Source organism: Spea bombifrons, chromosome 11 (assembly GCF_027358695.1).
Source record: "Spea bombifrons isolate aSpeBom1 chromosome 11, aSpeBom1.2.pri, whole genome shotgun sequence".
NCBI lineage: Eukaryota > Metazoa > Chordata > Amphibia > Anura > Pelobatidae > Spea > Spea bombifrons.
Window position 1 is genome coordinate 28,001,155 of NC_071097.1, and position 144,179 is coordinate 28,145,333.

General features: G+C 39.1%; 5 protein-coding genes across 6 annotated transcripts in view; 4 read left to right on the plus strand and 1 right to left on the minus strand.

Annotated features, from left to right (window-relative positions):
- Positions 1–1,696: 1,696 nt before the first annotated feature.
- HPS1 (HPS1 biogenesis of lysosomal organelles complex 3 subunit 1) lies at positions 1,697–22,347 on the plus strand. Its single transcript, XM_053450187.1, has 19 exons — positions 1,697–1,766; positions 2,753–2,855; positions 3,847–3,957; positions 4,913–5,047; positions 5,516–5,658; positions 8,047–8,155; positions 8,332–8,492; positions 8,718–8,820; positions 9,345–9,414; positions 9,721–9,782; positions 9,881–10,048; positions 10,558–10,737; positions 11,373–11,440; positions 13,070–13,201; positions 14,574–14,639; positions 15,885–16,029; positions 16,769–16,882; positions 20,879–20,961; positions 21,741–22,347. The coding sequence occupies exons 3-19, from the start codon at positions 3,847–3,849 to the stop codon at positions 21,901–21,903; spliced, it is 2,013 nt and encodes a 670-aa protein (XP_053306162.1). The 5' UTR covers positions 1,697–1,766; positions 2,753–2,855; the 3' UTR covers positions 21,904–22,347.
- A 935-nt stretch (positions 22,348–23,282) lies between these two features.
- Positions 23,283–42,875, plus strand: PYROXD2 (pyridine nucleotide-disulphide oxidoreductase domain 2). The gene is made up of 16 exons (XM_053450188.1): positions 23,283–23,625; positions 25,810–25,829; positions 26,540–26,633; positions 27,693–27,766; positions 28,708–28,860; positions 29,065–29,218; positions 29,632–29,693; positions 29,928–30,025; positions 31,233–31,374; positions 31,947–32,081; positions 32,782–32,854; positions 34,291–34,447; positions 34,755–34,909; positions 36,218–36,324; positions 39,056–39,176; positions 42,725–42,875. Exons 1-16 carry the CDS (start codon positions 23,511–23,513, stop codon positions 42,799–42,801), a joined length of 1,737 nt encoding a protein of 578 aa, XP_053306163.1. The 5' UTR covers positions 23,283–23,510; the 3' UTR covers positions 42,802–42,875.
- A 2,916-nt stretch (positions 42,876–45,791) lies between these two features.
- Positions 45,792–78,318, plus strand: LOC128468574 (tetratricopeptide repeat protein 31-like). Its single transcript, XM_053450326.1, has 15 exons — positions 45,792–45,961; positions 59,919–60,020; positions 60,343–60,429; positions 61,463–61,519; positions 61,727–61,852; positions 62,426–62,471; positions 64,136–64,226; positions 64,982–65,123; positions 69,614–69,718; positions 70,131–70,221; positions 70,320–70,395; positions 72,169–72,246; positions 73,517–73,619; positions 74,300–74,406; positions 77,412–78,318. The coding sequence occupies exons 2-15, from the start codon at positions 59,946–59,948 to the stop codon at positions 77,545–77,547; spliced, it is 1,320 nt and encodes a 439-aa protein (XP_053306301.1). The 5' UTR covers positions 45,792–45,961; positions 59,919–59,945; the 3' UTR covers positions 77,548–78,318.
- An 18,593-nt stretch (positions 78,319–96,911) lies between these two features.
- On the plus strand, positions 96,912–126,457 carry LOXL4 (lysyl oxidase like 4). Its single transcript, XM_053451098.1, has 15 exons — positions 96,912–96,979; positions 98,823–99,152; positions 100,983–101,152; positions 103,530–103,738; positions 113,751–113,789; positions 115,043–115,256; positions 115,881–116,064; positions 116,810–116,964; positions 117,596–117,763; positions 118,276–118,438; positions 118,783–119,026; positions 123,601–123,716; positions 123,813–123,949; positions 125,432–125,543; positions 126,031–126,457. Exons 2-15 carry the CDS (start codon positions 98,873–98,875, stop codon positions 126,099–126,101), a joined length of 2,262 nt encoding a protein of 753 aa, XP_053307073.1. The 5' UTR covers positions 96,912–96,979; positions 98,823–98,872; the 3' UTR covers positions 126,102–126,457.
- Positions 126,458–139,733: 13,276 nt separating this feature from the next.
- Positions 139,734–144,179, minus strand: part of R3HCC1L (R3H domain and coiled-coil containing 1 like) — a 17,508-nt gene continuing 13,062 nt past the window's right edge. Inside the window, exons 7-8 of one of the 2 annotated variants that reach the window (XM_053450656.1) lie at positions 142,994–143,134; positions 139,734–140,555 (exon numbers count right to left, since the gene is read on the minus strand). In XM_053450656.1, coding sequence (XP_053306631.1) covers positions 140,503–140,555; positions 142,994–143,134 — 194 coding nt within the window. In that variant the 3' untranslated portion in view covers positions 139,734–140,502. Of the gene's footprint in view, positions 140,556–142,773; positions 143,135–144,179 lie in introns of those variants that run through there. The other variant, XM_053450655.1, reaches the window with a different exon arrangement.

A 144,179-nucleotide genomic window follows, 5' to 3' on the forward strand; every position in this document is an offset into this window, starting at 1 on the left:
GCATTGTTTTAAGACATAAAAAGCTCTGTCCACCCTAAAGTTAATATGAACTAAGTAGAATGTATGTTAAAGGGGAGAACATTGGACATATACCTTCTTATAGCATTAAATATCGAGTATTAAACCCTTATGTAGTATTAGCACTAGAAAGGTGGCTTTTGCCCATATTCATATCTGTAATTGCATTTACCGCACTAATATTTGGGTGACATTCCCTTCTGAAAAATCTGTGTGATTAAGAAACTTTTTATTGTTTGCCACAAAGTATTATAATGAGTACTCAGTGTGTTTGCTTAGTAAATTAGGTTTGCGTAACAGACCCAAAACACATATATATGTAACAAATAAACAGAAACAAATATATATATATATATGATTGAGCTGTTTTCGTGAAACATTGCTATCTGTAACATAATTGCAAAAAGGCTTTCTAATGATCAACTTGGATTAGCGAACACAATGTGCCGTACTTGGAACACAGGAGTGATGGGAGTGATAAAGGGCCATTGGAACACAGGAGTGATGGGAGTGATAAAGGGCCATTGGAACACAGGTGTGATGGGAGTGATAAAGGGCCATTGGAACACAGGAGTGATGGGAGTGATAAAGGGCCATTGGAACACAGGTGTGATGGGAGTGATAAAGGGCCATTGGAACACAGGAGTGATGGGAGTGATGGGAGTGATAAAGGGCCATTGGAACACAGGAGTGATGGGAGTGATAAAGGGCCATTGGAACACAGGTGTGATGGGAGTGATAAAGGGCCATTGGAACACAGGAGTGATGGGAGTGATAAAGGGCCATTGGAACACAGGTGTGATGGGAGTGATAAAGGGCCATTGGAACACAGCAGTGATGGGAGTGATAAAGGGCCATTGGAACACAGGAGTGATGGGAGTGATAAAGGGCCTCTGTACGCATATGAAAATATTCCATTACAAATTCCAGCTACAATAGTAATTTACAACATTAACAACAAAAAAAGGAAATGTTTAAGTGACCCCAAACTTAAGAACGATAGTGTAAATTAAAACATATACAGTGTGCTCCTGCTGATTGAATCCCCTTTATAAATAACACCCATTATATATTATAAGTGATAACTACAATTGTTTCAAGAAGATAACATCACAATATGGGTTATGTACAAGAAAGTGATACCTGTGTAAAGTGTAAAAAGTTCTCTTATCACTATAGCAACTAAACAAATGTAGGTGCCATCAGTAGGTTTCTGTGGTAACAGCACCATTTGCACTAGTAACACTTTGTAAAAATCTGACTAATGTTTTTGAAAGTGTTTTTTTTCCTAAGTAACACAAATATGGTTCCTTTACAAACAAAGTAACCCTTTCGGCAGCTTTGTCTGGATCATTACATTCAACTTTCTAAGGTTGAACCTCCAGTTAAAAAAATCTAAATGTTATAAATAAATGACAAGAAAGACATATCACAAAAAAGCAAGTCCTGGAAGAAAAATTAAAAAAAACAACAAAACACTTGGCTGATACAATATTACTACTTCCAAAACATTATTAAGAGTAAATGATATACAATTAACACTTTGAGTGTCAGTATGGTGTTATGGTAAAAATGTCATGCATTCAGGGGATTACATTTGTAAGAGATCTGCTGCAGCCCTGATCTTCCTCCTCCTCCTCCTCCTCGCACAGGTCACATGGTTTCACTTCTTGCATCACATGCTTCAATGAGGAAGTGGAGCAAGAAGAAAGTTGGATTCCTGTGTGCCTCTCAGTAATGGGCTCTGGGTGAGTTTAATGTTCTTCTGTCTCCTCTAATTCACCTCTTGGTAAGAGGATACAGCAGCCAGTGTATCACCCATGGACTGATGATCCTCATGCTTTGGTATGTATTATACTAGTCGTACAATGTGTTAAAACAACTCCCTGGGAGTGCGAATGATTGTTATACACATACATGTTTGTTGCTTTACATATTTAGTGTAACAGATGCTGTTGCCCTTTAAATTGCATTTAAATGGCTCAGTAGTATATAATATGCACATCCTTCTGCTACACTGATCGCCCTGCTTTCAAAGGGTTAATGGTTAAAGTTCTGGTGTCATTCTATTCATTCCCTCTGTACTGATTCAGTTAGTTTTTGATCTATTATGTCTTGGAATTCCTGCTTGAACACTGATGACTTTCTTTAAGTTGTGTTTACTTTGGATTCCAATTCAGGACAGCTTTTAAAATGATTTCATTACCATGTTTGGGAAGACAAGACATCATCCTGCTTTACTATCAAACTCGAGACATTAGTTTAAAGAATTGCTGCATAAAGTATTTTTTAGAAGTGTCTCTGGTTAACTGATCCTTCTGGTTATCCTTTGCTATCTCTAACTTTTTATTATATGGGAAGATAAATATCACAAAGCAAATTTAGTGACTGCATTAAGAAGTCATATGATGTGGCCTGGAAATGTTGAGGTGGACGCTGCACGCTCATTACTGTTTGTACACAGAATGTGGAATGTGTGACCTGCCTGTGGGTTAAGCCTGGTCACCAGATGTAAAATCCCCAAATCCCCAGGACCACAGGGTGACCTTCTCACTTCCCAGCCATGTTAATGACAGAAGAAGTCATGCCTTAAATTATTCTTTTATCGATAGATGTTTGGTGGAATAGCTCTGACTGGATACCTTTATATCCACCAAAGCATTTTTTTTTGGTTGCTAACTACATTTCTTCCAATGTCAAATAATAATGCTATTTTTTTATATTTACTTGATAGGTAAAATGAAGAAAATCTGAGCCAGAAATTGCCTCTAAAAATTATAAAAATAATTTATAATTATAAATGATTAACAGACACTGTCACTTAAAGAGCATAAAAGGTGAGTTATGATTTTAGAGAATCTACTAAGATTGATGAAGAAGCAGCTTATACTTCAGAAGTTACAGGCTGCGTTCCCTGAGCGATTGGCACTCATGCCAATGATGATGTCCATGGTGAACTATGACAGCACGTGCTTCCAGCATATTACAATGATGGGGTGCATGCCCAAAGTGAAGCAAACTGTTTGCTTTCTTTTCATGTTTTTTGTTTCTAGTTTCCTTGTTGCTGCTACTTGTGTTGAGTGAGGGAGCTCTTGTGTCCATACAATTGCATTTAGCATGAGAATTCATCCTCTTCCCAATGGATTCTCATCTACCATCTGGGTTGGGGTTTGCACTTACATGGCTTGCTAGCCTGGCAGTCCGATACTCGGCAAGACTAGAGAGTTAATCCTACGACGATGTAAATTGCCCCATGCCAATGTATGAGTTTATCCTAGAAGCAGTAAAAAAGCAGCGAGAACCACTAACGGTCAAGCAATTTTATTTTTTTAGATGTTAATTAATTATTGCAATTATTATAGCATGTTGCCCCTTGGACCTGCTGCCCTAGACCGAGTGCAAAATATGCCCCTGTTCTATAACGCCACTTAAAGGAACATGTCAGATGGCTACTTTTTGAAGCCCCTAAAACCCACCCTGAAGTATTTTATTACTCTTGTATCTTTTTGTAGAGTGCCAGGCTTTGCTGACTTAAAAGAAGAAAACACTTTTCAGCGGGAAAGTCCTTTTGCAAAAGTGATTTTTTTTATTTAAACACTAATTACTGTATATAGTTTCACATTATAAGACATTTTAGTTTAATTTCATTTTGTTCTAATGAGCTGCCTGGAATCTTCCATTATATTGGATACCTTCCCCTGATCAAACACCATGCTGAGATGGTTCTTTATGGCGGTGCTAAATAAGTCTGCTTCTTATCATCAGATAATTATTGGTATAGTTACTGGAGAGTTACATATTGATTTCATATTCTACATTTGTTGACAGATGAAATGCGTACTTATTGCTTCTGAGGGCGCTGAAGTCCTTTTTTGCTGGGCCGATGAGGACTTTGAAAAGAACTTGAAGATTAGATATGGTTTACCGGATGAGTCCCAGGTAATGTACATACAGTATATATGATAAACAATTTCTTATTAAAATATACATTCCCAGAATGCATATAGATTGTTGTATGCCACAAACCCTGACAAAAATTAAATGTCCGCTCTGATTTTGTTTTTATTGAGTGACACAAATAAAGATTTTGCTTCATTTCCATTTTCCGGAGTATCTGAAAGTAATGCTGTACGTACAGCTTAACGCCATTACCCTCCGACATGCATACCCAAGTACACTTCACATGTTTATGTAGGGGGCTTCCTGCATTGTTATTGGGAACCTGACCTGTTTTTGCAGCCCCCATTATTTCTTAAGCCCAGGCCTAGACCTCTCCATACCCAACCGATAGCTCAACCCAGCAGCCGATCATGGGCTCGTGTGTGCGGCCGCTGGATGGATTTGCCAGGCTGAGAGTAAAAACATGCCTTAAAGTGCCATGGCTGCCTTGTCATCTCCAGTCCTGCCCTACTTAAACCTGATGATAAGGGTAAAATGATATAATAAGAGACTAGAAAGGGGATTTAGAGCCGGCCGACAGCAGCAAATGAAGCTGTAACAATTTGCATTTGTTTTTAATATTTGTCCGTCGACTTATGACAAGCATTCAGCAAATGTTAGCATTTGTGTGGCACGGTATTTGGTGCTCGGAAAATATCTCTACCTTGTGTTTGGCCATGCTGGGTCAATATGGTCAAACATTGGAGAGTTCAAATATATTAAACATAACTTCATTAATACACTGCATTTCTGAAATATACCTTTTATTTATCGTATATTAGAATACTGTCCTATACACACCATTACACAGATTTGTGAACACTTGCACATTTTTAAATGTTGCTTGCAAGCCTTTTATTTTTCAGCCCTGCAATTTAGCTTATGTCTAATTTCTGTGAATTCTGTGTTTTATTGTACATTGTAAATCCTAGCAGTATTTGTTCCCTCTTTATAGTTACAATCATTCGGGGATAGCATCAATACACTTTTTGCTCCTTTAATCATCTCCTCTGTGACACTGCTGGAGAAAATCAATGACACATACACTTGTTTCACTGCCGAAAATGGCCATCTCTGCGTTCTCCATATGGTATGTCATTTTCCCATCTTAATTTATGACCTTCTTCTCTTTTTTCTAATCAGTTAGAAAGTTAGGTTGATTGGAAACATTGATCCAAGTTTTTATCTAGTGTACAAATTACCCTGCAATGTCATCCATTTTTGCATTAACCAAGATTTTTTAAATAGATTTTTAACCACATTAGATGCATCTAGAATTAATAGTATAGAAATCTAATAACCATGGTTTTTGTCAAAATACCAGAATTGGTTCTGAATAACAAAGAACCTTTTACATATGTAAAATATTCCAAGAATGAGCAAGCGTGGCTTCCAGTTAGAAGTGGAATTCTTGACATTATTGTGGTTATAATGAAGCACTATTACATTATTTGACATCCTAAAAATGGCAGCCTTGAAGGTGCAGCTGAACCAAGGCAGAGGCGTAACCTGGCACAGTTCAGAGAGCTTGGTGATGCCATTTGCTTTATTCCTGTAGTTTGGAGAATGCCTGTACATAGCAGTAAATGGGGATGGATCAGAAAACGAGGACGACCTACGCAGAAAACTTTACGTCCTGAAGAGGATGAGTGAGGTCCACTTTGGTCTTGTCACCTTCGACAGCCAGCTAATTAAGAAAGAGTAAGTTTGAAAACTCCTTTTTTATTGAATAGTAAGTTTCCTTTTCCCAATGCAAAATTCACCCAGTTTTTTGTAATCTTTTAACTTCTGTTTTTTTAGTATTATACACAGTGTGGTATTTAATGCAAATTAAATTAAACGTTCTTATCCCTTTGTAAATGCATGGAGTGATTCAGCCGAATGGCATACCCTCCAAACGCCTTAGCTTGCAGGAGATCAAGCGTTCATATTCAACACATCTCCTGTTTCCTACTGCGCCTTCACTCCATACTTATTGGCAGTCAGCTCCATGACTCTCCTGCATGGGAATTTCAGGGGGTCTAACCCCCATGCGCATACACAGAAAATGTTCCCATTGATTTTCATGGTATTGCTTCCATGTCACTGATTGGCTGATTCAGGCAATCAAAACTGAACTGGTGGTGGTAAGCTGCAGCTCTGGAGCAGCATCTTCTCCTAAAGGTGATTTTATTTTTGCATACTTTAATATGCATTCTTCATTTATCAGGTTACATAGGGGCTCTGGAGTGTCCCTTTTAAATAAAGTATGGCTTTAATATTACCGTGTTTCCCCGATAGTAAGACACCCCCGATAGTAAGACGTATCGGGGGTTTCAGAGGGGTCGGCTAATATAAGCCGTACCCCGAAAGTAAGACATATGTCTTACTTTCGGGGAAACACGGGGGATTTGCTGGAGCAGCAATAATGTTTTCCGTGGTCCATCAGGACCAGGGCCGGCCTTTGGGGTGTGCGACCTGTGCGACCGCACAGGGCGCCACACTCCAGGGGGCGCCGCCGCGGGGTCCGCCGCAGCGCGGTCCGACGCCACTGCCGTCGCGGGGTCCGCCGCAGCGCGGTCCGACGCCCCTGCCGCCCCTCCAGAGACGGACAGTAATGTCCGCCGCTGGAGGAGCAGGCTCGCAAGGGAGCAGTATCGGAGGTCTTTAACAGACCTCCGATACCGCTCCCTTGTGATCCCCAAGGCAACAGCTGCTGTGCGCCGGGGTTTGCTGCCAGATCCCGGCGCACAGCACTGAAGCCGCGCCCACCGGTCTCCGTGCCCTCTGACCCGGAAGAAGAGAAGACAGAAGAACTAAGAAGAAGAGCGAAGAGGCGGCAAAGAAACTGAAAGAGGAAAGGTAGGAAAGCATAGAGTGACAGTGAGAGTGGATTGGTGTATATGTGTGGATTAGTATATATGTGTGGTTTGGTATATATGTGTGGTTTGGTATATATGTGTGGTTTGGTATATATGTGTGGTTTGGTATATGTGTGGATTAGTATATATGTGTGGATTGGTATATGTGTGTGGTTTGGTGTATATGTGTGGTTTGGTGTATATGTGTGTGGTTTGGTGTATATGTGTGGATTGGTATGCGTGTGGATTGGTATATATGGACAATTTTTTCCCAATATAAGACATACCCCGAAAGTAAGACATAGTGGGGCTTTTAGGGATAAAAAGAAAGTAAGACACTGTCTTACTTTCGGGGAAACACGGTATATATATTTCGTTTTTCTTTCTAGAGTTTGTAAATTTCCAGGCAACTGCAATACTCGACATGTCCACTCGTAAAAACCTTTGTATTCAGACACATTAAAGCACAATAAAAATAAAATGCATGTTTAAATGGTTTTGAGCTATTTATATTTAACTACAATGGCACTTTAATTTGCACATGTGCTTTAGTGTTGGGACTTTTGCTTAGCCATATCTTGTGTTTTGCTGTAGGAGATTTCTCAGTAAGAGCTTAATGTTTTACGGTCCATCAAATGCTACAAATGCTAAGTCATGTCACCTCGAAATGTTAAAGCCTGAGGAAACTAGTTTGAAATGTCTGAAGACAAACAAACCAAAAAAAATCTATATTCATCTTAGATGTCACGTTTAAAGACATTATGTTAATTCCTTATGGAATCTGCATGGGAGTCTCCCTGTCGTCACTATGCATGATAAAGGGTTAACCCCAGTATATTTCTCCTCTGAGAGCTGGCCCTGTAAATGCATAGAGAAATCAATGGCATTTGTTGAACATCTTCTCACCCATTATACTATTTAAGGCCAGTTCAGACTTTCTTGCAGGTAAACTGTGTTAGGATTGTGACTTCATAGCTCACCTGCAAAATCGAGTGAATAAAGCCCCCTGTGTCCTATTTTACCAATTCCTGAGTTTAACTACATGTGAAATCTGAGATTCTGAAGTGGAAAAGGACATCTCGTAGCTGCAATGATGAGTCCTCCAAGTCTGCCCTAATCCAATAGGCGTTCATTACCACTTCTTTTCAAGCGTAATAAGACTTAGTATTCAATGTAACTGTGACTCCCACCAGCATGACCATCAAGCTTTGAAACATTATATATATATATCTGCATTTTCTTGTTGCAGATTGAGACCTTCTGATTCTGACCAACGTAACCTTGTGTGGACAACATTCCAGAACCTGCTCTTGACTTACAACCGCTTGCGACTTGAGGACCAGAGTTTTGCAGTAGAGGTGACCTTGGCTTATTTGCGTAATAATCTGGTTGACGTTCATGCTTATAAATGTTACCAAGTACATATGATGGAAAAATTATAATAATTAGGGACATATGTTTAGCATTGCCAGTAGTAGCATCATCTATACATCTCCTTCCAGTCTAATGTCTGCATTCCTTGGTCTTTCCGTAGGCTGTGGAACGTTTGATTCACCCCAAGCTCTGTGAGCAATGTATTGAGTTTTTGGAGAAGCAGATAGTTCAGTACATCAATACCAGCAGTGAGCGCGGCGGGGAAGAGGTCCTTCATGCCTTTATTTTAGTAGACACAAAACTTCTGGCACTTTTTTCCAGGTAATATATTTTTTTTAAACAAATATAGTAATAATGCGATATAATACTTTAGCAGGGACCAACGTTAGGAAGGAAGGTGTCGCATTGTTTTAAATGGTTCGAAGGGTGTGTGGTCAACTAACTAATTATTTCTTGGAGGATCATCAGAATCGTCTTATTAGAAGATCTCATGGTAAAGAGTAGCTGTAAGCTCCTAATAATCTTATCTTTCTGTTATGTCTTAAGTCGTAATGCCAGTTCACTGAGGCCTGCAGATCTCCTCTCCTTGATTCTAATCGTTCAGGATTTATATCCTGGCTTCAGTACGCTACAGGACCAATGTTTCCAGGTGAGTGCGTTAACTTCGAGCTTGGTGTTAAACATGTAGGGGCATAAGGAATAGTCATTCACGGTTCCATATGCACTTATTCAAGTTATAAACATACAAGCGCATTGAGGTTCCTATACTATGTTTGTCCATAGCTTTATTATATATAAATATAAGTCACAACTTGATCAATGTTTGTAGACCTATACCGTGTTGTACATTGTAGAGCACTGCAGAATGCGATGGTGATTTCTAAACCAACAAATGATAAGAATACATACTGTGATAAAATAAAAAAAACATACATTCTTAACAGTATGACCACATGAGGTCGCTACTTGCATTGATACGAAGCTTGTGGAAAGAAGGCATTATTGCCGGCAGTTATGAGGGTAATGTAAAGTTGTGACATTCGAGCCACGCTTGCTTTCAGCTCCTGTTGTGTTCTGCTGAGTATGATGGGGCTTGAAGTCAACTTTAGCAGAAATGTCTTAGGTCATGGACTATATGTTCAGCTGTTACAATAATTCTGTTTTATGTTCCAGGAAGCAGATGAGAACGCAGCATCAGAACAGTATTATACTCCAGATCCATCCCCTAACAACAGTAGCTTAGGTGAGAATTAAGGAACCGGATCGCTCTACGAAACCAAAATCACTTTGCTCGCTCTTGTTTGTTTAAATAACATACTTTGGCTTTATTCTAAATTAGCTGCCCAAATATCTAGTTCATAAACTTTCACTTCTTGAAGGATTGGAATCCCATTACCTTTCAATTTGAATGCACAAGATCTGCTTAACACGAATTGCACTGTTTTACTAGCACTTGAGCTTCTCTTTCCCTACTTAATTGTATTATGAGACATATTCATATAGTTTTCTGGTGTTACGTATGCGATCCTCTTACATCATATATCTTTAGGTACTGGAAGCTGGATTGAGGATGATTCTCCCACGCTTAGTTTTGCTGATTCTGAAGTTCAGGTAGAACTTTGCCGTAACAAATGCCCCTTGTTCACACCATGTATTCTTTTTTTTTTCCTGTAAGAATTCATCATCTTAGGTGGTTCTTTATTTCTTAGATGGCTGAAGACAGTCTGAAAGCCTTGGCTGGCTCGTTACATGAATCTTTGAACACGAGGAGAGTTTTTTTGGATGCCAACTTGAGAGAGGGTTATTGTCCGATGATGCCCCATTCCATGTACTGCCTACCGCTGTGGCCTGGAATATGCCTGGTTCTCCTTACAAAGGTAAGGGATTCTGTATCAGTATGCACCAAAAGGGGAAAGAAGAAACAAGCAAAGGTCTCTAATAAAATGTAAAAAGAATGGATATACAGCTTGCGGCGTGTGAGAATGTAACTTTTGATCCATGAAAAATATGGCAACCTCTGATCATGACACCGAATTAATTGTGCTGCATCCAAGCATTGTTACAGTATTACTATTCTGCTTTTCTGATTTTGGTACATTTATTATTGAAAAAGGGTTATTTATAGCTCTGCACACAATAGGAGGGTGTTTGATACATTCAACTTATGCCTTTTGTGGTCTTTTTTGGGGTGAATTTGTATTTTTTAAAAAATTGAGGTGTCAATTTCTGTACTCAACAAACTGTAACCGCGTCCAGTCATGACCAGATCATAGTCCATGGTCGCTGAGATCACACGTATACAATACAGCTGTTTGGTACATATTTACTCAGGAGGGTTCTTTAACGTAATACTTCTTCTTTTTTTTTTTTTTTTTTTTTTTTACAGTTCGCCGGCAGTCATATCGCTCTCACTCTCTACCAGCTCTTAGATGGGTTTAGTTTGATCGAGAGGAAACTCTTGGAGGGACAGGACATTCACCAAATTCTGCGATCACATCCCTTTATGTCAGACCTTAAACAAAGGACAGATAGGTTTGTGAAGAGCCTTGGTAGCCGTGAGATACAGGTGGGCTATCGAGCAGCATATTCTGTCTGTATACGTTGTGTTATTCATAGGTGAATTTTGCACCTTCCCAAATTCTACCTTTTATAAGCCAATATACCCAACAGTCCCATATAATGCACCATCATTATTTCTCAATAGTGTTAATGCCCAGCCATGTACACTGAGAGGGGATGTGCCCTCTTATTTCTAGCCTAAAACATTAATATGGCATGGATTCTACTGTTACTTATCTAATAAAAGGACACCCCTTAATTTTGGAAGCTTAATGAGGATGTTGGTGTTTCATTTTCACAAGTAGACTTGAGAGCCACAGGCCGGTCACCCCTATGAAAACACTAAGTATTGATTCTTTATGAGACCTCTAATTTTCTTTTTTTAACACATTACGTGATAAGATGTCTAAAATGTTCCTTATTTAATCTTCTACGCCGCCGTTATTCCTAAATCTAATGTTTTTGTTTCTGTCAGCTTCTCTCTGTTCACATTCCTTTTTTCTGCTTCTACCACATCTTGACTTTTCATTGTCTCGTTTTAAATTCCTGTGGCCGTTTCCATATATTTTGTGATTTCTTTCAAAATGTTCTCGGTAAAACTGTAATTCTGATTCCAATAAGTACATTCTATTTTTTTTTTAGTTACATAACTCCTGGCTTGAGTTCAAAACCAAAGTATTCTCTCGAAATGAGACCGGGACCTCCAAAGAGTAAGTCTGCTCTATTATTCTAAGGAAATGTTACGGTGCAGAACAAACGTCTTAAATTAATATCACATTCAGAAGATGGCTCCGTGTAAAGAAGAATCATTTCACTGTGCTAGACAAATTAGTAGGAAATGTCTAGGTGAGATTATATATTTAGCTGATATTTGTGTCTGATGAGTAGGTTTTGCGTGTTCCCGCTATGCCCTGGTTGTCAATCTGGATTTTATTCCCAATGGTTCGGTTTAGTGGATTACAAACCGGTGGGAGAATGCAAATGTGCGAGCAACTCACCGATTGTCAAAGTTTGCTTTACAAATTCCGTAAAATAAAGTTTGACTATTATTCTGGAGTAGTTCTACATATGGGGCAATCACCATAGCAACCGATGTGTTTCTGATAAAGGCTCTACATTTTTTTCTTGTCTGATTTACCCTTTATAAATGGGATCCATTGTCTATGACAATGCTGCATTGTGGTCTACATATTCTGTCTGCCGCTGAACTATATGCTGTCGTAATTTACGTCTTATAAGAAGACTGTAAAATGACTGCCATAAAATTGTGGTTTTCCTGTCTGTTTGTAACACATGGATTTGAATAAAAGAACTTATTGTTTCTAGATGGCTAGGAGATGTTTCCACTAGACAGCATTTACAGAAATCGTGTTTGTGATACGTTTTTTTTTCTTTTGTTAACGGTTCATGAAATGAAAACTTTATCTGGCGGTATGGCTGCCAGAAGAAACCATATCATGGCGGGATGCTGAAAACATAGTTAGCGAGTGCTTTTACTGCTAAATTAAAGAGAGAGTAGTGGGGTTTATTTTATGTCACACTGTCATTTATGGAGTATGGCAGAAGGCCATTGTTGTACATTTACCGAGTGTCTCTGTTTAGGAATATGTATGCCGAGTATGAGTCTATCACGGCAATGAGAAGCCCTAAAAGTCGCAACGACACACATATCGACATCAGAAAATGTGGTCTCATTTTAAATTGTGTAAATAAAAAGATTGTTCTTCAATAATGCCTTATTCAGTTACATAAATAGCTATTGACGGGTCACATGGAAGCTTTAGTAACACCCGTAACCAAACACCCTCAAACAAAAGCGTCCCTGTTTGGCATTTGGAAATGATGGTATGCATTTACATTACTATGAAAGATCTTATGTATTCCTTTAAGTAAATTAGGGTGTAAAAAAAAAAAAAAAAAGGCAGTCATAATCATATGATTTTGTAGGTTTTCTTATTGGGAGGAATTTTTAGCTTTTTTGACCTTTAATCAAGAAGCTTTAGCTTTGGCAAGAAAATATTTTTTTTTAGATTCATTTCACAATTACCTGGCACTAAACAAATTATGTAGATTTCGTAAACCAACTACTCGCATTGCTGAAGAATGTAGATTGCACTAATTTGCATGTACATGTTTAGGAAAATACATATTTCACCATGGATGATAGAATATAACATTTTCTGTTTATTTTTTTGGCGTAGATTATATCTTTTTATATTCCAGAAAATCCAAGAATTGTCTAGAATTTCTATTAGGGAAAAAAAAGTAGACGGTGTTGCAGAATCCTCGGGGCTGTCCGTTGCGATGAATGTTTAATGGCTTGTGTGTTCTGTCCCCAGGCTCGTTCAGGTTTGTGGAAACGTGAAACGCCAGCTGTGTTCTGTATATCGACAGTTATTTCTGGCCTCTCCAATAAGCGGGACGCATTCCCTGACTCCGAATATGCAGACTCGTGCCAGAAAACGTGTTCAGTGAGTATTTTGCCATTTGCAAGTCCCTACCCCTCTGTGTTATTTGGGTTACAGTACTACTGCCACCTTAACATGTTGTCTCTAGTACACTTTAATTTATTGGTGACATTTTGTTTATTTAGGTGCTGTTCCACTTAGACAAAAGATTAATCCCAGGCAGGGCTGGCCCTACCATGGAGCGTCTTTTATTTTATTTATTTATTTATTTATTTATTTTAAAGCGGGCACCCCCCCCCTCTCTCTCCTCTGCGAGCCCTCTAGTTCAGTCTCGGTGCCGGCTTGTAATGCTGAGCGCCGGAATATAATGTCATTTCCGGCGCTCAGCAGTAAAGCCGTGGCAGAGCAGGGAGACTCGCCGCAGGACTGCTGAAAGGTAAGTGAAGTACAACGGGGGGGGTAAATAATGACCCCCGACGTCGGGGGGGGGGGTCATTTTAAACTTCGCCCCAGGCGACATTATGTCTTGGGCCAGCCCTGATCCCAGGTTTTTATATTCCATAAATAAATCTTAGCAGAGCTACCATTTTATCACTTTCCTTCAAGCACACAAACTTTTAAGAAGTCTTTTTTTAGTTTCACGCTACCAGCGTTTGCCTTTGTGTTGCATGACAATTAGTTATCTTCTCCTTCTTCGTCCTACACTCTGTGCTCCTGACTAACAGTAAGGGTGACTTGGTGGAAGTAGCAATACTCCATGTAACTGGACATACCGTGATAAAACCCGTGATAAATGGAACCTAAAAGTGCAAACAATTACCCCAATTCACTGTAACCGTGATAGTTCTTCCATAAGTCACCTGCCTGAACAGTCATTCTGGATTTTTTGAAAAATTGCAGTCTGGAGACGCTTTGTAGCTAAACGACAAGTAACTAATTACACAAATCATAAAAAATGAGGCACGGGTTTAAAGTTTTAATAAGTAATAATTCATTTCAGGTCCCAAAATGTCCTGTAAATTAATAACACCTTTTCTGCGTCAGGTATCTGTTTAGATGATAAATGTGTCTTACTGAGGTTTGCAATCGGCATGTATAATTATGCTGATAATGGAACAAGAAGCAGCGTATGTTTATCTGGAAGCATAATATGGCAATAAGGCACCATTATAACTATCGCTACATCACTTTGTATCTGCCCTGTTTGTCACTTTAGCAAAGAATTACAAATGACACTAAGAATACACCTGCTAGTTACTGGTTTACTGAACAGGAACGGGCACGGTTTATGGAACTGAATGAGTCTGTGATGCCGAAGATAAAATGTGACATTTCCTCAGCCCCGATAACACTCCGAAATGGATGGTTATGAGTTTTCCAAACCGCACAGGGGGGTTTCTGTAGATAACAGAATTTATTTGTTGTCTTTTTACAGAGAACAGCTGATGGATTGGAAGGAGTTCTTGCTGGTGAAGAGTAAAAGGAATATCACAATGGTCAAATATCCTTTTATTTGTCTGGGGGGGTTGCATTAAATTATGAGGTCTGTTGTTTCATGAGATCAACATTTTGATGGGCAATGCGGTCAAACTCTAACAATAAATAAATGATATTCACCTGACAACGAGCAAGTAACAATACAATTTGTGTTAGTGTTTGGAGGACAACCCAGTCATTGTATGTACTTTAATGCATACGATTCACAACGAAGAAGGAACTGTTAGTGTTTTGCACTAGGCCTTAACTATTTAATGTCTAATTGTATTTATAGCTCACTGAATCATATCTTAATCTTCACTTTTAAAGCCCTCTCCTTCAGTGTGGACATCTTTCAGATTTCTCTCTCTCTCATTGACTTTCACTCATTCTCATTGTCTCTCACTCATTGTCTCTCACTCATTGTCTCTCACTCATTGTCTCTCACTCATTCTCTCTCTCTCATTCTCTCTCTCTCATTCTCTCTCTCTCATTCTCTCTCTCATTCTCATTCTCTCTCTTTCTCTCTCTCTCTCTCTCTCACTCTCTCTCTCTCTCTCTCTCTCTCTCTCTCTCTCTCTCTCTCTCTCTCTCTCACTCTTCTTCCACAAGGTAGGTAATAAAAACAACCCTGAGTAGGAGAATACCAAACATAGATGCTACACCAATTTTATTATTCCTGAACTTTGCATTGGGGCAAAAGGTTATTTAAAAAAAAAAAATACGTTTTTAAGGTTTATTTGTAGTGGGAGGGGCATGAAGCTTTTAATTTTTGTAAAGAAAATATATATTTTAATTTTTTTACTGGCAATTCAGGGATATATCTTGGAACATGAGGATACCCTTTATGATGTCATGGTGACATCACTGGAGCCTGCCCATTATAATTTTATATTTTTCAGTTTCAAGGATATTGGTAACCTTTAACTTTGTTCAAATAGATTTTTCTGAGGCTACGTTAAAACACAGGTTCCTTGGCTATGGGCACGTAAATTAAATGTGAGGGGAGCCAATGATTTTTGTTTAAAGGAGTCAAGTTTTCTTTTAGAAGTCAAAAACATAATCTGGCCCTTAAAAAACAAACAAACGGATGTGCGACGGATAAATTGAGCTCTGTTCTTTCTCGCTGTTCTCTGATTGGCATATAATTTTCTGAAAAAACCCAAAACTCAATTCTCCTATTCTGCGGTGAATTATAAAAGTGTATTAAAAAAATAAGTTGACCTGCAAATATTTTTTTTTTATTAATTTCTTTAACGTAAAGATTTACTTACTTGGAAGACTTTCCAGGCCTGGTGCATTTTATCTACATAGATCGCACCGTGGGGCAAATGGTGGCCCCTTCTATTAGCATTGACGATAAATCTTCTTCTGAGCTGGGAAACAGCGTCCTGGCGAACTTTATAAAAAACAAGGTATTTGCATTGAAGCATTCAGTGTGTCCAAAATGCTTAGTGAGCAACATTAACAGATGAGTCTGCAGTCAAGAAAAGAGTTTAACAAAGAGGAAGAGAATAGCTTGAAGTAGCTCATGATCTTGGAAGCCTGCCTGAAGCATTTGTAATAAACTACGAGGTCTGGGAAGGAAGACAAGTCAAAGACATTTCACATTCAGTCTTTAAAGGATACGTAAAATTCTCCCTCTGTATCTCAAATGTTTGAACCGCTAGTGGGATTTACATTTTATTAAGTATTTTTTAGTAATTATTGACTTAATGCAGTTAACGTCCAAGTATTTACCCATAGTGATTTTTTTTTAACATGTCTTTAAAGCATTTAGCAATAAAGATGGATTAGGAGAACGTTTACTTTTTGGTACTAATAGACCACTACAGTAGTAGATTGTTTGTTTGCTATGATGTATGATGTCATAAAAAAGGGGGGGGGTCAACTCATTTAACGCTATTTTCCTCTATACATTTAAACATTTCATTGCAGTTCTTTTTGCACAACATATAGACTACTTAGTGGTCTACTTGTGTAAACACGCTTGAGGATGTAGTCCCTTTTAACATTCAGATGTGAAACTAGAATTTAAACATTTGGCACAAAAAAAATTGCAGTTCTCACAAATATCCGGCGGGAATGTTTGTTCAAACCCCATTTGCAATAAGTACTTGGGTTATTGGCTATCATTGGTTTCTGTTGTTTAAGGTCTGGTCCCTTATTGGAATGTCCCGCCGTTACCTTCAGAAAGGGTACACCACGCTAACGTTTCGAGACGGAGATTATTATTGCTGTTACTTCCTGTGGTTTGAGAATGAAGCCGTAAGTAGTATAATGTATATAATGTATGTACATTAAATTTCCTCGTGTTTTCTGATGCTGCAATAAACACATGGTAGGTGGAAAGCTGAGAATGCATGGAGTAGTTTTAAGTTTAGTAGACCAACTCGAGAGGGATTTTAGATTATACGCTGCTGCCTTGAGCATTGTTTCAATTCCAGTATGAAATTTCAGCATTTTGTCAAGCAAAACTAGTCGATTCTGCTGTAAAAATCTGTTTCAGTATAAAAAAAAAAAACCTCGTTGTTGCTTGGTCTTTGGACAGGGCCAGTCCAACCACCCCGATTTTGTCTCCTTTATTCGAAGCTGTAGCCGTCTAATACTTTCTGCAAATAAGATTTGTATGAGGACTTGATGAAAGACTTGTGAAGGGCAGGAGAAATATTTACATGCAGGGTTCATGTGGAGACCAGAATTGTACTTTATCTTGAGAAAAATAATAGCGACAATTTTTTATAGAAAAAAATTGTATGTTTCATTACAAGTCATTTTGGAACCCCGGGGGTTGTAAATGCGACACACTTACATAGGGCTGCAACTAACGATTATTTTAATAATCGATTAATCGGCCGATTATTTTTTCGATTAATCGATTAATCGGATAAAAAAAACAATATGCAAATTTTTCGTTTATTTAAAAGAATTTAATGAACTGGATGTTAAAAAACAACTTAAAATTTACATTAACATTCTTATTTTGTTATGATGTAATAAAAAACAATATTTTCAAAGTACAAGAACCCAAACACAATATTTATGAAACAAAATAACCCCAAACATTCTGAAAAGAGGTGGACTATTACTGTTCAAGAAACTTTGCCCCAGCACTTTGCACTTTGCACCCAGCACTTTGCACCCAGCACTTTGCACCCAGCCCTGGCACTTTGCACCCAGCACTTTGCCCCCAGCACTTTGCCCCAGCCCTGGCACTTTGCATCCAGCACTTTGCACCCAGCATTCAGCACTTTGCACCAGCACTTTGCACCCAGCCCTGGCACTTTGCACCCAGCACTTTGTACCCAGCACTCAGCACCCAGCACTTTGCCCCAGCCCTGGCACTTTGCATCCAGCACTTTGCACCCAGCACTTTGCACCAGCACTTTGCACTTTGCACCCAGCACTTTGTACCCAGCACTCAGCACTTTGCGCCCAGCACTTTGCCCCAGCCCTGGCACTTTGCACCCAGCACTTTGCACCCAGCCCTGGCACTTTGCACCCAGCACTGGCACTTTGCACCCAGCACTTTGCACTGTGCCCCTGCACCCAGTCTCCAACTCTGCCCTGCACCCAGCCCTGCCCCCACATTCTGCCCTGCCCCCACACTCACACTCTGCCCTGCACCCACTCTGCCCTGCACCCACACTCACACCCTGCCCTGCATCCCCACCCCCACTCTGCCCTGCACCCAGTCTCCCACTCTGCTCTGCACCCACACTCACACCCTGCATCCCCACCCCCACTCTGCCCTGCACCCAGTCTCCTGCCCTGCACCCCCCACCCCCACTCTGCCCTGCACCCCCACCCCCACTCTGCCCTGCACCCCCACCCCCACTCTGCCCTGCACCCACACTCACACCCTGCCCTGCATCCCCTGAAACCCCACTCCCACCCCGCCGTGGACCCCCACCCCCGCGAATCGCTCTGTGCGAATGGAGCCACTCGCACAGAGCGAACCGCTCTGTGCGAATGGAGCCACTCGCACAGAGCGAACCGCTCTGTGCGAATGGAGCAACTCGCACAGAGCGAACCGCTCTGTGCGAATGGAGCCACTCGCACAGAGCGAACCGCTCTGTGCGAATGGAGCCACTCGCACAGAGCGAACCGCTCTGTGCGAGTGGAGCCACTCGCACAGAGCGAACCGCTCTGTGCGAGTGGAGCCACTCGCACAGAGCGAACCGGAACACGTCACATCCGTCACGTAGCTAGAAGAAGGCGGAGACTGCAGAGCGTGTAGCAGAAGCGGGGAACGCTCGCGGAGGTAAGTAAAAGGAGCCGAGTGCTCCAACAACGAATTGATCACTCGATTAATCGATAACGGAAATCGTTATCGATGATTTCCGTTATCGATTATTATCGATTTTATCGATTCGTTGTTTCAGCTCTACACTTACAGAATGTTGTAACCAGTTGCTTCTCACCAGTTGCTTTGTGGGCTGACAAATGCACACTAGTGAATTCCTACAACACCTTCAATATATTTTTAAAATATTTTATCCTAATTAGGGTTCTAAACCTCCGTACGTTTACACACATGTTAGGTAGCTGCTGTGATTAAAGTGTTGATTGATTGTCCAGTGGGGGTAAAGGAGGTAAAATACCGTATTTGCTCGATTATAAGACGACCCTGATTATAAGACGACCCCCCAAAATCTGAATATTAACTTAGGAAAAAAAGAAAAAGCCTGAATATAAGACGACCCTAAAGGAAAAAAGTTTTACCAATAAATGTTAATTCATGTAAACTATTTTTTTTAATAAAAGCTATGATTGAGAAAAATATATTTTTTTTGTTTTTATTTCTTGTATTTTCCAACCTGTCCCCCAGTTACGCACATCTGCCCCCAGGCTTGCCACACCAATATGGCACTGTGGCCCATGATATGCCTTTTAACCCTCTATATGCCACTGTGCCCCATGGTATGCCTTTTGACCCCCTATGTGCCACTCTGCCTCCAGAAATGCCTTATACCCCTATATCCCATTCTGGCATTTAGGGGGTTAAAATGCATATTATGGGGCAGAGTGGCATATAGGGAGGTATAAGGCATTCCAGGAGGCAGAGTGGCATTAAGGGAGTTAAAAGGCATTATATAGAGCACTCTGCCTCCAGAAATGCCTTATACCCCTATATGCCACTCTGGCATTTAGGGGGTTAAAAGGCATATTATGGGGCAGAGTGGCATATAGGGAGGTATAAGGCATTTCAGGAGGCAGAGTGCTCTATTAAATGCCCCCTTAACGCCACTCTGCCTCCTGAAATGCCTTATACCTCCCTATATGCCACTCTGCCCCATAATATGCCTTTTAACCCCCTAAGTGCCAGAGTGGCATATAGGGGTGTAAGGCATTCCAGAAATGCCCTACACACACACACACACACACACACACACACACACACACACACACACACACACACACACACACACACACACACACACTTACTTACTTACCGGTGCTTCCAATTTCCTGCTGTATTGCCGGGGCAGCGGGTTGACGTCTCATTCCGCGGCAGCAGGAAGGAGGTGGAGTTGGCAGCGGGGGTTTGTATGCGTCCGTCGCAAATACCTTCCCCGGCTGTCAGAGATCAGGAACTCTGGAACTCTGATCTCTGACAGTCGGGGAAGGTATTTGCGACGGACGCATACAAACCCCCGCTGCCAACTTCACCTCCGGAAGCACCGGTAAGTGTGTGTGTGTGGGGGGGGGGCGACGACAGGAGGATCCAGGTCCCCTGCAGCGGTGCGGGGGATCTGGATCTTAGTCTCCTAATCAGACCTCTATTTGAGGTCTGATTAGAAGACGACCCCGATTATAAGACGAGGGGTATTTTTCAGAGCATTTGCTCTGAAAAAAACCTCGTCTTATAATCGAGCAAATACGGTAGTAAGAGAAAAAAGTTAAAAATGTTCAACTTCTCTTTCTAGATTTCTGAATAATGCTGTTTTCTTCTTCCAATGGATTACACAATGATATATTTGATCAGATGGTGTGCGTCTTGTATGGGCTATAGCATATATGAGTTCCCAGCAGTTTGTATAATCTGTAGGGCCAATAACCATTTTGACCATCATGCCCCCCAATATCCATATCTCTCAAAATGCTACCATATGTCAATTAAGACTATAAAATGAAAACTATGATTGTGGTTTCTTGTGACTCATGCATAATCCAGCATAAGTATACCCAATAATGGAAGAGACTGGTATTTGATACGTTACAACCCACCACCACATTATGTTTCATCTGTTTTATTTTCAGGGTGATAAGCTAGAAGTGATTGAGGTTCCTGTGTTAGGAGATGACTCGGCACCCATAGGGATGCTAGCAGGAGAATATTACAGGTGATTGTCTGTGACTGTAATCATTTATTTGTAATTGAAATTTAGTTGTCTTTGTTGCCCTCTAGCTATCTATGTCCCATCGGATAGTTTATATATAAATATTTCTGGATTTTCCTTATGCTCCTGTGTCAAAAGATTTCAGTTTTGGCTCTAGTTTTAAAGTCAGATGCGGAATGAATCAAAACTGTTCACAGCTGGAATTATGGATAAAAAAAAAAAATCTTTTTTGTTCGCTCACGGGCATAATAACTTGACACCTACTTTTGGAGACGAGTAGGAAGGGTGTCATTAATTACATATTAAAGATAAATGCATGTTACATTTAAAGCCCATTAATTTCTCTACTAGCAGTATAAGCGTCCCCACTTCTCTGCCGCATGTTACGCTGAATTCAGTACTTTTTTTTAACTTGGCGAAGCATTTTGTCTTTCTTATTACTTTTGAATGTCTAAACCCTTTCCAAAAACAACTCCTTTTAATCATGTGATGTTTAGTTTGTTTACTCGCATTCAGACTCGCAGGGAATGCTTAATTCGTCGAGAAATGAGATCGCTATTAGACCGGGAAGGTTTGTTTCAACAGCAGCAGAGAAAAGCTTCTTAAAGGCGTTTATGACTTTGTGGAAAGGTTAAAGTGACACATCTTTGCTTAGCATGCTTAAATGCTTGTAATTATTATCTAGGTAGGAAGGTTAGAGGCTCTGTTTTTGCCTTCGATGGTCTTCATGCTTTAACTTCTTTTTTTAAGTTCAGCTGTGTGTTTCTCTCTTTAATTTTTAGGAAACTGCTTCGTTATTACAGCAAAAATCACCACACCGAGCTGGTAAAGTGCTATGAACTCCTCACTGTGCATTTGGGAATCATCCCACCAGAGTATGTGATCCAACAATGTCAGGACCTTGCTCGCAAACTCTGGGAACCGTCCCGCATTCCGCTCCTGTAAAGTGAAAGAAACAGAATCTATCACCGACAGATCCATCTGTGCAAGGAACATCGCACGTTGGGGTCCCCCAGCTACATTATATGTGAAGACCCTCAGGGCTCGAGATGTACAGGCTGGCACAGAGGACATTCATTGCAGGGCCCTGCTGGTTTTGTGTTTCCCAAATGGAATGTACCGGATGTTGTGGCCTTCCAAAGCGCTAGAAGTGTACTTGTTACACAGTCGCGTGCGGTTTACAGGAAGTTAAGTGCCTTTTGTCAAATAAGCATTTTTATCATATATCTATACTTTGTGTCTGAAAGGCTCTACCCAATATGTCATTAATGTGTATGGCTACAATGTAACCAATTGCAGCTTAATAACCAACAACTTTAAACAAAGCAGTCATGCATAGAACCCAGCTCTTTTGGAAAATAAACAATATCTGTGCAAACCTACACATAACATTTTTAAGCTGCTTTCTGTGTATTTTTGCATAAATGGAGCCGCCCACACCAAAATGTTTATATTTTACATTATTTATAGGTGCTAGTTTTAGAAAATATATGGTTTAATGGGAATAAATTGTCTGGCTTCAAAGATGTCCTAAATATGATATGGGGGCATAATGACCAGATATAAAAATTACAAGTTGAAAAACTAAATTGTGCGTGTCCTAAAAGTGGCCTTTTACCCCCCAACAACCCAACAAACCCATGCATGGGTGGTAAACTGGTTCTGAAATAGCAATATACTACTTTTACTTCTTGTTCCATAACTTATACATACAATATAAAAACATTGGTTATTTCTAAACTCAGGACAAATATTAGAATCTTGTTAGTAGCTTTTGTAGACGTGTAAATTATTATTTTTTTAAAGTGAGAAAAAGTGTTGGTTTGCATTTTTTCATCATTTTATTTACAGGAAATTAGATGATATGATCAATATAATGGTATCTGAAAAACACATCTTGACCCGAAGAAACCCCCACAACTTATAACTTGTGTGGATACACTAAATGAGAGAGAAAATAAATAAAGCTAAACACAAGCACCACAGAAATGTTACAACAGCCATTGTCACAAAGGGTATAAAAAAAAGGGGTTTTCAAAAAGCTCAGTCCTTAAGGGGTTAATGTGATGTTGAAATAAAGACAAACTTTCTTCACATTTTGTTTAAGCCCGACGTAATTGCATAATTGTTTTTATGTAAACATTTTTGTGCGTATTTAAAGATATAACGTATAACAGATGTAGATGAATCTTGAGGATCTCTTTTAAACGATCAGGTGACGGTCGTGCACAATGTTTTTTTTGTTTCCTGGCCGTTTCTTCTAATGCCGTGAGTGAATTGAGCTTCCATTCCGACGTTCAGCTGAGTCAGCTGTCTTACTGCACGCCCATTACAGTACAGACACGCAGTACGGTTTCTCAGTCTCTACCCTTCACTGGATTGAGTGTTTTACGCGCCGTGTCTTCGCTGTCCCTCCCCTTACTATTTGTGGCCATAAAAAGGAATGCGGCTCCTTTTTCAAGTTCGTTCTCAGGTTATGCCAAAGTCCACGGTTCAGTCAATTGAACGTCCGCGTTGGCGACTTGTTGCAGCTGATCTGATGACATAGGAAGATGCATGCTGAAGGCTTGCAATGCTTTATGAAAATTGTGCGGAGTGGCAGGAGGGCTTACTCTCAAATCCCTGGACAGCCGAAACTGAAATATGATGCTGTGATTATTGGAGGAGGTAATTCTGTGTTGGGAACTCGACTGTGTTCTAACTCGTGTCTAAGTCTAGTGTTTTGAAATGCAAAGCAGCGTTGGCAGAATTGCCTGTAGAATTCCAGATAAAAATTCACCTAATCAATACATTTAAATGTATAGCCGTCACCTTACATATGCTGTGATAATAAAGAGCGAGAATAGTTTGTCTACATTATTAGAAGTTTAATAATTCATATCCGATCTGTAGGAGTGATTTGAAAACTGGATAACAAGAAAGTGAATTGGTTGCTAGGCACCTCCTGCACCTAATACTCCGGTGGTCCGGCAGGTGGGAACATTAGGATAGAAATCCCCCTTTCTCCCTTGCAGGTTCAAAGTAAGGTTCTGCATACTTCTGGGCTGCTTAGCAGGATAACTGTCAATCTCGCTGAAAGGGGTGGGGTTTACTCTCCCTGTAGAGCACATCATATAGAAACAGCCTATGGGTAAGGTGGAGGCTGTTTTCCACCCCAGGCCTAACTTCAGCCAACGTCATTTTACTGAGCTGCGAGTAAAATGAACATAGCTTCTACTTTAAATAGGGTTTGGTTGACAAAATCAATCAGTGTTACATCCACGGAGGGCACATTTTCCCAATAAACTTCCAGTTTATAACATGAGTTACTACAGCTGATGGATATACGGTAGATTCCTGATAAGGTTCGTTGACATCAACTGGCATTTCAGGAAATATGTCAGATTATTTATTTATGTACACTGAAATTATCTGTCAGAATGAAACTGCAATTCAGTGACCTTTATCTTAGTGTACAGTCCCAGGTCCTCCTTCACTGTCTATTCAGACGTTTTCAGTCACCACCACGCTCAGTGGCCTACTAAAGCCCCTTTTGCCGCCATAATGTCATAGGACTATAGAGTAGAAAACAAAAAATAGTGCAGTATTCGCATTAATAAGCAGCGTGAAATTACCTCTCAATCAATAGCATAACTAAAAAAATGTTTTCCCTTTTTCTGAGAAGTTGTTAGCCCTTTGAAGGTCTCGTTCCACATATTCTCTGACTTTAAAACACTTAGAAATATATGTTGCATTAGAAACCATTCCTAGTACTGCTGAATGTCCAAACCATTCCTGCTAGGAATAACTATTTCATCCAGGGGTGAATCTATGGTTAGTAGTCTTTTATGCCCCCGTAACACATTCACACACATATACACAAACCTGCTCTAACACCCACTTATACACTTAGGGATACATGCACACGCTATCCACCTATGTCTTCTCTCTCTCTCATGCCACTAACCCCTCACAACATGCTGACACACACCCAAGCAAGCACCATAAACTCAGATATTCTAACACCAAGCAGTAACACATCCATGCTAACAGGATACATTCACAGGATGAAACACTATATTCTCACACCCACTAACTACACACTAACACACACACTATTACCATACAGTAAAACTCACTTAGTCTAACACCATACATTTGAACACACACACTCCTACATTATACAGTTACACACAAACATATTTTACAACCCCATACACTAGCACCACACACTCGCTCACTCTAACACCATACATTATTACCTTATACATGCATACTCTCTCTCTTTCCTCGCACTATTTGTGCAGCTGCTGGCCTGCTACCATGGGGTCATTTAACACAGGTCCCAGTGGATGCCTCAGTTACCAGGGTGCTCACCTCCAGCTCCTGTCAATGTGCTTGCATCATGTCAACTTCTGTTACATTCATGATTTTTGCCAGGAACACTTAACTGTCATTTTACATAAAAGTGGGGTTTTTATAGGTTTCTGACACAAAAAAAAATGAAAAAAGGCTTCTTAACAGTGTCTATGTTCTTTTTTTATGTGATTAAAAAGGGAAAAAATAAAATGGCAGATATAAAGTTTATTTGCTTAACATAATCGAGAGATAATCGAGAGTGAAACTAATGTTTTATCTAAGTGGAAAACAGTGGGATGGCTAATTAAGAGATAACCAACACAAACCTTATATATGATTCAGACTTCAGCCTGAAATAATTGCGATCTGTTATGATGAAGGAACATCATTGATTATATTAACAGCACTATATCCATTTCAAACAACAACGCATTTGTATCCCCACTTGAACGTGAGAACATTGTTTCACAAGTTTGTCCTCCAATCATTATTCTGTTTTTCATGCTCTTTTAGGACACAATGGATTGGTGGCGGTAAGTTGTGATTTTAACTACTGTACACGCTGTACATTTTTTCTTGGTACTGGAAATAAAGTTACGGCGTCTATATTATGTGCTGACCACATCCAACCCATCTGTACATCCAACCAATAACGCAGTTTGCCTATGCTATAGAAATTACCGTATTAACTTTGTTTGTCCCCCACATGTACGTTATTCTAGACCATACAGCAGAAAGATGGTTGTCTTAGTAATCTAGGACAACAGAATAATTCTGCCATTAAAGAAAAAAGACAACTTTAAATACTCATGCAGATGGCTACCCTTTAGCTCTACACAGAGTAAGCAGAGATTGTCTTGTTTCATAATACACGTAACATTTCCGCTCACCGACTTCACTTTGTATTACGAAGGAACAACCCCACTAACCCAGTTGGCTCTTGCTGCAAGAAGGGTTGAGCTGGCCCTACATAGTTAATGCGGGGAGATTTCTCCAACATTATCTTCTAGATTTAACTATGACTTAAGTTGGATCAGCTTAGCATGGCCAGTAGGAAAAAGTCAATGGAGTTGGCTTGTTATAATGCATAAAAAATGCAGAAAGCCAAAATGTCCTCTTCTGAAGACATATATGTGGGACTGATCTTTAAAGGAAGAGCAGTTGCAGGAGTACACCCTATGTCCCAAGTGTCTTTAAGATCAAAGTTCTATTTACGTTTGTGTTCTGATGCTTAAACCCCTAGGCAGCTTATCTACAAAGATCTGGGGTGAACACAGTGGTCCTTGAACGGCGGCAAGTGGTCGGTGGAGCTGCAGTTACAGAGGAGATCATCCCAGGTGAACATGTTTAACCTCCGTGTCTTAACGCACGTTTCAAATCTCTTCTCTCCAAAGGAAACCTCTGTAGATGTCTAGAGAACAATATGTTTCTGACAGGCCATTATTAATAAAATAAAGTACGTCAGTTTGTGTTCAAGGAGAAATGTAACATTACCCATCTGTTTCCCTCAATGGAAATATACACATAAGTCTCATAATGGGGTCCTTATCAGCTGTCAAAGGAAACATTTTTCTTTATCCTTAAAATCTCGGTCTCCCTAAACTGTTGTCTTCTCGCATTACCTCGTGCAGATTCATCTTCTTAATTAGAAAGGATAAAGCTATCAAAACCTGTTTTGAATAATGATTGGACACACAAATAAGAAAACGGATGTGTTTTGTAAGAATTGGCTAGGTAATGGTTACATGTGGACAGATTAGAATTGAAATGCCTTGTCAGGATGTCTGGAATTCGAGGTAATGAACTTGGAATGGTTAAGGATCTGAATTTGCATCCACAATAATTAGATTCCAACAATAAGGATATTGTATCATAATAGGTTCTTTGTATAATTAAGTATACGTTTACTGTGTATTCATAAGACTTTCTCACTGGGACATTCTCCTCTTAAAGTGCCAAGAAGATTCTTTTGAAGAAGCCAAAACGAAATGTCCCAAACCTTTATCACTTGCAAGCTGCTTTCTTGGGGCAACCAGCACTGCCTGCTTGTGACTGTAACCCGGTCGCCGACTGTGATCTGGTCGCTTATTATGATCTGGTCTGCTTCTCTAGGTCCCCTCTGCCATTTGGGAGGCGAAGCGATTGATCTTCACTGCAGAAGTCTTTTTGAATTAAGGCTATCAATTATCACGCTTTATATTTGCTGCCAATAATTAATTTGTATGAGGCATTAAACTGTGACATAACATTGGGTTAATTTGTCATAGACGAAGCATATTTTGTCTCATTCATTCTGCTGTACAATATATTATAAATATATGAAAGGATGAATAATAAATAAATAATATAATATATAATAATTTCTAAAATAAAATATACATATTTTTTTTTGGTAGGCTTTAAATTCTCTAGAGCGTCGTACTTGCTCAGTCTCTTGCGGCCCCAGATATACAAGGATCTAGAGCTAAAGGTGTGTTGGATCTTTTTTCTTCTATTTCCTCATATTTAAGTTAGTGTAGAAGATGACAAACCAAACGGTATAATGCATGTTTGCTACCAGTAACTAATTTGTATGAGATGTACAGAATGGTATAGATCAGATAACATTGCATGCATAGAATATCCTCTTAATTGCTACATGCCTGAGCCTGGATTTTAAATATCACATTTTGCTTTTAGTTGCTTGTTCTGAGATAGGAAGACATTAAACATCTGCATGATTGTGCTATTCAAACCAGGTCAGGTGGTTTGGAACAAGATCTGCTCAAACTACTTTGCAATTTAAATCTATTTAATAGGGATTTGATTCCTAGATGCGTTCCACAGATGAAAACCTAAAATTTACATGAATCTGTTTAAAGACGTAAATCCACTGTACGGGGTCAAGATGGGGGCAGCCAAATGGAGCATATTCTGTACTTTATTTATGGTTCAAAATAGTTTTAGGTGAAATTATGTAGTGCTATAACCATTCCTGGGTACTCTCTGTGTTTGGTCTTTAGGGTATTAGAGCGGATTGCTTGGCCTTGACTTGGGTGTTTTGTTGTCTGTGGTTGGGGGGGGTATGGTGTTTGGCTCTACCTGTTTAGTGCATGGTGGGACAAACCTCACCCACATGTAGGGATCAGACCCCCCTATGGGTCGCTGCTCAATTGGGCTTTTACAAGGGACATCTCTCATCTCCCCAACTAGCCCATTATACTATGGAGGCCATGTTGAGTCAGCACAGCCTCCATATGAACACCTATGAACTGAAAACCTCAAAGCTGCTTTTGCCAATACAGTTTGAAACGTACATTTGGACATATTGGGGGACATGCTGAAACTCCTCAGTATAAAAAAGAAGTTGAAAGTATTTCAAAGTATTTGTGTCATTTTCAATATATAATCTCTCAATCATTTTACATCCAGAAACATGGTTTAAAAATATATTTTCGAAACCCTCACTCGTTTACCCCACTACTAGAAGATATTAATGGACAACGGCCGAGGTCTCTTGTTTTGGGCTCAGATATGACAGAAAACCAGAAACAGATTGCACAGTTTTCTGAAAAAGATGCAAAGGTGAGACTTTGTCCTGTAAGTCCTACCCCCAAAAAATTATAATCATCATCCACACATTCAGTGATGAGAATTTGCAATTAATGTGTATTCTCCATTAGTGTTTAATGGTTTGTAATGGGGAGATTTCAATTTAATGAACCGTTAGGGTGTTTTTTTTACATTCAATGTCAATATGTGACTTTAATTTAGTTTCTGTTCTCCAAGGCATACCCAGAATATGAGGATTTTATGAATCGCTTGGTGGCAGCCATTGACCCTCTTCTGGACTCCTCTCCTGTAGACACCGTAGCCATGGTCCAGGGATCAATTCTCCAAAAACTAAAGTCATTTAAAACACTCCGACCGCTACTTAAAGCAGGTGACATGCTTTGTTTAATAAATCTCTAGGGACATTTGACGGAAGATCTGGGAAATGGGTCCATAAAAATAAATCATAGTCTTATAGTTATGCTATCATTTTAAATCGCCATTTATTTTCATTGCCCCTTGTTTTAACAGTGCTATGGAATCCGCTGGCACTAAATAAATAAATGTAACGTGTATCATTGCTATGTAACAAATTGACGTTTAGTACTAAAGGCTACAGGGATGGAAATTATCATATGTAAGAAAAAGATCTCAAAGTATCTGCATTTTTTCAATTTTGTGCATAGTGTTTATTTTTCTACAATGTACATTTTTGAGTTAATATACTGGATTTATTTTTGTACACATTGGAGACATTGCATTTCTTTGAATGTTTCATTCCTCTCATATTCTTTATCTTACTAGGATTAACACTGGGTAGCGATCTTCCTAAATACTACGAAGTCCTCACGGCTCCAATATCAAAGGTAAGTGACTGTTTGCAACTCATTTGGGAGGCATAAAATCAAGGAAATACACACAATGTATTAAATACACAAATTTATACAAAACAAAACAAAATTAGTAAAATTCTGCATATGCAACACTTACATTTCTATACAGGAAATAAAAAAGATGAAACAATGTGTATAATTAACTGATGGTGATTAATTAGAAATGTATGGCATTTTGCTTACTAATGTTTCTGGTTATTTTCTAAGGTTCTGGATCACTGGTTCGAGTCGGAACCCTTAAAGTGCACATTAGCTACAGATGCTGTGATTGGAGCGATGGCAAGCCCGGCAACACCAGGAAGCGGGTGTGTAGAACATGTTTTTGTATATCACATTTTTTACAATGGTCCCACAGATCTCATAGCCCATCTAGTTTGCCAACTTTTCCTGCTATTGAGACTCTATCCTTATTCTCTCCCAGGAATGTCTCAATTTCCTCACTGTAAAATATAAGTATATTATATTAAGAAATATTTCTTTTTCCATGGAGCTTTTATGTCTTCCCGTTATTGATAAATAACATATTTTTAATGGCCAACCTATGAATGTTTTTAAGTGAAGGACTGGACAGGATGAACTGCAACTGCAACTAAATAAATAGAGCTTGCTGAACAAAGGAATTACAAGTAAATGTCATACCAATTTAAAGATCATCACTAGAATGTGATTCTCATGTTACAGGCGAGGGAAATCAACAATGGGGGTTACTTAAGGGTTCACAATTGGCCTTCGTGGTCATTGAGTAATATCAATAATAGTTTAGAAGCATGAAACTTGAATGAATGGAACAATTCCAGGAATAATATTCCCTCTTTGGAATCATGTTCTCATTCATCACCTTGTACCTTGAATGACAGCATTCCGTTTCTATGGAATAATAACTCTAGAGTTATAATTGTGTTGCATTCCGTGGAACATGTGGCTTAAACAAAAAAATCTCAAGAATTCAAAGTGTGCTTGATAATATTATGAACTATGTAAGGAACAGGTTGAGGGAATGGCTGTTTTGGCTGTTTGAGAATATCAGCATATGCATGACTCACTGTGAAGGAATGACCACAATGGTACCTCTGCTTCTTTACATTAGGCAACTGTACATGTGCGTGGAAATGGAACAAAGGGGAGGTGTATGGAAGGGATGGTAACATTCAGCCTGGGGGTGAAGGAGGCATGTCCAGCCGGGTGGCCCAGTAAAACAAAGCAGCCTAAAAGAAAAATCTTCTTAAACCCCTTGTTATGCTTAATCCTGTAGTGGCTATATTTGGGATAGCAAGTAAAACACATGAAAACTTCAAGCAGCAGCCCCAAATTGTACCCTGTCCTATTTGGTGCTGGCTACCTAGTTCACATATTGTGTTTGAATAAATTCCATTAGCCAGATAATCTTTGGGATATATTAGTTTACTGGATTATTTAGCCGGGTTTTGCAGGGCTAATACTGATGGTTAAATCAAACTCAAATCTTTTGAACCTCTTTAGATCTAAGGCTATTCCCTCACTTCTGTCTTCCAGGTATGTCTTGCTGCATCATGTCATGGGGGAGCTGGAGGGGAAGAAAGGATCCTGGGGATATGTAGAAGGAGGAATGGGCATGGTTTCAAATGCCATTGCCAAATCTGCAATGGCATTAGGCGCAGAAATTTACACAGACAAGGTATGTTTATATAGCACCAGCAGATTCCATAGCGCTGTTACAACAGGGGACAGTGAAAATATTTAAAAATGTTTAACAAAGAAAACTGGTAATTGACAGTAACATTAAACACATATTAAGACATATTGGTTCTTGCAAGCTTACAATCTAATGGGTGAATTGAGACAATGCAAGAGAACTGCTTGCATGAGGATGACGTGTTTGTGACCAAGGGATATTTGATGAACTCGGTGGCGTTAAGATCTCACAAGTCAGGATGGCTTCTTTAGGATGCAGTTGAAGTATATTAGGTGGCTAGTTTTTTTTAGTGACTATTTAAAGCTGCAGTGAGCAGGAGGGAGTCTCACAGAACAGGGTAGGGAATTCCAGAGATAAGATGCAGCATGAATGAAAGCCGGGATATGTGAATGGAAAGAACTAATAGCGGTTGAATATAGAGACAAAAGTTGTGGGAAGAATGAAGAGGGCAGTTACAAGGGTGTAATTACTCAAATTTGAAGTATAGTTGCATATTTAGGAATCCTAAATCATCAGAACATGTTTGTTGTTCTAATTAAACTTATTTTTCCCAGACAGTGGAACAGATCCTGGTGGATAGCAATGGAACAGCTTATGGTGTAGTCTTAACAGATGGGACAGAAGTACATAGCAGGATGGTCCTGTCCAATGCCACCCCTCATCACACATATTTAAATCTAACTCCAAAGGTAGGATGCGTTCAGGAAAACCTTCAACAACACAATCAGTCAATATGACCTTAGTTAAACTGGGATACTTATAGAATATTAAATACAAGAAAATGTGTAATTGGAGAGTATATAGTGATAGATAGATAGATAGATGGATAGATAGATAGATAGATAGATAGATAGATAGATAGATAGATAGATAGATAGATAGATAGATAGATAGAGCGATAGAGTGATAGATAGACAGACAGGTTGATACACACCAAGGGCCACCTGTTCTGTATCAGAATTTTGCTACATTTGAACCATAACATTTGAAGCATAATACTTTTGGAAATAGTTGCCTATAGAGCTTAACTCGCAGAATCACAAGTTCTTAAAACGGCAGATAGTTAAATTAATCTTACAACCCAAGGTTATCTTATACTGTCCCACAGGTCAACATTATCTGGCCATTGCCATTTAAATCACATCTAAAGCTCTGTACATACCGTAGGAACATCCCTCTGATTAATTGGCTCAAAGACAAATATTAATGCTGGCAGCACAAGAATTCAATTATTTCCTCATGGAGAATGTAGTTAAACCTGATTCATGTGACTACTGTACCAGTAATGTCTATGAGATTCTGGCTTGTCCAAATCACTTGATGACCATTAAGATGATTAAGTTACTCAATTGGTGCAGATCGTATGCTTTCTTTTAAACTATATTTTAGGAACAATTGCCAGCAGATTTTATCACAATGATTTCACAGTTTGATGCCAAGTCCCCAGTTACCAAAATAAATGGTAGGTACAACAAGACTTAATTACAGTAATCAGTTAATGAAAGCAGATATATGCTCCTTAACTAGCAATGTCATTTAAGCTGTGGGGTGATCAATTCAAGTGAGCTGCAATAAATAGCTCACTTGTCCTAACTGGATACAAATCTGTATGTTATGTTTGGATGTATGCATAATATAATGTACAAGAAGCATTTGTTAATGTTTGTTGTTTTTCCATAGTATACATCGAATTAGAAGGTGTTACACATTTGTAGACCTCAATTTCTTTAACTCAGGGGTCTTCTTTAACAAATTCATACATTTTAGGATTGCCAAGAAAAATGCCACAGTGACACTATTTATAGGATCAAAATGTAATCTATTTGTTGTTTTGGCCATATTACTTTATTACTTTATAACTTTTTGGGGCAATGAATTCTATCCCCTAGCCATTCAGTTCGGCCGACAATTCGGGAATCAAATTTGTTGCTTGGTGCCCACATTCACTCTCACTCTCTTACACTCTCATTCTTGTTCACGCTCTCTAGATGTTTTCCTACCTTATCTGACCCACTTCCACTTCTGCCAACCACTTCTGCCAACCACTTCTGCTTCCCCATGTTCTTCTATCCTCTCCTTTCTATTCTCTCGTCTCTTCTATCTTTAATCTGTTAACTTCTTCATCCTCCATTCATCTCTGTGGACATAACACAGGACGAACTTCCACCTAAATGGCAGCGCTTATGGTGACGTCCTCTGACCGATCCACCAATTGGGGAAGAGGGCTTTACCGAAACAAACAACGGCATTTAGCCCTCAAGTGAACCGAGGGCAAAATGTCAGCCTTGTGGTGACGTCCTCTTTCCTGATTGGAGGATTGGGGAGGACGTCACCACAAGCTCCTCTGTTTTGGTGGAATTTCCCACTGAGTTATGACCATGGAGATGCAGATGAAGAAAGACGATAAAATGGAGAAGAGAAAAGAGAAGAAAAAGAACACACGGAAGTGGTCAGCAAACGCGAAAGTGGCCAGGAGAGAAAGTAGGGAAACCTTTATAGAGTGTGAGAGAGAGAGAGAAGCTTTTTGTTCATTTTATTGCGTTCGTGGGGGGGTCTGGCCTCTTTTCGGGGCTTCATACGAGTCGACAAATCCAAGTTTACAAGTGTATTGTCCTCTAATTGTGTCTTATATGCACACAGCATCCGGATGAAGGCAGAGAGCCTAATTGCATATCATTTCCTAATAGTGTCACAGCCATAGTTTACCTTAAAATATTTAGCACAAATAAAATAGTTTTCTTCCCAGAAGCACACTTCGGATGGACGGCCATTTGTGCTCACGGATTTATTTTTCCCTTTTGACTTATAGACTGAGATTTGCGTTTAGAGATATAAGGATGCATTCTTGTGTTGTATAATGATAATATTCTGTGTACTTATCCTCTGTTTTACATACAGTTGCCGTGGACAAGCTACCAAACTTTTTGTCTTTGCCAAATAAAGCCGATGGCAAACCTTTGCCACATCACCAGTGCTCAATCCACCTAAACAGTGAGAAAATGCAACTCCTTAACGATGCTTATGAAGATGCCTGTAGAGGAGAACCCTCCTCCAGGTAAGGCACAAATTAATTTGGAATTCTTGTTTTTTTACACTTCAGGCAACATGTATAAAAGCTTGTGATCCCCTAGTTTTAGATTAAGCCTATAAATCTGCGGGTTCAAATCACTGTGAAATGTGACGTAAACGTACGGCAGTGGGTTTTTATGGAATTTCTAAATCTACTTGTGCGTAAATAACTTTCAGGGAATATGAAGATTAAAAATAAGCAAAGAAGGAGAAACTTTTAAGTCTAGTGATGCCGAATGTTCACTAAAGTGAGCAACCAAGGATGCTGCATGTACTCCTCTCAATCGTTACAGGCCTATGATTGAAATGTGCATTCCTTCATCACTGGACCCCACGCTCGCTCCTCCCGGGTGCCACGTCATTTCAATATTCTCACAATATACTCCATACAGTCTTAGTGGAGACCGTCAATGGAATGACGAGGAGAGGAATCGTTATGCAGATACAGGTACATGGTAGTAGACATTTGTAAATGTTTCCATTCAGAGAAATTGTGTTAGGGCCACCCAAAGTGGGTGTGGCTATATTTATAACCCCTCCCCTTAACAAATATAACACTTCTAATTGCACCCATTTTCTATGGCAATCACACTACCTCTTTGGGCCTCCCAACATGAAAAACATTGCCAACATGCCAGCTACCTAGTATAAAAACATGCGTCAATAAAAACACATCAATGTCCGTATGGATACAAGCTGGTTAAAAAATGGAATTGGTAATAATTACATTATTTTATTCCTTACATTTTTAAACTATATAAGGGACTAAGTAAAGGTAAACAGGTCCCACTGACGAAACAGGAAATACATAATCTATGCAAGCCTTTTTGAACTGCGTATGTCTTTTGGGATACATAAAAGTCCCAAAATACAAGAAAACTGCTAATGGCCTTAGTGCATTTTTCTATTTCACCAACAACATTCCCTTTGTAATGAGCCAAGAACTGCAGTTGATAGTGAAGTAGCAGAAGGTACAGTAATACGTTCAATTAAAGCAGTATAAGAATAATTTCATCATTCATTTTAATGCATGCAGTTGCGTTTCTGCAATATTTATGCCCGTGGATATAACTACTTTTTCAAATTAGGGCTAATTGTATTTAGAGTGCCAGCTGAGCTGAGTGATATGTTGTGTAAGATAAGCCTTTCATCCGCATCTTAATGATGAGGTCCTGTACATTTATGACATCACACAGCTTAAATATATCTTTTAACCCACGTAATGTTACCATGACAAAGTACACACAGGGTCAGTTATACATCTCACACACCCCTTGGTCGGAAAATGGGTGGAGCATAAAACACGGGTGGGGCTAAGTCAGGCGTGCTCAGAGTTCCCTTAAGCCCCATGCCTTTTGGCCCTAGGGACACATCATTTCCCAGTCATTGGCTTAAGACAAGCTCTTATGTACAAACACGCGGAGTGTTTTCTGCAAGGAATTTGGGGTCAGCTTATTTCCCAACAGGGGTGTAAATAGCTATAGGTTTGTCGCCTCCAAATTCACAACTTTTTATTGTAGTTAAATAGAACTTTACAAACATAATCATTGCTCCTTTGGGTGCATCAAGTCACACAGCGTAGAAAATGTATTTCATTTTTCTAGAATAATATCGCTCATAAGTGACAGTCAATTTTTTTTTATCAGCTCATAATGTCCTAAGAATCCTGGTAATATTCTTACCTTATATGGCTTTTCTTTAACAATTGAAATCTGCCAGGGTATCATTTTGTGCCAATATCATTTTCTTCTTCTAGTGTTTGACTGGATAGAAAAATATGCTCCTGGTTTTAAATCGTCTGTGATAGGCAGAGATATTCTCACACCACCCGATCTGGAAAGAATATTTGGACTCTCTGGAGGCGTAAGTAACTTCTGTTTGTTTTTTAAAGCTGGAATCTAGCTGGCAGCAAAAATATAAAAGCCGAACGCTATGATTCTCCATTAAGTAAACAATACCATTGTCTAAGTAACAGCAGTTAGGAGGGAATTAATAATCATTAGCAAAAACAAAAAAAGCTTGTTAAAGTTAGTAAACTGCAATCATCAGCAAAACTATTTAACGACAATTAAGATAATCATTTTTAATGTTGCAAATAAAAAGCGTGAAGAATGATACCATTAATCCATATTTTCAGCCAGTGAGCCGTCGTATAGCATTTAGATACAATGAAATGTTTATTACATTTTTAATTGTATTTTTTTTTATATATTTATTTTTCAACAAGAGGGCTTTTGATGGAATTACTCGAATTTGCAATTGTGCTCATATTTTTGTGCAAAACAGGATAAAGCGTTTGTAAATACAAAGGGGTGACTGTCCTGTTTCTGTTGGACTATAATTCCCACAATCCTCAGCAAGTATTCTGCTTGCCAAAGAATGGCTGAGAATCATGGATAGATACTAACTATATGGTTATTATGACTGCAGGACAGGAGTACTGATAATGACACTTTTTGGTTCACTCACGCTATCGATACAGTATAAACATTGGATACTTTCTTGTTCCTAAGTGAATAGTTGGGCTGTTTATGGGGAGTTACTTTCTCGGTAGGTTACAGATGAGCAGATAAAAACTCCTCCGTGCTTCTACTTCCTTTGCCATGGACAGCAAGAGTTCTATCTGACCATCCTAGACTGAGCTATCACAAAATAAAAAGCTTGTAGAAACAGTAACTTCCATGGTACAAGACGGGCAGCTGGCCCAGGAACTTGGTGAAGGGGCAAGCTTAAGCAACCTGGAGGTGATGCCCATTCCGCTTCCAAAAGTGGATATGATGCCAGCACCAAGAGCCCCAGTTACAGCTCTACTCGGCTTTAACATATTCAAAAAAAGTTAAATAAATCTTCAAATTATTTAAGAAGAAAATTAACTACATTACTCCCTATTTAAAGTGCACTCATCCACCTGAGAAAGTAGTATTTCTTGATGTGCCAATGCCATCAAAGTCCCTGTTGGTGTAATGGTCAGGTGTCCCAACACTTTTGGCCATATTAGTGTATGTTTAATACAGCATGCCTTTTAATAGAAAAGCATCTTTACTTTTCACTATTTACCTTGCGTTGTATTACTTGGCAACATTAGTTTTTTTAATGTACACCTACCTGAGACCTGGCGTGAATAGGGCCCTAGAGGATGCAAGAAGAGTATAACGTTCTTCTACGGATTTCGAGAAATGAAAGTATTTGACTTTATTCTGCTAGGATATTTGGGCTTGCTTCATTAGTTCCGTGTCATGCTTGTGGATACAGAGGCTGTCTGGAATGTTAGACTACAAAGAACACAGACAGGAACAAAAGTTCATTATAGCATTTGGAGAAGAAAGTGATGACTTGCCCATCTTCAGTACGTGCATCCGCGGAATTCTGCGTGGCACGGCAAACGTTGCAGATGAACAAACCAGTTTTACATTTTTATAATTCTTTTCCATTACGAGCAGCTGAGAGAGAGAGGCAGCTCTCGGAAATCTGAGTTCTCGTTTTACTTACACCTACACACAGATGTTTGTGAAATATATACAGATGAAAATTACTTTTGCAGGATAATAATAGCTTATTTAAGAGAATTAACACCTAAATGTGCTGTTCCAGTAAGAGAAGTAGTTATCTGAACTGATTAGTTTATTTAGCGCCAGCAGATTCTATGCCACCATCTCAATAGAGGGACAGTTATAATTAACAATAACATTAACAATGACCACATACAATTAGATGAATAAGTCATACTGGTACCCTGCTCTTAAAAGTTCCCAATCTCTTAAGACGTTGAGGGGAAAAGAGACAGAAAAAGGAGGACTACTTGGGCGGGGATGGTTTGGTGCGGCAAGGGGCTTATAGAAAAGTGGTGTGGAGATCTCCGTGGTGGGACGGGTGGATGGTTTCTTCAGGCTTCTGCAGGTTGAACGTATTAGGGGGGTTGTATGCTTTTTTGAATCGGTAGGTTTTTAATTACCATTTTAAGTTATGGGAGTATGGGAAGGTCTGAGAAAATCATGTAGAAAATGCTAAAGAATAGGTACAGTGCGGGTAAAATCCTGGATGCACGGGTAGGAAGAGATGATAACGGTAGAAGAGAAAAGCAAGTTCTGGAAAGGGCAAAGAGGGCTAGAAAGAGAGTATTTGGAGATAAGAGCAGACATATAGGGGTCACTATTTTGTTAAAGGTTCTGGGTTGAAGGTTAAGAGATAAAGTTTAATTCTGGGGAGTGAATGGAGGGTCTTGCACAGTAGGGTAGCAGATGAAGAGCGATGGGATAAGACAATTAGCCTGGGAGAGGTGTTCAGAGTGGATGAAGGAGCCCAGTTGGTACGGAGTTGCAATCATCCAGATGGAATATCACAAGGGAATGAATTGGTATTCTAGCAGTGTCTGTCTCAAGTTGGAGCAAATTTACAGATGAAGGAGGCAGGATTTGGTGAACAACTGGATATGAGGGTGGAGATGAGAGCGGAATCAAGTTCGTCAAACTAAGAACTAAATAAAAATCAGATGATATGATACATTTAGATATAGTTATAATATATGCATTTTGTTTTCTACCCCAGAATGTTGGAAATGTCTCATATGGATTCATGTCTGTACTTATATCAACAGAACATTTTTCATGGCAGTATGTCACTGGATCAGCTATATTTTGCCCGACCAATACCACAATTTTCAAATTATAGGTCACCCATCCAAGGTCTGTATTTGTGTGGCAGTGGAGCACATCCAGGTATGCAAACTTTTAAATGTTGTTGCCTTATATACTTGTTATACAAAATACTTATTTAACGATTGGGTGCTATGAGCAATGCTTTGACACCTCTAGATGATAAGAGAAACAACAAACCATCTACTCTGCTTATTGTTTATGGAATTGTAGCTGTGTCCAGTCCTTTTGATAGAAGTTCTTTTTTAGGACATAGTTTTGCAACATTATACTGTTGCATTATAGATTGGTGTAAGTTATTTTGTCATACAGGTTACAGTAACATCAGATAAAACATATCAGAAAGAGGATGTTGAGGTTTCTCAACTGGTGGGGGGCAGGATAAAGTGCAACGTTTCCAATGCCATTCCTAAAAGTTATCTTACTCTTTTTTTAAAATGTATGCATGATGAAGGGCCATCCCTGGCGAATGTCTCTCCAAGAAGGGTTGAGTTGGCCCTTCATAATGCGTAGTTAAGTCAGTGAGGTGACACTAAAGAAACCTTGCTGATCATTCATGATGTAAAGTGAAGTCAGGGAGATGAAACTGCAATTCTCCTGCCAACTAAGGGAAAGGCTTACAACATTCTGTCCAGGGGGCAATCCCAGCCGGTTGGTGCAGTAATAATGAAATATAAAGAATATTTTGGAAGCAGGATGCCCATTGTATAATATTCAGCCTTGCAAGGAAACAAGTAAAAGCACTTGACGCGTTTCGCATCAAGCGATTTCACTTGCAGTTCTTACGCTAACACCCAGAGCAGTCCATGCACGCAGCTGCATGCTATTTTTTTTTCTCTCATGTTGTGTGTGGCTGGGCATAACCAGTTGATGTCGGCCAGCGGCACACCAGGCAAATGTCGGGCCTGCCAGATGGCGAGCCTGGGCTTGTAGCAGGTAGTGTATGTAGCAGGTAGGTAAGAACTGGTGAGGTGAGAGCTAACAAACAATCACTGTCCCCTTAGGCCTGCTCTGCACAGCCCCCTGGACCCTGCCTCTTTTAATAAATGTTATGGTTTTCAAATAGGAGCCAAAATAAATCAATATGTTTCTGAAAATATATATATATTTTTTTTATTGGTTTGGCAATAAATGTGCATATGTTTAGGAGAGACTGTTTTTATCAAATAGCTTTCTTAAATCCTGAATTATTGCGTGTTCTTGGGTACAGGTCTAAGGACCACTGAGTACTGTTATATCATAATATCGCCCGGTACTTTGACCCCGCCACTGTCTATAAGTACTTAATGTGACATTGCTTTGTAATTAGTCATTTCCTTGCTAAGCCCATACATTGTCGTGACTGCAGTGTCATTACTGTCATTGTGACCGATGCATGGATTGTAAACATTGATTACTTCTCTAAAAAGCTGTATAAGTTATACATCACTTTGGGTAAACAGGCATTACTCCCATTAGCTATGTACATAATAGTAGGGTGAGATCACAATATTATGTATCTATTGAGCAACAGGGAGTGTGCAGGGCAATGCATAGCAAGTATACAATATAGTATTTCATATTCATGAACGTTTACCCGTAATGTTGCATTGTTATGTACTTTCTGTACAACTCTTTTAAGAAAACGTTAAATCACAATTTATCCGAGGCAGAGGATTCCCAAGAACCACATTCTGCAAATGTCACCTTCGTGTGAATCCAATTATTCATATTTAACAGGTGACAGCTACACCGATATTGGAAGGAAAGACACAAAGTGCAGGAATGGTGATAAAAGCTATGGGGCTTTCCCTTACACCGTGTTCTAAAAATCTGTCATTGCGTGCTGCTGAGACTCAATAGCAAAGGCTTGAGTGACAAGACATGGTGTTGGGATTGACCAAGGGGGCTAAACCCCAAGTCTTAAAATTTTTTTCCCAATTTAAAAATATACGATACATTAGGTGATGTTTATGGGATAGTTCATGTCTGAAATGCTTTCGTCAGTGAAGACCTTAGGGGATAACTGTTGGATTTTTGTATGAAAACTATCACTCAGCTTAGACTGCCTTGAGGTTTTGTGGATAGGCCATTAAAATGTCTATAATGTTTGTTATAGTGTGGTTCATGAATACATGTATCTAGTGTAAGGTCAAGTGTTGGCCTGTATGGAGATTTTTCAGACTTGCCAATATTTTATCAATTATTAACTTAAAAGGAATGACTTGCAAGGAAAATACAGTTCTACCAAAAAAGGACCAGAAGGTTGAACACTGTCTGGGCCTTATCAGCAGAAGAGGGTTGGCAAGGGTGGCAGCAGCCCCCCCTGGGTTGGTATGATTTAAGGATTCTAGACCACTAATTTTGTACTCTTCTGTAGCACTTTTGAGTGTTTTTTTTTTTTTTAGCAATTCCAGAGTAGCCGCCGGTGTGTCTAACTTAAGAAGGGATTTAGGTAGCATTACCATGGTAACTGGATGCTATTGTGGATTTTCTATACATTGCCTTTCTGTTGGTGCTATATCAGTGAGACAATAATGACAACTTTCATGTCCAAAAATGAAAGCAGAAAAAAGTATATACAGTGGTATGAAAAGGAAAGTACACAGTCTTTGAATTTTATGTGATTACATATCAGCACATAATAACAATCATCTGTTCCTTAGTAGGCCCAAAAATTAGGCAGATATAACCTCAAATGATTAACAGCACATTACATATTACACCGTGTCATGATTTATTCAACAAAAATAAAGCCAAAATGGAGAAGCCATGTGTGAAAAATTAAGTATACGTTATGATTTAAATAGATTGTAAAACCACCTTTAGCAGCAATAACTTGAAGTCATCATTTTCTATATGTCTCAGTCTCTCACATCGTCGTGGAGGAATTTTGGCTTTTTTTTTTATATGTAAATCATGACACAGTGTTGTATTTACTTAATTTTTAGACCTGCTAACATGATTGTTATTGTTACGTCCTGATACATAAAACCATAGAATTTAAAGAGGGTATACGTTTGTTTTCACACGACTGTAGCTCTCAATGACAAATAATTGACAAATCCACCCAAGAAACAGATTTATGTGGAAATGAGCAGTGCCGTGCTCAGGGAGCTCACAGATGCAAAGATTGCATTTTTTGTTATGTTTGCAGTTTTGATGTTACAAAAGAGGAACCTTCTATAACGTATTGCATATTAAAGTACTCTGTGAATAACACTAACCCTCTGTGAGTACTTTAACATGCATTCTCTCAAAATGAAAAAACTTACCTGACACTGAATTTGCAGCCATTCTACAAAATCGTCTTTCTTCTTCCATGATCTCCCCAACCAGTCCTGCTTAACCCTTGTGGTACCTGCGTGTCAGTGCACCCCTCGTACTCCTCTGGACATGGCCCCCATTGAGGTGGCCAGTCTGGCCCTGACCATGGTTACTTAAAGTACTAGGTATGGCTAGAACAAACTTGATGACCCAATGGATTAAATTAGCTTTTTGACAATCAATAAAATATATATTCTGTCTGGACTAAACATCAAGTTATTAGTACGTGCACAATCAATAATAATAATAATTAAACATTTGTTGTGACTCATAATTAAATGAGCTCTTTCTTCTCTTCCGTTCAGGAGGCGGCGTGATGGGAGCATCAGGACGCAATGCAGCTTTAGTCGCTCTGGAACACCTTAAGCGTGCTGTTTCCTAGGATGGGATTAGTATTTCAATCAGCAGGATGTGAAAATGAATTGTTTTGTGTTAAAGGTCACCATAAAACTGAAATCATTAGTCGGGTCTTATTCCATTTATGTATGTTTTCTATATGATGACAAATAACAGATATTTCCTATTGCATTGTTTGTTTTATAAAAACAACCAACAACAAAAACATTATTCTAATGAACGCGCCCATCAGATATTAACTTCACCGTGGAACCAAAACAACATAAATATATTCACAAGGAATTAGCATATATTCATTAAATGCATAATAAAAAAAATACAGTAGTAGTACTCACAGGTTTGTGGTACCGAAAACAGGTACGTTGGTATGATGTTCTTTCACATATAAGCAAATAAATGCTTATACGGGGAAACTCTGTGTCCCGTGAGCGACGTCGTGGCACTCCCCATTCAGACCCCTCCAACAATAACGTGTGTCCCACAATATCAGCGGGGCGACCCACATCAGTAGAACCGGGACCGCCTGTGACATCAACCCATGTCATAAGCGTAATAACTATTCCTATTTCCTAGACAGAATTTTAGCAAGTGTTTGTGCATAGTGCCTGAATGTCTGCACTTTGTATATGTTCCTGTTTGATTATAACTAATAAAATAATCAATTAACACTATTGTGATTTTTCCTGAAAATAAACCCATAAACCAGAATAAAAGCAGAGCTCCTAACTGTCCCTGTTTAAGAGGGCCAGTCCCTTTTGGTCCCAAGTCACTCTGTCCATCTTGCCTTTTTTAGGAGCTCAGAATGTTTCTTGGTTATTACCGTAATTTATCACAATGTGTGAGTCTACGTTTTTGGGAAAAATAAGTAAAAGTAAAACTATTTTTTCTTCTTCATCCATTGAGGTTCTGTATTGGGGTGGACTGTTTTATACACATGACCTAAGCTCAGGAACCTAAGCCCTATTTGTTGCTTAGCACAGCAGTGTTTCCATCCTAGTATGGTATGGATTTAGCCTGTAAAGTAAACGGCAATTACTGCTTTTATAAAACAGATATGACAGAACACAGCTGATAGCATTTTCTAAATGTGGCTGATAGAGATAGCAGGAGATAGGGGGGTGTACCAGTTTCCAATTTCATCTGTGTCCTTGAAGATCACGCTGCTTAATCATATCCCTGTTGCTTTTACATGTACGCTATTACAGTAAAAAAAAAAAAGTTTGCAGAACAAAAATTGCAATTAGAGTATAATTATTTTTATTATTATTAAATTAAGTCATATAAAAAAAAAAAAAAAACAATATGTATGTTATTTGGAAATGACCAATTCAAGAATGTGTTCAATAAACACATACATTTATTAAATTGAATGTATTGAATTATATTATCAATGCAGAGAGCTTGATGGCCCAATAGGGTTCCCTATCAACTTCAGATGTGCAGCAATGTTTTTTGGAGATCAGCGTCTTCCTCCATGGTGTCCTGTCATGGACTCCATGCCTGTTCAATGTTTTACATATTTAGGACTCATGAACAGACATGTTAGCCAGTTCCAATCATTCCTTCAAGCCTTTAGCTGTTACTCTAGGGTTCTTTTTACCGCACTGTGTTGTGCTCTTGGGGTCATCTTGGCTGGGCAACCATTTCTAGGGAAAATAGCCACAGTACTAAACTGTCTCCTTTTAGAAACAATTTGTCTACCTGTGGCCTGTTAAATATTTACATGATTTGAGACTACTGCGTAACCATTTACAGCTTTATGCAAATCAACAATTCATGATTGTAGGCCTTCTGAGATTTCTTTTTTGTAAAGCATAGCTCACATCATCAGATGCTTCTCGAGAATAGTAAACTCAAAACAAGTATTGTTTTATATCACAATAACTCTGAAACACCCCCGATCCCGTTTCATTGATTGGACTCTACATTTGCTAACTCCAGACTCCAGTTAGTTTTTGTTGAGGTGATTAGCCTAGGGGTTCACTTACTTTTTCTCCTCACTTTATACTAAAAGAGAGAAAGCTTAAAGTCTATATAGGAAATAGTGTAGGGCTTTTGGGGGGATTTATTCACTACGAGGGAATTTACAAGAGAGTTGAGAGGTAAGCAGCTGTGTGTTTGTGCTGCCTTTGGGTTTTAACTTCTGCTGCAGAAAGCTGTTTACTGACCCTGTATAATGTATTGTCAAATCAGGCCCCTCGCCTATTGAATTATACATGACACAGGGTCACTTCAGCCCTTCTTGCTGGAGAAACCTGTCAATGGCCCTTTATAATTAATAGTGAAGCGAGGGAGGTAAAATCACAACTCTCACCTTAGTGAATAAACCTCTCTATGTTTGAACCAGGTGAATCTGAGCCAAGCTTCTTTACCTTTAAAAAATAATAATAATAATAATAAAAAATTATAAATGTTGTGTTTCTTAGTTTATAGAACATTGTTCTTTTTTATATTTTTTCTATTAAAGTTCTTTTCTATCCTTTAGATTCAACCGTTTAGGGACTTTTAGGGAAAAGGTGTTTCTTAGTTTATAGAACATTGTTCTTTTTATATATTTTTTCTATTAAAGTTCTTTTCTATCCTTTAGATTCAACAATTTAGGGAAAAGGTGACTTAAACTACAAATGGCACGTAAAAGGTTAAGTCCGATTTCGCCAAGAGATAAATATTAGGTATATAGCATGACCCTGCCGTGAAAAGCAGCCAATAAGCGCCCCGAATGCACAGCATGTGTAAGAAAATGAACAATGCGATACTTTAATACACACAACACCACGGAGGTTTTGTTTTTTTTTTGTTTTTTTTTAAATGTTTTCCACAGCGCCGGTATAACGATGCCGTTACCGGCCGCATCGCAGCATTTACCTCTGCGGACAGGGACAAACTTCTCACATAATAAAGTGAGAGGCGGACCACGTGCAGGGATGGGCGGCGCCATGTTCCTCTGTGGGTGTGGCGTATCGCAAGTGGGACGGTCACTACGCTAATAGCTTGGTATGTGGTGGGCGTGGTCAGTGACAGCAGCAGGGTGGTACCTAGGCTGGCAAGGGTGGCGAGCCTGAGGCTGTAAGCGGAAGGAGGGGGTGCGGAGGGACAGAGCCGCCTGGGGCGGGTGATGCCGCCGGAGTATCCGAGCTGTTTCTTCCAGCAGATCGGGGAACACAGTGTGACTGCAGGTCGGGCAGGTAAGTGCCGAGGCCCCCGGCCGTTGAGTCTCTTCATAAGGGTGTGAAGTTGGTGGGAAGAGGCCAGAGCGGCAGCCTCAGTTGTGGTGGGCAAGAACTGCGAAGAGCAGACAAATGCTTGAATTAACTATTGGGAGCAAAAGAAGCTGCGCGTCAGCACCGGGCTCAATAATGCCTGCCTGGCTGAGAGTGATGGGAGTTGTGATCCAGCAGAAACCGCTGATGGTTGTACCGCTCTTAAATTTAGACATGAGAGGGGGTTGTGTGCTGTGGGCAGGTGTGTAAGGGTGGTGGCATGGAAAACACGCTCACTGGTGGCGAGATCAGGGCACACAATGGGTGCATACAGAGGCCCATGACACCAGTATACATAGCATGGGGTGATGACATTCACAATGAATACAGTGTAACAATTCGCGATTTGGACTTAATCCCACACCTGGAGTGCCAGGATCTGGCTGGGCACAGCATCACGTGGGCATAGAATTCAGGGTAGTAGCACATATTGTAAAGGGTTAATATGCTGAGCTCTTAGTAAAATAAGAATAGGCCAAGTTAGGTTTGTGTGAATACATTGTATCAGCGTTCCTTCCCACTAATGTTACAACAGCCTAGAAGCTGTTCAGTTTGTGCACACAGTGCCACTTGTTGCAATAGGGCCTGGAAGGGATGTCTCTTTGGAAAGCGCTCCGTCTCTCTCATTATTTCTTTTCTTTTCTCGCTCCTCACTTGGTTAAGCGAAGCTCCGTCATGCAGCCGTGAATCACCAGGAGTGATGTTCGGGGTACACATTCGTCACATTAGTATACAGCGGATTTAAATGTAATTGCCCGCCTTGCGTTTTCATATCAGCCGCACATTGTGCCTGTCACCTGATGCGACACCGTCACCTTTAACCCTTTTGCGTTGTGTGCTTAATATAGGAGTATTATTTATCTTTGTTCGTTTTACTTTCTACGCCTGCCGGAAAGCCATTACTGAATGTGTCCGGTGATTTGATCTGATGGGCCCCACCGTTGTTGAAGGCTCATTGCAAAATGATGTGATCAGCAAACAAATGGAAGAAGTTGTGACATCATCTTTTCTATTGAGCAATCTCATTAAAAAAAACAGGTTTATCATTAATTCATTTAGGCAGAGCGTTCATAGGCGCTGCGCATAAGCTTATGTTGTGTTAGTACACGGTGTATGGGAACTGAGGCTTTAATGTTGTGTTGCTCAGCGCATGGGGGGGCAGTTATGCTGTAACGTGGGTCCTGTACGCTTCAGACGTGGCTTTAACAATGTTGGGACTGCCTGTAACAAGTGACTTCTATAGCATGTGTTCCGGGATCAAATAGTGGATATTTTTTGCTGTGATATCGCCCTGCTTTGGGTGTTTATTGCAGTTGTGTCTCTCTGGGCAGATGATCAGTGATTGTAACCTAATCAGGCTTTTAGATTGTAAGCTGTCAGGCACAGCTGGACTAATCCGTAGAAACAGGTAGCCACGGCTCCTAGACTCTTACCGCTGGCAGTGGCACCTAGTTTTTATTGCTGTCACAGTAAGATCAATTAACTCATCCATTTGTGGCTCTTCAATATACCAAGCTGGCTCCTGAACGCTGCAGAAATATGTCAAGCTTTGCACTAAGGTGCTGGACCCCCCACTCCATATCTCATTCTCTATATATCCAATTAATACCATTATATAGGGACCGTATAAATGCAAGATAATATTTAAGCTTACATATTCTGGGAGTCCGTAAAAATATAAAATTCACTTCTGCTTTCGGTATATGTATTTTTAAGTTGTTTTGTCCAAAAAGTGACACTTTAAAGAAGTTCACACACAGTACTGGTTAGTCCCCTGATGTCCTGGAAATCCCCATTAGTTCAATTAATGACATGGTATTCACAAGGGCATATGTAATATACAGAGACATAAACAATATGTGCAGTATCCGCTTACACCATATTCCAGCCCCTGGGGACACGTGATTCTCTCTTGTGTATTTGCTAAATGTTGAGTTGTAATTTGTTACGCCGACTTCGCTTTGTGTAATTAAAGGGGAAGTCCCTCGCAAAACAAATCTTTTTTCATTGAGCATTAAACACGCGGGTGTTATTTGTAGTAATGCAAGTTGGCAATAACAAAAAGGTTGGTTTTATTTCATTTTGTTCCAATAAACTCCTTTTATCTGCAGACCTGGAGGTGGAAATTGTTATCAGTTGTGATATTTGGGGTGACTTTTCATGCACAGTTTACCACACTGAGCTGATGCTTTATGGCAATGCTAATGAAGTCAGTTCCTCCATTGACCTCCATCAATCAGAGTGTTGGTGACTAGGTGATTTGTAATGAGCCATTCCATTGTTTACCATAAGATTGTATAATAAAGAGTGAAGGGTGTCCAGGAGATATCTATCTGAAGAACAGACCTCTGAGGCCCTTAAAGCTTATGTAACTTTACTATCTTTTTCTATGTTAATCCCAAATTTGACTAATGGCTCCATAGTAGATTCGGCTCCAGAGCTGGAACGCTTTTTGAACTTATTTTTTTTAATGTGACGATGCTAATAAAAAACATGGTGGGAGATCCCTTTTTAAAAGGCCAGTCTGGTGAATGTTTCCAGCCTCCATGGGCCCTACGGAGAGTCTGTGATCTGCGTCTCTCTTGCAAAACCACTACTTGGGTTACATCACTCCTGAACTGTAACGTCTGAAATGGGGAAGAGGGGCACTTACTGTATATAACACCAGGGTTGTGTGGTTAGAGGTATGGGCAAGGGGCTTTGGCTTTTTGTGTTACTGTGAATTATTTGTATCGTTTTTTGTAACAGAAAAACTTTTAGAAGAACATTTGTTTTCCAAACGCAGTATAAAATGCAAACATTCCAAAGTATACCGATAAAGAACAGGCAGCAACTTAATAGGAGAGAGATCCATTGATGTATAATAATTATCATTCTGATCTTGAGATCATAAATTTATGACGGCTGCTCCCTTGGTATACAGATTGAATAACTTTCTACAATGTATCCTGTAAATGTATTTTAATGTGCAATAGAAATGCTTATTTCTTCATCTAGTCGTGCCGGAGACATGCACTCAGTTACTCCAGATCTTGTGGTCCGACACACAGTGTGGGGTCCATGTGCTTTCAAGAGGGTACCATTTATTAGGTGGTTTCATAGGAAACCTCTGGTGTAATTGTGATCTATTCAAAGTTATCAGCTAATGTCGGTCTTAAACAAAGCAAATCTTTTGATAAATGTAGTAAAAGTAGAGCTGGAGTCCCACAAACTGCCTCATCGTGTCTTGATATCATATCATTTCTGTATTTCTGACCTTTAAAAGGTGCATTTGCTGTTCTGTATTACTCAGCTCCCTATAGTGACTTATGGACCTCTTCTATATGTTCCAATTCCTCATTTTAATTTGGGCTGGGATATTGTGACCAGAACGATTCTCACCACGACTCGTTTGTGCTTTCTGCTACCGAAATAGACGTGATTGTTTGCTGAAAACATTCAATTTGAGGGCAATTCTAGAACGGCAAGCGGGGTGATTAACACATATTAAGGTGAAAAGACAGGAAACTGTCAGGAAATGCATACAAAAAAAGCTGCATCTTGGCTGTGTATGAAAATTGCATTCACATATACTGTGTACTTGAGCAGGTTTAGCTCAGGATAGCATCTGAAAGTATAAGCGACTGCGACTTTTCTTTGATGGTCCAATGAATGTGTCATCGTTGACCGAGAACTCCATCTTCTCTTGGACCTATAGGACGATATCCATTTTCCTATAAATGAAGGAATATCAGAGTTTTAGGTAGTATGTAAAAGACATTGTGATCTTGATGTGATGGTGATTTGAAAGCCTGGGCTGGTAGCTATGATGGGTGTGGGTAGTATAGCAGTTGGGAGATCGGTATGCATTTAGTGGTTGCTAATAGCCTGATAATGGTTGCTAATAGCACACTGGGCCAGTTCGCTTCTCCTACTAAAGCCTCACTTTTCAAACTACACCCTTTCACCGCGGCCGGCAACGCATTGTAATGGTTCCAGGTTTTTTGTTAACGTTTCCTGCCTTTCAAGAGGCTTCGCCTTTTTTTATTAAAGGCATGGAATCCTTCAATATAATCATTTTTTGTTTGCTTTTTTTTCTCCCTGTTTGTAGAATTTTTATATTCTATTTTTCCTCACGTTTTTATAACCAAAACTAAAACATAACTAAAGAATATTTTCAAATGAGATTTCTTTTTTTTTTTTGTTATTAGCTTATGTCCGCTGAGAAATTTTGGAACGGGATATTTATGGATTGTAATATCCTTTCGGATTACACTGGCTCTTAGAGTGTTCAAGTGGGAATATACCGAAATAAAACGTAGAGCAGACACGTCTTCCTGTTAGAAAATATAACTTTCTGATATTGGATTAGAATAACTAAAATGGCTATGTAACCAATACCATCTTATTTTATATTGTATACCCTCCCAACTGGCATAGCCATAGAAGGCTGGTTAAGGACCCGCAGGGCCGGATTATGCTGGATTATGACATCATATCCCTGCGGAGGGGTAGGCTGGGGTTGCTGGCCTGAGTCAGGCCTTAGGTAAATACGGAACTGACGGTAGCTTCATGCCAACAGGCTTCAGTCATGATCCATGTTGCTTGGGAAGAAGCCCAATGAGTGGCGCTGCCTGACAGAAAAAAAAATGGCGCCATACCCTGTACACAAAATAGACACCGCTACCTCTTTATGGACCATACCTGGACGTATGCAAGTAAGGAGAAATACTATATAGCAAATCTATTTCCCCACTTTTTGTTAGGCTTAGTCAGTGTATTGACATCTGTGGTGTGGTAAACCAACAGTTCACACAGCCCTAGAGCAGTATGGGAGTTGTAGTCCCTGGACAGTTAAAGAGCTTTCTTTTGGCTGGTAGGGGCTTACAAATACATAAACGGTTATATGATTACTAGGCAGCAATAAGATCTTAACTGTAGTGTTAATTTACATAAACATAAATCTAGCTTATACCTGAACCCTTTGTACATCATAGACATTCTCTCGGCATGAAGTGTTGCTTAAGTTTTAAGGCTACTGCAAATCTTGAATAGTTTGCGGTGTAATCACAGTAATCTATAAAATCAAAATGCATAATATCTGCTTACTTCAGACTTGTGAATATCATTTACTGTATTACTACACTAGGGTGAAATGTTAACGTCACATTCTAGCAGTAATGTCACAGTTACCGACGCTCCAGAGTGCTGGTATGCTATCAAAGTACATCTTCAACATGTCGTATCACACAAGTGTAAGAATAAGTATGTGGAGTGATAGGAGTCATGTCGTCTGATTGTTTTCATGGAAAATGCAGGGCTCAGCGGCTCCGCCACAAAGACACATTCACAGATCCAAAACAGGGATAAATGTTTAGTTTTAAATAAAGAATGTTGTCGGGACTCGATATAAGACAGGCTTTTCTGCTTTCAGGCTGTAAATATGCCACAGTTGCATATTGGTATTCTAGGAAATGCTTCTTTATGACCATGGATAAGTCTTTTTCTGCCCCACTTGATAAATGTATTTGTACTCCTATGCGTGTTTTGAGAAAAACACTGCACATGTTTTCACTTTCCAGTTTGTTAAATAAAATATACTTTATATTTTTTGAAGTTGTTTGGGAGACTGTTTCATTATCATAATATAACCTACTTTTCCATGTAGAACATGACATTCTTATTGATGGGGGTATTTCTTCGGGCACAGGACCAGTCTGGGGTTGAATAAGCTGTCCTGGCGGCTGCCAAAGATGTATAAATGTCCACCAGCTGGGTACGCTACGTTACAGACATAAACTTTCACAACGTGCAGCCGCGTGTATCCAGCCAGCAACAGCACGCACACACACACACCACACACACACACCACACACACCACGCGCACACACACCACGCGCACACACACCACGCTCACACACCACGAACACACACACACCACGCGTACACACACACACACACACACACACCTCTCGTCCTGATCTGCCTCTGGATCTCACCATAGCCTGCCAGGCAAATGCACACTTTCATAATTTTACAGAAATTTCACTTTTTAAATCAAACATAGCTTACTTCACTGATCCCCATACCAAAAACTCCAAAACTAGAATGGCTGCCCCTTTTCTTATTTTTTAAGCACAGTTATATGGGCTGTCAGTATACATTTAACTGCCCAGCAAAAATAAGTTTGTCGTCATGTACCAGTGATGCCGGTCCTTACCCTGCTATATGTCTGACGCTTATTGTATTTCCAGGCATCCAAGGTCAGTGCAGTATTTTATTTAGCATTAAACTGTCCTCGGCACTTCTTCTACCAGATTATCCTCTGTTGTCGTACTTAAAATGATTAACTAAACCAACTATTGCCAAGAAACACCTCGCTGCAAAACACCTCCTTTAGTCCAAGCACCTGGTTTACTTAACGCAAACAATTGCCCAGTTAATTCATAAACCTTATCTCAAAGCACATTCAATGCAATGCCACATCTGCGCTTGGTTGTTAGGTAACACATGGCCCGCTTCGCACAATGAAAGCCTCTCGTGTTCACAGTCTTACTGGATAGTCCTTTTTAAATTAAGTCCTCTTGTAATATTTCATGGGTGATTTTTTTTTTTTTGGACAGAAAATGTACCTCTGACAGAAATGTTGAAATATTACAAAGTACATCGGGCAGAAATCTTTATATTACAACGGGTTACTGAGTTTCCATACAGCTACAGAATGTGTTATCCACAAGAAAACGATTAAATATTGTTTATGATGAAAGAGGAATTACTGAGAGGGGTGGTAAATAAGTGGAACAGAATCCTAGCAGAAATGGTAGAGGTTAACACAGTGAGGGAATTTAAGGATGCATGATGAGACCAAGGGCAGATTAAGGTTGGAGTCTTTAGATTGGAAAATGGGGGAATAGATGGACCCAATGGTTCTATACGATAAATGATGACTGGATGGGTATCATGAAATGCTTAGTGCATGGTCTGAGAAGACCCTTGTCTTATAATTCATAAAACCCCACAATACCAGCCACTCTAACTTGCTAATTCAATGGAAAGTTGCGCCATAAGAGTGTGTAGCTTGTACCTCACTAACATTTGTAGGCCATAGCTGGTCTTTCTTCTGTCCCAACATCCAAGATCAATGAAGCTTGACCCGTTGGTGTAGTGTAGTGCAGCATCCCTGTTCAACCCACTAAAATGATACAGACCAGCTGTCCAACAGCCTAGATTGACTTCTTCTCTGGTGCCCGTTGCAAGTTTCCTTACCCCCCAGCAACTTTCTGTGCAATGATGGCCAGACTGGTGGTCCTGTCACATTGTAGCTGCAGCACTCGAGTGGGAGCGGTGTGCCGGATGGCCGGGCCTGCGTGCAAGTACTTTAATATGCTTTCTATGTTCTACAGCGACACTGCAGCTTGCCGTGGATATAATATGTGCAGCGGGGTCTGAACTCAACTCCCAAGGAGACCTACTGATAACTGCTAATTCCAGGAGAGCTTCTCAGATCTGCAAGGTTTTTATCCTACTATTTCCAGCCCTTTGAACAGAGAACCATTTGTCATCGCCTAGAGCATACACTCGGATAAAAAGAAATTAATTTTACATTGTTTCACATAGAATTCCAAACAGACAACGACACACTGTTACTCAAACAACGTTCCAACTACAGAAGCTCAATGAAATCTGTTGCCATCTACAGTATTTGCTCGATTATAAGATGACCCTGATCATAAGACGACCCCCCAAAATCTGAATATTAACTTAGGAAAAAAAGAAAAAGCCTGAATATAAGACGACCCTAAAGGAAAAAAGTTTTACCAGTAAATGTTAATTCATGTAAACTATTTTTTTGTAATAAAAGCTATGATTGAGAAAAATATTTTTTTTGTTTTTATTTCCTTGTATTTTCCAACCTGTCCCCCAGTTACGCACATCTGCCCCCAGGCTTGCCACTCCAATATGGCACTGTGGCCCATGATATGCCTTTTAACCCTCTATATGCCACTGTGCCCCATGGTATGCCTTTTGACCCCCTATGTGCCGCTCTGCCTCCAGAAATGCCTTATACCCCTATATCCCATTCTGGCACTTAGGGGGTTAAAATTCATATTATGGAGCAGAGTGCCATATAGGGAGGTATAAGGCATTCCAGGAGGCAGAGTGGCATTAAGGGAGTTAAAAGGCTTTGTATAGAGCACTCTGCCTCCAGAAATGCCTTATACCCCTAAATGCCACTCTGGCATTTAGGGGGTTAAAAGGCATATTATGGGGCAGAGTGGCATATAGGGAGGTATAAGGCATTTCAGGAGGCAGAGTGCTCTATTAAATGCCCTCTTACCGCCACTCTGCCTCCTGAAATGCCTTATACCTCCCTAAATGCCACTCTGACCCATAATATGCCTTTTAACCCCCTAAGTGCCAGAGTGGCAAATAGGGGTATAAGGCATTCCAGAAATGCCCTATGCCCCCATTTAACACACACACACACACACACACACCTTCCTGCTGTATTGCCGGGGCAGCGGGTTGACGTCTCCTTCCGCTGCAGCCGGAAGGAGGTGGAGTTGGCAGCGGGGGTTGTCTGCGTCCGTCGCGCATACCTTCCCCGGCTGTCAGAGATCAGAGTTCCCCGCACCGGTATCGGGAACTCTGATCTCTGACAGTCGGGGAAGGTATGCGCGACGGACGCAGACAACCCCCGCTGCTAGCCACACCTCCTTCCGGCTGCAGCGGACGTTGTCTACGCGGATCGCGTAGATGTCAACCCGCTGCCCCGGCAACACAGCAGGAAGCACCGGTAAGTGTGTGTGGGGGGTGTTAAATGGGGGGGGGACAGGAGGATCCAGGTCCCCTGCAGCGGTGCGGGGGATCTGGATCTTAGTCTCATAATCAGACCTCTATTTGAGGTCTGATTAGAAGACGAGGGGTATTTTTCAGAGCATTTGCTCTGGAAAAAACCTTGTCTTATAATCGAGCAAATACGGTATTTTGTATGGAAAGCTGCGCTGTGCACAGGAGTATTTACTTAACTGAAAGTATACATGTTTCTTTAAGGTTAACACTGCACCATATGTGTGTGTGTGTGTGTGTGTGTATGTATATGTAATTACATTTTGATTTCATCATACCTTTAAGTAGTTGTTGATTCACACGGTGTGCTTTAAGTATTGCCTTTTGATTGCTGTCTCCCGAAGACGAGACTCATTTTATCGCATGCGTGGGAACAGCCATCACAATTGATATCTCGCCATTTTTAATTCCAAGCTTGTTCGCGTTGTACTTCTGTTCATTGTGACACAAAGCCAAGTCATGCAATGAAAATCAATTGCTTTCTAAAAATATGAACAACTAGAAACAAAAAAATATATATATCTGATATTGAAGCGAGACCTAGGAGCTCAGCTGTGTACCCGTGTTGCCAAATAAACTGTGCCATGCTCTAGTGCTCACTCATTTCTGGTACTGCACCTTTTATTTGAAGCAAATTGGCAAATTCTTAGTAAACAAGTCTGGATCACAGCTCTGCCAAGTTAATTCTCTTCTTCCTCCGACGGTCACGAATAAGATACCGATGTTACTTGTAACGCTGTGTCTTAGATCCGTTATGTGATGCGCTATGTGAAAGTTGTGTTATTAAACTCCGTTTCGCATTGATTCGATGTACTTTCACAGGTCACATAAATCTCTGCTTTAAAATGTGTTTGTTGCGATATTGCGTTATATTGTAGCAGAATATCCGATATTGCGTTATATTAGAATATGTATCGCTCATGGGAAATATTGTGTTCCCGCAGTAATCAGTATTCCTCTGATATCATAGGTTTCATTAAGCCACGTACACGTTGTCCATTTCTGATTGCGTGTAACCGGTAGAAAGTCCATTTTCAGAAAAGGCTTTTAATGGCTATGTTTTCATCTCTTAAGGAGTTGGTAGCGTCCTGATTTTCCATTAGCCGCTTTGAAATGTATTCGCTGGTCTCTGAGTCTACTTCCACACAGAGAATTAGCTGGATTTTATTGTAGAGCTATTAACTCTGGCATTCTGGAACGTGATCTCATCCGCATATTTCCCCAGTGTTTCACAGGGCAGGCTTGATTTTTCAGACACTGTCCTGGGTAGTTTCCCCACTGTCACGCTTTTATGAGGGGGTCATGCACCAGTTGGGGGGATCCTCTGATTGCCCCCGACCTGCCCAGTTAGCTGTAATATCTATGCTGTTGCAGCACAGACCTCCATCGCAGGAGGCCACTACATGTGGGAGCGGAGCATCTTAAGGGGGCTCTTCATGGAAGGCAAGAAGTGGCCACTCTCTGGCCATGCGCACTTCTGGGGCTGGCCTTGCCCTTCCCCTCCTCTTGTTCCTTCCTCTACACATCTCTCCCAATTTGGACATCTAGTGCATGTGCAAATCTCCTAGAACCTGCGCGGCTTTGACTCTGATCGGTTTAATGTGAGTTTGAGTGTGCATTTCATGTATGTTGTGAAATAACAAATGATAGAAAATAATTTTATTTAAAGAATAGATCATATTTTTTTAATTAAATGTTATTTTTATACAGCAAAATGTGCACGGTTATAAAGACACAGTGGACATTAAACACTTTTTTATATGCATATTCTTCCCCCCAAAGTCCTTTTGGAAATAACAAATAGAGGAATCTGAGAAAATAGCTTGAGACAGCTTCAGATGTTCAGAGCTCCATGAGCCGCTCATTGATGCCGTTAATGTGTCTCTCTTCCTGATTAGCTGAGAACTGAGAGATAAATTTGAGAGGAAAAAAAACTCACTAAAATGTATTTCTTTTTCTAAAAAAATTACAAAATTTAATTAAAATAGCTCTTTTTTTCTCTAAAAGAATCCTACTATTTTTAAAGCTTAGTTGCTCTAAGTGCTTTACAGCTTAAAGAATACTTTCACGGGGGTTTCTTACATATTTGAGATACCAGAACCCCATTTATGAAGCTGAAGTATCAGGTGAACCTGATACTAATGGCTTAACTGGTGTTATCTCAGCAGAGTAAATCATGCTGAATGCAATCCCTTCCCAGAGTCTGACCACTGTCATGACCTGAACTAATAGCGGCATTATATCATTCCTTGCTATTTATATTAAAGGTTTCCGATATTTAATCAGAACTATTTATAATTAAACACAAACGAGGGTTCATTACAGAAAGAACAGTAAATATGTGGAATTCACTATTCAGAGGTTGTGCTGGAAAATACAACAGACGCCTTTTAAGTATGGGCTGGATATTGTTTCTTTTGGCAATGAGGAGTATTTAAGGATATAATGGGTTATAAAAACATGATTGTCATGTTGGTGGTTTTTTTTCCAGGCGCAATTTATTTTTCTTTTTTTTTTAAACTTCTTCCACATCAACTCTGGTTAAACTTGGACTCGTGTCAACCTAAATTACTATGTTACTAATGAATGATTTCAGGATCTACTCTGATTTAGTTTTGAGATGAAACGGCCCTTCGGACGCTCCTATTACACAAGTTGCTGCAAGTCAAAACTGAGTCCCAAAAATGGGGTGCCTGGCAGTTGGGTCCCAACGGGGTCTTTGAGTGGAGACGCTCCAGGCAACCTTGTCCCCAAATTAGTTGGCGTTTCCCCATGAACTTTCTTCCCAGAAGTTGCCTTGGGAAAGGGTTAAGAAAATACATGAAAATATTTCGTATCTGAAGAAATATTATTTTTGGCTCCTTTCAAGCAGTTTGAGATATAATAAACAGATTGAACATCCATATAACGTAAGGAAAAAATCTTTAAAAGCTGTGCTATAAAAAGTTTAAAAGGTTTGCCAATAAGTGTAGATGAGATCATTCAACACTCTGCCAGCTGCATATAATGCTCATTCGTAGGACAAAAGATAAGAGCCCGGGTACATATTCACTAAAATAATTTCAAATAGAGCTGGGAACTGGGAGAAAAGTAAGATGCAAATGGGGGGGGGCTCTGCGGAATCCCCCCATGCATTTACAAGAGGAACGCCATGAAAATTTAAAGGGACCACGCTGCTATCATATGCATGGAGGTGTATAGGAGCGTTCGAGTGTCCTTTTTTCTTTTTAAAATATTTATAGTTTGGCAAACATTGTAACCAAGAGTGTCTAATGTTTAATAATAATAATAATAATAATAGCGTGTTGGCAGAATGATGGACTTGCCATTAATATTATAACATTAAAGCGAATGAATAAACAAAGCTATGGTGTGTGACTCATGCCGTGGGAATGCGTTTGGAAAGCTCTGTGGATTATTCTCCCAGGCCGGTATTTGCATTCATCCTTTCGCTACTGGCATGCAGAGTCACAAGTCAGTTTAAGGTCAGATATCATTTTAATGGGGGTTATTATATTCCTGTGATGCCTTATCACATGCGCAGATACAGAGGAGCAAGTATTTATGCACGAGTCAGCAATTTGAGCTCAGATAATTAACTTTAATTGTCACCATACTGTCTTCAATTTAATGCAGTCTGTCACAAGAATGGCCAACTATAACCCGCAATCTGCTGTGAGCGTGGAACAGTCGTCATCCCTAGCAAAAGACCAGTTTGCTTTGCTAACGTAAATAATTTTGGTCTGTCTGTACGGAATATTAAGCAACGACTGTTAAAAAAACTGATCTTAGCTTTAAGTTTCCCGTCACTTTTAGGAAGGGGGTTTTACATCGCTGAGAGAGTGGTAGCTAAATAGAACAGCCTCCCAGCTGAAGTGGTAGAGGCTAATACAGTGAGAGAATTTAAACATGCATGGAAATAGCATAAAGCAATCTCGGATTCCTTACAAGGAATACTTTATGGCAAAAATGTTTTGCATTTGCATTTAAGTGTTTTATAACACAATAGTGTTGTATAAAAAAAATATAAAACTACCTCTTTATATTTTTCTCTCTTTTCTTCATATCCGCTTTCTCCCACCTCTAAAATACGTAACAAAATGTTTTTAAAGATGTTGTCCCACCTAGGGTGCCTTGTATGAAATCCCCAGATACGTACTTCATTGTGTAAAAAGAAGTGAAAGAAACCTTGCATGTTTCTTTCTCCTCAATGGTCCCTGTCACTTATAAAGTGCATTAAAAGTTTTATTAAGGTACTAAAGACGAGTCCTGTCATTCTTCCAAAGCCCTGCTCTATGTATTACATCATAGCAGTCTGACGTCCTACAACCGCTCCCAGTCCCCTTTGAACTAATATAGACCTTCAAGCACGCGCCTCTCCTGTAATGTCAAAAAGCAGAGCGGAGGGAACGAAGTAAGAGGCGCTGCCGAAACTACAGAAAACGGTACATTATTTTTAAATATACAAGAAAAGTAGATAATAAAGTTATTTAGGAAAGTTGGGGGAAAATACATCTAGGTGGAACAGCACCTTTATTAAGCAGCACAACTGTTCCATAGAGGCTGATTGCGAGGATCAAGTTGTTGGTTAGACTCCAACTTTCTATTTAACATAAGAAAGAGTTTTGTAAATAGGAAGAAAGTTATTAAAAGCTCTAAATAATCGCTTAGAAGAATCTGCATTAAAGTTATATTTTGTTTTAATGAAATCTGATCTGATGTCGTCTTCTTTCCGCATAACGTAAATCTCTACTTTTGCAGTATAATCTTTGAAAAATGATTCCGGGGGGGGGAGGAGTCCCAAATGAGTTTGTTTCGGTTTTACTTTATACTTTTTTTTTTTTTTTTTTTTGCTTATGCTGCCAAATATACTCACAGCAGTACGATCGTGCCGACTTAGCGCACGTAGCAGGCAGATGCTTGAGATTCAGATGAGTGCTTTATAATTCATTAGGTTCCTGATCCATAATGGAACTTGTGAGAGTTCACAGCCTGTAGCCTGCTTAGTTTCGGTGAGTTCTTAAGCATCACTAATAGAAAACCTCCTTTGCAGCATCACCCCGAGACATCAGAGAATGCAATGGACTTTGAAACTGCTGAAGGCATCTGTGGCTGTCGGAATGAGATAATGCAGAGGAAAGACCTTAATCTTCAGGTATGGCAATATCTTCAGAAGCAAGAACGTAACTATGAGCCATGTCATCTGATGACCTTTTTCCTATGTAAGAAGTACGTTTGGTAATTTGTCTGCGTTGCATTCAAAGAGATTTTAAAGTTGATATTGCTAGGGTTTTAAGAGGAAGTTTTAGTTATTTGTTCCAGGATCCGAAGTGAACGCATCATACCTGAGCCTTTGTAGTCTAGGAATGATTGACAATCCATGACCCGCAGCACTTCCAAAATATAGACTACTTTGGGTTCTCTATGGGCACAGGGAGTCATGTAAAGTAACTTTTTATTCATTTTCACGCCTGAAGGAGGAAGAATTTGATTCTGATGATGATGATTTGTCTGAAGACAGCCAGTCCAGGCAAAAAGCTGAGAAAAGGAGAGCCAAGAAAAAGGTACGGAAGATTTCAGTTTACCACTTTGGCACTTTTGGAATGTGCGCCAGAATGAAGGAACAGCTTAATTGGTCATCAGCTCTTGTAGGAATATCCTTAACACAAGATTATAATTGAAACAGAACCTGATTCATCTTAGAGTACTGAGCATTCGATCCACTAATTTTAGATTAAGTGTACCGATCGAAATAGATATTGTGCTAAAATGTTTTTTTCCATGTGGGCACACAAATTATAGTTTGCGGTGGTCTAAAATACCCTTCAAAAACCAAGAAAACACTAGAAACGCAGCGTACTCGCGCTTAATTACTGTTCTGTGATACCAATGCAAATATGGGCAAGGTTTTAGTTTTCGAAGGTCAATCTAATTTTTTTACTCTATAATTATCCTAAATAATTCCAAGTAACAATGCCTACAGATAAAAGTAACCAATATTTATGTATTAGAAACCTGCCTGGTTGTTGTAGATTGGTTAAGGCAGCCTTTGTGAGGGGGTTAGAGGAGAGGAGAACCTTGGGTCGGACAATTGATTAAATAATGCTGACCCTGCCACGTTGAGACCCAGATCTCAGCTTCTGCGAGGTTCATGTTTACAGCTCCCCAGAACAATTACCAATGATAAGATTAAGGTTGTTTGTATGCGTGTAAATATGTCATGAGCGTTATTGGTGATCGTTTCTTATTAAGCCTGAGGCTGTGAGGGTGCTGGGCTTCTCGTGGGTTCTTGCGCAATAGTCTGTCCTTTAGTGAAGTTGAGACGCATTCTTCTGTTGATGCATAGTTTATGAGATGATCCTCTCGTCACATTGACAATAACAACAGTGCCAGCCTCCCCCAAAACACTCACTTTTTTATATGAAAAAGATCCATACAGAGAACAAAACAGCATGCTAAAATTGTGCGTCTTCAAGTACGCAGCATTTATGGTTTTTTTTTTTACATTTGTACACCTTTTACAGACTCTGTTATTTTCGAAGTTGTTCTAGCTTTGTGGTAAAGAAAATGATGCATTTGTCCTCTTCTATCCAACAGAGACAGAAAGAACGTAAGAAACTGGAGAAGAAAAAACACCTGGAAGAGAACGAGCAGGTACTCAGACAAATAAGATTATGGAAATGCTGAGATGTCTACATAGAACCGATTGCTTGGTCACTTTGTATTACTTTTTTCCTCTTTCGTTTTGCCCTTGTGTGCACCGTGACATCTTCTGACTGTTTGCTTCTTAAAACCATAATGATTCAGGTCTTCAAATTGTGGTGGGAAATAATCCAGACGTATTCTGGTTTGTTTTGGTAGGAACCTGAGTGGGATGTAACCAGCGCGTTTGTGGCCAATGCTGCCAGCCACATACGGCCAAAGACCAGAAGCAAGCTTGACAAGAAGCACAATGCTAACAAAGAGAATGAAGGGAAAATGCAGGAGGTAATGCATGTGCAAGGACAGAATTAGACGGCTGACTTAGACGTTCCTAAAACAAAGTCTGAGTAAAGGCAGTGGTCCGTTGTCGCGTGTGTTTATTGCATTCCTGGGATCTCAGAGTTTTAAACCAAGTGTTTTTAGTGGTTTTTACCCCATATCGTTGGCATCATAATTTTGCGTACAAAGTCAGTGGTTGATTCTTCAGATTTTGCGCTAATTTCATGGTAGCCAGGCCCGGAAACTTTTATATGTTTTTCCTTTTTTTCCTTGCATGTTGGAAGTTGAAGTTTCAGTGGAGCCTACAATTCTAGTGTAAGAATAATTTAATGTTATGAAGTTAGGGTTATTAGAAGAAACAAAGTGAAAAAAACCAAACCCATATTGGCCCAAATTCAGTATATGAGGATTTAGTATCCGTGGTGGAATAAAGGTGGTGCAGTTCAGGAAATCTATAATCTCTAACAAGTTACCACTTGATGAACCAGCTCTAGAACTTGAAGTCTTACTGAAAGGTAATTAAAGGGTTATTTTATTATCGTAGGGTATTTGCTTACACACGTTCCTTTCTCTTCCCAGGGTGGCTGCATAAATTCTTCAATCCAAAGAGGTCGACATCTTGCTGGTAAGTGGAACTTTGAAAAGGTGACATTTTAGCTGCATGCCTCCTAATTAACCAGCGAGCCGTTTCCATTCCTGACATTTGAATATACATGCAATTTTCTTTGTTTTGCTGCTAATATTAGATTTTTAAAGGCTTGTGTCCCATATTCATTTTTTGTTTGACCTTCTGTGGGCACCAAAAAAGAAAGTCTGCACCCCATTGGCATTTAATGGCATTCCTACAATCATTCTGCAACATAATCATTCTATAATGTATCCAACAATTGCTGATATAATTGTACGCCGGGAACATGCCCATGTCAAACCAAAAATGGGAGCACGTAAGAGGTCACAATATGCAGTAAATTAAAGCAAAAATATATAAAAAATAAATATAAACAAAAAAGAATACCTCTGGAATAAGCAAAATGGATAGGATATCAACACGTTTTATATGCTAAATTGCATATATAAATAAATAGATGCAAAAATATCTTACCTGATACACACAGGTACACTACAAGAATAACTGGGGAGGAATTCTGTATTAATTTCCTTTGGTTTTTGTTGCAGAACCTTATTTTGCTGGCTTATAGACATTTAAACATAGATACATGCTTAGAAAAGCAGAATTATGCTCAACTATAGAAAGTGGATTCTCGGAGGGGAAAAGTTACTGCGTATTTTAGTATTTTTATACTAATCACAGACGATTAGACTGGTGGGAATCTTCGCTGCTCCTTAACTACAACTTCTCATCAACTATTGCTGTGAAAAAACCCTGTGACCGTCTGCTAATCTCACGTTGGTACCGCTTGCCAAGTACAGCAAGTCTCGACGTATAGGATTGTTACACATGCAACAAACCCTTGGAGAGACCGCACCTACACCCCTCTCTGAAAATAATAACCTATTAATGCTGGGACAGAACAAACACGCAAACACAACGACAGAGGTCATTGTTCTTTATTGGCATGTCCAGTATGGTCAACCTTCGCAATTTATGAATTAGAAAATTATGACAGGGTGACCTTCCCATCTAGATATATCTAAAAATGCAATTGATCCTATCTTTCGACCTATGATGTATAATGGCCGTGTCTGAAAGTTCAGTTTGTTTGGCTTTTTAGTGTCACAGGGAGGACTATGTATGAAGACCTCTTGGCAAGCAGCTCATAAGAGAAACCTGGCAAGGTCTCTTTTAATGCATAGTTAAGTTGACGGGCTACAACGTCTCAACTTGCATCGACTTGCCTGCAAACTCTGGGTTTACTGAATGAGTTCCAGAGGCTTCCGAGCTTCACGCTGCCTGCTTTGTGGCCAAAAAACATGAGGCTTAGGGGTTCATTCACTAAACAGTGATTTGCAGGCTCTCTGGAGAATTTAACCATGAAAAGCCAGCCATGGTGCGTTTCTCCTGAAAGATGAAATGAGCTGAATAATGAGTAGCACAACAAAGCAGAGGAAATCAGAAATATTAATATTATTATTAAGAATTAGTAATATTATGCTGTCTTTCCAAATGTGCCCTTTGGTTTTGTTTATGGTTTTGTTTGTGTTGTGTGAGCTCTATAATTTTTTTAAGTGACTGTACATTTGGCTGATTTGTCTTCTGTTGTTTTAATAGAGGTCTTTATTATTTTTATTATTATTTATTCATATATAAATTATTATTATTTTTTTTAGAGCAAGGCATTCATTCGGTAAAAGATGGAAATTACACCAAAGCAGTTGAACTTTTTAGTGAAGCTATCCGATTAGACCCTAAGGATTACAGGTATTTATTGTAACCAGTCAATCTGTTGCATGTACCCTAATTATACTATAAATGCTGGAAATTATATTAGGTCCATTATCTGTGACTTGGAAAACTCGGAAAAATTGTATACATTTGCCCACAAAATCAATCCTGACACTAAATCGCATTGAAAAGGCTTTTCATGAAGGTGCTTAATTTGTAGTTTTATCATAAAAAAAAAAAGAAAAAGAATTGGAGCGCTTGCTCTGCCTACAAGCACATGGCGGACTAAAAACACTATATGGCAGGGGTGTCCAACCTGCGGCCCTCCAGCTGCTGCAGGACTACATCTCCTATACTCCTCTGCCAGGCCCGTAGCTGAAAGAGCATTATGGGAGATGTAGTCCTGCAGCAGCTGGAGGGCCGCAGGTTGGATGCCCCTGCTGTCTGGACTAAAGCTGTCATTGTTAGATATCAGAAGCCGTTAAGCTGCATGTGTAGGGTGCTTGTCTCACCATAATAAAGAATCTTTGGATCGTTTGGACGTTGGGCATTGGCAGCCTCCTTATTCTGTAGAGACCATTATGGAAGGAGCTACTCTGGAAAGCATGCATCCCCTCCTATAGCTTAACGAATGTTTGGGCTGAAATCGAACTTCATTAACCCCTTAAGGACAATGGGTAGTCCCTAAACCCATTGAAAACAATGCATTTTGAGCCCGTACATGTATGGGCTTTGTCATTAAGGGGTTAAACTTCCTTTCATTTCATTATGTGGTGTTTTTCTGCCGGCAGGTATTTTGGAAACCGTTCCTACTGCTATGAGCAGCTGAAGCTCTACCCGAAGGCCTTGGTGGATGCTGAAATTTCCATCCAGCTTTCTCCTGCTTGCCCGAAAGGTTATTTCAGGAAAGGAAGAGCTTTGCAAGGCTGCAATGTAAGATTGTGTTGGTTATCGCTCGCTATATGGAAAAAAAATGAATTTCTCTTTAGCTAGGGTTGCTTTGAGGAAACAAAAAAAAGTTTGCAAAAGTATTGTATTCTTCTGACAATACATTATATTCAGGGTGTATGGCATGACTAGAATTGGCAGATTAAGACAAACTGATACATTATGTAGAGAGGGCCCGGCTCACAAGCTTACAATCTAGAGGGGATGGGGTGAAGGAGAAAGGGGAGAGGGTAGTATTAGTATTAGTATTAGTGGCAGGTAAGCTGAAGCTGCTGAGATGGAACGCTTCTCTTAAGAAGTGGGGTTTCAGATTCTAGCTGTCTAATCTTCACAATGGAATGGCTTTGTCTTAATTATCAAAGTAGACTAATGAAAGTCTGTGGAGGATAGACTTCTGTAGCATTGCCGTAAAGAAGTAGCTCATCGTGGTGTTTGAAATCACCCAAAATATCAACAATGGTGGCCTGCAGGTAAAGGGCGTTTATTGGAACAAAATGAGATAAAAGCAGGTTTTTGTCAGTGCCGACAATATTAAAATATGTTAAAATATAGTTGTTTTTTTTCTAAGGGACTTTCCTTCTAAAGCCATAATCTCAGAGTCATAATCTTCACCGGCTGATTTGGGTGGTCTCCATTTTGGTCAATGAAGGAGGGTGCTGTAATATAGTACAATGCGCATGAGCAATCAGGAGCATGTGGTTTCTGTTCCCTCTGTATCCCCTCGATTCATTAGGGAATGCAAATTAGAGGTGGAATAGATTAAAAAAACTATTTGCCTACAGTGTGCTTGCACAGTTTGCTTAGAATGTTAGGATGTCTGTGGTGGCGGCACCATGTTGTTAGAAATCCAACCTAGTTCTTCTATGTATATTTGGTATTGTAGTTCTCTCTCTCTTATCACTGGGTTCTGCGCATGCACCGTGTGATACTGCGTTATCCAGCCATATGTCGCACGTTATCTAGCTATATGAACCGACAAGCTCTTCAGTGAGTGCCGGCAGCTGTACAGCGATCAGATATTCCCAAACCGATTTCCTATGATTCCATGTAAGCCGGAGGATTGTTTCAATGGCGCCGCTAATGACATCTGCTGCTAATTCATTTTCTAAATATGTATTACTGGGCATGCGCGAGGTATTATTAGCTGCATGGTATAACTAAGTTGAGACGGCAATGGCAAAGCTTGGAGGCTCCAGTGAGTTTAGAGCGTCCCATACAGTGCCATAATAATACCCTCTGGGGCTCACACGGCGTCTCTTCTGCTGCCACATGGTGAGAGCCAACGTAACGTGACCACGCTAACCGCCCGTCTTCAGGCCACCGTAGCCAGCCCAGTGCAGCTATTCGGCAAGTGGCAGTCTGTCGGCAGACAATCCATTAAAAGACCCCCTAGGGACATGCCTAATTATCCTAATTATAATGGCATGTAATCCCATGTACCCCAGAGATGTGTTGGGAGTGCTGGGTTCTGCCGTTACTGGCATAGATAATCATCCACGCGTCTGTTACCAGTCTAGACATATTCCCCAGATATTCCCCAGATACTTTTTATTGCATTTTATCTATTTGTGTTCTCGAAAAGAATTACAACACTGTCTGTCAGTCTGTCTGAATCTCCATAAAACTGTTTTTTTGCTGTGTATTTGTATAAATGACACTTTTTGGCTTAGAAATCCTTGGAAAAGTAGCCCTGTGATGGGTATGGGACTGACACACCTATACCTGAATGATGTATGGCACATCCACCTGTAACTGAGATCTGAAAAACAGCAATGTTATTGTACGAAGGAAGCGCGTGATAATTGTTAGCCCCGTCGTGTCTCCGAGTTATTTGTGTTAACGCGTTTAGAGCAGCCTCCCTCCCTCCCTCCCTCCCTCCCTGCACATAAATGACAATTTGACTTTACTGCTCGCGACCCAAGTAGCAGGGATTGGGAAGCATTAATCTGCACCTGTGTAATCGCGGAGGATGACAGTGTTATGGCTTTTGATTCACACAGCTGCTTCTGAATAGCAGGCATATTAGCGTCCGTAATGTCATACATAACCGCCAATCACCCTACCCACCCTTATTAACCCACCCGGAAACCCCATCTCTCATATGACATCATTATTTACATTCGGTTCTGTTCCCCCTGCTGCGATAACTTGCGAGGATTCTTGTTACATTTTCCACGCTGGGGGGGGAATACACCCTCACAATGTAGTATTAACGGGGTACTCCAGCCATCATAGGGTGAATTCTGCAGAGTCTCCCATATACATTTACCCCTTTCCCCAAACCTGCTATTTGCCGTGCAGAAGATTGCATTTCCTGAAATGTGATCTACTTATTTATTATCTTTTTTAACGTTTTAAAGAATGCATATTGAAGGACTCGCAAAGTACTTTAATATGCATTTGTGTTTGGTGACATTAAACTGTCCCTTTAATTGATTAATTTGCACAGTCCCCTCCTTCTCCAAGAGGGAGAGATGTATTATTTTGTATACGTATAGAAAATAACTGTTATTTGATATACACCCTCATTTTCTAACCGTTTGCCTGCGATTGAGATATATAACATACTGCGTGCTGCAGCTTCCTGAATCATGAATAGAGTAATTATGACTGCTTAGGTAATATAATTCTTAAAAAGAGATCAGTTACACAATTTATAAACCATAGGGGAAACTGGTACTTCTCTGCTGCAATCTTAACCACCTTTTACCACACTATCCCCCCCGTCTGTCCGGTATACCCCCACTCCTGCCTGTCCCCATAGCCCATTTAAAGGGTTAGCTCTTGATGCCCCGCTTACTGAGTTGATTGTAATCGTTATGGAGCGAATAAGTCACAAGAATTGTTGGACCACAGAGAGGGTTGGCTGGGCATGCCAAGCTGCAGCTTCTACCTAAGGTAAATCTTAAAGGAAAGGGTTAATGAAAAAATATGCTGTTATTTAGTATAAACAGGAGCTTTATCTCAAAATGTTATTTTAAAATAACAACGTTCCGGTTCAGTTGAACGTGTCCTTGAAACTGGTATGTACTCAGGTTGAACCCAGGATAGGGAGTACAGGACGGGGATCCTGTTTTTCTTTAACTAACCACAAAATTTCTAAACAATAGTTAATGAGAAAGATCATGTAGATAATCCCGTTACATAGACTGATATTAATACATCGAGTATTACTAAATGTATAAAGGTTACATCATTTGGAGAGACTCTGGCACAGATCACCGTATCGTGTGCCGTACCGAACCCCTCACCCCGTCTCGCACCGTCTCGCACCGTGAAGCCGTACACAGCTTTGAGGGTCTCTCGGTGCAGGAATGGATTACGCATGATTGGTTTCATCTAAGTAGGTATTGTGGGTTAAAACACTTCCCCACTACTAATTAAACTCAGATGAAGGCAGCTCATCCCCACAAATCTTACCCCTTACCTGTACTCAGTCGCACCCCTTACCTGTACTCAGTCGCACCCCTTACCTGTACTCAGTCGCACCCCTTACCTGTACTCAGTCGCACCTCTTACCTGTACTCTTCCACCCCCTTCTAGGTTCTGTTAAACCCAACCCTGGTCCTCCTGCCCTCCCTCACTTTCCATAAGAAACCAAACCTCCATGATGCCTCCAGCCTCGCATCCTTTCATTGTAACGATCCCCTTTTTCTTGTGCCCACTTGAATGTTGTGTTTACGTTTTTTCAGGAGTTCTAATCACTTTCGCCCCCTCGCTATCGCTAAAACTCTTTTTCTCAGTGTTGTCTAAGCTGTGACTACGCAACCACCTAGCAAAAATGCCACATTTTGGAGTTTGCCGTTCTAATACACTTTTGTCATCATGTGGTTAATGCACTTTTTTTCAGAAATATCTCCTTTATCAGCGATATACTTTATCAGCAGTCTTTGCCTTTTTCCATAATAAATGGCCTAATTTGCCCGTATTGAAATCAGGGGTGTGTTCTGTCCACCCTTAATACTTTCAGGCTAATTGGAAAATTATTGAACATCTTATTGTATCATTTATTCTCTAAGTAATCCGCTATATCATCTGCACTGGAGACAGAAATACTGTGAGGCGTAAGAAAAACATTACGAGCCGTAGCAGAAAACTTTGAGTGCTATGGATCACGCCGTGTGTGCCGATGGAAACCATATAACCTACTTCTCTTGGCTGTTTAGATGTCTGAGATTGTTGATAAAATAAGTCTTTGCTATGGAAACGAATATGTTATTCTTCCTTATTTTCCCTCTTGCATGCGCCTACCCAGAATCCCTTGTGGTGTGGCAGCACCATGAGATTTTGGAGGGAAAAACAAGCCTTCTGGCTTGTCTGGTGTCTGTAGATGAGTGTTTAATAATACTTCTACCATCCCTGGTTTTTACTTGAATGCCTTGACTCACGTGACTCTACTGAAGTGTGCAAGTGTGTTACCGTACCACTAAGACTTGTCTAGTTAGAATACCTGTCTTTCTCCCTCGTTATTATAGAAGTTTCTGCAAGCAGAAGATGCCTTTAAGATTGTTCTGCAGCTGGACGAAGGCTGTGAGGAGGCCTTGAAGGAGATACATGCTTGCCAAGTGATGCAGCTCATGGTGACGTTTTCAAAAACATATTCTTAATTACAATTGTGCTATTATATTAACGGTTACTTTGCAAAGATAATAAAACCCTACTGCAGATGAGCACCTTTTCCATCGCTCCCATGAGCATCTCACAACACAAAGTTCAAGATGTTATAGTTTGTCTCAATGCTTAGAGGGACTGTAACAATGATGTATTAAAATATTTATATATCGATGGGATGATCTAAAAAAAAAATACATAAGGTTTGAATCGGCTGCCACCAGGGGAGGAATAGTTTATTGGAGTGAAAGGATCATTGAAAGTCTGAGATCAGGAAGTTAAGATGCTTGTTCCCATGGTATAGACATTATGAGTGTGTCTTCCACAACCTTGTGTGAATAAAATGTGATCTGATCTGGACCATCGTATTCTGTTTTTCAGGAGCATGGATTTACCCAGGAGCACAGTATCAGTTTGCTGGAGAAATACGAATCAGTCAACGCTGTCTTAGAAGCTCCAATCTCTGCAGAAGGTAGACTCAGAGTAACAGCTGATAGTTGAAACGTGGAAATGTCGTCGATGTATTAACCACACTCCTTTTTTTTTTTTTTTTTTTTATCAATGAATCAGTCCTCCAAGGGACTGGGGACATGTTTTTAGAAGAATCGGTGGAAGACGAGCTTCTTTTTCTTAATTATCTGTCTGAGTGAGTATATATATATACACCGGTCCAAAAATATTTTAAATGTGTCTCGGCAAACAGAGCTTATAAATGCACCCTGCGGATTTAGGCAAATTGCCTCTTTTTTGTTATCTGACCCTCGTACGTGCCTTGCAAAGCGCAAGGTAATTTGGATAATTGTTGGTGTCGGTGGACATGAAGAGAGAGTAATTTTACTTGTGAAATAAAGGCATTGTAACCAGGGGCAATTTCAGCAGTTATTTGTATTAGATGCACTCTGGTAGCCAGTGATGCGACTGTAATACCGCTGGTTTTTTCTCGGAAATGTAGTAATTCGAATGAAGGAAAACATTTGTTCCAACTATGTTTTTTCTCTCTCGTGCTGGAAGCCCTTTGCAAGCGAGCTTTAAGGAGAAGGAGAGGAAAATAATGGTTATCCAAGGTTTTATTTCCGCTTGTAAACTACCTCCGCTCTCTTAGGTTAATTAGTCATGTATTTATTTTTAAATAACTTTTTTTATATATATATATAAAGAAAATCACTGATTAAAAAATAATACAAAAGACAAGAAAGCCTTGGCGTATTTATTTTAATAGTCTAAAAACTATCCAGACTCCCCTTTTATAATAAGTCAATTACGGGATGACAAATGCTTTTTATCATCACGATGCGGTGTGATAAAAACAAGGGTTTTTTACGCAAGCGAATGAGATCTTCATTCAGATACAAATAAAGAACGCAAGAAAACATGGAACGTGTTGTTTTATTTTTTTTTTAAAATAGCACTATTTAGAGTAGTCTTCTTTGACAGAGCAGATTATTTATGAAAAGGCACGTTTTTATACTAAAGTGATTTCGCCCCATGGCGATATGAACCCCTCACCCCTGAATTTGTGCCAAATTCCTTTCCTAATGCTGAGTGTTGAAAATAGATTTTATTTATTTTTTAATAAACAAGGTGAGAGTGTCTTGCAGCTAAATGTGTTTTTTCAGTAAGCAGTACTTACTCCACCTCCCCGTCCTCCAGGTTCTACCCTATTGATACAAAAAAAAACGCCCTTACACAAAATTAGTTTACCGTACGCCTACCGACATTCGCTCGTTTCCCCAAATGACCTCATCAAAAATAGAAGTGAGCTTGGGATATATTGCAAGTCAAGGTTCCAAGCTTTGAGCACATGGAAAGATTGACAAAAAAATAAAAATTGAAACTGGATGATACAATAATGTCTCTGTATGTGGTCCAAGCTACCCTGTTTCACACCATAACTCAACACTGACTTGTTGATGTCCTAGAACTGCCTTCTGCAATCTTTAACCTGTAATTGAAATCCTGAATCTTGTCTTGAATTTAACAGAATCACTACGAAAAAAAATAAAATAACTTAATTAAAGTGAAATAGGAAGTCAAGGAAGGATTTCTCTTAATCTCATATTATTATTTTGTATGTAATTGTTTTTCTATAACTGCTATGTACATGTCTATTTATGTTTCTTACACAATTCAATATTTGTAACCTAAACTTGTTTTTTTTTTATAAATGGCCACTTTGACTGATGATGATCTTAACCAATTTAAGGCTAATGTATTAGGTTATCAGCAGGGCACCTGGCTCATCAACCAAATAATGGAATATGTTTGTCCCCTTCCATGTAACATATCCAGCGGGGTGTGTGAATTATGCACAAATATTTGTTCTTGTACCTGGTATATAATGTTTTTTTTATCTCATGTAACATGTTTCAGAAAGCTACATATTACACCAATTTATATCAGTCTCTCTGTTCTTGCGCAGAGCACAGAGTTCTTCTTTGTGGGTGGGTAATGTCACTGACCAAATAACAGAAAAGCAGCTGTGGGACCTTTTTAAATGGTAAGAAAAGAATGGTGTGTAAGTATGAGTGTGTGTGTGAGTGTGTGGAGGAAAACAGAGATTATATACATAGCTGAAACATTTCAGGAGTCTCTGGGTAGAACCCAGTTCTCCTGGGTCAGTCTTTTTTCACACGGTAGGGGTGCTTGGACACACCAACACCTTCCTCACTCCCCACCTACATCTCTCGCACTCCTCACGCACCCTCTCTCGCTGCCTTGGGCTATCTCTGCTCCTTTACGAAGCCTACCCTGGGGTATCATCTTATATACTGTATATTACTTCCAATGAACTGAAGAGCCTTTTGAACTAGCTTGGTTACAGTGCAAGGGTAGAACTTTGTACAATCATGCTCTCTCAAGCTTCTGTCACTTATATTTATTGCTTGAGATCAGATCAACAAACCTTAAATTGGGTTTGTCTGAAATATCCTATAGACAAACCCCATTGCCCCGGAGACGCCGAGGATGTTTAATCTCTGTTCGTATCATACATAATAGCCCACACAGAAAGAGGGTGTCAGAGATACAGCCTGATCCATGCCAGCTACAGTAGATTTCAATATACACTGAACTTCTTCTTATCTACGGCACCGCTGACGTATACAAGTGATGGTCTGGCTGTCAGGATTATATGTCAGTCCTTGTACACAAAAGAAAAAATGGGTAGAACCAAAAGAGCTCAAAAATGCCATTTTTTAGGCTATTGAAATCCACAGTGTGTGTGTGTATGTATATATATGTGTGTGTGTATGTATGAATGTATAGAGTATACGTTATATGTATTTTGGGGTAAATGTTTATGGTTTTCCTGCTATGTGTATCATGTATAGAATGAAGCTCCCATCTGATTAAGAATTCCTTCCATGTTTACAAATCCCCAAAATACTTCTGAGAATGTGTACAGTTGGCTATCCCTGTTATTATAAGATGTGGATTGGTAATGACTATTGATCATGCATCTTGTCGCTAGACATGTATAATGTTACAGATCGTAATCTGTTTATTGAGGCGACAGAATTCTACCTGAGGACTGTGGTGAAACATTGTGGCTTCATTAACTTTGCTTCCCCACATAATTAGCCATGAAATTAGCATTGTCGTTATTAGTTACTTTGAAATCATTTCTTTGCAAGAGTGGACTGAAGAACGCAGCTCTGATGATGAGTTCTTTAAACGGAATTAAGCAGTTGTGTGGAGAATTCTTTTTTTGTCTTTTTGTGATTAGCACACAGTTCTTTCTGCATTCTTTTTTTGTGTTCTTTGTTTAGTTATGGAGACATTCATAGTATTCGGCTCCTTGGTGAACGTTTTTGTGCATTTGTTAACTTTAAATGTCCCGCTGCTGCAGCCAGAGCGCTAGATGCACTACAGGTAAGTGTCTATAGCAACTTTTTTGGAACATTAGTGTTGTTTTTTTATTAAAATAAAATGGAAGGCAACAAGGAACCTAACCTAAAGCCCTGTTACAAACCCCACCTATAGCCCTAGTACATGTGCTCCGGTCCTTACATCTTGAATAAATCTTTAAATATACACTAGTTTTTGGGTTTTTTTTAATTCATTTTGGAGCTTATCCACCCAAGGAATAGTTTTCAGGAGGTTTTAGTTTTAGCTCTTTGACTGCAATATACATTTTGAAGGTCCAACCTCAGTGACCTGCTTGGATGGCCCTGTATAATGCATATTATATAAGTGAGATTTCTCCAAAGTCTCCTCACCCATTGAATTAGTTGAAGTGAGGGAGTTGAAACAACAACTATACAGACAACTCTACTTTTAGTGAATACACCCATCTGTGTTGTATATCATGTGTAATACTTCTGTATTCCTTAGTATTAATATGTATTGTATACATGTATATTAACCCACATACCCCATAACATTTTATGATACTATCTCCTACTCTCTCCCTGATCAGTGAATGGAAGTATATCCAGATTAAAGAATGCACCACACCATCAATGTCCAAAACAGGAATTAGTGGCAGTTAATTTGTCATTCGTATTGTTCAGCTGCCAACCTCCCTATCCTCTGTTTCCCTCCATCCACAGGGCAAAGAAATAGAGAATACGAAGCTATTAATTCGATACCCAGACAAGCCTTACAGACCTGCTACTGTGAGCAGTGCAGAAGCACAAACAAAGACGGCCTCCATGATGTAAGTCTGGTAGACGTGGTGGGATTTCCTGAACCAATAACAAAGCTGATAATGTCCAAACAAATCTACTTCGTAATGGAACCTATTCTGGAATTGTCTTTTTTTTCCGGCACACTAGCTTTTAAACTGATCTTACACTCCTGTGTTGCGTAGGCACTGTTGACTTTCTTTTGGCCAACATGAGAAGGTAAGTATCAGCCATTGACAAGAATGCTCTGACATAACTACTCATCTCTACTACTACTCACACCGAGACAACCATTTGTATGGAGCCATTCTGGTGAACGGTTAAAAAAACAATGCTATCACCATAACAAACAGGGGCTACTTTAAAAAAAACAAAAACCACCAGAATTCCTTGGAAATTTGCAGTTGTCGTTCAGATAACCTCTGGTGAGTAACAGTTTTCCCGCTTGTTAGGGTAAAGCAGAGGTAGGCACCAACATTTCTCATGGTGGACATTTGCTGGGGTCGGTGGAGGACAGTTTAATGTTCTATGGACCTTCACAAACCTTTCCACGGACACTGGTGTCCTTGTACGGACACTTTGCCTATCCCTGGGGCAGAGTACACCTTTCAAGTCAAATAACTTGCGTACTCGCATATTATGATAACTTTGAATAAGATAGGAGCCCAGGAGCAACTTTTATTTAATTTGTTTAGACAAACAGTGCAACACCAAATTCTAAAAACAAATATAAAGGTCTGCGTGGCCCCAAGTTCCTAAGGGGCACAGTGACCCAGTGGGGTATAAATAGCGCTGAGTGTTTTGTATTGATGAGTGGGACTTTGTACATTATAGTAGGTTCATTGCAGCCCCGCCATGATTAATAATTTGTTGATGTATATACAATCTTAAGTAAAACATGAAACCGATTATCCAGCTTTATAATATTCGCATAAATCCTGTTTATATATTCTTCCCACATGTCTCATCCAAACCCGACCCGGGTCCCATCTGTCTTTTGTTTGATGTGCAATAATCTCCTGCTTTTTGGTTAATCATTAGGCAGGAAGATCAAGCGTTTCCTAGCATAACATTTGTTTAAGATACTATCTCCTGCTCTCTCGCTGATTAGTGAATGGGAGTATATCCAGAGTCAAAAACAGAAATTAAAGTGACAGCGGCGGTTCAGTTAAAGTTAATATATCATTTTCCCAACTATTAAATCTCATAGTTCAGTACACTAAATTAGCTCAAAATACAAATTTAAATAAGCTATATGTATATATATATATGTATACTGTGTGATCAGGTGAGCACCGGGCACCGTATAATGATCTGTGAACTATTGCTCATTTAAAGGTAAAATGAGGTCACCTCGAGACAGATATTGTGAATTGAGATTACATTAGCACAGTGATGTCAGATTAAATTATGTTTTACAGCGCAGTCTAGAGAAATGACCGATATTTTACAGTTCATTTGTACACATAACGGCTATCTAACCTTTCCTGTGGTCGGGTTTTTCTTCTGAAACAACATTCAATTTCAGGTCTGTTTTGGACATCTTCTGTGTCTTCACACATTTAGTTTGCCCTCACAAAAAAAGTGCATATAAACACCAATCAGCCATAACATTATGAGCGCTGACAGGTGAAGTGAATAACGCTGATAATCCGGTTTATCATGGCACCTGTCAGTAGGTGGGATATATCGGGCAGCAAGTTTCATCCTCAAAATTGATGTGTTAGAAGCAGGAAAAATGGGCAAACGTAAGAATCTGAGTGACTTTGACAGGGCCAATTTGTGATGGCTACACGACTGGGTCAGGGCATCTCCGAAACTGCAGCTCTTGTGGGGAGTTTCCCGATCTGCAGTGGTCAGAAAAATTATCCAAGGAAGTAAAAGTGGTGAACCAGCGACAGGGTCATGGGCGGCCAAGGCTCATCGATGCACATGGGAGGACGAAGGCTGGCCCTGTGTGGTCAAATCAAACAGACGAGTGACTGGAGCTCAAATTGCTAAAAAAGTTAATGCTGTTTCTGATAGAAAGGTGTCAGAACACACAGTGCATCGCAGTTTGTTGTGTATAGGGCTGTGTAGCTGCAGACCAGTCAGGGTGCCCATGCTGACCCCGGTCCACTGCCAAAAGCACCTACAATGGGCACATGAGTATAAGAACTGGACCACGAAGCAATGGAAGAAAGTGGCTGGTCTGATGAATCATGTTTTCTTTTATATCACGTGGATGGCCGGGTGCGTCGCTTACCTGGAGGACACATGGCACCCGGACGCATCCATGGAGGCCGCACCTCGCAACTTACAGGATTTAAAGGATCTGCTGCTAACGTCTTGGTGCAGAGACCACAGCACACCTTCAGAGGTCTAGTGGAATCCATGCCTCGACGGGTCAGGGCTTTTTCGGTGGCAAAAGGGGGACGTACGTAGGTGGTCATGATGTTATGGCTGATCAGTATGTGTATGTGTGTATATATATATATATATATATATATATATATATATATATATATATATATATATATATATATATATATATAACTTTTTTCTTTTACCCAATATACCCACCATAAAAAACTTTTTTCAAATGGTTAGCGTGCTTCATCATGGCCTCTCACCACTGCATACTGATATAAAGCACTTACGTGTGGCCATGACATGGTGCAGAGAACATAGCTAGAAAAGTAACAAAGAACCATTATTTAATGTGGAATGTGTCAATGTTGCTCTTCCTCAGAGTTGACGATCCTTGAAAACCAACTCAGAGCATTACTACCCTTTTAAGCATCCTCTACACTTGCTGGCTGGGGTAGTTGATCGTATCTGGGGACTTTACCCTGAGAAGCAGTGTTAGTAACTGAGTTGCTGCCTGTGTACGTAACATAGTTCTGCTGAAACATATTCGGCCTCGTTATGAGGTCACTTGTCTTTTTAACTGATTTTTATTTAAAAAAATCTACAATTTCTAAACTTTTTTGCTATTTCCTCCCTGTGTAAGGTATTTATTGAACTTGAAAAGTATTTTTTTTTTCTTGACTTATAGGTCTAAGAAAAAAGGAGCAGCAAAAAGCAGTGAATGTTACTACTGGAGGTCCAACGGATGCAGTTTTGGAGATAAGTGCCGCTACAAACACGTCCCTGAGAACAAAGGGGTTGATAAAAAGCACTGGAAAAGTTAATGCATCCGGATTTAGCATAAAAAAAACCTATGGCTCCTGGTCCAAAAAATTGCCACGACTACTCTTTCATTCTAGATATTCCATTGATCTCTCCTTAAACCTTACATTCTATCAAGAATATGAAATGAAGTGTCACCACGTTTATCTCCTTGGTTACTTTAAAACATTATTGGGCCTGGGTAATTTTAATTATTTTTGCACATTCAGCATCTCTTGCTGAGTATTTGAGGATCGGAGCCTGCACTTTATTTTAGAATCCGGTGGACAATTGCACAACCTACATCATCATTGACACACCTAAAATTATGACTTCATATCCCGGATTCACCCCAAAAGCCATGGAATCCATCTTCAGTAGGAGCCGAATAATCAGCTGCATTCATAGCTTTTGGTCCTTGGGGGGCTTCTGGGTTAGTATGTTAGGACCAGTTTACTTTTTTTTTAAAACCTTTTGTTTTCCAGCAACTGTAAAATCCATGAGAAATGTTCTTTTTCAATGTAATTTGTGCCATGTGGAAAAATGTTGCATATGAAATGTGACTCAGAAGGACCAACATTTGATGCCAACCATATTTTAAGTGAATACTTTTAGGAGTCTAAGAAATCAAATATTACAGTTTTCTCTGATGTGCCTTATTTTATACTGATGTTTTCTACTCTTAACACTTGGAATACACACTGTATTATGGGGAGTTCATTATTTTTTTGTTCATGCTATTATTGTTTGTATTCCAGTGCTAATGTTTCTCGAGCAACTTGGCCTTTCAAGGAGTGCTTGTCAGTCTTTGACTTTGTGAACCTATATTTATTTTCCTATGTCTTTCAATCTTTGCACTAACTGCTGATGTGTTTGTGTGTTAGCGTGTGTGTGTGTGTGTGTGTGTGTGTGTGTGTGTGTGTGTGTACATACATCCAGAAGGAGTGGACAGTTTCAAGGGCACGACATTTCTTTAATGAAAAAAACTGTACTTGAGCTATAACAGATGAAATAATCTTTTCCTTGTGTCACCATTTTTCAGCATTGGGGAAGTAATTATAATCCGCACTGTTTGTAACTTAAAAGAGGAAACAGCTACTCCCCCGATCAACGGGAAAACACCAATGTACTTTCATAGTTTAAGTTATGGTATGGAACATACTACATAAATGTATGTGAATATTACAAAAACCAAGGTAAATATACATGTTAGGTAATACTTTCCTGTCTGTGATGGAGATGTGACTAGGTTGCTGCGATGCCCTATTGTTCAATCTAACCTCAGAGAGGTAATTAAGCAGTGCGGCATTACTGCAAAGTTAAATATCATTAATCCCCGCCATATGGAAGAAGTAAGACCTATTTCAAATGGGGGAATGACATTAACCCCTTAATGACAAAGCCTGTACATGTACAGGCTCAAAATGCATTGTTTTCTATGGGTTTTGAGACCGCCCATTGTCCTTAAGGGGTTAATACATTTTACCATCAAAACCAACCAACCAACTTAATATTTTCCTCATGTTTTTAATCTGGGCAAACATTGGACGTATTTCTTTGTCTCATATTTTCATTTTATGTTTTTGAATGTTTAATCTTTTTTTGTGGGGTGGGAATACAATTTTAAAGTTAAACACCCAATAGTTGATTTTCATTATGTATTAGCACATGCAAATTAAAATCTGAATCGATATCAGTTCTGCACAACCCCTATCACAATTGTTCATCCTCTAAGTGCCACAAGAATATGCAGGGTTACTTATTAAAAAGGCAAATTAAATATCTATATATTTTTGTAAATGTTTTTTGGTAGCTACCTTCAGATACTTAGAAATGTGGTGTTATTTTCCAAGTTATAACTTATTTATAGTTAATAACTAACCATTTTAATGTGCCTATTGGGGCCGGTGTGACATCATAAAACTAATTGGGCAGCATTCTGATATCACACTACACCTACATTATGTGGATTGTCATGCTGTAACTCTCCAATTATGTAATCACAGTTTTATACATCTGAGAGTCCATTTTGCCCAAAATGGGTACTGCCAGGGCATCTGGTGAGTAGGACACAGTCCCATTGCCCCAAACAAGTAGTGGTTGCTTAGAACTACACAGTCAGTCTAAAGTCAGTAGGAATTCCCAGACTACCGACCGATATGGATATTTGATATTATTCCCTTAGTGTTATATTTTATAGTAGAAATAGGGAAAATAGTTTTGTTTGCCCTGTAATTATTTTTAAAGATTTTTTAATATCTAAGCTGTGAACTGCAAAATAAGGAGAACATAAATGTTTCATTTTACTGACTTATAAAAGGCCAACCTTGGTGAGTTTTGTTCTACCATTAGAGTTCAATCCGACCTGCAGGAGAGACTTGCTGATGCGTGGACCCTTCTTCATGCATAGTTAAGTCAGTGAGATGGATCACCTTTTCTAGTGGGAAAACCCTATGGAGATGCAGAAAGTCTGCCGGTTAACTACATTTTAATTATAAACCCCCTTTATCATCACTAAGATTATCATTACTGAGCATCTTGTTCTCTTTCCCTGTTAGCTTCATGTTCTGTGAATTTTTAAGTATTCATAAAATAACTGATAGATAGCTTTTCAAGAAAATAGTTGAATTAATGAATCATCAGTACCTACATGCTGTGAAACGTGGCTTGAAGGGTTATTAAAATTTCTTAAAAGCTGAAGCATTTATAAACATTTCAATATAGGTTTTATGTAATATTGACTAATTTTGCATTCTTTATGATTAGACATTTTTGGGGGTACAAATCTCTCCAACTAATATTTATAACAACAGGTCATTAAATCTCACAAGCTGCCACTAGATGGCAGTATCACACATGACATACATTTTATTTGTTATTTTTTTCCCTTTTTTTATTTTATTTATTTATTTTTTTCTGATGGTGTAAATAAACAGTGCGGGATCTAGATAATGTTGTGAGCTGGTGTAAATGTTCATTGTATCATATTACCGATGCATTCATGCCTGACACTGGCTTCACATCTGTTATTATCTCTATAACCTTCTGCACAAACCCATACCTTAGCTGCATGGACCATTCATGGAACGTTATACAGTGATCTGTATTTTTATGTTGTAACTTGTTTCAATCTTTATTGTATTTTTAAACAATATGTGTAATATTTGGGAGTGTTATTTATATTTGTTTCTTGTCCTGGAAGAATTTTCCTTAGAAAATAAAGGTTGTTAAAAATCCATGTTTTTTTTTTTGTTAGTTTTTTTTTTTAACCATTCTGTGCATGGTATTGTAAAAATGTACCTTATGCAGTATGCATTTTTTATTTAAGGAAGAAGTGGCCTTTATGCTAAATGTAATTAGCTGGAATACTTAATTAACATAAAACATTAGAAAAAGCTTTTATCCAAAAGACATAGAATAATGGAGCACCGGCACTGTGTGCCCTGGAAGTTTGCAAACCTTTCAGATTTGTAGATTTTGATCTTAATTGACAAATGTTACATTTTGAATAACTGAGTTAGACACTTGTGATCTGAGGGGTATATAGAATACATGGAGTCTCCTAAAAATGGTTCCACCTTCCTTGTACTTACGTGCCAATGGGGGCTTCCGTGGGTTACTTTAGTGAATGATATAAAAAAAATAGATTGGTAAGAATTACAGGGGAAAAAATGAAAAAGTAAATCGGTGCTAAATCACTTATGAATCTAATACCTCTATAACGCCGATCCATAGTGATATTATTCAACAAAAATGACTGATCTAGAAGTGCTAATTTTTTTAATCCGATATGTCAATGAAAATGTAATTTTGTACTGTAGTAATTCCTTAACTGTGTTATGAATTTTAATTAATCTAAATTAATATTATAATAAAAATAATAAACCGTTGCAAAGCAGACATTTTTGGCAAGTGCCATCACTATCCATTATTATATGCGCATACTAAGTTTTACTTGGCTTCCAAAATCTCTAATTAAATATGAGACCGCGAGAAACATGATTATGGAGATCTGGTAAGATTGATCTAATAGAGACATGGGGTGCAGAGCAGCTGGGCCCCAGGGTATTAATACCAATCTTACATTCTCATATACATCTAATGTATATATATAATGTGTGTGTAAAATATAGTGAGTGAAGTTAGGGTTTGATTTTAGATTTACCCATCAAACTCTTAAAAAAACGTTCTGTGAACAGTCACTTGTTGATCCCATTGGAGTTGGATGTGCAGTGGGCAGTACTTCTTGATTTGAAGATGAATACATAATAAATGTATATTTAAAGTTAAATGATTTAAGGTAATTTGGTAAACTTGCCTTAGATTGTTAGCTTGGTAGTTCAATTTAAGGTCACAAATCACCATGTTACCGGCTAGCTCAATTATGTTTATAAGTTGTCCTAGAATTTGTGATGATCAATAAAAGAAGACCTTCTTCAAAGACGAGTCACTCCTCATTTTTTATTATTCATTTATTTATTACAATATTGATGCCTTACCATTTGCTACAGCAAATCATCTAAGAGAAACCATGTGTTTTGAGACTAAACTAGGCTGACCTGATGGTTTCTTCAACAGGGGACACTTAACAGTAAAGACGTGGGTTAAAATCGCTGCCTTGCATCATTCGTTAAGCATCCTCCTTTAAATGACGTCAGTGTCATGCCTACATCAGGCATCGAAGGGTTAACGCCGACAATTCCTTGTTTCGTCACCTTTTTCCTCGCAACGAGGTGTAGATTAAACCCCCGGGAGATGGGAGGAAAATGGTGTACATTGATTCTTCTGCATCAATAACAGCTGAGCAGTCCATATTTGACATAAAATCCATGCTGCCGATAGACCCACATACATAGCGTGATTTTGGTTCTTCTCATGCATTGATAGCCAAACGGTATAGCTGTTTATTTTAGTGCTCTCAATTACTCCGCAAGAGCAGACACTTTAAATAATTGTGTCCTTGAGGCACTCGGGTTGAACCTTAATGCTTAAATGATTTTATGTAATTTATGGTGGGTGGGAGGAACATGCTATAGAAACGAAATGCAGACCATAATGCCTTATACATGCATTCTACGGCATGTGCATTTCATTTTACAATCTTTTGACACACTCAGCTTCATTTTCAGGATGGTAACCACTTTGGTTAATTGGTCGAGGTCAAGGACCAGTTTTGGAACTAACTGAACACATCTTCCAACTGTCCCTGTTCAGACAAGACAGTCCTCCTTTAGAACCCAAATCCCCCTGTCCGTCTTTCTCCATTGGTTTTCTTTCTTTCTTCTAGAAGCTTGAGGTATCTCATGCATCCCCTCATTGTGTGAAGATTGGTGAACCGTGCTCCTAAATGGTAAGACCGCAGTGGAAACTGGATCCCCAATCGTCCTCTAATGGGGCTGCATTCCTGACGCAACAATATGTAGCCAAAGCCTAGAGGAGGGCAGGATCTTCTAGGAGTCCCCCTAGAGAGGGGCCTACAGAAGCCAAGTATTCAGGGGCCAAGCTCCATTGATGCATTTCCAGTGAGTGCAAATCCCATGAGTAAACTCAAGTCACAAGAGGTGATAAATACGTGCATTAAAAATGTGTCATTAAAGTCCCTGTGCGTATCTGGTGTTATGGAAAAGAAATCACAGCTGACCAGCCAGGGTAGGGAAATAAAAAGACATTGGAGGGGTCTGTGTTTCTATGGTGCTCTTACTAGTCTGACCGAAACAACAGAAGTGACGACCAGCCAGGAGCACGTAACCTGGGGGCTCCACAGGACATCTCAGGCTTCCCTACGTCCTCAGTCTTAAGGCCAGAGGATCAAGCTTCCCCCTCTCACATGTACTCAATTGACCTTAGTCATAAGGCCGAGAAGCCTGAGATACTTAGTACTTGAAGAAGTAAACGGGTGCCCCAAAAGCATCAATGTCACAATGGAAACCAGGTCCTCAATATTCTCCTGGGGCCGCACTTCCCACATGGGTCAGCAACATGTACAAAATAGGTGTTTTTTTTTTTTTTTACTGAATCATGAGATAACATGGGAAGAAACAGGCCACAGTTGGTCTTGGATAATGCATAAAAATATTATCTTATTGGGGTTGGCATTAAAAAAAAGAAAACTAAGTTATATGAAAAATAAATAAGCCCCTGAACAAGGGTGGCCACATCGGCCATGTTTTTCAGGACACACGATGATAACCAACACTGCCCCCTGCAGTATGTGTAATGTATTACCTCACAGAAGGCAATCAGTAACTTAGTTACACATCCTAAATACTACAGGGGCCTACAGGATCTGAAATGTATACAGCATGTGTTCTGGAAAACAGGGCCAACGTGGCCCTCAGTTTTATAGACGGCCGTCAGTTTTGTGTAGGATCTCAAACAGTTGGTTCGAGGTATCTAACCCCGGTTTATTATGTTTAACCTCAATAGACACCCACATGGTTAATTGTGTATGTAAGCCTTCATTTTACTCCAGCAAGATGGAGCTTTACCATACCACAGCGGAAAGGAGCTTAGAGGAAAGGAACGCATATATTTAAAGTTCCGTTTCATTTCTGTGAACAGTTACAGTCGTTAAGGTCCACTAACGTGCCTGTGCTTTGGGATTTCTCTAATTAGCCAGTGTTTAACCAATTAACTTTGCTCTATACATCACTAAGCAAAATGTTTAGGTGTCTATTGTCCTGGAAATTCAGCCTGTCAGCGGCCCTTACAAGCCAACATTTCAAAAACATTTTCCAGTTGCTCTTCGGTAATCGCACTGCAAAATATCGCTACGTTTGTTACTATGAAGTAAATTAAAGGATAGATTCTGTTCACAATGAAAGATAATTTTCTTCTGTTTTACAGTATTACATGAATTGCTGAAATTTTGTACATATTTGAAATCAAATGCAGAGAGAGAGAGAGAGAGAACGAGAGGGAGAGTGTGGTGGCATTAATTTTGTGTGGGGCTTTTAATAAATACTTTGTAGTAAATATTGTTTTATTAATATTTAGTATTTGATGGCAGAGAAGAACCATTCGGCCCATCTAGTCTGCCTGTTTTCCTGATGTAAAGATTCAAACTTTAATCAGTCCTTGCATGTTTAAATTCCCTCACTATACTAGTCTCTAGTCTCTACCACTTCTTCTGGAAGGCAGGTCCACTTATCTACTTAACGTTCAGTAAATGGTTTGGACCATTATTTAGGACCCGATTCTACCCTTTCTAGTTTGGCCATTGGTTTTTACCACCTGCTAATTCAGTTTGACCCAAGCTTGTTTCTCACTACTCCTTTTTGCATTCTGCTCTGGCATGGCAGTCATCTGATTCTTACCCTTGGACCATTCCTGACTATCTTTGTGACTTTCTACTCTAGACTGGTAGCTCAGATACTAACTCTGTTCTCTGCCTGTATCCTGCTCTTCTGAAACATATTGCTTAATATTACATGCAAGGTAAGCACCCTACCTGTATGAATATATGTGCACATACACTACATAAAAACACATAGCCTTGAAATATAGAATAATAGGATATAAACCTCTTTGAACACAGTAAACATTGCTTAAGATAGTATGTGCGTTTGGGAAAGCTGATAGAGTGGTTCAGACCAAGTTACATTCAAGTGCGGATGACACAAGGCAACTGCTAATATATTAGCTGTAAAAATCTAATTGTTCTAAAAGCCAGAGGTTTGACACACAAATACAAGTTAATCTGTGTTCAAGAAAAGGATCAAGCTCCTGTTTTATTTTGACCAGTATAACAGAAGCCCATTCAGGTCTGGTTCATTCCCTGAGAGCTATATTACATCATTGCTATATTACATCACTGCCTTCTCGAGGCATGTTTCCTTACCATTGAGATAAACCAAATCCTGACCTGGCAGAATACAATAAACAGTACAGGGGGGGGGGAAATAATAATGAAGACCTTTCTTAAGGTGGCACAAATCCTACATTAAGGGCAGTGCCGGTGCCTAAATGTGTCGCGACTCACTTCTAATACTGTATGGCTGTGATATAGCTCACTCAAGTCTTTCGGTATTAAGGGGTGAATGTGCTCCCAGCCCCTTAACATGCCGCCTTGATCAGTTAATTCTATTATATTAGTTACATTTTTCATTCTTTTAGTTTAAGCTTCACTTTGTTAATATGATTCTAGTTCGTCAGCTGGTTGCGAGACAGCAGGTTTTGCTATGTTCTTTCAATTGACAGTGGCTGCCTTAGACGATACAGAGACCTCTGCTGGCTCCTTCACCACCTTGAATCACTGCCGAAGGGTATAATTAAACAGCAGCATTGGATTCCTGTGTACCGCTCCAATGTCTGACTCAGCCGCTTCTACAGCCGTGACACAGGGCTCTCAGTAATCTATACTGGACCAGTTTGCTCCTGCACAGGAAAGTTGAAGAAAAAAAGTCTCAGGATAAATATATACTTAACCAAACTTGGGTATTTCTTTCCTAAAATTAAATGTATTTTCATTTCATCGGAATGCGTTAGAGGATGTTATTTAGCTGGATGAGAAAGAAAGCACAGTCTGGTTGGCACGTTCCATCACTAGGTCAAACTTATTTTTAAATGTTTTCCTTGGAAAAAAATTGAAGTTCGTGTTCATTCACATGTCAGGTTTTCTACACATATGAGATGCAGCGGAACCAAGCGGTAGATAGTGGAGTACATGATTTATTTTGTGACCCACAGCCTTGGCCCAACGAAAGACAGACACAATGGTGAATAATAATGGCACAGTGATACATGTGGCCTCTTTGTTGGTGTCTGCCTGTCCTTTATGCTTGTGGTCTTTGCATTGCCCAGAAAGTGGCGCTGAGATATGAGATCACATCTTAGAGACCACAGATGTCACAGAAAGGTGCAGTAAGTAGTAGCACTGCGGGGCCTGGGGCATGAACCTCGCTTGCCACAAACTAACAGCGGCCCTGTCTCACGGCTAGCAAAGTACGCCAGTCAAGCAGATACACAAAGTTCTTGTCCTCACAAGGAGAAATATACATTTGGAAACATGTAAGGGTAGTATAATACAGTGAGGGAATTTAGACATGTATCGGATGGACATATGTCTATCTTCAATCTAAGCGAGACCAAGGACTCATCAACGTCCTTAAACGCTCAGGAGATACAGAATATGGAAGTGCAGATGAATCCAGTGCTCCTGACTCCATGCACAATGACAAACAAATCAGAACGGTAACTCTGGGCGTCGGACAGAGGTGTGTTAATGACAAGGTGCTTAAAATATGTTAGCAAGCGCTTAACTGGTTAGTTGGCACATTTCTTTATACTGTACTGAGTAATGTGGATAAAGTGATAATAGAATCCAATTTAAGGAACGTTAAGTTGTTCCAAATGCCTTGCGAGCAGCTTATTTGTTGACCCAACCTATGATTAAACAATGACCTCATCACCTCCCTAGATATAATTCATTTTTAAGATTCCTGTTTGTATAAATTCCATTCTTCTTTTTTTTCTGACCCAAATCTTAATTAAAACTGAATATTCTGGGAGTGTAACAAACTAAAATTTCTGCTTACAAACAGATCAATATGAGTTCTACCCCCTCTGCCACATCAAATGTTTTTGGTTTTTTTTATCCCGTATCTACAAATGCCTAAACTAACTGATTAAATGCTGGAAAGGGCTTACTTTTTCTTCCATTTTTTTTTCCGAAAAAGCAACCAAATTCAGCACATTTCTACTAAAGAAGTAGATGTGAATATTGCACCTGTTTTTTCAACGCATTCAGTTAACACTAAAGTGTTATTAGGCGTCAGAACAATGCATGAACTAGGAACAGAAATCATAACGCATGTATTAACGCCCCCCCCCATGTCTACATTATTTAACACATAGTTTTGTGCATTTCAAAAAGAGCTTTATATGCTATAACATCTGTACTTTACAGACAAAGGCCAAAACTATTGCGTTGTATAAGTGCCTATACATACTCCCTGTGTGCCTGACAAGCAATCGCTGATCATTGGGGTAGTTTGGGTAGCCTTTTGGGTTGTGATGGGGTAGAGACTGGATGTGGTGCTTGATGAGGTTTAGTTTGAGGGATAAATCTGATGAGAGGATCACTGGAAACACTGTGGGCATAACTGCCTAAAAAACTACCTATTGTACACAGAGTTTAGAGAAATAGAGGATTGTACGCTTTGAAGGTGATTGACTGAATCTCTACTCAACCAGAGGTGCTTATCAACATTTATCGTAAAAACTCTGGAACCTGGAAGCAACATTCCCGACAAAGCTGCAAAGAGGATAATCGTTTGTAGACTGATAGAGGATTATGGGAATTATGCTCCAGAAGAGCATGAAACGATAAATTTCCGTGGCTTTTCTTGGGTTTCTGGTCATCACAGACTCTACTGTTCTGAGTTGCTAAAGCGGTGTCCCAGCCAGACACCCCACCCTTGCTGTGCATGGTTCCTTTCCCTGTCACGCAATGAATGTCATATCAGTAAAGTCCAGTGAAAAATTCAGGAAATCAGCTGCAAAGCATTTTTAACATCTAACACATTCCTGGTTACCATGCATCCTGTTACCTTTTCTAGACAAAGTACCTGTTTGTTCTTGCACCTACTTACACAGGTGTGGCCGTCTGGGGTCCAACTAATCTCCGCACCTAAAGAAAACACGGTTTACATTCTGCCTTGGATAAATATACATCTTAGAAATGGGCGGTGGGGTTTTGATTGTAGCGTGTGAGTCATGCAACGTGTCTTGTGGTTTATACACTGGGTTACAAAAATGTGCTTTTTATTTTTGATTCCGGACATCCTGACTGGCCAGATCACTTAATTTTCCTTTTCATAATCGGGAACCATTTGGCTTCTTCAACGTGGGGCAGCGCTTGCAGGACGTAAAAATGGTTAATAAATTTTTTTTTTGGTATTATCTGCAGTAATATCAGGGGTTAACTCAGGTTACTGGGTAATGAACCCAGAACATTAAATTATGTTATACAATGTTTTGATAGGTCCTCATAAAAAAGATAGCAGTCCAGGATTTATTCCAATGAATGTACCGATGGAGTCCATGTAGGGTGAGGACATCTTCCTAACTTTTCCTGGACATTTGATGTTACTAACCAGCACATGTTAAGAAAGATCTATTACAGAGTCATAATTGATTCCCTTCAGGGAGTCTGCACATCCTACATGCTACTGGTTAAAGCTTTACACATGCTGGTCAGATTTATATGTGTCCTGGAAAAAAACAATGTGGTCTTTGGTCCATAATAAGCCTACTTATAATAGCTCTGCCACTGCCAACCTGTAGCTGCCCAAGTGTTACTGAACATCGTTTGCCATCTGCCAATGGAGTCCAACACCACTTTAGGATATTAGTATTTTATAGATATTTTGTATCCACCAACACCAATCAGATCTAATGGATCTGAAAGTAAGCTGATGCATAAAATAAATTATTTTCCATACAGCTATGAGTCTGCAAAACAACGACTCTCGTAAGTTATTTTCTCTCCCTCATCTCTTTTAAGACAGTGTGAGCTAAACCATAGTTTCTATATATTTCTTTATTTTATAGCAGTTGATCTGCTTGTTCTTGCTGTAGAACACAAGACAAGTAAAATGCCACAATAAAGTTTTCATTTCTTTGAGATAGTTACATACACTCTGTGGCTTAGCTGCGTTTAATTGGGAAAATGTCCACACTATAAATCTTTCAAATTCATAAAACTGTCATGTATTTTATCCGTCGCTCAATAATTTATGCAAATTGTCTCAGTGTCCTCAATAGGTCTTTGGAAAGGATGCCTCTGCCATTTAAATCTGGTTTTATTATTGATACAATCATCTACACTGCAAATATTTGGCACTCATGTAAAAACGAAACGATAAAAAGAATATAAACCATTCATGCACCATCTTCTTCTCTTATCCGAAGTATATTTTTGACTCACCTCTGGACCCCTGTAATCGCTGTATTCCCTCAGCATCGTAAGGGCTAATGAAGGCGAAAGCTACTGATTAACAGCCATCCCACTGCTATCAATTTAAATAGATTGCGAACATATGTTTATTAGGCTGAATAATTCTTGAAATGGCAAAGGAATCCAGATTTTGTTCTTAGCTTGAAAAGTTCACAGACTCATAGAGTGAATCGCTTACAGTGTCTGTTGTAAGATATAGTTAAAGAAAAGGCAGCCCTCAAGAGCAGAGGAACAAAGTGGAAGTTCAGCTGGACTGATGAAGACGACCAGCAGACATGGTGGCAGAGACTCCAATCTACATTGAAGCAGAGAAAGTACGAAGCGACTGCGGTAACGCAGTCCCGGGAAGCAGCGAGTTTATTAAAGTGCCATAACCTCAATAGGACAAAGTGGGTACACAAGTTTCACACGTTACGACCTCAGGGCTTAATCATAATGATTATGCATTGAGGCGCGAAATGCGTCAAGCGTGTACCTCCCGGTTCGTCCCATTGAGGTCATGGCACTTTAATAAACTCGGTGCTTCCCGGGACTGCGTTACCGCAGTTGTCTTTATCTTTCTGTTGCAAGATATTCCAACCCTTCTTTCCCATGCAAAATCAGACCGCTACCCATGTTTTTTTTTTTTTTTTTTTTACAAGAACACTAGTTTTCAAACTGACTTTGGAAATGGAACCTAGCAGATGAACAACTGGGTTGTAACATGCAGACAAGAGACTTTTCCACAACTGTAAAAATTGACCCTAAACAAAAAGTGGACAACTGTTTGTAGTAATGAAATACCGTTATATAAGTTATGGTGGGTAAAGGTGATTGGAAACCCTTCCACTTACATTTAAGAGGTAGTAGAAGCATTATTAAACACTCATCTACAGACACCAGACAAGCCAGAAGGCTTGTTTTTCCCTCAGAAATCTCATGGCGCTGCCACAACCACAAGGGATTCTGCCTCTATATCCACTTTATACATGGATCCCTTGAAACTAATTGCCCGCTGTGGATATAGAGGCAAAGGTGATCATTGTTAACCTTATTTGCATGCGCCTACCCAGAATCCCTTGTGGTTGTGGCAGCACCATGAGATTTCTGAGGGAAAACAAGCCTTCTGGCTTGTCTGGTATCTGTAGATGAGATGTTTAATAATACTTCTAGTATTCTTTAAATTTAAGTGGAAGGGTTTCCATCACCTTTACTCACCATAACTTATGTAATGGTATTTCTTGGCTACTCCAAGCCTCAATGTGTTAAGCTAGCATCATAATCTCATGCTGACAAGCCCTATTAAGGATGAAACAGCTATCAATTCCTTCTCAGCCTTTTGGCTAAGGTCAAGTATAGTACTCCCATGGGAAGAGGAGGAAAACAGTGATCCTCTGGCCTTAGGGCTGGGAAAACATGGAGCCTGAGGTGCTTAAATTGCTGTGGCGGAGATGCTGGAGTTGCCGTCTGTGGTATTGCATGCTGCTATGTATGGTAAGTACATGTTTATGCACAGGTGGCCTTCCTACACTTCCTCTGTTGCACCATATGGGCATGGAGTGAAATTTATTTTTGAATCTGGCTAGGCCAGTTATGGCCTGCCCTTATTTATTTATTTTTATTTATCCATCACAATGTGTTGGAGCACATGTGCCGATTAATTGCCTTTTTTTTGATTCCATGGTTGCTGAACCACTTTGCGAGGCCACGTTCACTCTTTGATTTTCAATTTTGACACTTTTTTTTTGGATCACTGTTTTTTGGCGGGAGTGCCCCGAAGGCAAAGGGGTCTCACCCTTCGGGGTGAGACTCGAAGATCCGGCCCCCCATGGGGGGGGGATTTGTCTGGGTTCCACTTAGAGGACCGAGTATCGTATACTGGGCTTCTGTTGCCTTCTCGGAGCACAGAGCAGCACCAAGGAGCACGCAGCTCGGGCTCCAAAAAAAAAAAATAGCTTCTCAGCCTTTTGGCTAAGGTCAAATGTAATATGCTAGTGGCAGTAGGGTCAAGATAGCAAGGTGCCTATTTACCCTAGTGTCAGACTTTCACTCTTTCACAGTTTGCATGCCACTGTGGAATTGTGAGCTCATGATATGCACTATAGCTTTTTGTTACCATGCACGCTTTTCCCCCTGACCCTTATGGGCTTGTGGATAAGCAAATTTACTGAATCACGTCAAGGCCACCACTTGATTTTTGATTATGATTTGGCAATTTGTTTTTGGACACTGCACTGCAGTGACAGCTTGATTTAGCTAGGGGAGGTAAATGGAGTCTTATGGCTCCTTACCTCTATCCATAAAGGGGTCTTTCCGAAGATCCGGCCCTCCCATAGGGGAGGGAAGGAATTCTGTCTGGATTCTCAATGTTTGTTTTACCATAAACAGTTTTGTATCAATAAACTTAAATACTAAAAGCAGCTGTCCATGAGTGGTGATCTGGCTATTGCACCTCTTCCTGAGTTTTGTCTAAAGGCTGTGCTGTACAGCGGGCGATTACTTTCAAGGGATCCATTAATAAAGTGGATATAGAGGCAAAAGGTGATAAATGTTAACCTCATTTGCATGTGCCTACCAAGAATCCCTTGTGGTTGTGACAGAACCATGAGATTTCTGAGGGGAAAACAAGCCTTCTGGCTTGTCTGGTGTCTGTAGATGATGTTTAATAATGCTTCTACTACCACTAGTAATGAAAGGATATAGACTGTTAACAAAAACAGTGCTAGTCTAGGTTAGCTAATAACACGTGAAGCACATAGCCATAACTTCCTGAGGAAGTCGGGCCGGCTGGCTAAAAGTATAGGGCAAAAGTTATTTTATATATTGGATGATTTTGTCTTTAGTTTCTGACTTGAGTCTGAAGTATTTACTTGCAGAAACCACCTGGGAGACCGGTGAGAGAAGTCTACAGGTGGTGATGAAGTTAAAGATCTTTAACTTAATGAAACTTCTTTTTAGGAGAACGAATGAAAATGTGCAGCATCACTTATAGACATCTAATCTAGAAAATGGTTCCAGACCCTCTCGGTCTCTCACGAAACTTGTTTGCACGGCTTCACATATACATGCGAGATGTGGGTCTAACCTATGCAACAATAATTTGTATTTTATTTGCATATAAAAGTACTGAAACATTATAAAATATGACCTTTGCCTGAAAGTACTTGTTTATCATGCAACAAACTGGAGGCTTTCTCCAGAAAATATAGTAAGGAAAACAAGTTAAAGCAGTACTTTCTGTGGTCGCTATGATCTTCCCCACCCTGTTTTTATGTCCTGTAGGTGTAGTAGTATGGTGCTATAAACAATGTTTCTAAAAGAAACTCTTCATCATGTTCTGTATTTCAGAAGCTGAATTTATCTAAGTAAAAAAAAAAGTTATGTGAAATAAGGATCGCTTGGCACTGTTGACCTTATGAAAACAAACAAATAATAAAGCAGACGGCTAAAAATCACCTGGAAAAGCAACAGCTGCTCCCTGCCAAACGCAGTTATTGAACAGTTTGTTTTTAATATTTTATTTTAGAAACACACTTGGTTTATACTCCCGTCTCATAGTAATCAACACAAAGTTCAGACGGATTATGTCCTGAGGTCAAGGTCATGTTGGCTGTCTATGTTTCAACCAAATATTTTACCTTTATTTGGATTGCTGAACAAGAAAACACACACATGTATTAATACTTATTTAAAACTGTTTCAGGAGCAAACATTTTGGGCAATGCTATGCTTCCAACTTTGTGGGAGCAGTTTGGGGAAGGCCGTTTTCTATTCCAGCATGACTGTCCCAGTGCACAAAACAAGGTCCATAAAGGAATGGTTGCATGAGTTTGGTGAGGAAGAGCCCTGACCTCAACCCCTTCGAACACCTTTGGGATTAATTGGAGCGGAGATTGTGAGCCAGGCCTTCTCTTCCAACATCAGTGTCTGACCTCACAAATGCTCTACTGGATAATGGGCAAAACTCCCACAGAAACACTCCTGTGTTTTCTGTGGAAAGCCTTCCCAGATGAGTGGAAGCCGTTATAGCTGCAAAGGGGGGACCAACTACATATTAATGTCTACGTATTTACAATGTCATGCCATGAAATTCCCTGTTGGTGTAAAGGTCAGGTGTCCCAATACTTTTGTCCACTTACTCTACTTATTCTATCAAATCCATGTCAGATAATCTATATACATTTAGAGCATTCAAAAAAAAACTTTGAATGTATAAAATCCAAATATAAATGTTGTTGAAAACCTTTTTAGCATAGGTTGGAGCAGCTTTGTAATTTAATCAAAGAGACTTAATGTCTATGTGTTTAGAAAGCGATGTCATCGAAATCCTTGGTGGTGTAATGGTCAGGTGTCCCAATACTTTTGGCCATATAGTGTGTGTATAGATATATATATATATGTATATATACTGATGCATAATTAAAAATAAATCACATCCCTCCTCAGGCTATAAAACTATTTTTGAACTGTAAAAGTGGGATTAAATGTCACCTTTAATTAACAAGGTACATGGTTTAATGAACAATATGCTTCTCACCCCTTATCAATTTAATTTTTTAATATGACTAATCCTCTCCTGTATCTATTCTCGTAATACCGGAATATATATTGTGAAAGCCTGTTATTCACAGATAGATTAGCTGCACTGCGTATAAAGTCTCTGCCACACACAGACATCTATTCTTTCACAATAAGCATATGGAAGATGATAAAATGTCACTTTCGATAGTACCGTGGAAAATGAGACGCTGCTCTAAAACAGGTGAATTTCAGGGTAGGATAACTCACAGTATCATTAGCATAGTTGTGCCACTAGCATCTCTATCGAAAGGCATTTGTTCTACGAGGATTAGCAGAATGCCTCACTGGTTAAATGATTTCAAATACGAAGTCCTGTGTAAAAATAAATATTTTTCTTTGAGCAATAATAATAAATACAGTGCTGTATTCAGTAATGTAATATAGAATGGAAGAAAAGCAGGGGGGGTTGTTTAATATTTTTCCAATAAACCTTGTTGGCAGTCCTGTCACATTTAGATGACAATCCCTACTTGAATACCAAACTGAGTTGGCTTTTTATAGCAGAATAACTATGTTAGGTCCATTCCCCGTAGACTTTCCTTGGGTTCAATTAACATTGATACATTCTATACATACACATTCTATATACATTATATACATACATTCTATAACATACATTCTATATTTTACCAAAATGCAGTATGATAAGGGCTTAGGTATAAAAAAAATGTGAAACAAATCTTTTTTTTACTATGAAATGGTCCAATCACCCAATAATTTTAACAATGTGTTTTCTGGTTGATTGAGTTAATGTGTGCTCTGGATAGTTATCATACTTGGACATTTCCCAAGGTAGCTCTTCTGGGGTACCGGCCCTAGGAGGGGCAGGACTTACCATATTCTAGACATATGAGGGCCATAGTTAGCCATGTGATGGGTGTGGCTAGCTGCAGACAAGGGCATAGCATTAAAATTGGTTAGACGTGGGTGGGGAATTGGCCATGAGTAGATGTTGCTCCTCTGCCTGGAGAAAGAGAAGAGTGACCCGGAGATGCAGTGCTTTACCCAGAGACTCCAGGTCAAACTCAGACATTTCTCAGGTATGCCTGTTATTAGCTCAACAACAAGGAAAATTAGCAGGACAAAAAGTTTCAGAGTCTTAGAAACACCCTTGTGTTATAACAGAAAAACAATCTACATCTCATCAGGTGCAATCAAATGAGCAAAGAGGTCCACATCTGGACTCGCCTTTACACTAAACCCCAAGGGATCCCATAAGGGAACAACTGCATACAAAAAAACAGTAAAAGCAGTGTTGCTTTCCCAAGTGAGAGAGTTTCAAGTTTTAGCTCTTGTGCCATAACAAAAAAAAACAATCTCCATCGATATCAGCCAAAGGCAGCCCAGAACTGAAGCACATGGCAAATTTTCTCTGCATGACAGAGCCAACGACCCCAAAGGGTGCATCCCTGCTTCAGACAGGGCATGCCAGTAACTTGCTGTCCATTCACGAGTTGTTCTCGCATCTTTTTGTAAGTCATTTCTCCCCTTGGGGATCTCTTGGGGTTCCCCTCAAGTATAAAGGTGAGTTCAGGTATGGACCTGCATGCTTATGTGTGCCTAGAGGGATACTAACAGCACCCCACTGATGAGGACTTTGAAAGTTGCAACATTTGGGGTGCTGGCTGCTTCATATAGAAATCATTTGCCTTGGATTTCATTCGTCCCTAATGATTTTAAAATTACTTAATAAAGTGTATTTTTTCATATTAATGTTCCTATTTTTTTTCATATTATTTTTCATATTATATATAATCTGGCAGGGTTAACGGCGCAACCCAACCACAGCATTAATGCTTATTTAACCGGCTCTTCACGAAAAAAACATTTTATCAGGCGGGGGCTTTGGAAATGTTATCTGTGATATTAAACTTTAATAATAACTAGTCCCATCCATGCATTCTCTTTTAATTTAGAAAACAGAGCACAGAATATAAGGCAGGGATGCACATGCTGATCATTTCTGTTCCCATTTAGCCCGCAGTTAATAGAAATCCGCCCTTGAAGTTCCCGCTGATTATACATTCGTTGTTAGGTTTGTGATTTGTACATCTCCTGGTGAAAGCACCTAATCATTTTAAAGCAGAGAAATGATGACACCAGCTATATTTGTTTGGATCTTTCTCCAGCCATCTGGAATAGTTCTCTAAGTTTTTCTATCCAGCATAAAGTAGGGGCCCCACCATTTAAAGGACCCCATCATATATAATAATGAATATATATTTCCTTAAATATGGATTGGGTGACTGCAAGCCCCCTCTGGCCACCAGGCACACCAAATGCCCGTTGGACCCGTGACATTTGGGATGTTGTTAAAACAAAAATGTTAATAGTTGGAACATTACCTTTAAATTTCTGTCAACTGTTACTATTTTTGGTACAAACTATAAGAAATAAGAATTTGGTGAACAAACCTAAGTATGATTTTTCAGTAACCTACAAATAGCTCAGATTTTATATTCTCTATTCTATCCACTTTTTTTTTTTTGTTGGAACCTCCAATTGTTCCTAAACACAATCAATTTATAGAAAACAGATGCTGGGTACATAACCTACATACTTTTCCTGTAAATGAGTACCTGCATTACACAATGCTCTATTCCAGTTTATAACAAAATAAACATTTTATCGTGAATTCTTTTACAAAATGTCAAAAGTGAATTTTTAGCGATTTTGTTGCTTAATCCTTTTTGGATATGGGTTATAGAAACGAAGGCCTTAAGGGGGCAATAAGAGGCTGTACTATACCTAAGAGTGGAATTTCTGACCCTCTACCTTGAATTAAGTGGGAGTGCACCAGAAAGGAGCAAACATTTCAGTGAAAGCCCGGCAGTCATCAGTGACTATAAGTATATTTGGGGAAGCGAGAGAAGCTGGAATTTTGGCATAGAACAAGAATCCTACTGAGCTACTCAGCTGCTTCTATTCACTTTTTGGTAAGTTAACATTTGTAGCTTTTTTTTTTTTTTATAGAATCGGTTATATAATGCTTTACTGACTTAATTAGATTTTGTGAATTATTAATTCCCAAAAGGTTTTATTTATTATAATGCTTGTAAAGCTAATATATGCGTAAAATTTATGAACTGTTTGATGTAAATGTTTAACATTCGGAATGCCATAATGAGTAAGCAATGTATCGTACATTAATTGAAGTTTTAATCTTAAAAAGCATACTACTGGGAATATTTAAGAAGATTGGAGGAAAGGGAGACGGATAGCACTTGTTATTTGTGCACGTGGCTAAATACTCCTAAGACTATCAAGAAAATGTCAGTTATTACAAGAGTTCTCATCTCAGTTCAAGTTTATAGTCCTATTTGCAGAAGAGAGTTATTAAAAAAAGCCGCAATTATTACATATCTTGGGGAATTCAAGTAAGCTTCCATGAGTATATATCACCTAAGTGATTAGTTCTCCGTAAATAAATTATATTAGAACCTCAGGGAGTACAGCAAAGAAAATGTGGTTATGCAAAAAAAAATGTATATCTATTTTTCCTGATAATACTTTAATTTAATTAGAGGAATTGGAGATTCATTCATGGTTTCAATGAACAGCTGAAGTGAGCACGTAGAATCTCTAACCTCATTAAGCATCTGGCGTGATGACGGCACGTTTCAGACTTTTCCTGGAAAGTCATGACTTAGCAAATTATTTGGCATTTAAAAAAATATATATATTAACGTTTTATATATTTATGCACTACCGTTCAAAAGTTTGGGGTCACTTAGAAATGTCCTTGTTTTTTAAAGAAAAGCTAATTTTGTCCATTAGAATAACATAAAATGTATCAAATACAGCGCGGATGTTAATGTTGTTAATGTTGTAGCTGAAACAACTGATTTTTTAATGGGATATCTTCATATATGCACAAATGCCATTTATCACTCCCATCACTCCTGTGATGTTCACTCCCATCACTCCTGTGTGTTTGCTAACCCAAGTTAAAATGTGTGTATATATACATATATATATATATATATATACATGGATATATATATATATATATTGTACATAGTCCTCCTAAAACATGTAATCAGAACAGGAAAATTATGGAAAAACTGAAGCAGTACAAAAAATATTACTTTCTGACATTTTTTTGGAGAGTCTGAGAAAAGAAATACAAACAAGCTTAGTATACCTAGTTTAAAACCAGTTCCAGACTGTTAACTGATCTTTAAATTTGATGGAAAGTTAAATTTTGGCAAATATACTCATGTACCTAAGTCTGATCTCACTCTGAATACCATATTCAGACATTCTTTGGAATGTAATGCCGGCGAAACTATTTCACGGTGAATGATCTTGACTTTTTACTTCCTTGGAAAATCCATACATTTCCACAAGAATTTTTTTTTTCCGTATGACCTTCAAAATGTCTTGCATAACAAAATGTGGCGTAACTGCCTATAGTTTCTGAGAAATTTGTTTAAAAAGAATATAACTATTAAAATACACGTCTGAAAATGATATTTATAGATTAATATGGATGATGTATAAATAATGGAAATGGAAACCTTTCTGTGAGTACCACTGAAAGCAGCTATTGTAATTTACTGTCCTACATGGCTATTCTTCCCCATAAAGTTTTCTCTCCCGTGTTCTTAAATTGCTGATCGTTGTTGATTGGTTCAGACAGTCTTTGTAGGTGCGGCTCTGGAGAAGGGTGAGGAAAGTGATTAGCATGTTGTGATTTGGTGTGCAATAGTAATAGGCCATTTGACTTCTGTTGTGTTTATTCTAATATAGTAATATTGTTTCTTCTTCCATCATTAGGTGTAACATTGGATTTGTACATTTACTACATTTCACCATTAGGAGAAGCCATGAACATGTCCAAGTCTGTTTTCTTAATAATTGGAGTAGCACTATCATGTCTGATAGACTTATCTTGGCAGCAAGCAGGAGCAAACCAGATCCAGTTACGGTTGGCCGGGTTGGGAAGGACAGCCAATGAAGGTCGTTTGGAGGTTCTTCACAATGGTCAGTGGGGAACTGTGTGTGATGATGACTTCAGCATGGAAGTGGCCCATGTAGTCTGTAAGCAACTAGGATTCGAGACGGCCATGAATTGGGCCCACAGTGCCAAATATGGACAAGGAGAAGGTAATGATGTTATCTGCTTTCTTTATTCCATGACTTCTTGTAATGTGTTTTGGGACATTTAATGCAGACACTTAGCATTTTAGACTACCGCAGTCACTGTCTGTGATTGTAATCTCATTGCTTGCCCCTGGCTGCTGTTGGAACTGACACCTAGACATCATAGAAGCCACCAAACAGATGGTTGTTTTATTAACATGTGTAACAACATTTCTGAGAAAATCTGCTTTGTAAAACAATATGCTGTAGAGTACCAAGAACGTCCAGATATTTACAAGGGTTGTTAGGAAGACCACTGCTTTGTGTTCCATTTAGTGTCATGTCTACATGATTATCCCTTCCTTGCCTGATTTGCCGTTACTTCTGTTAAGCAAATCTGTCAATCACCTCAGTTTCCCATATCAATTGCCAACTTTTAAGGCCATGCTGATGGATATGTCTTGTTTTGCAAACTCTACTTTAGCTCATCAAATCTGCCCTTAAAGTGTATTGGCCATCTTCACAGCATTCAGCATAACTAAATTCATAAATTAAAACTTCATTTAGGTTGCTCTTCTTGTTTAGCAATCCGTGTAATAGTTTTGTAGAGATTTAGGTTAAAACCAAGGAAGCCAAGATCCTGGACTATCATTAGATAATCTATTTCTTCTCCAGAAATTTTTTTCCCTTCTCCTCACCCACTCATCAACAATGAACAACTTAATAGGAGAGATAACATAATGGATAAAATGATCATGGAGGTTCTAAAAACATGAAGATACAATATATTTCCGCATGTAATACATATAAGGAGCATTCTCAGGGCCAGACTGGTGATGATAAGGAGGCACTGGCACTGTAAAGCCTTCTTCAAATAATGTAAGTGCGGCCCACGGTTGGATATGAGAGGCTGCACTTTAGGTTTTTATGCTCACTCAGCGTGTGGCCGACTTTTAATGAACGTTAAATTAGTATGAATGAGCTGGATTAGCCCAGTGTCTATGTGTTTCTCATTATGTCACATTATAAGCTACTGGGACTTACTTAAAATCATGCCAACTCTTACAGGAATACATGGCCCATAAAAAATATAACTGTGGAGTGACAGAGGGAAACCGTAAGGATTTTCTAGTGCAGCCATGGGGGATAGCTTAGGTTTGCTAAGCCCTCCTTAGCCAAGGAGCCACTCAAATCTATGTGGCTAAACTGCAAGGAGCATCACATGATAATGTTACCAGAATAAGTTGAAGAATGGTTTGGAAGTAAGTTCCAAATCTGGAAAAAGCAATGATCAGGTTCCCCCCTCAGGCCACATTTGATGTGTAAATAACAAGCATGTCGGACGCTGTGCATCCTGGCCCCTGTGTATTGCATCTAAATGTAGGGATTGTTGGTTTTCCAGTGATCTTAAATGTACTTTCCCGTTATCCCGATACATGTATACTGCTTGGTCAAAAGGTAGGGGGAACGACCCATCCTGCCCTCTAAGGACATTTTCTGCAGGGTCCCCCGTTACATTCTTGCTGTGGATACTCATGAACAGATTATGACTCATTTTTCATTTTTCTTTTTAAACATTGTGCTGTTATTTAAAAAAAAATCTAGGTTGCATACTATAATGGTATGCATAGAGTATAGTATATAATACTATACTCTATGGAGGAACAGTTTCCATCAGCATTGTCATAAAGAATCAGCTGAATATGAATGACAAGAGCAGTCTCCAGGTGTGCAGATAAAGGTTTAATGTTACTTTTCACCGCTCTGTGTTTTCTGCTCAAAACAATATTTCCCCTAGGACTTCCCCACGTAATAGAAGAGTTACGAGAATGCTAATGTTGTTGGCTCTTGCAGGTCCAATCTGGTTAGATAACGTGCGTTGCTCAGGCACCGAGAGCTCGCTGGCAGAATGTGAATCGAACGGTTGGGGTATCACCGACTGCAAGCACTCAGAAGATGTTGGCATTCTCTGTTCGACAAGTCGACTGCGAGCCTCAGAGCAACCACAAACCATTACTGTGCAGGTAACTATTACACTAACCTAGAATCCTGGCTATGAATTTACTGTATTTGTGTAACCAGATGACAACTCCTCCATTACTGTCTGACTTCATTAATCAAGAGGTGAAATGAAATAAACAACGAAACTGATCTTTTTGCACTTAGCCCTACATATCAACATACTGATAAATCAGGGCACTCTTTCATTGTCATTACTGGACAAGATTCCATGATATTTAAGAAATACTTATTGTATTTCCCTGAAGAAGAATTAAAGTTTAAATTATTAACTCAGTGGGGGCATGACCTGCATACGGACGTGAATGGACCCACTAATCTCTCAACGTGGGCCAGCACAACCTCGCTCTGTGAGTTTCTCCACATTTGTAGACAGCGGACTATGGAGAGCAAGTCAGTGTTAAGTCCTAAGCCAGGAGGTGCAACAAGCTCTAACAAAGGCTTTTGGGTCACATCTACTGCTTTCATCTTGCTGGTGCACCTTTCTTACTTTTTCTCTACAAATACAGAGAAAGCAGTTGACAAAGTTATCTAAATATTCATATTTATGACTCTTGCTTGTTTTGAGAATTAGGGGCAACCAAACCATAATCAACTACTGCTCCCCTTCATTCAGCATGTGCTGATGATTTACTTTTTTGTCTCCTAACCCCACACTTCCCTTCTCAATGTTATTGATGGCTTAAAGACTAGGATAGACTCTCTATACATGATATAGTGTAAACTATCTGAGTATTTCCTACCAGTGGGTTCCTCTGGTGTTCTATGGGCGATTCTTCCTTTGTGTGATATGCGATGATGAATAAACATTCTAGTCCTCGTTTTTTTTTTTTTTTTTCTTCTCATATTTTATACGGACATTTTACCTTCAAGTTGCTGCACGAGAGAGAGCGCCGACTAAAATCAAAGGAAGCAGTGGCAGCCATATGTATGTATGCTTTTGAGCATCAGTTTTCAGCTAGCGTACTTGTGATTGGATGCCGCCATTCCCTTTGATTTCAGCGGGAGCCCAACTTATTCTGACTACAACAGGGGATCTACTGAGCTTGTGTAGAATCTGTACTTAAGTAATTAGACAAAAATATAATTTTCTAACACCAATAACTAAATAATGCTTGCACCAATGTGCATGCAGTCAAATGTATTAGAAAATAGACTCATATATGGATTCAACATGATATTAGGGCAGAAGTATTTCTTTAACGATAAAACATTGTAAAGATCAGGGGGTTTCATTCATACACATTAAAGTTACTTCATGTGGGAAAACAGACCTCCTAAATATTAGAAAAATGTAAACTTCAGAAGGAAGGAATATTTTATAATGTAGAACAGATTATGATATTTATCCTATTACCTATGATTAACGGAATACAGAACACAACAAATTAGACACTAAGAGCCAAACGTACAAGTGTCTGCCTGCGTAATGGGCTTCGTCAATGTTTTGCTGTTATGATGAAATGAGTGTTTGTTTAAACAGTCTTGTTGTTTTCCTTTTTTGTCAAAACCACAAAGCAGTGACTTTATTCTAAAAAAGCAAACACTGCAAAACTAAATGCGCTGTAAACATCAACTGAAAATGCCCTCAAAACATATTTTGTGTGTTTTTATTTTTTGCCAGCACAGGCATTATACATGCTTAATGTTCAGATCTATATTAAATAGTTATACGTGGAAATTCTCTGGTTCTCTGGACTTAATGTCATTTTTCTGTGGGATAATGGCATGTGACTCTCAACACTTGTAGAATATTATATTATTATTATTATTATCTTTTATTTATATAGCGCCACCAATTTACCCAGCGCTTAATATATGCCCATCTGTCCAAATCATGCCCACACAGGTTAGTGTTCCACCTATTTAGATGGTGAGATGATCCAAGGGGGTAGAAAAGTGATGATGATGATATGGTGATAAAACCCCATATTCAATTTTGAACCAAAATAACTTTTTATTTAGATAAAAAAAAAACCTTTTTAAATTGAATAATGATGGTTATAGACCACACTGAAAACCCTGACCACCTCAGCCCACTATATATTGATTCATTCACTGACATATTTTGGCATAGACAAACTAAGCCTAGGGAGAAAAGTCAAGGGTGACAGCCTTTCTCCCATATTACAGGGAGCCTTAGGCTCTCTTCAACACCGCTATTTAAAGGGCCAAACACTATGGAGAGCTTCCTTCTGCACCGCGCTTCCTTTAAAAGAGGAGAGCTGGGATGTGATGTCCTATCCTCATGCCCAGAAGTAAGAGCTAACACGGTAACAGTAACATTAGCAGGTGGACAACCACACAGGTAACCATGTTATTCAATATTACAGACGCTATCGAGACATTATGCACACTTACTATGACATATCTTCTTAACAGCACACAAAGAAAATTGAAGAAGTTCGAATTAAGCCTATCTTGGCACGTGCCAAAGCAGGCATGCCCATCACTGAAGGTGTAATTGAGGTGAAACACCAAGGGAGGTGGAGGCAAGTATGTGACCAAGGCTGGACACTGAACAATAGCCGCGTGGTCTGCGGAATGTTGGGATTCCCTGGTGAAGTTCATCCCAATGACAAATTCTACAGGTACGATGATCAGATTCTAAAACATAAACACTGAAAACTCCTCCAATTCTCCTTCCTCTGCTTTTACCTTTCCATTATAGATATGTCTGAATGTACTGTATTTGCCTCTTAAGGACTGGGATTATTCATAAAGCTCTTGACCATTGCTCATGGAGACAGTTGAAGATTTAGGCATGAGACAATATCTAGAGTTCGGAATTCTACTCCAAGGTCCTGTGCGCAATGTATTTGCTGTCTTAAATTTCTTTTGACAGGATTAAATTTACAAGAGACGCACAGCACCACTCAGTTAAATTTTTTTATAGATCAGGTGCTCTATGAGAACATTTTATTGCCGGTTTGAGAGCACACAAAAAAAAAATAGCAGTCACTTTGTGCCACGTTTATTGCCCACAATTTTCCAAACTCACAATTATAGGCAAAGTCTGATTATATATCCTGTTCCGCAGGAAAAGCTTGTGGTTAGAAATAAAAGAGTAGGTTTAATTTCTGGATGAAGCTGAAGTGCTATTCTTATGGGCACTGATATATAATTTAATTTGGTTATGTTTTTAACTAAATGTTTACTGGACATAATGTAATAATTTTTTTTCTATTGACATAGTTTTGATGTTTTTATACACCTGTCATAACCTTGCTAACGTCATATGATTCAAGGAGAATATATGAAAAAACCATTGTTTTGTTTGCATGAATGAGCATGGATGGATGCATGGGCTCGGAATTGATGCCACTCTGTGGAATCCCAACGGTCAATAGTGTAATAGATACATGCGTTGTAAAAAACGTAATACGGTGTTACACATGGGTAAGCTTGCTGTTCAGTGGTCAGGTGTGTACAAATAATCAGCCTCTTGACTTATAGATATATACTGGACAGGGGACAGACAGAAACATACATGGCTTGCATCTTGTTATTCCACACTGAGCCCACGTTGTTCAAGCATCCAGACCCGGCATACCTGGGAAGGTCCAACACGTAGAGGTTGCCCCCTCTTTATACGGGACCAAAATTAGAGATGGGCTGCTGAGGACAAGGCTGGTCATAAATGCAGAGACATATTCTGGCCAAGGTCTAAGGCAGCAGGTCCAGGTGACACCACCTCATTGGACTGGGTACAAGGGACACCTCTCCCCAACTGCTCAATTTACCCTATGAAGGACTGTGCCTAGCTGGTGAAACCTCCCTTTCATATAAGTTGGCGGGTCAACAGTGAGGACAATAGCCTCAGAGGGGGTGGCTGAGGTATTCCACTACCACATAAACAAACATGGCTGAACATCTGTTTTTCCTTACATATACTTTATAAAGTTAGTTCACGTACATGAAAGAAAATAAACCTGTTCCCCAAATGATTCAGAATCAGTGGAGGAGGGAGATACATGACAGATGTAGCTTCGACTCACGGGCCAGGCTTGGCTCATTTGCTCAATTAAATAAAACACCAACACACAAGATGGGTTTGAAAAGGCCACAGCCGTTTTATTTAACAGTCATTGCCCTGTAAAACCTGAAATAATAAACATAGATGCGTTAACAGAGACAATGACGTAACCAAAACCAACCTAGCTTGCCAAGTTATCCAGGTACCATACCACACACCAATTTTGGGAGGGGACATACCAGGATGCCCCAACCCGGACCTGAGGTTCCGAGCACCACTCCTTGCAAGGAACCTCCCACCGGTTATGACCACCAATGATCATACCACCACATTAACCCCTTGGATACCTGGCAAGCTACCGCCCACGACTGTGACTAATGCAGCAACATCATACCACACACCAATTTGGGAGGGGACATACCAGGATGCCCCAACCAGGACCCGAGGTTCCGAGCACCACTCCTTGCAAGGAACCTCCCACCGGTTATGACCACCAAGGATCATACCACCACATTAACCCCTTAGATACCTGGCAAGCTACCGCCCACAACTGTGACTAATGCAGCAACACTACTCCACAAACTCAACCACATAAGGGGGGGGAGGGAGGGTGGGACAAACACCACCAGGTAAGGTTAAACAAAATGGATCCTTACCCCTGTGATCACCAAACTTAAATATCCTTCTACCAAAACTCCTCCCCTAAAATCCACAATTCCTGCCTTAGCCTAGCCCTGCTCAGCACTCTGTCAGGGCCCACTCTAGTCCATTCTGGCCCCCGTGGGCTTCAAGATACAATAGTACTAATAAAACACAATTCTTATTGACCACAAAATTATATGCACAAATTATATGACCATGATAATTATATTTTTTACGCATGTAATAACCTACTATAATGCAGTGTTGGTGCCCTTACAAATGTTCCCTTTTAAACATTAATTGTTTTCTCCAGCGTATTAACTGAGTATGTATTGTAGTCATTAACGTGAAGGTTTAGCTACATAAAAACAACAGAGAATGATTTAAAAAAGCATGTTTTCAGTTTCTATGGCAACAACCTATCCGTGCTGCACGGCATTAGTGCCACATGGCAATTAAGCGCTCCTGGGAAATTATACTTGGTTAAGGGATTATTTCCGGGAACAATTTGGGAATGTAACACCACGAGAAATGATGTTTTTAATGCTGTGTTATATAGTTAGAAAATGTTAAATTGAGCAGTGTAGGTGGGACAACACCTTAAACGTCCAAACAAAACCTCAGAAACGAACAAGCCTTTCGGCAGGACATCGATAGTAGAACACGGTTCATTAAATACAATGACCTAGATTTTTCTGGTTGTCAGTAACTTGTGGATTGTGTCTTTATTGTTGTTAACATACAATATAACTTCTCGGTTCGTGTCCTATACCTTAAAATATCCTGCCATTTTTATGGCTCTTCAATCATTCTGGTGCCAAAATAATTCATTCTCAGCAAAGCAGCAGTTTGGTTACATAAAGTTATTCTTACTTTAAATCAACGTGTCCCCTTCATAAACTTCTTTAACTGGTAGTAGGTTCCCACCGTTCCTTTTCAATCCCCGGTACTGGATTTTCAGTCTTTAATATCCTTACGTGGCAGACGTGTTAAGAATACAGATGTAGCTGGACAAATAGATGCGAGCTTTTTGTTTCCACTGCTCATTCACAAATATAATTGTCCATTGCAGAATCAGAGAGATGATTACCCTGAAGGTGTTTTTCCACGCCAAATAGCATGTAGTTACTGTGTATTGTAAATAGTCATTGTGTGATTAAAGTGACGGCTACAATTATTTTTCTGCAGCCTGAGTTGTAATGACTTCGAAAGTCTGAGTAAGCAGAAAAAAGGAAGATGTACATTTTCAATACAGTTACAGAAGACAGGTCAATTTTTATCTTGCAGTAGATAACTCTGAGCAAGACTGAAACATTAATTATCTGAGCAAATCTAAGAATTGTTTGAATAGATTATAGGGCTCCCATCTTACATTCACCATTTATTATTATTATTATTATTAGTATTATTAATATTTTTATTTATAGCACCAACAATTTACACAGAACTTCTTATAATACATACATTCAAGCTAAGACGAAGCTATACATTAGGTAAAGAGGACCCTGCTCACAAGCTTATATTCTACACAAGGTATAGAGAAAGAGGGACAGATGGTGCCATAGATGAGTGCGGAAGTTGTATAAGCAGTAGGTAAGGGTGGATGGGGTTAGGCAGAGATAAAATAGCCATGAGGGTCTGCATTATGAAATTTGTTTATATCGGTACTTAAAGGTTTTTGTCCGAGGTATTGGGTAGAAACAGGAAGGGTCAGCAGAACAGCAGAACAGAGATTTGGAGAAACCCAAATAAGCATAGTGGAGAATGAAAGGTTACAGTAGTGTAGACAGTCCTGTTGGTGCTCCCTGCAAGATGGCGGCATGAAGTGTAAATGGGTCTGAAAATCAACTATCTATCTTAGTATTTACAATAAAAGCATAAAAGAAAAAAATAAAGGTATATATATATTGGCACACTGTAGAAAAAACGCTTAATAAGGTTCATGTGTCGTATGGATTTTTCCAGGTGTTCATCTTCAGATGTTCTCTTTGTAAGGAGTCATGTGATATCTGAATAACTGTCTCTACTTCATATATAGAGCTTTGTAAATAAATAAATGTAAGTAATAATAATAAACCCCACTGAACTGGTACTTTTCCTCTTAGGCCTTCGTTAGAAGGTGGTTGAGGGTGATTAATATATGAATATGTATTTCAGGCACCAGAATTGACCCAGAGTCTCCAGGTAAAGAGCTGCTTCCCCAGTTTCTGTGTCTTATCACTTTATCTGGGCAGGGGGCCCAAGTTTATCTATGCCCACTCTATGCTCACTTTCCCTCCTACTCAATCCGACCATTATTCACAGTCCCTTACAAAGCCACCCTGCCAGAAGAGGGAGAGCTCTGTGTACCCTTCCCTCGGAGGTTCCCAGGTATGGCCTGTTGGCACACTAGTCCACTAAATAGGTTGTCACATCATTAGATGAAAAACTGCGGCACCAAACAGCTCTGGTAAGCAGTGGTTTCAGACCGCGTGTCTGTGAATATATATGTGCTTGCATGATGGTGTATGTGTGATCTTGCGTGTATGTGATCTGGCACGGAAGGGGGTCCATGGCGGTGAGACCATGAGTTACAGCACTGGGTGACACCAACCCTACCGACGCCAACACTGCTGTGCACTTCAGATGGAAGCACTCTGCCGAATATACCGAGACTGTTTATTAGTAATATGAAAGCAGTATCAGAAGATGATAAAACTGTTCTGGCTGAGTCATTGTGTTGTTTGTAACAAGGCAGTAACATACAACCTTTTCAAAGTATTTCTGGAACACATTAATTAATCTGTTATTAGTAAGGATGTGCGTCATTTTGCAAATTCTACTAGCCAAGTGTTCCATGGCATTTAATGCTTATGTTATCAAACCTCCAAGTGGCAGCTCAGCAATGCAAAGTGTTTTTCCTTTCATTCTATTGTCCAGAGTGCGCTGTGGTTTCAATGACCAGTGTAGCAAAATAAATGGTTTGGGTTTGGGGTATAATTTTCTCATGGCATTGATGTGATATTTCATTTTGCGGAATTATTTTTATGTTATAATAGAGGTTTTTTTGTTACTGATTATACATAGGCAACAGGAGCAGCTGAAGGCTAAGCAAAGATTTAACCTTCTGAGAGCTGAATGGGATTGGCACACAGTCACACCATGCTGTGTTACCCAAAACATATGGTTATTTTCTATTCTCAGAAACAAAGTCCAGAAAATAAATATTCTTCATTTTTTCTTGTTTTCTCCAACCCTCACGTTGCCATCTACCCACCAACAAAACTTAATCAGTGTTTTCCTCTTCTAAGTGCTTTATCCACCATTTCTCCTTTCTCTCTCCATATTTTTCCCCCTCTTTTTAAACTTTCTACCTTTCCTCTCCCACACTCTAGATTTTAACAGCCTCTACCCATAGGTTTTTCCCATACCCCTTAGACTTTTAACACCTCCTCCAACTCCAGATCCATTCCCAGCTATCCTCTCCCTCTCTCTCGCTCCCTAAAGCCTATTTTGCTCCTTTCCTATGTGCTTGTTCATTCTCGTCTCTATCCTTTAAGCCCTGTTTTTAATTTTTCTCTTGCCCTTTTGTTGAAACAAATTATTTTATGATAGTGACAAATATATAGACAGAGGCTCCTTGGATCTAAGTTCGGCAACGGTTGTGGAAGCTGTCAAATCCTGGGGAGTTTTATGGAGAACGGATAGGTAATCGCAATGCCGTTGAGTTAGGGGACCCCATTACTCGGTGTACTTTCTTGGGACATGGAGTAAGGGCCCCCACATGTTGTGTGATGCCACTGAGGGTTAAGCCTTATTAAAAATTGAAGTGCTTGAAAGTGAAAAGCCGGTTGTTCTATTGTTACTCTATGGAGTGCCCTTTTATAGTGATGACTATAAACCATATAATAAAATTAGTGCCTTACCCTCTGCTATTTGGTCTTCAATACCACTGAACAAAGATGGCGGAGCCAAACATTATACTGAAAAAATATGCACCTCTTAACATTTTATTTTATGCTAAATGAATACAATTTTCATAGTGAAAGGATTATGTTTTAAAGAAAATACTGTCATTATTGAAGGAAATAACTGAGTACTCTTAGCACTGAAATCAGGCAAATTCTTTGTTAGGATTCTTAATTCTTAAAGTTAAATTACTTGTTACAGATGTCCGTCATATATAAAAAATTAGCCAAAATATTGACAGTATTGTGTACGCTAAAATAATATTATGCATCATTTTAATAGTACCATATTTTTATTTAAAATGCGATAAGTTATAGACATAATAACATTTATATACTGCTTTTCTAAGTAAGAAGCACTTACTTTTATTAAGGTATAAAATCATGCAGTGATGTTAAGCTACTTGATAATTTTCTCTATAAAAATGATATCTGATATACATACTGCATGTAAAAGTGACTATTTTATACAGGTTACCTGGGGCTGTTATTTACCACCAAACTAAGGATTATCTTTATTGTCAATTATTATAACTATAGACAGAGGGTTTTATTCACTGAAGACAGAGAGTTTCTCCTTGGCTTTAGTTTACATTATGAAGGGCTTGGATGGCCCTGTATAAAGCATATTTAAATCAGTAAAAATTCTTGGCAGTTGCAAGAGCAGCTCAGCTCATCATGTAGAGAATTACATTACTTCAAACGTGCTTACAATCTAGAGAGGGGTGTTTTAAACAAGAGGTAAAAGTGTTGCTGTTAGGGATGGAGAAGCCACACTAGTAAAAGGAAAGGTGAGCTAAAAGAATATGGGAGGGCGTTATTGTGCAATATTGTAAGAGTCCTTAAAGATGGGGGTCTTGAGGGATTTTTTGGAAGGACCGAAGGCAGGGGGAAAGACAGATAGGCCGGGGGAGGGTATACCAGAGTGTAGGGGCAGCCCTTGAGAAATCTTGCAAGGTTTTATGAGAACTAGAGATCATTGGATGAGCGGAGAGACCCGGTAGGAATGTATTTGGAGATGTGTGAGGGGATGTAAGTAGGGGAAGTAGGGACTATGAAGAGCTTTAAACTTAAGAGGGGAGAGTCGTTAGTAAAGAGATGAGGGAGGAAGAGACGTCTGGCAACAACGTTCATGTTGGATTGTAGAGGGGCGACGGGTAAGAGGGAGACCAGCTAAGACAGAGTTTCAATAGTCAAGGTGGGAGATAGTGAGGGCATAGACAAGAGCCTTAGTGGTATCTTGTGTTAGGAAGGGACGGATTAAGGCAATGTGTTTAAGATAAAGGCGCCAGTTTTTTGAGACACTGAATGTAGGGGTGAACCAGAGAGTCTAGGGTGTCACCAAGGCAGCGAGCATGAGGGGATGGCGAGATGCTTGCACCATTGCCATTGAGGGAAACTGATGAGGGGATATAAGCATTGGAGGGAATATTAGGAGCTTGGCTTTGGAGAGATTGAGTTTTAGGAATCGTGCGGACATCCAGGTAGAGACACAAGATGGTTATTTATATGGTCTAAAACAGAGGGAGAGAGATCGGGGATTATAGGTAGATCTGGGTGTCATCGGACTACAGGTGGTATAGAAAGCTAAAGGTTGAGATAGTTTGCCAAGTGAGTTAATGTAAAGAGAGAACAGAAGGTGTCTTAGAATTGAGCTGTGGGGTCTCCCGCAACCTAAAGTATATAGTGTTGGGGAAGCGTTGAGAGGGAGACGCTGAAGGTATGATCGGAAAGTGTTCAAGCCTAAAGATGCAATCAGAGGGGCCTGTTTGTGGGTTTGTAGCATTGTCCTCCGCTGTTTTATCCAATCCATGAAAACATTTAATTGTCCTTGTAAATTAATCTGGGCCAAAGCAGTGTAATTTTCTGTTTATATGTAGCAACCTTTTTATTCAACAAAAAGTGTAAGGGTTATGGTCCATCAGGGATTATAGGGTCTCTATTTTACTAAAATGTATCAGCGTCTGTCGAGAATCTGTGTTTTGAGAACATTTAACATTTAGCATGTTCTTCAATGCAAGTAAACTAAATATCACAAGTCTTAGATATTAATATGCCTTTAATTAAAAGTTTAGGGACAGCAAAATGTTTATCTTTGCCTTTAATTAACAGGATAGATTCACGCTCCATGTGATATTCTGGATCTAGAAATTAAATGTTTGCGCTACATGAATTAATGCATTCCGGTGGAAAAACCACAGATTATCAAGTACTGCTATTGTGCAGCAGGATAGAAGGCTCTAATATCGTCAAGAATACATTTCTTGATGTTGTAATAAGTCAATGAGAGCAGGGAAAAAAAATCAGAACAAAAAAGATTAAAAGCGTATATGCTGTCACTTTTCCTTGTGGTTTGGTAAAAAATGTGTCGGGAGCCGTCTCAAGGTTTTTAGCAAGTACATGAAAGCATGAGTGAATTATCAAAGCCCGTTTACAGACACGACTGAGCTTGGCTGAATGACCTTATCAGTACATACAAATCCGTGAATGAAGGATTGTTAGCAGCGGTTATTTTATACAGTTGGGAATAAGAGGAGAATCCGACATAAAGAACTGAGAAGGTGGTCTTAATCATTCTCTTTTCCTGTATATTTTTTTTTTTTTTTTTTTTTTTTTTAGAAATAGGTTCCATTGCCAACTTACTGTAGGTCCTACAAACTTTACATTGGTAAATAAATGCTGAGCACATATATTTTTAAGATATATTATATAATAATGTATCATATTTTACCCCTGCCATGGATAAGATGATATTCCAATTCTGAATCAACCTCTATTATAAAACTATTTTAATTTTTAAAAAATGATGGCTGATACCACCAAGTGCCGCATAAGCCATTGCTGCCCCTCCGATGCAGTGAGGGTCCCTGAATCTTAGGATCACCCCAATGCTTGTTGGTGAACAAGTAAAGCTGGCGATGCCATCGTCTTCTGATGGCTTCTGTAGTTTCTTTATTCACAGGCAAACACAAGGCGTTTGTAATAATTACTCAAACTCTAGGTTTTTAGGGGCCCTAGGCCAAAATATTTATCTGAGCTACGTTTTTAAAACACAATAAAAAGAATAATTTTGCACATCCTAAGGATTTTAATACTTATGATTATAAATGTATTGTTAAGAAAATTCATATATAGAGATGTAACTTCATGAGGAACCACATTTCTGTAATTCACTCTCTATCTTGCTCTAAGGGCCTCTTTTGGGGCCGCTAAACAGTTGTTGTGCGACGACTTGGTCCAAGATTCAGGCATTTATATTCAAAATTACCATGTTTCTAAAAATGCTGTGGTATCTTGTAGTGGACAAATGTTTAGCGGTCGACAGAGCAATACAAATGTTTACCATTATATCTGAAGAAGACACCACAGAGGTCTTGAAAGCTTACATGACTCCACATCTTACTGTAGACACAAGCCTACCAAAAGATATCACACACTTGAGCTAACTTTCCTGGAACCAATACGGCATTACTCATTCTTGTATTAAAAATACCGCCCTGAACTGTTTTTATTTATTCATTAAAAAAATACATTTTGGTATCAAAAACATATATACTTTCTCTATGAAAAGCTTTTTTTTTGACAGGTCAGCATTAACAAACGAGCAATCACTGTGTTACATAGAGTTACATAGTAATTGCAGACTGAAGTGCCTGTTTAGATCAACCATCTTAACGGTTCTTCATAAATGAATTGCGCTACTACTCTAACAAGATTTTCCTAGATCCTCGAGGGTACTTTAAGTTCATCCTGTGAGTTTTAAATACTTCTTGCGTACAAAGAAAGACTGTGTTTGTTCTTGATGTACTTCTTATTAACATGTTTTATTTTAGGAACTAGGATGAAATCTCACTAAACACATCAACCATTAATACCTGCCATTACAGCACTATACAAGACATTTTTCACAAACAGTTAATACTCGCAAAAAATACAAATATTTTCTGACACAATTCATCAACATGAATAACAAAAGTCAACTTAAGACCCAATGTATGTAGTTAGTATGACTTTAAAATGTTTACCTTTTTATTCCAGGAAACTTTGGAACATGAAGATAAAAACTCCAAAATCTAGGTAATAACCTTTACAGATTACTGAACTGATAATATGTAATTTTTTTATCTAATTTGTAAGTATATGTTGATAAGGTTGATTAGTTAGCAGCCTCTATAGACAATATCGGCAGGACACTCACCACACTGGTTTGATGTTCTAACTATTCTTTATCTTGTACAATTACATAAGCTATGGTGGGTAAAGGAAATCCCTTCCACTAAAATTTAGGGGTATGTAGAAGAATTATTAAACACTCATCTACAAACACAAGACAAGCCAGAAATCTCATGGTGCTGCCACAACCACAAGGGATTCTGGGTAGGCGCATACAAACAAGGCTAACAATTATCACCTTTGCCTCTATATCCACTTTATACATGGATCCCTTGAAAGTAATCGGCCACTGTACAGCACAGCCTTTAGACAAAACTCGTGTAAGAGATGCAATAGACAGATGCACAGACAGGTGGGTTGTCTTTAAGGGGACTCATCAGCATGAGGTTGTGATACTGGCTTAATAGTTGAGGCTTGGGGTAGCCAAGAAATACCATTACATAAGTTATGGTGCGTAAAGGTGATGGAAAACACTTCCACTTAAATGTAAGGGGTAGTAGAAGTATTATTAAACATCTCATCTACAGACACCTGGCAAGCCAGAAGGCTTGTTTATCCCTCAGAAATCTCATGGTGCTGCCACAACCACAAGGGATTCTGGGTAGGTGGGTGATAATTGTTGGACTTATTTGCATGCGCCTACCCAGAATCCTTTGTGGTTGTGGCAGCACCATGAGATTTCTGAGGGAACAACAAGCCTTCTGGCTTGTCTGGTGTCTGTAGATGAGTGTTTAATAATACTTCTACATGCCCCTTATCTTGTACAAGCTATACTTTAGGTTGTGGGTATGGCGTTTAATTATTGTTATAAATGGTATTTAATGAGGCTTTATCAGCAAAACAACTTTTCTAGAGCTAGTCTCAAATCTGGCTCTGGAATACTTTTATAATTATTTCTAGAAATGTTTTGACCTTTCTCAAGTTTAAATGCCTGGCGTGTTGCTAGAAGCAAATGCTTCCCTTGGTGCCAAAAGCCTAGAGGTGTTTAGAAGCAACCACAGACTTATCTTAAACACTTCAACAAAAAAAACCCACGTAAATAAACAAACTACGTCCGTTATAACTGAACATAGTCCATGAGCACATAAGTTACTTTCTAACCAAGCCATTAAAACCTGGAACACAAAAATTATACTCTGCTTATGTTTTTTTCGTAGGGTGAAAATATTAAGTCAAAAGAAAATGTACTGGATTCACAAAGTTTCCTGCTCAGGAACAGAGCCTCACCTAGCCAACTGCAACATCCAGATTTCCCCCAAAAAGTTTAAACCAGCCTGTAGGAATGGGATGCATGCGGTGGTAAAATGTGTTGCTGCCCCTCATCTCATCAAAAGGAATGAAAATAATTACAAGAAGGGTTTTAGGGCAATGGTAAGTAGGTTACAGGATTAAGAGCGAAGCATCCCAAAAACTGTAATCCAGACCAACAGAATTTCATGAGTTAGCCCCTGCATACTCTAGTGAACCTGGCATTATACGCTAAACAAGACACATTGAACGTGGGCCCAGCACATCTTTGTATTGTATGCTCCCTTTGTATTATATCTCAGTTTTATGAGGTATGCGTTGAAATCATATTTCTAGGAGGAATATATCCAAAGAAAAATAGAGGTTTGCCACTATTTATTTCTCCATGATTTCTTTTCCGTGGAAAATCAGAAATCCAGTTAATTCTTAATTTTGAGTATAGTTAATAAACTTTTCCAACCGAACAATTTCAACACTGGTGAAAACATACTGAACTGGCCCATTGTATCTTGGGGTTTCATAGAAACGTATTTCATTCAATAAGGCATTTAGAAGAATATTGCATTTTATTTGCACAGTTTGATGTAAAGGCCCGTTTTCTGCTGGTTGTTTTTTCCATTCGGGGCTGTACAACACAAACATTCTAAGATTCTTTCTAGAAAAAGAAGAACTGGTGGGGACAAAAGTGTCTCTCCTAAACTGTCTCTCCATTGGATGTGTACTACTTTGGGTCTCTGTTCATTCTAGGAGCCTCTGGTGAGACTGAGGGCAGGACCCCATGCTGGAGAGGGTAGGGTGGAAGTGTTAAAAAATGGGAAATGGGGGACTATTTGTGACGACAAATGGAACCTCCTATCAGCCGGTGTTGTCTGCCGAGAGTTGGGATATGGATCTGCTAAAGAGGCAGTCTTTGGAGCCCAGATGGGACAAGGCAAGTATCTATTGATTTAGAAATAATTTTGCATGTAATTATTACTCTGCCAACTGTAATTTACTAATTCAACAGAATGAAACGGAGTAAAGTAGGGGTGAAATCTTTGGGAGAACATAATTACAATAATAACATCGTACTTGTTAATGCAACCTAGTAATTATACAAGCAATAAAGTATTTGACTTGGCAAGAGGCGAGAAAAGCAGAAATTATTTGTTAAAATACTCTATGCAAATGTTAAAAAGAAAACCATTGGACTGAATAACACTTTTGTATTAGCTGCAGAGTTCCTTGCTTTGAAAAGATGTTTTTTATCATATCTTTTTTTTCAATTGCTAATTTATACCCTTGCTAAGAATAATTTACATATTAAAAAAACATTAAGTGCAGAAAGCATGTATTAGGTGTTAAATATCTGCTATTTTATACATTCTTTTGAAGAATCTGAGACCATTTAAAAATATCAGTTAAAGGCCTGCATCATCCTAATCGTTCCATTCTATTTCATTTAAAAATCGGTGATAATATGCCTGCATCTGCCTGTTGGTCTGGGTAAGATAGTTAGAAAGCCAAGTTTTCCACCAGTGCAAAAGTAAACCTTCTGCACGTTTCATAAAAATAGCACAGTCATCTTTTGATCCTTCCTAACTGTACGTGAGGCATTCATAAAAACGTCTGCAAAGTCTAATGCGTGTTCAGCTGCACCGGACATTTCGTTTGATTAAATAATGTTTATCTACTAGGTCTTGGCCCGATACATATGAATGAGGTGCTCTGCACAGGTCGAGAAAAATCCATCACAGAATGTAAGTTCAAAGAGGCAAACATATCAGGATGCCAACATGAAGAGGATGCAGCCGTGAAATGTAACATTCCTGAAATGGGTTATAGAAGCCAGGTGAGAATTGTGTTAAAGTAGGGGAAACGTGTGTAGTGTATGCTTGTGTACTTTGTCTACCTGAAATGTACTGTTTCCCCTGAAAATGTAAATATTTGTATGTACTGATGCTGAGACAGTAGGTTATTCATTTCCAAAGGATAAAACTTGTCTGCACGTTGCTTAAAACCCCCAAAAACATACTTATTTAATGATCATCCTGCTACTTTGGTTGTCTTTCCACTATCATAAGTCTTCAACATCCTCTTTCAGACAGTTGTGACAATATTTTTTTTTTACATATTTCCCTTTTGTAAGACATTTGAAGTTTCAGAGAGTAGAGTATGAAGCTCTCTGTCGAGCCTCTAGACACCTAGCCCTTCTATCATCTGGCACACCAAAATGTTCATCAGTCTTAACTTGACAATGACACATATTTTTATGATGTCATTGAATATGGTAAATATCTTTTAATGACATTTAAAGCAAAAACAAAATGACATCCAGAAATAACAGCTGAGGAGGGCCCTGCTCATAAGTAGCCTTTAGATGTAAAATGGTTGCAGTTCACAATTCCAGAGACAAACTAGAAAGCAAGGACAGATGTCTTAAGACAATGAAGAATTTTTTTGTTTAAATTATTTTATTTCAGTTGCGCTTGATTGGAGGAAGGTCAACCGAAGAGGGTATTGTGGAGGTTCTGGTGGAAAAGAAAGGCGTCAAGAAGTGGGGTGCCATATGTGGTGATCTATGGGGAATGAATGAAGCCATGGTGGTGTGTAGACAACTAGGATTTGGTTTTGCCAACCATGCTCTTCAGGTAAACACATAAGTTATAAGAGACAAAAAGAAAAACTTCTTATGTTCTGGAAAATACCACGTGTTTCAACATGTAACCAAAAAAACTAATATTTGTAGTTACCAAGGAAACTGGTGGATACATCATCATTTATTTTTCCTATTTTGACATTTTGTGATAAGACTAAAACATTATCATATTGAGTGGGGCGTTGGGGTGTAGAGTTTGTAAGAACCAGGATTTAATTTTAGCAACTTTTATTTAAATGTCATTTTAGGAATACGGAAACCAAGATAGTTACCTTAAACATCAATAACCAATAATGTTCCTGTATTAGATGCACAACAGAGTCTCTGTACATAGCATGATAGATCTAGTGAGAGATTAGTTCTAAAGTTATTTCACTTATGAAGGAAAAACAACATCTGAAAACTCAGGTTCCTGCACATAATGATTCACTGATTGGAAAAGTAAAGTTCTTTGTATAGACTGTGGTTTCTTTGTACACAATATTTGGAACTCCCATTCTGCAGGAGACGTGGTATTGGCAAGGAACGCCTGGTGCTGGGGATATAATGATGAGTGGTGTCCGATGTTCTGGCAGCGAGCTGTCAATTCAGGAATGCCGTCATCACAGCGTTGTCCACTGTCCGCGGGGTGGAGGACGTTATTCTGCTGGAGTTTCCTGCACTGAACGTAATGTTTACAATCATTCCATGGAATATCTCATAACTCACCTTTTCCCATAATCAACATCATTTCAGATATCTAAATATAAATGTATGGGTTTTCACATTCTCATAACAATATCTAAAAAAAAAAACCTTAGGTGAGGGTAATCAGGTGGCAAACATGTAGAAAAGGTTGAGTTATTGACAAAAGTTAGTGTAATATTAATGTTCTATTATGCCATGTTTCTATTTTATGTAAAGTTCTCATAGTTTCTTACTTTTAAATGATTATTGTGACTTCATAAATGTTTGTACATGCAATGTGAATCTTTCTTTGGCCTTAAGTCAACATGCATGGTATTTGTCTAGATGCCCCTGACCTCATTTTGAATGCCCAGCTGGTCCAGGAAACTGCTTACCTTGAAGACCGACCCCTCAACATGCTTGAGTGTGCTCACGAGGAGGAATGCCTCTCCAAGTCTGCAGATGACATGTCCTGGCCTTATGGACATCGTAGACTGCTGCGTTTCTCCTCACAAATCCACAATATCGGGAGGGCGGACTTTGTCCCAAGGAATGGAAGACACACGTGGGTCTGGCATGAATGTCACCGGTAAGACATTACAGAATTCACTTTAAACATAATATTGATACGGTAAATTTAATAATATTTAATATAATATGTAATTAATTCAGTGAATTGAAACCTCCCAACTCCCATGTTAGTGATTCAACCCCTAAATCACAGCACAAGTGAGGCTGGCAAACCAGAGGAGACTCCTGACAGAGTCAACTCTGTCATTGTGTGTAGGATGGGCGTTCATGGCTATATATATATATATATAGATATATATATATATATATATCTATATATATATATACAACCCTTGGTTATGCTATATAGGTGATTGTACGTGGGCTGAATTCCTCTATTTACCTCTTTAAAACTGGCTTCTTGAAGCCTCCAAGTAGATGAATATCTACCTTTTTCACTGAAACATAATGCCTTTTACTTATTTGATCTGATAAAGCTGGGGATTGTTAGCTTTAAAGGAAGATGTTACCAGTGGAAGGGTAAAGGACCAGACATCCCAACTGCATCTTCCTGGGGATTGAGAGGTCAATCAATGGACACAGCAGAGTAAGCTTCTGGAAGGCAGAAACAGGAGTTATGTGAAAGTGTCCTTTTTGCCAGCAGATAGAAATGTATAGTTCGGTATATAAATAATCACTGGTATCGGAGATATGACAGTTCTGATATTATATCTGTACAATGTGCCATGGGGTTCCATATCAGGCAATGTTTATGACCGGACCCATCCAGGATGGCATAAACTAGCGAGCTGCCACCCCCACCTCATGTGTGTAAGAGGGGGGAGATAAAGGGAGGTAACAAGCTAATTGGGGAGAGTCTGCGAGGCCAGAACATCGCACGAGACTGCCACAGAATTATACATTGGTATGGTGTGTCTGTATTCTCCCATTCCTGCTTATTTAGAACTGTTCTTTATCTAGTGATATTTTTGTATGTCTTCTTTTATATGCATTTTTGTATAAAAAGCACCGTGACCTTCTACTCAGATTAACTCATAAATGAATCAGTCTTTGAATTGAACTCCTAATTGATAGCCTTTTATACCACGTTACCAAGGTAATCGGATTATCGTAGCAAATCTATAACTAGATCGGGTTTTTCAACATAATTGGGAAATAGTATATTGGTGGTTACCGAAGTCTTAAATCCTACAAAATGACTTGGTGGTGGCAGCTTTTGGGATTTTGGGGTGACCAGTTTGGGTTAGTGGTGGTTGCTTCGTGCCCTACGGGGAAAGTGACGAACACACGGGAAGGCTGGTTGATATCAACCCTTTCACACCAACACTCCCAGGTAACAAGTTGGCTGATGGTCTGTCCATGAAACCATCACTGCCCTAGTAGCCTTCAGCCTATCTGTACTTTTTTAAACATTGTATATTTCTATGCTGTACGGCATTCGGCTAATCTCTTCAGAAGCTATTGGCTATTGCTTTGTGACTGACGCTGGGATACATTGAGCAGGTAGACGCATACCTTTTTATTTCCTTATACATTGTTTTAATTGCCGATAATAAGGGCAACAGCCTAATATCTGGTTTTGAGTTTCCTAGCCAGAGTTTGCCTTGGCTTTAGCCAGAATAGAATCAAAAAGAGATTTCGGACCAGAGGTCTTTCTTCCTCTTTTAAAATTGTACATTCTTTTTGTATTGATCTTTCATTTAAACATAAAAATGAATTGTCACAGGAGTCTTAAATTTGAATATGTAAAGTTAATATAAGAACTGATGTGTACTAAATACTTGGTATTCAACTGCTAAATATGACAAAAGCCACATTATGTTTTAAAAATGTATTTTAGTTTAATTTAGGCTGCCATATGGTTAATGTCCAAGGAGAATTGCATTTGTTTAGGATATGATGAATGAGAAACCAATTGGATTTTTTCCCACTTAGAGTCAATTATACATCCCGCTACAGCTAAAATTTAGATTATTAATTTAAAAGGAGAGTGCAGCTTTCTCTGATATGGCCTTATTTATGAAGAATAACCACGAATCTTACATAATGCCAACTCACTTAATGTTCATTAAATGTTGGCTAGAGTCATTCAATCAGTTTTATGGTACTAAGGCACTCAATGTTTTACGACAAGGATTGGCAGACCGTAAAATAGTTATTCAATCTAGGTCATTTTCAGGTTTTTTTTTAACCAAATGATTTGGTGCATGAAGTTATAAAAAAAACTCTCAATGCATGAAATTACAAAAACCACATATATACACCATATTTTAATTAAACAGTAGATAAAAGCTATTGAATTCATATATCACAGTTACAGTATATGTACGGTATAGGAATTCACTAAAATGCAACTTTTCCTGCATGCAATATTTTTGTTATATTATTGTGGTGTTATGCTAGTTGATGCAGAGTATGTACGTTTAAAATGAGTATTTTCATTGCCATTTATTACTTTTTAAATATTTATTGCAGGATTGGGTTTGATCATGTTTTCACAGAGGCATTGTTTTGGCAACGGTCAGGAAAATAGGGCACACAATAGGGTGACCGCATTGACCACGATTTCCATGAGTTTCGATATCTCACTTACATGTGGAGATCAGTAATATGTGATAATTTTGTGTGTCCTGGAAAACATGATCGATGCGGTCACCCTAGAGCATAGGCACGGAATGTCCCTATGTACAGAGCCACAAAGAACAGCCACCAGCCAAAAACGCAAGTGACTTCAAACTCTCCCATTGCTACATTGGTGTCCCAAGCTATCCTCACATATGTACAATACTGGAAAAAACCCTTAGGCAGCCTTTAGCTTGAATATTTTCTGGAATGCCTGATATACGTCAGTTTTTTGGAAAAATCAATTTACGCAGCAATATTGTGGGAAACATTCCTGAGATTTCTGAGAGGAAGGGCCTTTTAATGAATAAAAGCATCTGTGTTGTGAATAGATGACTTCATTCGTTATATCTAAAGTTTCAATGTCTCCATTGAAACACACTCCTGTAAACACGGCTATGTTTAATTAATGTCACATATATTCTTAAGCATATAAATTGCCTCCGGGTATAAATTATAAGGGAATCGTGTGTGCAGGCAGGAGCTCTCTACTGTGCCTTTTAGAGCGTTGTTGGAGATTTGGAATAAATGGTTGAAAATAGCACAGGGGTTGAATTAGTGTTTTTTCTTTTCATTTGGGATCTGAAGACTGACTAAAGAGCTCATGCTGAAAGGAAGAATAAAGAGTTGTGATAATGTCAGATGAGCTTCTTTTTAACAAGCCTTTTCTCACAGCAGTGGCTTGTCAGAGGCAGCAGGCAGCGACTTAAGAGCTCTGAAAGTGAAACTGATTTCTATAAGGAAAAAAAAAAGCTACCCTGTGCCTAGTGAAATACCAGAAAGAGTGCCGACTCTATACAAAAAAAGTAATATTTTGTGAAAAATAAAAACACTTGGGTACTTGCCATAGATGAGCTATAATGAGCTAACTACTGTCATTGTTGTTTCCCGGGAAACAATACTCTCAACCCACATACCATAGTTTTGTCTTATTAATTCCCACCTACAATCATGAATGAATGTGATCACAAATGTGTATATATATATATATATATATATATATATACATCAGACTTGTGCATTTGGATTCGTACGACTTTCAAAGTTACTGAATTTTACTTAGTTCCGCGATTTGTATGAAGCCATGGAAACAAGGCCAGAACCCCCATGAATGGGACAAAAACTAAGCAAAAAGCTCAGCATTTTCATCTGAAATACATGGGCCCACATTCACTCACACACTCTCCTTCTTGTTCACTCTCTCACACTTTCTGTTTCCCTACTTTCTCTTCTAACCACTTCTGCCAAACACTTCCGCATCTTCTTCATCTTCTATCTTTTATCTTCTCTTCTCTATTTTCTTCTTGTCTCTCTTCAAACTGCTGCCTTTCATCTTCTATCTTTGACCGCATCTCCATGGACATAACCTGGCAGGAACTTTTGAGAAAATGGCAGCCCTTGCAGTGACGTCCTCTCCCCAATTCTCCAATCTGGGGAGAAGACGTCACCGAAACAGTAAACGGCATCAGTCACAAACAGTAATGTATCCTGGCCTAGGCCGACTAGGATCATAAACTGGTTCACAACATGGCTCTTAATGCAGGGAAGGGGTCAATACAGATGGAGTCAATACACCTCTGTGTATATATATATATATATATATATACTGTATATACACTCAGTGATCTTAATGCACTTATCCCTTAAGAACTGAATGGCAGCCTTTTCTATGCATTCACAATCTGGCTTTGATTCAAGGTTTAAATACAGAAAACAGAATATGTTTATATCTTAGCAACACCCAATAATTACTGTGCGTTTCTGGACAAAAGAACAGTAATTATATATTTTTCCAAAGTATGCTTATAGCTTCACTAAAGGTCACTATGGCCAATAGCATGCATATTTCTTTGAATGTGTAATGATGTAAAGGATTAAGATAGTTAATTCTATTTGCAACATATAATGCCTTTATTCATATTGTTTAGGTTATTGTTGATCCCCTACCAAAAGTAAGACCATGGATACAAGTTTTTATTGTAATGTTCCTTTTCTTTTATTTCTACACAGACATTACCATAGCATTGAGGTTTTTACCCACTATGACCTCATGACCCACAATGGTTCCAAGGTTGCTGAAGGTCACAAAGCCAGTTTTTGCCTAGAAGACACAAATTGTGGAAAAGGTACCTTTCTGCTCCTGTTGTGTTTGAATAAAATGTTACAAATTGCTGTTGAAGTAGTAAAAGAAGCGCTTGTATTGACATTCGGTGTATAAACAGGGATACAAAGGCGCTACGAGTGTGCCAATTTTGGAGAGCAAGGAATTACAGTTGGATGTTGGGACACGTATCGACATGACATTGATTGTCAGTGGATAGATATCACAGACGTGGCTCCAGGAAATTACATATTCCAGGTAAGGGACATATTCTCTACTTAAAACTTAATTTATGATTATCTAGTTTTGATGGTCTAGAACATTTGTATATTGCATTTATAATTACATTTATAACAAATGCAGTTTACCGCGCATATACACTAATGCTCCTGCAGAATATCAATGGCTTGTCATGGGGTACTTGGTGACAATTACTTTTCCCTTAGAAACGTCTGTTGTTTAATTGGTACTATACAAACTCCCTGGTTACTAAAAAGAGATATGATCAGTATATCTATCCGAATACCAATATTTCTGCCTATGCTCGGACTGGGACAAAAAAATAGGCCCGGGCATTTAAGCCAGAGCAGCCCATTTTTATTTAAAACATCGGGGGTTTTTTTTTTTAAACTTTATTGAACATCCTCCATGTTAAATAAAGTTAAGCCCTGTGCGGCCGCACACCCGTAAGGTCGGCCCTGGTGGGGGCTTCCCGGCCCCTTAGAGTGGCGGACCCGGTCGCAGTTGCGGCGGCCTTAAGGGGCAGGTGCCCCTTATGCCCTGCGTTAATGAGGCCGCATAGGCCCAGTCAGTCCGGTCCTGACTGGGCCTATTTTAAGGTAGGAGCCTGGAGCTGCAGCTCCATCAGCCCCTAAGTCAATCCGGCCCTGCCGCGGCCCGGCCCACCGGGGAAATGCCCCGGTTAGACAGTTAACCTAGCAACGTAGGGGCTAACACTTAGTATAATAGTTTATGTAATCCTCCAAGGACATTATTTCCCTAACTAGTCATGTGATCTGTTTTCCTGCGCCACTATTGTCTGAAAGAAAAATCTAAGATCGACTCCTCATTGTAGCGAAACATTCTGTTTAGCAAAACAATTACATTTTCTCACAAACCAGTTATCTCATCTCTTAATAGCAGCCATCTGAAACGGAGGAGACAAATCTGGGTGTAGCACAGCAATATACATACAGCTCAGTACTTCTGCTAGGCGTATTTAACCAGTTCATTCTACCATTTTTGCACCAGATAGGTTAATTCTTCAGGCTTTTCATTCAGCAAATGAGACATCCATTATGGAGTGTGTTGTTCTAGTCCCATCTAGAAGCCACGGTTTTGCTCTTGAAAGAGCTTTATAAAGTTCCTAATTTAGCACTAAATCTTCTTTTATGGCTCAGAGACATGTCCTTATTTGTTTCGAGGATAGGTCAAATGAGTATGACAAAAACCTTATTTTATTAGCATTGACTCCTACACCACATCATTCTTTTTAAATCTATAGTCATTACCCAGAATGTCACTGAAGTTACAATTCATCTTGTTGCAGTTTGATGTATAACTAACACACAAGCCGAACACTGTATATGTTTACGTTCCGCGCGGCTCTCTCGTTTACAAGCTAATGCCTTCACTCAGAAAATCTCTTAAACCAAAAAAAAAGACGCAAGATTTGTCACTGAATAAACCTACTGTATTTGTTGGATATTTTATTGGTTCTTTAATTTCTCCTTCTGAAAGGTCATCATAAACCCAAAACTTGAAGTGGCGGAGTCCGATTTCCAAAACAATGTGATGAGATGCAGGTGTAAATATGACGGCCACCGTATCTGGCTACACAACTGCCACACAGGTAATTTTGGCAAACTTATCACAAACTCATTTATTAAACCACAAAGTAAACCCTCACTGCCATGTTCAAGTATAGATATGAAGAATGCTTCTCTGAAGGGTCATTTTGATGTTGAACATCTTATCTTGAAGTAGTCACTTAAATTATTTATGTACCAACTCAGCTTCTAAACCAGAAGTGGTACATAAATTGAACGATCACAAACCTGGGACCAAATGCATTGCAAGCGTTGTCATGTTCCTTAACTTGAGGAAACTCTTTGGCGTCTAATGAGTTTCCACCAAAGTGATCTTAGCTGTGAATCTATGAATTTCCAGGGGTATAGTAGATAATCTCCATGGTGGGTCAAGACTACTATACATGAAATCTGTTACATTTAAGATAGTGGCTTCTGTGGTTATAACCCGTCACAGCACAAATCAGGCACTTGGGTTATAGTCTTAGTTGTGAAGAAAAGGGTGATTGCTTTGTTTTTGTCGTTTGCCAGGTGATGCATACAGTGCAGACTTAGAAGACAGCTTTGAGAATCAGCAAAGACTCTTTAATAATCTGGTGTAGATGTGGATATGTTCCTGGGACACAGAAGATAAACCTCTAACAAACTATGGACCACTTTGGCTATTTGCCTTCCAATTTAAGACTTGTTCACAACACTACCAAATGCGGTGCTCTACCAGGTTTGACTTTGACATCATTGGATGACCAGTTTACTCAGATTTTCATAAAATAGTAATTGGAGGCTTGGATGCCTTCTAGAGATGTGTGTCATATTAGTCTCTCTCACCCAGCTCAATGATTTGCTGCCTTCATACTCAGGAAAGAGAAAACTGATCAAATGTGACATCATAGTTTAACATTGAGCTCACAGGACACCATGAACCCTGTAACACAGTCATACTACGTTAGTTATTTAAAAAAAAGAAAACACACATAAAGATTAACTGATAAATACATCTTATGGGGCAGATCAACTGATAACTAAACCATATTTAGAATAAATATATATATTTATTTATAGAGTTACATAACTAAACCGATAGGAAGCAATAGAGTAGAAGGGTTCCACACCTACCCCAAATATCTGCTGGACCGTTAGGGTTATGGAGCAGATATTGGTGGTAAGTTATGTATAAATATGGCAATTCCTAGGATTCTCAGTCTATGAATGTAACTATTTCATATAGATATTTTTTTTAACTATTTTATTTTTAGAATTATAGTTTTTAAACACAATTTACAAATACTACATACAGTATGTTTACTTATATTTATTATGAGGCCTATATAATAAGTGTAGACCATATCGGTATAGAACATTTTTGCTCTTAGGACTGGAACGGAATTTTACAGGGTTTATTTTAATCAAGAAATGGTGGTGACGGAAAGGTATTTGGTGCTGTAATTATAACACTTACATTTCTATTTTTGGTTCAATGGGAAGTATACTTTTATTTCTAAAACATGTGCTATCAAGCTACTAGCAATGTCTGTTTACATAAAGTTAAAGGGCAGTTTACAAAAGTCATATTGACGCTAAATAAAGTCTTTTAAAATAATAAAAAATAAAACAGTTTTAACAAAAAATAAGACAAACTGAGCTGGAACATCCATTGTTGGTCTTCAGAAAGGACTGACTCCTTTGTGAATAAGAACGCTGGAGGTTCCAGCTCTTTTTGTAATAATATCAAACAAGACATGAAGACACAGAATAAGATGTTCAGTTAAACTTTTTGATGTACTGCAGAATCACATGGAAATTCTAGAAGTTCTTTGTATAGACATCTCATTACGATTTCCCTTCTTTCCACTGGAAAGCCGTGCAGCAAGGAGAAGTCAACCAGAAGATCTTCACCTTTTTAACTGCAACCATACGCATGCCTGGCTTGCCCTAAGACTCTCTATAAATCATGGCAGTTCAGAATAGCTGAGGAGTTTAGTGCCACTGTGGGATTTATTCACTAAAGCAGGATAATTTGTGGTTTTAAAAATGAGAAGTTACCATGAGTAGTACAGAAGTACATTTGTCATACAGACATTACGATCGGGGTACAATAGCTATGAATACATTAGGAAATGAGGTTGCTGACCCATAGTGCTTACACTCTGACTTAAATCCATGTCATAATATAGAATGAGCTCAGTAGCTTTAACCAGATCTTTCCCACTTTAGTGAATAAACCCCCAGTGATAACGGAGGAGACCAGAACTCAAGAACAAATACTTAAAGCACATTTAAAGGGAATTCCCACAATATTGTTGTAACTAGTATGAGATTAAAAATATGTTTTCTAAAATATAGCGCCTTTGAGTCCTTATAATACTGCTGGTGGGAAACAATAGAGTGGCTCAGTCTGAATCACCCACTCAACCCTCTCACTAATGGAAGAATGGAGTTGATTAGCATTGCCGTGGTAAATAAACTCAAAACAGGAGCCTCCAGGCCTACAGATAAAATCCATTTATTGGAACAAAATGAGATAAAAACAGTTATTTTTAGTCAATGCTGACCTACATTACTGTATACAGCACTGGGTTCTATGCTCAAAGAGGAAACTTTTTTTGCATGGGACCTCAAAGCATTGCCAGAATACAATTATTATTATTATTAGATAATCTAGTGATGATGGCTAATGGTCTGTTCATAGCCAAGTGGCATCCAGGTTAATTTTAACTCAGTAGTGACTTAGGACCACCTTTGCGTGTTAGTAGCCCCCTGCTCCAGGATTGCACATTCACATCTCATTTTTTTATTATAATCTATAAAACAACATATTCAACAACGTTTTACTTTTTTTTGTCTAGAAAAAGTATTGTGAAGCACAGAATTCAAGATCTCCTGTTTCTTGCTTAGATGTAGCCTACAATCATTGAATCAATGTCAATTTTAGAACAGGTTTGTTTCCGACATCCTTGGTGCGAAGCGTTGTGGTTGCATTCGTCACCTTGTGAACGCTGCTATTTCTATTTTGCTGAATCACGCTGCTTGATTTGCAGATAATGAGACCGAGTCCACAGAAAAACAGCGAGGCACGAAGCAGCTAGTTCCGGGTGACCACGCTGCACATTAACCTCCTTCCTTGTGTTTTAGGAGAGGAGAAACAGATTTGCGTTATAAACACGCATTCAATCACTCACGCTAACACATGTATCAGCTGCAGAACAATTCATTGTTGGTAACCTGTGTGTGTTCTGTGTGCTTCAAGCATTGAAAGTAAAGTGACAAAGGAGTGTTGTATAAAGATGAAACTCTTTTATACGAAACGCTACCGCTTTTGACATAAAAACAATGACTTTGAGGTGACATTATTTGATTTGTTGGACGCACTTCTCCTATTATAGGAATATATGATGTTTTTGACCATCAACCTCTTCATGGTCTATTCAATACCATTCCTTAAATCAGAGTACGCGACTAGAAAAAGGCCACCGCAGCCACGTCCGCTAATGCGGAGTATAAATCAGGATAGTGAATACGGGGACAGCGACAAAAATATAATAGGGTTTCAATCAAGCTGAGGTCCAACGAGCAGCTGAACGCTCTAGAAATCACAGGATACGCTCGGTGTGGGTGGCCAAATATCCTAGTTTGGGGAGGGGAGCCTCTTCAGAAAAGACGCAGTTTGTTCAGATGACCTCAGGGTTTTTATTAGTTTTTGGCAATAGCCGGAGGATTATCGGGTCTTCGTAAACAGTTCTGATTATCATCTCAACTCTAAGGGCTCTTTGGCAAGTTCCAATTACTAAATTGGTTCTGGTGAGTTCTCCAACTAAGCGACAGGGTTTAATTATTGTTAACGATGAATTTGCGGAGTGTTTAGGTGCTATGCTGTAGGTGCTATGCAATAATTGAACACAGATGTAATGTCGGTCTCTCTTGTGCAAAAGAGATCCTAACCCTAACTGTGCCCTTTCATGTTGGCACTGATGATATCTGCTGCTAATCGGAATGTTATTATTTACCAGGCCTGCACTTATAATTAAGCACTGTGGCTTAAAATGTGTTACGCCAGGAGCCACCCAGTCTTCATAGATAAACGTTGTGATTTTTAATAAATTTGTAACGTTTTGCAATCTTCCCCTGTTAATGTCATGATACCCAAAAACGTCATGATTCTCCAAAACTAGAACCTTGTCATATAATTCCACAGTACACATGCTCCACAACATGACCAATTACACACATGCGCAACGACAAGTCCCAAAACACCGTCATTTAGATCCAACTAGGTATATACATGATAAAAGTCAACACTCAACGGTTTTGGGGGGGGCACTTTGGGGGCGATGCCAACGTTCCAAAGTCGGATAATTACCAGGCAGATAAAAAAATATACATATAGGCGATGATTACAAGTATGCAAGACAGAAGGAAATAATAACCCACTGTTCCGGACCATTTGTTTCAATTTTGCGTTCACTACAGCAATGTATTTGCACATATTACAATGACAAATGTTTACTTGTGTTATAGAGGAAAGCGGTATTTATTAATTGTAGTAAAAAAGATTCTATTTCCCTCGTTTTGCGCTACTGCCCGATCTATATTTAACCATCTTTCCGGTGATTCAATTAGAAAACTATTTTTTACTATTAATCTAACATTAATACATTTTTTATACGGATTAAATCAGTTGATTAAGGTAGCCGTGTGGTCAGAATGTCTCTTGAGAGTGGATCTTCAGTGGACCGCTTATTATTTACTGCTTTTTTAAAATACTTTATTGGCTCTTTTCTGGCACTTTTGAAACATGTCATTTTATCTGTTTTCTACCTGTAAAAACCGATGTTTAAATAAAGGTTTAGTGTTTAAAAATCTAAATGTGTTTGTAATATAAACATATAAAAAGGTAAGAAAATCAAAGCTACAGAAAATATCTCTGTGCTTAACGATCTTAACTAGTTGTGTTTTTTCCCCCCAAATCTTCGTAACTTTTGTGGGTGGAAAGTAAATACCCAGTGGTCAAAATTTCTCCAGAGAAAGAGCTAGACTCATCAACGGGGTTTATTCACTAAACCAGGAGAGTTGCAATTACAACATCATTATGAAGGGCCCAGACTGGCAAGTTTTTTTCCAGCAAGAAAAGGGTGTGCTGGCCCAGTATAATGTATAATTCAATATGTAAGAAAACTCCTGTAGCTGGAGTTGGATCTTCATAATGTATAGTGATGTCAAGGAGCTGGAACACAACTCTCCTGCGCACTCTCCCTTTAGTGAATCCATTTGTAGAAAAATATGTTAATCTCTTAATTTACTAGGTTTATAAGATGTATAAGGATCTACATAGGACATAATGTCATAATCATTCCATAATCACCAAGCAAGCATGTCAACTTTTGTACTGGAGCTGAGGAGAATGAGTAGGTGATTCTAACTGCATCTGGCACCCGGCCCTGTAGGCAGACTGGGGTTTATTCACTAAGCGAGATTTGGTATGTGAGTTGCAATTTTAAGTTACTGACTTCCATACCTCAGAACTTTTGGCCTTCGACTACCCAGAGCCTACCCAGGTGTACCTAATACAGTGGCCAGTGAGTGTATGCATTATACAGGGCCAGCTCAGCTTGCCTTGCAGGAGAAACTTGAGAGGGTTACCCCTTCATAATTAAGGGTAAAGTCAATGGTTTTAAAGCGCGCACTCCTACCTTAGTGAATTAACTTCATTGATCACACCTGGATTCTAAACTATGGCTAGAGGTTTTTTTGGGGTCACAACCAGTGGTTTCCTTTAATTTGGTGTCTCTCCGGGATATCAAGCAGCACAGTAACGGATTCTATTACCCGATATATTTAGCAGCAGCTGTTGCGCTGCCCTCCATGGTTGGCAAGAGACCTTACACGGTGCCAAACTTCTTAAAATAATGCCAGCTCAGGGGGTGATCACCATCTGCGAGTCTGCTGCAAAATATGAAATGCAGGGCTCATGATCCATATAAATGTATTGTGCCTTTTTTCAGGGGCCAACATATGCATAGAAGATGCAAATGACTTTGGGATTTATTCACAAAAGAGGGATTTGTCACGATTGCTGACATTTCCGTCCTGAATTCACTTTACATTATGAAGGGCCAACACCTATGAGCTTCTGCGGGCCGGTGATTAAAGCGGGCGCTAGCACTTTAAGGCCAGCAGATGTTGAATGATATACATGCAGCCATCTGCTGGGTATTCACAGCCACAGCCTAAGGACTTGTGTATCCAGCTGGGGGCCACACACAGTGGGCCCGGAAGTGCCATATGAGGGGCAGTAAATGTTAGTGACCTGTGCCCACGAGCGTTTGCCAGGTGGCCAGTCATGGTCTGGAGCTTCTCCAAGACTAGCCCTGTATAAAGCATATTAAAATCACGGCGGTTTCTTTAAAGTCACCCTACTGAATGAACTATACACCATGCAGGGTCAGCTTCTTTGCCAGGGGTGGCCCTTTACGATGCATATTGAATTCAGGGCATTGAAACTATAACTTTTCTGCCAACTCCCACTTCAGCCAATAAACCCTGTATCCTATTTCATGAGCGTGTGGCTGACAAGCACGTACGATACCAATTCTGTGCCCTGTAAACTGAATTCTTCTACTTTCACAGAACCACTTAAATAAATGGAGGGGTTAAACAAAGTACAGGAAGCAATAAATGCCCGAACAAGAGGCCACAGCCTAGGCCAATACCGCAAAAACTTTCATTATTATCCTTAAATATTTTAGCTTTTATTTTTCATTATTTTTTTTCTCTCGAATGCACCATTTAGTCCAGAAACGCTTTATGTTCCGAATAAATGCAAAAATACAGAGCGTCGCGTCTACACCCCGGAGCGCAGACATTTATGCAATCATACGTGAACGGATCACACACGTGCTTGCACGGCACAAATGGATATTCATTCACAGGCTACATTCACACACAAGGCATGCATTCATACACGGGCTGATACGTGCGCACTGCTGCGAGAAGCTATGTACGTTGAAAGATCATTTTAAGGGCTAGCTTATCTTATTTTATTTTGGGAACCAGAGGGGAAAGCAGCACAGAAATTATATAGAGAAAAATTTTTACGACTTGGATCATGGAATTTGTCAAAAAAAATGACAACTGTAGCTTTATCCGGGTATTACAAGTTCTCTCTAGGCAGCTCCATTCATGTAATAGGAAGCCGGTCGCCATGCGCGAGGCAGGTAGTATTTCAAAGTACAGACTGTACCAAAGCAGCCTTAACTAAACATTTATCCAGCAATGATTTTAAGAGTCACTTCTCGGCCAGCGTGTGATCCGGGGCAGGGAAATGTGCGGACCCTCAGAGTAAGGAATGTATTAGCTCATGCGTAGCTCAAGCATATAGAAACACAGAATTTGGAAGCAGATAAGACCATTTTGGGCCATCTAGTCTTCCAGTATTCCTAATCCTGTGTTAACCTCTACCACTTCTGCTGGAAGGCTGTTCTACTTATCCACCACCCTCTCAGAAGATATTATTTTTTAATTCTCTAAAAGCAGGATCAAAGAATATAAAATCTCTCTTCACCCCACACAGTATTCTTAATAATAAGACGATGTATGCACATAACAAGTATATACGTTATAAACCTGGCCTTACTCAAGGAATGCTACCAAGGCAAGGGCTCTAGGAGAGTTTGTGTCTATATTATATCAGAAACCATTATATTTCTTAAACTAAAAAATCTCAACATGCCCAGCAAGAGGTTGGCTAAGCATGATGGGAGTCCAACAACCAGAGAAACGTACATTCAATCCCTACAGTCCCTACGCTGTTTATATCAGAGAAATACACTATTCTCTCAGTGATGTGATTTAAAGGGACACTCCAGCCATCGTATACACTAACACCTATAATAGCGGAGTGGTCCCTTTAAATTTGGGTCCAGCTTGCAAATGCTTTGGGGGGGGGTTACCCCCTCTTCCAGGTTTGAGGAATACATGTTTAAATACAAAGTACTTTAATATACACTTCCGTATACGCATTCTGCCTGTGGTCCCGGAGTGTCCCTTTAAGTGATAGCAATTGCAATTGAATAAGAAAGAAGAAAAACAAAATAATAGACACGACTTGGCCAGCTTGGATATGACCTATACAAACACCATTAACAAAAAGTCTGTTATTAATGAAAATGTCTGTTCATGTGGGGTTATATAAATACCCAGCCAGCTGTATCGCCGCCTCATTTGTACTCCGAACACTGCATGCGCAGGCTGCACATTACAGCAAAGGAGCAACCCATTCATTTGTATAACCGTCCTGCTAATAATTTGCAGAGAAACTATAATAGAGTAGAAACAAGCTAATTTAGCAATATCCGCTAATGAAAAAAAATAAAAATTTGCATGGTTGTATCGGGGGGAGGGGGGGGGAATGTCTAAAACAACACGGGTAATATGTTTCCATCCACGCCGGGCAAGAGGCAGAATAAGGAACATGTTGATTTGGGCAGCTGTTCAGTTGTGCTTTAGTCTCAGGGAGGATTAATGGAAAGGCAAACCAAATAATTGGCAGAAAACACAGTTTGTAGAAGGAAAGCAGTCCACCGCATCCCAGACAGAAGGTGAACATTTTCGATTTCTTCTTGAATATTTTAGATGACCTGCATTCCTGAAACATCCCAGCAGCTCCAGAAGCCAATTCAATACAGAAGCCCTTTTAACATAAAAGTTACACCTTTAGAGAGCCTAAAATTCCTTCTCCCGTCTTTGCTTTTTTAAGTTGGGCTAAAAATCAATCAAATATTCTAGTTACGAATTAAATTACCTTCCCACGGACCTGGAATTATTATTTATTGTTTTATATAGCGCCATCATATTCCGCAGCGCTGTACAATGCGTAAAGAGGACATAATCATTTGACTTACAGAAACCGTATTAAATGGGACGCGTTTCCATTAGTAGTCAGGTAGAGGAAAGTAAGTCACTGAACTGATCTTTGTGAACCATAAATAACAAGGATATTATCTTTTCATTAGAATAATGATAAATTACATTTATTTATAGAGTGTCACTAGATTCCATAGTTGTAGCAATACTGTTGGAACCAGATCTTAACCCTTTATATCAGGTCTGCCCTCCACCTGTGAGGTTATAATGCTCATCAGACAGTTTCAGAGGCTAGGAATTGGGATACGTTAACCCAACGGCGGATGGAGGCAGCCGACAACCCTGTATTAAAGGCACACTCCAGACCTCATATGCACTTTAATGCATGATGATGGTGCAGTGTTTCCTTATAATTAACATTTTCTTCAATTCAAATATATGAAAGGATTCCTCGGAAATATGTGTACATGCGCGATCTGCTGATCTCCCCAACTTCTTTCTCTTGTAGGAGATACATTAGGCAGAGGGCATCACCCAGCTCACCAGCGGGCACATGCGAGGTACTCATATGCATCTTCCTGGGAGACAATCCTGAACTCAATGCAGTATTTCAAATTAAATTAGACACTCACCACCCATTAAAAAATAATCTGAATTTGCAGGGATCCCAATCCTGTGAAAAATTCAGCAAAAGGACTCAGAATTTAGGTTGTCAGGACGAATCCAGTTTTCAAATTTAGAAACTACTCACAAGGCTGGAACCGATTGGGAATAAAAGTTCATCTTTATTGGTAATAGATCAATAATATCATGGCAGTATCAAGGTTAACCAAATGTCTCAACAACAGCAGCAAAACGGTCACCCGCACCCCTGACGCGTTTTGTCCGTATATATATATAAGGTAACACTTAGCTTCCTACATTAAATTTTTTTGTAATTCAAATACATGGAAGGATTCCTCGGAATCTGTACTCATTTGCCTTGCAGTAGATACATTAGACATCTCCAGTTCACCAGTGGGCATACGCAAGGTACTCACCTACAGCCAGCTCCAGCTCATAGGGGATTTCCAGGGATTCTAACGAGACGCCTCGGGCACTTACCTACCACTGACTGGGTTCTGTAAGAGCGCAGAGGGGGCATTAAGATTCAGCATGTTCACAAATATTTACTAAGTGTTCAGCATGGTGAAGTTGTTTGAGGACTTTGAAGACTACCTAACAAAAAAGCCAGTTTACGTAATAGCCACAAATCTAAAATATATTTATTCATCTTAAAGATACAGAACATAAACGTAATCTCAACATTACAACTGCTCGTCCCTTCTGGTGGTAAACGGACCAAGAACAATTTGCACAAATTTTTAGTTTCCTGCCCTCCTGGGTAGTTCACTAGGAGGCAATGTCTACAGAGAAGCGAACGAAGAAAGAAGACACAAGGAGCAGAGGAAAAAGGCAGATGCAAGAGGAGAAGCAGAGATGGAGACAGGGACATGGAAGCAGTCAGCGGAGAAGGTAGGGACACATTGACAGAGTGTGAGTGAGGTGAATAAAAGTGTGAGAGAGCGTGAGTGGAAGTGTGAATGTGTAAGTAAGAGTGAAAGAACCTCTTAGCTTCGATTTCAATTATTTCAGTCCCTCCTTGTTTTGGGAGATTTCCACAAATTAATGAAATTGGTAAATCACGTTAAAATTGAAGCAGACCTATAGATTTGCATTATTATTCTGCCCCAGACTGCCACTAGAAAATAAACTGGAAAACTGTTTAAACTCTGAACCCGCAACCATATTCATTTGGCTTCTAAAAACAATGACAGAATTATCTGTCAGCAGCTTCAACGTAGCACAGACCACCCCGGCAACCTCAGGGATTAATAATCTCCGACAATAAAATCGAGTGTTTAAAGAGAAATTGTACTGATTATAAGCAGAGCAGGAAACTCACTGAGGAGGATTAATTATATCAGCTCCACTTCAGACTCTGGAATTAACATAGATCAGAACATTTCTGAGAGCACATCCCGCTGTCAGATGTAGGTTGAGGGTAAATTCACTGAAAATTGCAACCAATCTATTTTAACTTTAAAAAGCGGTTGGAGAACACTTGAAATTGCTCTGAAAAGTTACAAGATGAAAGGAACAGTAGGAGCATCACAGACCGACAGTTATGATCATAGAGATCGCACCGTACTACGTAACTTTAACATAAGTCTATATGGTTAGCTTCTGACCCTAGGTGCCCGAGGTATCGCCGCTAAAACAACCAGCCTATCTACTGCGAGAACAGATAACACAGATAACCCGATCCTGTGTAAAGCCAGTAACACCACCAACGTATCCATGGCAGGAATACCAACGCCAGGAACCAACCTGTCTTACGTTTACAGTTGACAAGAAATCGTTTACCAGCTGCAATGGTGCCTGATATCTCCTATTCTGACCCCTTTGTGCCCCAGACGACAATTGTCTCTCATTTACCAATATTTTATCCTTTCCCTTCCACGTAGAATATTCTGTGCTTTCATAACTACTTGAGAAGCAAAGAGGAGCAACATCTGAGGATTTCAGACAGTAGAACAGATGAATCATCTGTCAGATCCTTTCAAGAGGTTTTTTCGGGGGTTCAGCGCAAGTTCTTGGTCATTGGTCTTTTTTCAATCTAAAATGACTAAGTCCATCAAGGTCATGCTCTCTACTTATCCTTCCTGCTTTTGATACAAAAAGACAATAACCCCCGCCCCCCAATTAAGCTATTTTTTCAGAATTTTTTCCCTTGGAGGGGGGATTCCTTCTTGCCTTCAAAAGGCAACGCGATTCCTTCTTGGATCAAGAAGCGCTAAACTATTAATCATTTATAGCCCTGTATGTTCTGCTTTCCTAACAAAACATCCAGATCCTTTTTGAAGGCATCCATTGTATTTGATAGAACCTCCTCTCTCGGCAGTGCATTCCATGCCTTTATTGTCGTTACTGTAAAGCATGCCTTGCTTTGTTCTCTATGAAACCTGCGCTCTTCCAGTCTCAGAGAATGACCTTTGGTTCTTTGTACATTTCCGTTAATGAACAAGTCACTGGAGAGCTTTTTAAATTGTCCCTGCACACATTTTTACAAGGTTACATCCCCCTACTTTTGCAACAAATGGAGCCTTCTAACTTATCAAGCTCGGTTTGAGATAGATTCTTGGTCACTGCGCTCAACCAGATCAGCCCTAAACTCCCCTAATTCCTGTATACACATTTCTTCTGCAAAGCATACATCTTGATTTAAACAGATATATTAATGACACACAAGCTCGGCAAAACCATGTGATGGAAAGACTTGTTAAAATATTTCCAATACTCGTAACTTGCACCGAAACATACAAGTCATCAAACGGTAAGAGGAAACGCAAAATCCATAGAATTGAAAAGAATATTTAGAAAACAGATTAGAAACATTGTTTAAATCCGCATGTGGACAAAAGTATAAATGCACATAAAAGAAGGACAAAGAGTAAGTTCAGATTCTTCAAAACAGAGCAGCCTGTAAATTAAAGAAAATAACCCACGTGTCACGTGTTAAGATTCTAAAACATCAGTGAATTGAAAAGAAAGAATAAATTGAAATAACTAAGATCAGAGTCTTATTTGTTAATGGTTTCCTTTAATGGCATCACGATAATTCACACTTAAAAATTCCAGGCTTATAAAACATCAAACTTTTTAAGACCTCTTGAGAGTTATCAACACTTTATAAAATGAAACCACTGCTTTATTATTTATAACAAAATAGCTTTTCTTCCCCCCCCCCACGCAAAATACAGCAGAACAAGATAATCATACAGATAATTAGACAGCAACACATTGACAAATATTTACAAAATGTGACTTTAATTTTACAGCCTGAGAGATCACTTATTAATGAAGATCACTTATGACGACGTGGATATTTAGGCTGTAGCTCACTCATACAATGAATTGTTGTATGTCCATTTCTACAAACTAAATTATGAAACAAAGATCCATATTTAATCGTTTAAGGGTTTCCTCTGCTATGTTTATCGTACATAGATAAAAGAATTTGAGTCTCGTCAGATTTGGTAGTTTAGAGAAATCTTTGCAGACAACTGTGCACTTCTACAAGTAATGACTGAAGAATTAAGAGTGCAATTATTACCAATAACTAGGAACACTAAATATATTATATATATATATATATATATATATATATATATATATATATATATATGTTCACTTAAAGCAAATTTAAGCACTGCGGTACTGATTTATTTTCTCTACGTGGTTTACTTGCCAAACTGGAAGTTTGCCCATTAGTTGGCTTTACTCTGCGTCATGGAGGGACAACCCCGTTGAGCTTCTCTGCAAGAAGGGCTGAGTTGAATAATGAACAGCAATGTGGGAATAGCTCCCTAAACTACGCATGATGGAGAGCCCTGCTCGGCCTTCTTTGCAGGAGACACTCAGGCTGGGATGTTTAACTCTTCTGCAAACTCTTGTATGGATAGTTCCTGGAGGCTCCACAGATGCCCGTTCATGCTTGGTGTGGTCCAAGGTCATGTGTGTACCCAACAAAAGCTGGACTACTAATGACCCTGCTGCAAAGTCCTGGATTTCCAACAAAGCTTGAAACACCAAATATCATGACAATGGTTTCCATAAAAAAAAAACAAAGAAAAAAACCTGGCAATATAAAAGAAGACAAAATAACGCCTTCAGGTCAGAGGACCAACTCATAATCGCTACCACTACACTTCAGTGGTTTTATTCCCTCTAATCAAACTTGGCTCTGCAAACAGGAAAATGCATAATCCGTACTGTAAAAATCAAGTTTATTTTTACACACATATCACAGCATTGTTAAGAAACTCACCGTGTCGCTGTCATCACGAGACATTCAAATGTGAAACGTGTTAAAAAAAACTCAATTGCTTATGGCCAGTTCAGTTTTAAATACACAAGAATAATATTTTTGGGGTGTATTTCAGGCTTACCTTCTATTTTAATATTCCACTTAATTAAAGATTTGGTGTAAAGGTACGTTTCGGCATGGACAAAACATTACTACCAATGCCTGCTTTTATAACCTGTCAAAAATTCCTTGAAAAATAATGAATGAGAAAAAAAGTACATAATTAGTTATTTCTGGAAAGAGTTTGAGCATCCATATTACTGGGGGTGAAGATCCTAGTTATAAAAAAAAAAAAAAAAAAAACATAAATCGAGCAGAGAAGATGGAACAGCATCTTTAAGAAGCACCAGAGATGGGCAGCCAGTGCCACTAACAGAGGATGATGATATCACATCACCTATTTTCATCTATTCTGCTCAATTAGACTCTTTTGTATCCAAATGCAGCATTAGAAACTAGTGGTTTACTAGCTCAGAATACCACACAGTGTGATTAATGCTTTGTCCAAGTGGAACAGCATCTTTAACCGATTCAAAAAAAAATATAACTCATATTTTAGGAAATAATTCAATTCTGGAGATCTTTCGCTGGTGAATAAAACAAATGACACTCGTACAGCAGCGAGCGCTACCCGATAGATGCTAGAACGCCGGATAATGTATTTGAGGGACTCTGGGTGCGATGCGCTATTCGCTTTTGATCTATTATAATTGATAACACACTCCTCAGAATCACTGCAATTTTCAGGCATCCCTCACAAAAGCTCGACAACATATTTCATTGCTTTGTGTTCGCTTGTTCCGCTTTAAATGTTTCACTACTTCCAACATCAAAGTACATAAGTCTGCCGTGAATTATCTAGCTCATAGCTACTCAATGAATATTTTAACACCGAAAGGTGTTTCTTTAAAAAGAAAAATCAGCCTCATTTCTCTTATTCCAAAAAAAAGAAAAAAAAAAGGAAAAAACACAAATAAAATCCGCTTAACATTCTTTTTATCTGGAGAGTGATTTCAATGGAAAACTGTAAACGTATCACTCCCTTCCAGTTCTCCACTTATTTGCCAGTTCAAACACTTTAAAAATGTCTACTGTGCGAGACAAAATCTAAACAAAGGCTTTAAGAATAGGTCAATCACCGAGTATGTCGCAAACAAAAATCTTTTATGCCTGTTTGGAGGATCTTTGTTACAGATACGTGTCATTCTTCCAACTGTGATCAAACATCGGTGTCATCACCTTCCTTCCCAGGCATCTTCACGCTGCTTGGCTTCTAAATGTCTTCTCTCTGGAAAGAAAATAGAAGGCTTGAAAGATTCTATTCTCAATTCGCCGGCACCTGCCGTTTCTGCCGTTATCTCGTACTCTGAATGAAACGGAGAAGGGCAATTATGTTGTTCATCAGAGAGGTATTTATCAGCTGAATAAATGTTTCCGTTACACGAGGCCTGTAGCAGACTATATCTCTTTGTTAGTCTTTGAGTGGTCCTGTCACAAAAGAAGGTTTAGGGATGGTTTAGTGCCCCCATCAAAAATGAATATGTATTAAAATACACTTTGATGCTCATTCTCATACATGGAAGAAAATACTTCAAGGAAAACGATAAACGGTACTACCACCCCCTTACCCCTGTGTATGAATAGAACGGCATTCTGCGCCCACAAGGGGGTCTCCTAAGATACCTTGGAGCTCTTGGGCAGGAGATATATTAGAAGAAACATCTTCAGCTAGGCAATTCCCTGGGGGGGTATCAAACGGAGGGGGTCCCGATGAATATATATTTAATATTCGAGGCATCCTCAGATGCTAGGTGATCCATTTACATTTTATCGAAGCTCTGTGGTCATTTCCAAGCATTTGCCAGAAAGGGCAGAGACTATCTGACTATATACAGATTGCTGAGAGAAGCAATGTTGGTATATACAGAGAATGATTAATTACTACCATGCTATCATTTATTTCAGAACGATGCAAGACAGAGGGGAAAGAAAATATTACTACCAAGCAGTTTTCACTATTTGCAGTTAAATATAAACTATATAAAAGAGAACATAGATTTGATGCGTAAATTACTTCAATGTACTTCAACTAGGCAATAAATGGTTATTTAACCTTTCATAAAGACATAATCCAAAACTCCAAACAATCATTATATGACGATAAAAAATTCAGCCTGCTGACAGTTTCCATAACTGGAATTGTAAGTAATGTTTATTTCAGCGTGTCACATTCAGACTTCCACAGACATGTGTCTGCACTGCGATTGCTATAATATATATATATTTATTGTAACACTGTACAGACCCAGGGAGATGTTTTGCGTGAGTTTTGGGCACCGATCATGTCCATATCTTGTGTTTGGGTCCCTGGGTCCTCGGAGAGCAGGCTGGGCCAGTGCTTCCAACTCCAAAGACCGGTCTGGTTGCAGGATCCAGTCTGGGATTTGCATGAAGCCTGCATCAGGTGCAGGCGCTGGACATTTAAACTCCTTCAAGCAACAGATTTAGGGAGACTGATGAGGGGAGAGGAGGTCCCCGTGAGCTCCCAGGGCAAAGAGGGGCCCTGAAGAACATCCCTGGGACCAATTGCGGCACTGCCTGGACCTGGGTGTTGTGTCTGGGGGAGTTTTGCAGAGTCAGTTAGGGAGGTATAGTTAGTGGGTGTTTAGCCAGTGACCCAGCAAAGTATAGCCAGCGAGGGCTCTAACCTGAGCTAGGTTTTTGTTTAGTCCACTAGTAAATAAAAACTGTTTGAGCCTAATTGCTCTAGAGGACCACACTTAAGATCCTAACAATTTTACTTATTCACCTTCAGCTACATATATATATATACACATACATACATACACACACACATACATATATATACACACACGTCAAAAATACATTGGAAATGTCTGCAGATAAAACTCCAAGCAATCTATTTAATTGGGTATCTATGGTTCTGGGAGCGCCACCTTGTGGAACAATCTGGAACGAATAACTTAGAAGAATCCAATAAACAATATATATACATATATATACATACATACATATATATATATATATATATATATATATATATATATATACATATATATATACACACACACAGATATTTAAGGTTTTAAGGAAATATATGTCTGTTCAGTGCACCTTAATAATGGACAGTGAAGGTTCTCTCTTTATCTGGAGCATAACTGTACTTTACTATTTTAATGATTAGGCAAACTTTACTTATATGTAATGCTTGCAAAATCATTAAGTGTTTGCATAACAATATAAATAGCTTTGCTTAGCATCCATTGACACTATTGGAAACTAACTGTTGAAGACAATGATTATGCAAACTTTACTACTTTCAGGTAGATTGGGTGTGCTGGCTCTTTAAGGATTGAGCAATTTAAAAGCCGTTAGCCTGGAAAGTTTAACACTGAAAGGCCAACCTTCAACAAAAAGAAAGCAATATAAATTAATACCGGCAGAAAGCTTTTTTTTTTTTTTTTAAATCAAACACTCTAAAATTAAATTTGAGATTTACTGCTTAGGGATAGAAGGTATTTAACAGAGAGACGGTATGGGAACTGAGTGTTATACACAGGGTAGTTCACCTAACTCGATCATAATAAACTTAACATAACAAGGGGAATAAAAGAGCTGCTATCCTTAGCTCTTTAGCATCTGCTGCAGTTAACAGTGACTGCTCAAAAACAGAAGTGTCTGCAAAATATAATTGCTTCCTCTCACCTCTAGCTTCCTGAAGCTTCTTTCGTTCAGCCTCCCTCTCCGCTTTGGTCTGGGTACTTCTCACTCCCAGGGCACTAATCACAAGTCTCCTTGCAAGAACCGCAGACGTTTGTGGACGCTCTTTAGCAGGCTGCAGAAAATCTACATAAGAACAAAGGATGGAGGGGGTAAAGAAAATTATTTCATGCTATAACGATATCTAAATGGATTTTAGGAATAAAGGGTTAATTCTATTGCACCAGAGCCGGTCAACTTTTAATACTCATCTAACACCCTACAATTTTGTTGCTACTTGAAATTAACAATTAAAAACGTCCTTTTCTATAGATCTCAAAGTACCATATATATACACATATACATATATATACACATATACATATATATACACATATACATATATATACACATATACATATATATACACATATACATATATATACACATATACATATATATACACATATACATATATATACATATATATATATATATATATATATAGAAACGGATGCTTTTACTTTTACATGGTTCCAAAGAGACTGTTAAAACAGGGTCATGTTTACAAAGACTAAGGACACAGTTAGGCCAAGGGCACATCGATGCAATAATGAAGAACTTCTGTCATAGAACAATCCTCCTGTGGTTGCCCAAAGTGCCTGTGTGCAAGAGTCACATTTACTTAAAACCTGCTAAAATCTCCAAAACTTTGCAATTTGATATGAAAAAATATGTACTTTTAAATTCCTTAAAATGTGAAAAGTGTTCAAGGGCCAGTTTAATATTCTCACCGATTACATAGATTTTCACAAACATGTCCAGTTGGAAAATGAACAGCCAAGGACTATTTTTGAGATTTTGTACCCTTCTTGACAACGGTTTTTAGATCTCTGCCGTGTGTTTAGCTATAAATTTCTTCGTTCTCATTTACCATACCCACACAATTCTTTTCATTGATCATACAATGTATTATAAAAAATGATATAGAAAAAAAAAAACACACTTATATTTGAAAAATAGCCAATAGAAATAACCTGCTAAATAGATTCTAAAATGTGTTCTATGTCTAGGAATATCAAATTGGTTAGTGGTTTTTACATTCTACACTATTTTTCTTGTTCCTATACTTCAGGGGGCAATGTATTTTTATGGCGAGAGTGGCACAAAGGCGTCTGTGCACCTATATTTA

Excerpts from the sequence above, each read along its gene's own strand:
- HPS1 (XM_053450187.1), top strand. The coding sequence starts at position 3,847 with ATGAAATGCGTACTTATTGCTTCTGAGGGCGCTGAAGTCCTTTTTTGC. Across the intron at positions 5,659-8,046 it reads AGCCAGCTAATTAAGAAAGA|ATTGAGACCTTCTGATTCTG; the intron begins GTAAGTTTGAAA and ends TTCTTGTTGCAG. Across the intron at positions 10,738-11,372 it reads TTGGTAGCCGTGAGATACAG|TTACATAACTCCTGGCTTGA; the intron begins GTGGGCTATCGA and ends TTTTTTTTTTAG.
- PYROXD2 (XM_053450188.1), top strand. The coding sequence starts at position 23,511 with ATGCATGCTGAAGGCTTGCAATGCTTTATGAAAATTGTGCGGAGTGGC. Across the intron at positions 27,767-28,707 it reads ACAAGGATCTAGAGCTAAAG|AAACATGGTTTAAAAATATA; the intron begins GTGTGTTGGATC and ends TTTTACATCCAG. Across the intron at positions 32,855-34,290 it reads CCCAGTTACCAAAATAAATG|TTGCCGTGGACAAGCTACCA; the intron begins GTAGGTACAACA and ends TTTTACATACAG.
- LOC128468574 (XM_053450326.1), top strand. The coding sequence starts at position 59,946 with ATGGACTTTGAAACTGCTGAAGGCATCTGTGGCTGTCGGAATGAGATA. Across the intron at positions 62,472-64,135 it reads AAGAGGTCGACATCTTGCTG|AGCAAGGCATTCATTCGGTA; the intron begins GTAAGTGGAACT and ends TATTTTTTTTAG. Across the intron at positions 65,124-69,613 it reads GAGCTTTGCAAGGCTGCAAT|AAGTTTCTGCAAGCAGAAGA; the intron begins GTAAGATTGTGT and ends TCGTTATTATAG.
- LOXL4 (XM_053451098.1), top strand. The coding sequence starts at position 98,873 with ATGAACATGTCCAAGTCTGTTTTCTTAATAATTGGAGTAGCACTATCA. Across the intron at positions 113,790-115,042 it reads ATAAAAACTCCAAAATCTAG|GGTGAAAATATTAAGTCAAA; the intron begins GTAATAACCTTT and ends TTTTTTTCGTAG. Across the intron at positions 117,764-118,275 it reads TTGCCAACCATGCTCTTCAG|GAGACGTGGTATTGGCAAGG; the intron begins GTAAACACATAA and ends CCCATTCTGCAG.